General features: G+C 41.3%; 1 protein-coding gene across 1 annotated transcript; it reads right to left on the bottom strand.

Annotated features, from left to right (window-relative positions):
• Positions 1-49,076: 49,076 nt before the first annotated feature.
• Positions 49,077-128,290, bottom strand: LOC117521513 (ephrin type-A receptor 4-like). Its single transcript, XM_034182828.1, has 19 exons — positions 127,979-128,290; positions 127,429-127,496; positions 114,867-115,064; positions 111,454-111,564; positions 109,198-109,552; positions 87,702-87,857; positions 78,569-79,090; positions 66,111-66,235; positions 65,831-65,990; positions 65,605-65,716; positions 62,093-62,151; positions 61,792-61,905; positions 61,513-61,698; positions 61,372-61,433; positions 60,148-60,357; positions 59,673-59,849; positions 57,526-57,713; positions 57,255-57,440; positions 49,077-50,026 (listed from the first exon to the last, which is right to left on the bottom strand). The coding sequence occupies exons 1-19, from the start codon at positions 128,133-128,135 to the stop codon at positions 49,909-49,911; spliced, it is 3,264 nt and encodes a 1,087-aa protein (XP_034038719.1). The 5' UTR covers positions 128,136-128,290; the 3' UTR covers positions 49,077-49,908.
• Between the last annotated feature and the right edge of the window lie 3,941 nt (positions 128,291-132,231).

Raw genomic sequence — 132,231 nt, 5'->3', positions numbered from 1 at the left:
CACCAGAACATTGAACAATTTTTATCTCCGCCAACGAAGCCGGAGGAGGTTATATTTTTGCCCCTGTTCGTCTTTGTGGCCTGGAGACCGCAATTTGTCATATATCGTTATGAATATATATATATATATATATATATATATTTATTTTTGTTTTTACTGAAGATTCATATCTTGGTAGGCAAAAAATAATTAAAATTTCAAGGTCATAGGTCAGACCTTAACATGGTCTGTACCTATAAAACCCCAAGTGGAAAAAAAACCTTTCATAACAATATATGACAAATTGTAGCCTGAAGACCACAATTTGTTATATATCGTTATGAAAGTTTTTTTTTTTAACTGAAGATTAGGCAAGAACTAATTAAAATTTCAAGGTCATAGGTCAAAGTCAGGAAACTCCCTATCTCTAACATTGAACGAAATTTCAAAAATTCACGCCTCTGTCAAAAAAGATCAAATTTATTTGGGATTTGAGACCGTTATGTAGGATGGTATCCTTTATCAACTGACAAAGTTTGATCCTGATCTGATCTAGATTACAGATTGTACTAGTCTACAGCCAAAATACTTCTGAAATAAAGATAGTTAAACTTGACTAATTTTGGGCCACGGAGAATGAAAATGTTTGAAATTGTTGATTGGCTTTAAAAATACTACTACTGTGCGACTAAGGATTAATATATAACCCTTATGTTGATTTTTAAAGTGTTACAAAAAGAGAACAGGTGAAATATTATACAAACAGAGAAACATAAAAAACCTATGTTTATGATTTTTCATGAAAACTCTACTGTTAATATAATTATGTAGACACAAACTGTAAAACCTTGTATATCTTGGAAACAGTAGCCAATTAGCCATTGTTATTGTCATATTTGAATTCAAAATGCCAAAATCCATAATAAATAGCACATTTTATTTCTGAAGCAGACAACTTTAAATATTTGTATACCAGTGTTATTGTGGCCATTTAAATTTAACATTGAAAACCCAATTTAATGTATATTTTTACATTATATCTTAAGCAAACATGCCCCAATCACTCTCATATTTGAAAGTGAGGTGCAGACTGGCACTCACTATCACCTGACAAAGTTTGATCCGGATCTGATCCGGATTGTAGATTTTGTGGACATTTGAATTTAATATTGAAAAGCCCATTTGGTGTACATTTTGCATTATATCTCAACTTGGTGAATAGACTAACTTTGATCTGCTTTTGATTTGTATTGCAGATTTAGTGGGTATTTGATTTTAACATTGAAAAGCCCTTTTGATATATATTTACCTCCACCAAGGAGGTTATGTTTTCAGTCGCGTTTGTTTGTCAGCAGGATAACTCAAAACGTTTTGAACGGATTTTGATGAAATTTTGTGGAGTGGTTGGAAATGACAAGAGGAACAAGTGATTAAATTTTAGTGGTGATCCGGATCACGATGCTAATGCGTTAGCATGTCTATGGCGTTTTCAATGTTAAAAGTTAGCATTAAGCAGTTGCAGCTTTCATCACGTTCGGGTGCATTTGTTTTCAAATTGTAATATTTCTTAAATTTATTTTTGTTTATATATGAATAATCTAATGATTATTATATACAATTTTAGAGAAAGAGACAAAAAGAAATAGATAACTGTGCCAAGGAGGGAATCTCTTTAGGGTCAGTGACCCTATGGCCTTGTTTAGAGAAGTGTTTCATGAATGTTAAAAAATTCATATATTTGCAGTTTAGTTGAATAATAAATTGAATTTTGTCTCTTATTTGTTTTTGTCTATAAGCACATGTAATATCAATATCAGTGCTCAGATGACAGTAGCTTCTGGGAAAGGTGCAAGTTGCAATAAACTGTGATGCCAAGCGCTAAGGATACATGCTATCCAGTCACAGCAGATGAAACGTTTTTTACTACTGAGCAAACACCATTGTTAGACTTTTTTAGGTTCAATGATTCTAGTTTGTATTATATTTTAGCTTTAGCTGTTTCAGAAACAACTAAATGAATCAAAACTGAAATGTTTGCATATATTCTTCTTCTTTCAGCTGCTCCAGTTAGGGGTTGCAATAGCAGACCAATCATTTCCATCTCACCCTGTCCTGACTCGCCTGACGTTGTCTCCAAACTGTCCCACCTGAGCTGGTCCTCTGATATGTTCATTCCTAATCCTGTCCATTCCCGTCACTCCCAGAGAGAATCTCAACATCTTCAGCTCTGCCACCTCCAGCTCTACCTCCCGTCTTTTTGTTAGTGCCACCGTCTCTCAGCCCTACAACATAGCTGGTCTCACTCCTGTCTTGTAAAATTTCCCCTTCACTTAACCAGATATTCTTCAGTCACATATCACCTCCTGTCACCTTTCTCCACCCTGCCTGCACTTGCTTGTTGACCTCTCTATCACACTCTGCATTATTTTGGACAGTTGACCCAAAGCATTTAAACTCATCTACTTTCACCACTTCTACTCCTTGTAATCACACTATTACACCGGGCTCCTTTTCATTCACACACATACTCAGTCTTACTCCTACTGACTTTCATTCCCCTTCTCTCCAGAGCATATCTTCATTTCTCAAGGCTAGACTCAACCTGCTCTCTACTCTCACTACAGAGTGCAATGTCATCTGCAAACATCATAGTCCATGGAGACTCCTGTCTGATCTCATCTGTCAACTGTCCATCACCATTGCAAACAAGAAAGGACTCAGAGCTGATCCTTGGTGTAAAACCACCTCCACCTTGAATGAGTCTGTCATTCCTACTGTGCATCTCACTGCTGTCACACTATCCTTGTACATGTCCTGCACTACCCTAACATACTTCTCTGGCACTTCAGACTTCCTCATACAATACCACAGCTCTTCTCTTGGCACCCTGTCATACGCGTTCTCTAAATTCACAAGCACACAATGTAACTCTTTCTGGCCTTCTCTCTCTCTCTCTCTCTCTCGCTCTCTCTCCGTCTGTCTCTCTCTCTCTCTCTCTCTCTCTATATATATATATACACGAGGTCTGTTAGAAAAGTAACAGACCTTTTTATTTTTTTTTCAAAAACTATATGGATTTGATTCATATGTTTTTACGTCAGCCAAGCTTGAACCTTCGTGCGCATGTGTGAGTTTTTCCACGCCTGTCGGTTGCGTCATTCGCCTGTGGGCAGGCTTTGAGTGAGCACTGGTCCACCCCTCTCGTCGTTGTTTCATTGCGAGGAAATGGCAGAATTATTTGGGCTTTTTTTTCCATCAGAATTTTTTCAGAAACTGGCAGCTGGAAACCATTTGAAAAATTTGTCTGGCTTTTGGTGAACACCTCCGTTTCGGAGTGCCAGAGGACAAGTTGGAACGTGCCTATCTCGGCTTTCAGTGCTTACCAGTCGAGTGAGTATAAGAGAAATTGTGGAGAGCTGGGCACGTTCCAACTTGTCCTCTGGCACTCTGAAACGAAGGTGTTCCTTTGTCTCGCTTCATCAGCGAATTGGTCGTGACGCGCGAAGCCTCCTTGCGGCTTTCCATGACAAAATCTCTTGTTAAAAGTGAAATCTGCCGGAAAATCGCTGATGTCCAGCTCTTGTGATAACGAGAGAAATTGCACACGACGGTCCCGGCTCCACACAGCCATCCGTTTAGAAATGATGTGGTGGTTTCTGCCTCTCGATGGTGGCTCGGAGCGCGGCTTGCCGTGCGCCATTGTGGGCCGTCCTTAAAGCTGTAGTAACACTCCTTATTCTCTGTGAAGCCCGTAAAATTTTCACCGAAAGCCAGATAAATTTTTCGAATGGTTTCCAGCTGCCTGTCTCTATCAGTTTCTGAAAAAAGTCTGATGGAAAAAAAGCCCAAATCATTCCACCATTTCCTCGCAATGAAACAACGACGAGAGGGGTGGACCAGTGCTCACTCAAAGCCTGCCCAGAGGCGAATGATGCAACCGACAGGTGTGGAAAAACTCATGCATGCGCACGAAGGTTCAAGCTTGGCTGACATATATATATATATATATATATATATATATATATATATATATATATATATATATATATATATATATATATATATATATATATATATATATATATATATATATATATATATATATATAATATCTGTTGCCCATGACCAATGTCCTGCACTGATTCACTTTATCACCACCACACCACTTGCACAGTGTCTTAACAAAAATCTGCTGCTGCTACAAATACTGAATGGTTTGCACTACTGCACTTTCCACTTTTACTATTACCACAGACACTACACTGTAAATACTTGAGCACTTTTCTGTCCGTATTGTTGAAATGTCTTGTCCTGTCATCACTGAGGGAAGGTGAGAAACGAAATTTTGATTCCTTGTATGTCTAGTACAGTAGTGTTCAGAATAATAGTAGTGGTATGTAACCAAAAAGATTAATCCAGGTTTTGAGTATATACGAGGGCTGTCAATAAAGTAACGGTCCTTTTTATTTTTTTCAAAAACTATATGGATTTCATTCATATGTTTTTACGTCAGACATGCTTGAACCCTCGTGCGCATGCGTGAGTTTTTCCACGCCTGTCGGTGACGTCATTCGCCTGTGAGCACTCCTTGTGGGAGGAGTCATCCAGCCCCTCGTCGGAATTCCTTTGTCTGAGAAGTTGCTGAGAGACTGGCGCGTTGTTTGATCAAAATTTTTTCTAAACCTGTGAGACACATCAAAGTGGACACGGTTCGAAAAATTAAGCTGGTTTTCAGTTTTCAGAAATTTTAACGGCTGATGAGAGATTTTGAGGTGATTCTGTCGCTTTAAGGACTTTTCACGGTGCGAGATGTCACGCAGCGCTCTCAGGCGCCGTCGTCAGCCTGTTCAAGCTGAAAACCTCCACATTTCAGGCTCTATTGATCCAGGACGTCGTGAGAGAACAGAGAAGTTTCAGAAGAAGTCGGTTTCAGCATTTTATCCGGATATTCCACTGTTAAAGGAGATTTTTTTAATGAAAGACGTGCGGACGGGTCCGCGCGTCGGGACGCAGCCGCCGCGACGCTCCGCCACAGGAAAAACACCTCTGTTGAAAGCCTTAAGGACAAGTTGGAACATGTCCTGCCTGTTAAACAATTTCTCATATACTCACTCCACTGAAAGCCATCAAAAGCCGCCTGGATTTTACAAATGGTTATCAACACGGAGGTGTTTTTCCTGTGCCGCCGCACCACGTCGGCTGCGTCCCGACGCACGGACCCGTCCGCACGTCTTTCATTAAAAAAAATCTCCTTTAACAGTGGAATATCCGGATAAAATGCTGAAATCAATCAATCAATCAATTTTTTTATATAGCGCCAAATCACAACAAACAGTTGCCCCAAGGCGCTTTATAATGTAAGGCAAGGCCATACAATAATTATGTAAAACCCCAACGGTCAGGTGGCACTGACTGGAAGAACCGACTTCTTCTGAAACTTCTCTGTTCTCTCACGACGTCCTGGATCAATAGAGCCTGAAATGTGGAGGTTTTCAGCTTGAACAGGCTGATGACGGCGCCTGAGAGCGCTGCGCGACGTCTCGCACCGTGAAAAGTCCTTAAAGCGACAGAATCACCTCAAAATCTCTCATCAGCCGTTAAAATTTTCACTGAAAACCAGCTTAATTTTTCGAACCGTGTCCACTTCGATGTGTCTCACAGGTTTAGAAAAAATTTTGATCAAACAACGCGCCAGTCTCTCAGCAACTTCTCAGACAAAGGAATTCCGACGAGGGGCTGGATGACTCCTCCCACAAGGAGTGCTCACAGGCGAATGACGTCACCGACAGGCGTGGAAAAACTCACGCATGCGCACGAGGGTTCAAGCATGTCTGACGTAAAAACATATGAATGAAATCCATATAGTTTTTGAAAAAAATAAAAAGGACCGTTACTTTATTGACAGCCCTCGTAAACTGTTTGCAGACCTTGAACCCAAAAAGAACAATTTTACTCTCATCAGTCCACAAAATATTCCTCCATTTCTCTTTAGGCCAGTTGATGTGTTCTTTGGCAAATTGTAACCTCTTCTGCACATGTCTTTTATTTAACAGAGGGACTTTGCAGGGGATTCTTACAAATAAATTAGCTTCACACAGGCGTCTTCTAACTGTCACAGCACTTACAGGTAACTCCAGACTGTCTTTGATCATCCTGTAGCTGATCAATGGGTGAGGCTTTGCCATTCTGGTTATTCTTCTGTCCATTTTGATGGTTGTTTTCCGTTTCCTTCCACGCGTCTCTGTTTTTTTTTTTTTTTGTCCATTTTAAAGCATTGGAGATCATTGTAGATGAACAGCCTATAATTTTTTGCACTTGTGTATAAGTTTTCCCCTCTCCAATCAACATTTTAATCAAACTATGCTGTTCTTCTGAACAATGTCTTGAACGTCCCATTTTCCTCAGGCTTTCAAAGAGAAAAGCATGTTCAACAGGTGCTGGCTTCATCCTTACATAGGGGACACCTGATTCACACCTGTTTGTTCCACAAAATTGACGAACTCACTGACTGAATGCCACACTACTATTATTGTGAACACCCCCTTTTCTACTTTTTTTTACTAATAGCCCAATTTCATAGCCTTAAGAGTGTGCATATCATGAATGCTTGGTCTTGTTGGATTTGTGAGAATCTACTGAATCTACTGGTACCTTGTTTCCCATGTAACAATAAGAAATATACTGAAAACCTGGATTAATCTTTTTAGTCACATAGCACTACTATTATTCTGAACACTAATGTACATGTAAAGAATTGACAATAAAGCCGACTTTGACTGACTTCTCCATCAGTATTCTCAGGGCAAACATTGCATCTGGCTTGAAACCATGCTGCTGCTCACAGATCGTCACCTGTTTTCTAATCCTACCTTTTACTACTCTTTCCCATAACTTCATGCTGTGGCTGATTGACGTTATGTCTCTGTAGGGTTAAAAATAGGAACCAGCACACTTCATCTCTACTCCTCAGGCATCCTTCCACTTTCCAAGATATTAAACATTCTGGTTGGAAACTCCACTGCCATTTCTCCTAGACATTTCCATGCCTCCACTGGAATGTCATCTGGGCCAACTGCCTTTCCACTCTTCATCCTCTTCATAGCTGCCCTCACTTCATCCTTACTAATCTCTTGTACTTCCTGATTTACTCTCCACATCATTCAACCATTTCTCTCTCTCATTTTATTAATTCATCAGCTCCTACTTCCCTTCAACTTGGTCTCTTGCACACACAATACTGTATGACTACTTTTCTCCTCTCCATCAGCCAGCTCTCTCCTTTTACCAGTCATACTGCCAACATTCAAAGTCTCAACTCTCACACAATAAAATCACCAGTGTAAATCTAACACTGGCAGTGCTAATTTAACACTGCCAGTGTACATATGGGACGAGACCATATGTACACTGGCAGTGCGAATTTCACACACATTAGTATCTAACTTCCCCTAACCTTAACCATAACCCCAAGACCTCCCTGTGACACATTTCCTGCCCCCGTCACAAAATGAAATTGTCCCCCCATCAAAAAAATTGGCCGATTTTCGTGCCCCATCACAAACCCATGGATTAACTTTCGTAATGCCACCACAAACTGCTGTGAGACTGGGTTGCCGAATCACAGAAAAGAGACCAAACATATTATTAGCACCGAAAGTAATTTTAAAATTTGAATAAATGTTACAAGATATCTGTTACCAGACTGGCAGATGTTGATATTCACAGTTCAGTCACAGTCACAAGACATTTACAATGAACTGGAACTAGATGTCCACAAGCCCAAAGGAAAATCTTTGTGTTGCATTATTATCTGGTGGTTACTGGTTGGTTTACTACACGAGACAATGAGAAAGTGGCAAGTTTGCCACTGACTGTCAAATTAGCCATTTTGGTTATTATCTGTCCAGAATAACTAATCTGCACAATACAATGTTACAAATTGCATACTTAGCTATGTGTTAATTACTAACTGGGTCCTGAAGCCACTCCTTTGATATCTTGGCTGAGTGCTTTGGGTCACTGTCCTGCTAAAAGATGAACCATCCTCCCAGTCTGAGAGTGCTCTGGAGCAGGTTTTCATCCAGGATGTCTCTGTACATTGCTGCATTCATGTTTCCCTCAATCCTGACTTGTCTCCCAGTTCCTGCAACTGAAAAACATCCCCACTGCATGATGCTGCCACCACCATGCTTCACTGTAGGGATGGTGCCTGGTTTCCTCCTAACATGACACCTGGCATTCACACCAAAGAGTTAAATTTTTGTCTCATCAGACCAGAGAATTTTGTTTCTCATGGTCTGAGAGTCCTTCAGGTGCCTTTGGGCAAACTCCAGGCGGGCTGCCATGTGCCTTTTACTAAGGAGTGGCTTCCATCTAGCCACTCTACCATACAGGCCTGATTGGTGGATTGCTGTAGAGACTGTTGTCCTTCTGGAAGATTCTCCTCTCTTCACAGAGGAATGCTGGAGATCTGACAGAGTAACCATCAGGTTCTTGGTCACCTCCTTGACTTAGGCCCCTGTCCATCACTGCTCAGTTTAGACGGGCGGCCAGCTCTAGGAAGAGTCCTGGTGGATCTGAACAGCTTCTATTTACCAATGATGGAGGCCACTGTGCTCACTGGGACCTTTAAAGCATCATAAATGTTTCTGTATCCTTCCCTTGATTTGTGCCTTGAGACAATTTTGTCTCGGAGATCTACAGACAATTCCTTTGACTTCATGTTTGGTTTGTGCTCTGACATGCACTGTCAACTGTAGGATCTTATATGTAGACAGGTGTGTGTCTTTCCAAATCATGTCCAGTCAACTGAATTTACCCCTAGTGGACTCCTATTAAGTGGTAGCATCAGTGACAGTGATCTACAATTGGACATTTCTTGAATGTACTTTTTTGTACTTTTTTGATCCTGTTATTGTTAAAAATGGTCACCCCTCTGAATTTGGTCTGCTTGAGGTTTCTTCATCAAAAAAATTCCAGAGTGAGGTTTTCTTTACCATTATTGCCTATGTGCTTGCTCAGGGAGGTTAGTAAGGTTAGATCTTACTCAGGTGAAGCACCTTGGGCTAATGTATAGTGATTTGGCATTACATAAATAAATTCAATTGAAATGGAACTGAATTGACTAAAAGTAGTAGGTAAGGTGCATAAAAAAGGATCTGGATATTGTAATGGCTGTTTTGGGGCTTAGCAGTGTGGAGTGCCACGATAACTCTGGGCTATAAGCTGTTTTTCAGTCTGTTTGTGCATGATTTGAGGGCCCTGTAATGCATCCCGGAGGGCAGCAGTTCAACCAAGAAATGTCTGGGGTGAAGTGGGTCTGCCAGAATGCTGCAGGATCTCCTGAGGCAGTGAGAGCTGTATATTTCCTCTAGGGACAGCAGAAGGCAGCTGATATTTTTGTGTGCAGTGGAGATGACCCTCTGAAGCACTTTCCTTTCTGAGGAGATGTTGCTGGGGAACCATGTGGAAATGCAGTAGTAACATGCTCAGTGAAGCAGTGGTAGAAGGACAGCAGCAGTTTCTCAGCCAGCTGGCTCTTCCTGTGTAAACCACATTGGCAATTTTTGGACCTCATCCCTATAAACTGTCACATCTCTTCCAGAGATGAGCCCCACCAGAGATGTATCATCTGCAAATTTAGGCCCCATATCGATATAGCATTTTTTTTTTCCTGGTGGAAAAGCGCTGAGAGTGCCCACAAATGCTTCATCGAATTGGTTTTAGCTTTTTCAGTGGGAAAAAAGCCAATGTGTGGGATCTGTTTCTACAACAACAATAAACAGCTAATGACTAGCTTATAATGTTTGGCAGTTAAAAAGTGCTCACCCTCAGCAAGAACCAAGTGTCTGTCCATTGTGTTGTCACAAATGTGTTTTGTTTTGTCTCCATTATGCTACATTTTGAGAGACAGGTCAACACAATGTACCTGTCCTGGCTGCCTGAAAATTCTCAGCAGTGATGCCACAGTGTCTTTTTGAAAAGTTCAGGGATTTTTAATTGAAAAGCGCTCAGAGTCGGCACACAAAAACAAGGTCCACTCTGAAAAATACACTGGGTGCAATTTCTTCATTTATTTTCTACACCTGCTTAATCCAATTAAGGGTCATGGTGAGTATGGAGCCTATCACAGTGTCATTGTGCAAGAGGTGGGGTACACTCTGGATAGCCCACCAGTCTGTCACAGGGGTGTGCACCAATATTGAGAATGACAGTTGATAATACAACCCCTGGCAAAAATTCTGGAATCACCGGCCTCGGAGGATGTTCATTCAGTTGTTTAATTTCGTAGAAAAAAAGCAGATCACAGACATGACACAAAACTAAAGTCATTTCAAATGGCAACTTTCTGGCTTTAAGAAACACTATAAGAAATCAGGAAAAAGAAATAGTGGCAGTCAAGTAACGGTTACTTTTTTAGACCAGCAGAGGGAAAAAAATATGGACTCACTCAATTCTGAGGAAAAAATTATGGAATCACCCTGTAAATTTTCATCCCCAAAACTAACACCTGCATCAAATCACATCTGCTCAGTCTGCATCTAAAAAGGAGTGATCACACTTTGGAGAACTGTCGCACCAAGTGGACTGACATGAATCATGGCTCCAACACGAGCGATGTCAATTGAAACAAAGGAGAGGATTATCAAACTCTTAAAAGAGGGTAAATCATCACGCAATGTTCACAGTCAGCTGTGTCTAAACTCTGGACCAAATACAAACAACATGGAAGGTTGTTTAAAGGCAAACATACTGGTAGAAGCCAAGGAAGACATCAAAGCGCCAAGACAGAAAACTTAAGCAATATGTCTCAAAAAATCAAAAATGCACAACAAAACAATGAGGAACAACTGGGAGGAAACTGGAGGTCAACGTCTGTGACCGAACTGTAAGAAACCGCCTAAAGGAAATGGGATTTACATACAGAAAAGCTAAACGAAAGCCATCATTAACACCTAAACAGAAAAAAACAGGTTACATGGGCTAAGGAAAAGCAGTCATGGACTGTGGATGACTGGATAAAAGTCATATTCAGTGATGAATTTCAAATCTGCATTGGGCAAGGTGATGATGCTGGAACTTTTGTTTGGTGCCGTTCCAATGAGATTTATAAAGATGACTGCCTGAAGAGAACATGTAAATTTCCACAGTCATTGATGATATGGGGCTGCATGTCAGGTAAAGGCACTGGGGAGATGGCTGTCATTACATCATCAATAAATGCACAAGTTTACGTTGATATTTTGGACACTTTTCTTATCCCATCAATTGAAAAGATGTTTGGGGATGATGAAATCATTTTTCAAGATGATAATGCATCTTGCCATAGAGTGAAAACTGTGAAAACATTCCTTGCAAAAAGACACATAGGGTCAATGTCATGGCCTGCAAATAGTCCTGATCTTAATCCAATTGAACATCTTTGGTGGAAGTTGAAGAAAATGGTCCATGACAAGGCTCCAACCTGCAAAGCTGATCTGGCAACAGCAATCAGAGAAAGTTGGAGCCAGATTGAGGAAGAGTACTGTTTGTCACTCATTAAGTCCATGCCTCAGAGACTGCAAGCTGTTATAAAAGCCAGAGGTGGTGCAACAAAATACTAGTGATGTGTTGGAGCGTTCTTTTGTTTTTCATGATTCCATAATTTTTTCCTCAGAATTGAGTGATTCCATATTTTTTTCCCTCTGCTTGGTCTAAAAAAGTAACTGTTACTGACTGCCACAATTTTTTTTCTTCTGATTTCTTATAGTGTTTCTTAAAGCCAGAAAGTTGCCATTTGAAATGACTAGTTTTGTGTCATGTCTGTGATCTGCTTTTTTCTACAAAATTAAACAACTGAATGAACATCCTCCAAGGCCGGTGATTCCAGAATTTTTGCCAGGGGTTGTAGTTCGGTACCAGTTCTCACTCTCTGAGAGCAATCAGTCCCTGATCTAGTGACAGATAGTTGTGAGAATGCTGTGTCCAGTAAATGACTGACCAGTCTGCTTGGTATTGCTGAGTTTAATATGGAGCTAAAATCCACAAAGGGCAGCCTCTCAGAATTACCCTGTTGTCCAAGAGGGGGTCAGTGTGGTATGAAGTCCTGTGACTATAGTGTCCTCTGTAGATTCGCCCAGAAGGAGAACTGGTGTGTGATGGTTGTGACAGAATAGTAGTTTGTAATGTGCCACCAAAACCATTTTCAAAACACTTCATGAACTGATGCCAGCTCCATTGGCATGTAGTCAACTGCTGATGGAAGACTTTTTTTTTTTTTGCCTGTGGGATGATAGTACATGATTTCAAGGCAGGGTGAGACTGTAGATTGTGATAGAGACAGGCTGAAGAGCTTTGTGAAGCTGGCATCATCCATGTGGCATCTAGCAAACTGTCGCTGAAATTTTGCATTAAGGGCCCCTTCACACATAATACAGTTGAAGCGACTAGCACACGAAGCAGGAATTGCATGTCAGGTTGTGAAAAATCAGTGCTGCCCTCCAACGCCTCAGTGCACCTGTCGGTACAACTATTCGTGCACACCAGCTGCTGAAAGACAGAGTGTGCCCTGTGATAGCCCATTCGATTCCTCTCACTGCAGGTGTCGGCCAAATTCCAGGTGTCACACACGAACATCCAAAACCGCTCGCTGGCCACTTAGGAAATGTGGTGCTGTTCACGGTGTCAACATGAAAATAGTGAGCAGATGATCACTTTTGAGCTGGCAGTGAAATTTGTCTGAGTGCCCCCACAAGTGTGGACTTGAAAAACCAACACAAATGTGGCGTGCAACTGTGTCACCCCCCCCCCCACACACACACACAGACACATACATGTAGTGTGCGGGGAGAGAGCACACTTGCATGACATGCTGATATATATTTACAGACATGGTCATATGGAGGCCGGACAGCCAGTTCTGAGCGTAAAGCCAGGCTGCAGCGGCCGCACACAGCGCATGTTGGCAGGCTGCTCCATGTGAAATGGACCATCAGATCAAACAGCAGGCGATCTGAATGTCACGAGTGTCTGGCAGAACACACACGTGGTAGAACTATGACAATATGACAAGCCAACAGTGCCACAAATACGCCACTTTCAGTCATGTATCACCAAAAATAAGCCGTAACAAATGCCATTTTGTCAGTTATTACAGCACTTTTTTCTCTTTTTAAAAAACAAAACAAAAACAAAAGTGTCTCTCCTTGTTGATTTTAGCCATTTTACACTCCTGTTATAACATGGTGATTGTAGCGCAGTGGTAAAGTTTCCGTCTGTTAATCAGAGTTTTTCTAAATTGCAGGTTCGAATCCTGTGAGTGGCATTTATTTTTTTTTTATTTAACAGCGGGAGAAGAAGAAAACTAGAAGGGTGGAAATGAGAGTGGGGACTTTGAATGTTGGTAGTATGACTGGTAAAGAGAGAGAGCTGGCTGATATGATGGAGAGGAGAAAGGTAGACATATTGTGTGTGCAAGAGACCAAGTGGAAGGGAAGTAAGAGCAGGAGCATCGGCGGTGGGTACAAGTTGTTGTACCATGGTGAGATCGGAAGAGAAATGGTGTTGGGGTCATTTTAAAGGAAGAGTATGTTAAAAGTGTGTTGGAGGTTAAGCGAGTGTCTGACAGGGTGATGAGTGTGAAGTATGGGAAATTGAAGGTGATGATGAATATCATCAGTGCATATGCCCCACAGGTAGGTTGTGAGATGAAGGACAAAGAAGATTTCTGGAGTGTGTTAGATGAGGTGGTGGAAAGTGTGTCCAAGCATGAAAGAGTGGTGATAGGAGCGGACTTCAATGGGCATGTTGGTGAAGGGAACAGAGGTGATGAGGAAGTAATGGGTAGATATGGTATCAAGGATAGGAATGGGGAAGGACAGATGGTAGTTGATTTTGCAAAAAGGATGGAAATGGCTGTGGTGAATACCTACTTTAAGAAAAGGGAGGAGCACAGGGTAACATATAAGAGTGGAGGAAGGTGCACACAGGTGGACTACATTCTTTATAGGAGATGCAAGCTAAAAGAAATCACAGACTGTAAGGTGGTAGCAGGAGAGAGTGTCACTAGACAGCATAGGATGGTTGTTTGTAGGATGACTTTAGAGGTAAAGAAGAAGAAGAGAGTGAGAGCTCAACAAAGGAACAGATGGTGGAAGCTGAAGGAGGAAGACTTGTGTGAAATTTAGCGAGCAGGTGAGAGAAGCACTGGTTGGAGGGGAAGCAATTTTGGACAACTGGAAAAGTACTGCAGATGTGGTGAGGGCGACAGCTAGGGCAGTACTGGGTATGACATCTGGACAGTGGAAGGAAGACAAGGAAACTTGGTGGTGGAATGAAGAGGTCCAGGAAAGCATAAGGAGAAAGAGGTTGGCGAAAATGTTTTGGGATAGTCGGAGAGATGAAGAAAGTAGACAGGAGTACAAGGAGATGCGGCGTAAGGTGAAAAGAGAAGTGGCAAAAGCAAAGGAAAAGGCATATTGCGAACTGTACAAAAAGTTGAATAGTAAGGAAGGAGAAAAGGACTTGTACCGATTGGCCAGACAAAGGGACAGAGCTGGAAAGGATGTGCAGCAGGTTAGGGTGGTAAAAGATGCACATGGTAATGTGCTGACAAGTGAGGAGTGTGTGCTGAGAAGGTGGAGGGAATATTTTGAAGAGCTGATGAATAAAGAAAATGAGCAAGAGAAAAGGCTGGATGATGTGGTGAGAGTAAATCAGGAAGTACAAGAGATTAGCAAGGAAGAAGTGAGGGTTGCTATGAAGAGGATGAAGAGTGGAAAGGCAGTTGGTCCAGATTACATTCCATTCATACATGGAGGCATGGAAATGTTTAGGAGAGATGGCAGTAGAGTTTCTAACCAGATTGTTTAATAAAATCTTGCAAAGTGAGAGGATGCCTGAGGAGTGGAGACGAAGTGTGCTGGTTCCTATTTTCAAGAACAAGGGTGATGTGCAGAGCTGCAGTAACTACAGAGGCATAAAGCTGATCAGCCACAGCATGAAGTTATGGGAAAGAGTAGTAGAAGCTAGGCTTAGAAAACAGGTGAAGATCTGTGAGTAGCAATATGGTTTCATGCCGAGAAAGAGCACTACAGATGCAATGTTTGCTCTGAGAATACTGTTGGAGAAGTACAGAGAAGGACAGAAGGAGTTACAATGTGTGTTTGTGGACTTAGAAAAAGCTTATGATAGGGTGCCAAGAGAAGAGTTGTGGTATTGTATGAGGAAGTCTGGAGTGGCAGAGAAGTACACTCAACAAAAATATAAACGCAACACTTTTGGTTTTGCTCCCATTTTGTAAGAGATGAACTCAAAGATCTAAAACTTTTTCCACATACACAATATCACCATTTCCCTCAAATATTGTTCACAAACCAGTCTAAATCTGTGATAGTGAGCACTTCTCCTTTGCTGAGATAATCCATCCCACCTCACAGGTGTGCCATATCAAGATGCTGATTAGACACCATGATTAGTGCACAGGTGTGCCTTAGACTGCCCACAATAAAAGGCCACTCTGAAAGGTGCAGTTTTATCACACAGCACAATGCCACAGATGTCGCAAGATTTGAGGGAGCGTGCAATTGGCATGCTGACAGCAGGAATGTCAACCAGAGCTGTTGCTCGTGTATTGACTGTTCATTTCTCTACCATAAGCCGTCTCCAAAGGCGTTTCAGAGAATTTGGCAGTACATCCAACCAGCCTCACAACCGCAGACCACGTGTAACCACACCAGCCCAGGACCTCCACATCCAGCATGTTCACCTCCAAGATCGTCTGAGACCAGCCACTCGGACAGCTGCTGAAACAATCGGTTTGCATAACCAAAGAATTTCTGCACAAACTGTCAGAAACCATCTCAGGGAAGCTCATCTGCATGCTCGTCGTCCTCATCGGGGTCTCGACCTGACTCCAGTTTGTCGTCGTAACCGACTAGAGTGGGCAAATGCTCACATTCGCTGGCGTTTGGCACATTGGAGAGGTGTTCTCTTCACGGATGAATCCTGGTTCACACTGTTCAGGGCAGATGGCAGACAGCGTGTGTGGCATCGTGTGGGTGAGCGGTTTTCTGATATCAGTGTTGTGGAACGAGTGGCCCATGGTGGCGGTGGGGTTATGGTATGGGCAGGCATCTGTTATGGACGAAGAACACAGGTGCATTTTATTGATGGCATTTTGAATGCACAGAGATACCGTGACGAGATCCTGAGGCCCATTGTTGTGCCAATCCAAGACCATCACCTCATGTTGCAGCAGGATAATGCATGGCCCCATGTTGCAAGGATCTGTACACAATTCTTGGAAGCTGAAAATGTCCCAGTTCTTGCATGGCCGGCATACTCACCGGACATGTCACCCATTGAGCATGTTTGGGATGCTCTGGACCGGCGTATACGACAGCGTGTACCAGTTCCTGCCAATATCCAGCAACTTCGCACAGCCATTGAAGAGGAGTGGACCAACATTCCACAGGCCACAATTGACAACCTGATCAACTCTATGCGAAGGAGATGTGTTGCACTACATGAGGCAAATGGTGGTCACACCAGATACTGACTGGTATCCCCCCCAATAAAACAAAACTGCACCTTTCAGAGTGGCCTTTTATTGTGGGCAGTCTAAGGCACACCTGTGCACTAATCATGGTGTCTAATCAGCATCTTGATATGGCACACCTGTGAGGTGGGATGGATTATCTCAGCAAAGGAGAAGTGCTCACTGTCACAGATTTAGACTGGTTTGTGAACAATATTTGAGGGAAATGGTGATATTGTGTATGTGGAAAAAGTTTTAGCGTTTATATTTTTAGCGTTTATATTTTTGTTGAGTGTATGTTAGGGTAGTGCAGGACATGTACAAGAATAGTGTGACAGTGGTGAGATGCGCAGTCGGAATGACAGACTCATTCAAGGTGGAGGTGGGATTACACCAAGGATCAGCTCTGAGTCCTTTCTTGTTTGCAGTGGTGATGGACAGGTTGACGGATGAGATCAGACAGGAGTCCCCATGGACTATGATGTTTGCAGATGACATTGTGATCTGTAGTGAGAGTAGAGAGCAAGTTGAGTCTAGTCTGGAGAAGTGGAGATATGCTTTGGAGAGAAGGGGAATGAAAGTCAGTAGAAACAAGACTGAGTACATGTGTGTGAATGAGAGGGAGCCCAGTGGAATAGTGCAGTTACAAGGAGTAGAAGTGGTGAAAGTAGATGAGTTTAAATATTTGGGGTCAACTGTTCAAAGTAATGGAGAGTGTGGTAGAGAGGTGAAGAAGAGATTGCAGGCAGGGTGGAGTGGGTGGAGAAAGGTGGCAGGAGTGATTTGTGATCGAAGAATATCAGCAAGAGTGAAGGGGAAAGTTTACAAAACAGTAGTGAGACCAGCTATGTTGTATGGTTTAGAGACGGTGGCACTAACAAAAAGACAGGAGGCAGAGCTGGAGGTGGCAGAGCTGAAGATGTTGAGATTCTCTTTGGGAGTGACAAGAATGGACAAGATTAGGAATGAACATATCAGAGGGACAGCTCAGGTGGGACGGTTTGGAGACAAAGTCAGAGAGGCGAGATTGAGATGGTTTGAACATGTGCAGAGGAGGGACCCAGGGTATATAGGGAGAAGGATGCTGAGGATGGATCCACCAGGCAAGAGGAAAAGAGGGAGACCAAAGAGGAGGTTCATGGATGTGCTGAGAGAGGACATGCAGGTGGTTGGTGTGACAGGAAGATACAGAGGACAGGGTGAGATGAAAACGATTGATCTGCTGTGGCGACCCCTAACGGGAACAACTGAAAGACAAAGAAGAAGATTTAATCAGGGTTATTCAACCGCAGGGTTCTGTATTGCATCCCCTTTTATTTATTATTTATATCAACCCAGTGATCTTCACTAATTATACAACTGTTTTTTATTTTATTTTTCTCCACATCAGCAGCGCGATGTGGTGCAACACGTTCCAGCTGCTCGCACTGTGTTCGTGCATGCGAACGATGGTTCATGGTTCCCCATTTCACTTTTGGTTTGCGGAGTTTCTTCCGGTTTCTGTGTCTTTTGTGTTATGTGTGAAGGGGCCCTTAAGAAAGTTCTCTGTGCCACTTCACCATGAAGCTATATAACTGGTGACATAACAAACAAACATTTCATTATGCACAGTTTCTCCAGTCACATCCACTGAGGCCTATTACTTGTTCATTGTGCTTGTGAGTTTCTTGGTTGCACGGTCACTTGTTTTTTGGGAACTGCCTACTCTAGACAGTTACTCTTTAATGATTGATATAAAATTAGTGAGAGACATTGATAGTGACTTGGAAATGTTCATGTATCCACCCCTTGACTAGTCTGAAGAAACTACCTTTTAAAGTGATGATTTGAATTAACATTAATTCTTATATTTAATTTGTCTGATTACTTATGGCCTTGGACTGGGATTGGGTGTACAAATGGTTACAATTTCTAAATGGTTAATATGATATTTTATGTAAAATCCCTTGAAGTAAAGTTGAAAGTTTGGAGGGCAAGCAGATCCTGATTGTTTCATTTCAGCTCCATTGTGGTGATGTACAGAGGCAAAATGACAAAAACTTGGTCACGTCCAGATATTCATGGACCTAACTGTAAAATAAATGTGAAGTCCTTTCCCCCCACCCAAGACTTTAAGCGTGTGAGCTTAAAGAAACAGCAAAGGTGCGCTGGCATCTGCACCTGAGGTAAAGGGGTCCGTCACAAAGCTAAGCTTTCATCTGCAAGAACCACAAACAAACTGCTTTGTTCTTTCAAAGCACAAAGTGGAGAACGCCACAACAAACGGAGCGTGTGCTGCCTGTGCACACGGATAAAGGAAGGAGAGCGAGATGGAGAGCAGAGCAGAGATCAAAGCACGAGGTATGTTTTTAAATCCATGAGTGGGAGGTGAAACCTCACCTACCCAGAATGCCTTGCATCCCTCCTTACAGCCCACTCAGGTTTTTAGGAGCAGCACTTGTCTTTGCATATGATGATGCTCCTTCTTCATCAGTCATCTCTTGTTATTCTCAGAACATCTTGATGTGTTGACTTGGTGAAACAAGCAATCTCTGATTGTGATATATGAGGTGTGTCTCCCACACAGGTCAAAACACGCATTTCAACCTTCCAGGCTTAGCTGCTGCTTATAAATATAAACCTTATAAATATTCATGAATAAATAAAACATGTGATGAATTTAAACTTTGATGACAATCAATATGACAATTGGGTTCAATTTACATGTGATTTTTCAGTATATAAGTTGTACCAGAGTGTAAGTTGCTGAACTATTTTAAGGATAACGTGACATAAAGTATACGTAATTGTGGTTTACAATCATTTTAATGTTGCATGATCATTTGCAGCTTGTGTGGTATTCTACTGGCCAGTATAATTCAATTTCAATTCAATTTATTTTCATTTATATAGCACCAAATCACAACAGAGTTGCCTCAAAGCGCTTCACACAGGTAAGGTCTAATGTTACCAACCCCCAGAGCAACAGTGGTAAGGAAAAACTCCCTCTGAGGAAGAAACCTCAAGCAGACCAGACTCAAAGGGGTGACCCTCTGCTTGGGCCATGCTACAAACATAAATTACAGAACAATTCACAGAACAATTCACGGACGAATATACAAGAAATGCTATTGGCGCACAGGACAGGAGGATCGCCAACACGAATACAACTCCCATCTCTGGATGGAGCTGCACCTTAAACAGAGAGAAAAAACAGAATCAGGCATCAGAAAGACAAAAAAATACTGTATAATTTGCCAACATTAAACAACAAGAAAAACAGAGAAATACTAAGGTGATCCCCGGCCACTAGCCCTAAACTTCATTAAAAGACCCAGAATTTAGGTAAAGTTGAGGCCGCAGCCCGCTCCAATTACTAATAAATGAATTAAAAGAGTAAAAAGCGTAAAACAAAACTGTACCAGTATGCTAGGAAAGGGAAAATAAGTGCGTCTTAAGTCTGGACTTGAAAATCTCCACAGAATCTGACTATTTTATTGACGCAGGGAGATCATTCCACAGAATAGGGGCATGATAAGAGAAAGCTCTGTGACCCGCAGACTTCTTAGGGACACAATGTAGTCCTGCACCCTGAGAACGTAAAGCCCGGGCTGGTACATAAGGTTTAATTAGGTCAGCTAGGTAGGGAGGTGCCAGTCCATGAATAATTTTATAGGTTAGTAGCAGAACCTTAAAATCTGATCTCACTGGGACAGGAAGCCAGTGAAGAGACGCCAAAATGGGTGTAATGTGGTTGTACTTTCTGCTTCGTGTCAAATGTCTGGCTGCAGCATTTTGAACCAATTGGAGACCTATAATTCTAGACTGCGGTAAACCAGAAAATAAAACATTGCAGTAGTCCAATCTAGAAGAAATAAATGCATGGATCAGGGTCTCAGCATCAGCCATAGACGGGATGGGACAAATCTTCGCTATATTTCGCAGGTGGAAGAAAGCAGTCCTAGTACTATTTCTAATGTGGAGGCCAAAGGACAACGAAGGATCAAAAATTACCCCAAGGTTCCTCACTTTGTCAGTGTGATGTATGACACACGAGCATTAACTGGTCAAATTGATGCCGATGTCTTATCAGTGTTTAAAAGTAGGAAGTTTCCAGACATCCAACTTCTGACTGCTGCAAGGCAATCTTTTAAGGATTTTATGTGAATGAGATTACCAGCAGTTATCAGCATGTATAACTGAGTATCATCTGCATAGCAGTGAAAGGTAATCCCAAAATGCCGCAATATGTGCCCAAGGGGTGCTATATAAAGGGAGAAAAGCAGGGGGCCTAAGACAGACCCCTGTGGAACCCCAAATTTCATGTTACTAAGGTTAGAGGTAGTGTTACTGTACAAAACACAGTGAGAACGACTGGTCAAGTATGACGTCAGCCATGCAAGGGCACTCCCAGTAATCCCAAAATGATTTTCCAGCCTATCAAGTTGAATATGATGATCCATGGTATCAAATGCAGCACTGATATCTAATAGCAACAGAACTGTCGTGGTCTCCGAATCCATTGTAAGCAGAAGATCATTCACCACTTTAGTGAGAGCCGTCTCTGTGGAATGATATTTTCTAAAAGCAGACTGCAGTGGCTCAAAGAGATTATTCTCAGTAAGATAGTCTACGAGCTGCTGTGACACCACTTTTTCCAGAATTTTAGAGAAAAATTATAGATTTGATATCGGCTGATTGTTTTTCAATACACTAGGGTCAAGACTAGGTTTCTTAAGTAATGTTTTAATCACTGCAGATTTGAAACATTTAGGAACAGATCCAGAAGTTAAAGAAAGGTTAATCATTTCCAGCACAGTCGGCCCAAGAGTGGGCCACAGGTCCTTAAACAGTTTTGTTGGTTTAGGATCAAATAAACAGGTTGTGCTTTTTGTTGACATACGAGTTTTGTCAGCATGCCTAGTGAGATACTATCAAATTCTTTAAATATAGGTAATACCTCAGTAGTGGAGCCCACCTCAATAGCAGGGTGTAGTGGCTTGTTTAAGGCATGCCGGGATATGTTTAACCTGATGTCTTCTATTTTCTTTCCAAAGTAATCCAGGAAATCTTGTGCTGTAAATGGAGAGTGAACTACAGGTGGTGGTCCATGCATAAGTGTTGCCACCGTGTCGAACAAGAACTTTGAGTTATGCTTGTTTTTGTTGATCAAATCAGAGTAGAAGTCCACTTTGTAGCCAATAATGCATGCTTATAGTCTAAGATAACATCACGCCACGCAAGGTGAAATACTTCTAATTTTGAACGACGCCATTTCCATTCTAGACCTCTTGCTTTATGCTTGAGGTCACGCAGATAATCATTGAACCAAGGTGACTGTGATTTGGGGGAGCGCAGTTTTAACACAGGTGGCGCAATCATGTTGAGTGTAGTTTTGAGCACTGAGTTTAAACTATGCACAAGTCTATCTACTGACTGGGTATTTGTCCAATGTGAAACTAAGAAATCACGCAGTCTAGCTTCGAGTTCACTCTTAGTTGAGGAGTTGATGCATCGCCGTAATGCTATATAAGGTTGTTGTTCCACTAAACATGGCAGCGAAACTGTAAACTTAATAAGTGAGTGATCAGACACCACTGATGGAAGAGGCATGATGTCAATATTCATGACAGCAATACCACATGTGAGAACCAGATCCAGGGTATTTCCACTAATGTGCATCAAATCCCGAATGCATTGCCGAAATCCCAATGCATCCACAATTTCCATAAATGATTTGCAGAGGGGATCAGAAAGCTTATTTATATGAATGTTAAAGTCACCAATGATCAGAATGTTATCTACACTAGTTGACAAGTTAGAGATGAATGCACCAAATTCATCTAAGAATTCAGAATATGGGCCAGGAGGCCTATATACAGTGACAAAGTAATATGACTGATTTTTATTCTTCTGACCTTGGCAATGTGTAATATCCTGAGCAAAGCGGAGAATCAGATGCTCAAACGAGTTATATTTGTGACCCCCAACAGCTAATAAGCTAAACCTATATTTATAAATAAGAACAACACCCCTGCCTTGCTTCGCATCATGAGGGATGTGACTAAATGTATATGCTGGTGGGCAGGCCACATTTAAGGGGAGGACAGCTGTAGGTTTAAGCCAGGTTTCACATAGCCCAATCATATCTAAGTGATGATCAATCATTAGATCATTGATCAACAATGATTTTGAGGACAGTGATCTTATGTTAATGAGACCCAGTCTTGACAGTTGAACTGTTTGGGTTTAGATTCCAGAGTGGTTCCAGAGTAGCATATATAAGATGCCTAGAAGTAGGTTTAGGTTTAGGTTTGAGACATTCCACGTGCGTTGTAGGTAGCAGACACGAAATCTTTGCTATTGCTGGAACAACCACTGGGCCATCCTCAATTTCAACATCATCCAATATAGTAATGGGTATTAAGTTTGGAAAGCATATCCCTCTATGATTTTTATGGACACGACTATGGAAGCAGGCCACAGTCTCAACTTGTTGAAATTCTCTCCCTGGCAAATAAGCTGCACTATCACCATTGTGGATTTTCTGCACTAAATTCCCTGCTAAGCTAATGGATTCCACACCCACATTTGTCATAAGCCTTGCAGGGTCTCTAATCACCTGCTCCGTGGCCTGCTGTAGATTTCTAATGTTACCCTCCCTGTAGAGCTCTATCTATGTTCGCAGACAAGATGGCGGCGCCTTCCCCAGTAGGGTGGAGGTTGTACGGCATCAGCAAGCCACAGCGGCCCCAGAACAAAGGCCAGTTATCAATAAAGCTAAAGTCTTGCTGTCTACAATACTGCGCCGGCCACCTATTTAACGATGTCAGCCTGCTAAATGCCTCATCAGTCCCCCGGGAGGGGAGGGGATCAGAGATTATTAATTGATGCCGACACATCTTTCTGGCAAGGTCACAAAGTCCTCTCTATGTCCATGTTTTGTGACCTCTGAGTGCTTCATCCTGATATCATTGGTGCCAGCGTGAATAACTATGTGACTATATCTCATGTCATGTTCCTTCATCTGTCTTCCCTTCTGCAGCATCAGCACCCTAAGATGAGAAGCAATGTCTGGAGCTCTGGCCCCAGGAATACATTTAACATCAGCCGGCATCTGTAACCTGACTTTGCGGGTGATAGAATCCCCTATCACTAAAGTCCTGTGTTTCAGCCTGGAGACAGGAGTGGAAGTCACTTGTGGGCTCAGAGAATTCACATCAGGCAAATCCAAGGGGGAGAACCGATTCACAGTTCGCACTGGCAAGTGTGATCGGGGTGCCACAACTGGGCACCAAGCCCTACAGGGCTTCCTCCGCCTAGCCACAGTCCGAAAGCTGTCCTCCACAGCTGGCATTTCTAAGCTGATGCTAATGGGCTCGCTAGCCGGCCCAACACTAACCTCATCTGGAGTGCCCGTAACATCTAACTCCACTGAGCTAAGAAGCTGCTCTAACTTACGGACACGGCTCTCTAAGAGACCCACCCTATCTTCCAACATCATTCAGGATTTATGGAGGGTGTAAAGTAGGATTTGTAGTGTACTTTGTGCACTAAGAAATTCAAGAATGCAGCCAAACAAACATGAGCTAACCAATAATGGATAAGCTAACCACTCCTAAGGCTCACACAGACGCAAATAAATGAATTAAAATTCACAGCAGTTACACTGAAAAACTAACAGAAGTATTAAACAGGTAAAAAAGCAGCAGCTATAAAATACACTAAACAGTTAATTAACTAACAGAAGTATAAAAAAAAATGAAATGAAAAAATGACAGGGGTCCGAAATAGCTAAAGCAAGCTAACTACTAGCGGAAATGCTAGCTGCTCCTAAGATACAGGAGTAAAATAATTACTTAAAATTCACAGCAGTTCGACTGAAAAACGAACAGTAGTATTAAATGGGTAAAAACGAAAAGGCTATAAAAAATAATGACCGGGGAGGGGAGGAGTCAACCTAGCTAGTGAAAGCTAACCGCTAGCAAATGCTAACCACTAGCAAATGCTAACTGCTAGCGATTCACAACAGGACTGTTGTTAAAATAACGTTCAGAGTCGATACAATTAATAACCAGAAGTGTGCTAAACAGAAATAAAAGAAGCATATACAACCGTGTGAACTTAAGAGTAGCGTCACAGCAACAAACAATCCGTCAGAAGCAAGCATAATTACAATTAAATTATTATTGTTATTATTATTATTATTATTATTCCAGAATATAAATATAACACATATTCACTTTTTTGGAACTGATTTTGTGTTAACATGCCAATAAAAAAAGAGAGTGGAGGTATTAAACACACATAACCACTCCAGAGGGTGGTTATGTGTGTACCTGAAGCTCAGGTCCTGTACCAGAGGCCTGGGAGTTTGAGCTTTCGGCGCAGTATCTTAGCTGTTCCTAGGACTGCACTGTTCTGTACAGAGACATCTGATGTTGTGTCTTTGGTACTTCTCCAATTTCTTGTGCTTCTTCTTTCTGATTTTGCTGTCAGCTGCCGCATTGATGTAACTGCTGTTTTCTTTGTCTTGTCAACCACCACTATGTCTGGTTGGTTGGCCAGCAGCTGGTTGTCTGTCTGGAATTTGAAGTCCCCAGGACTTTAGCCCTGTCACTCTCAACCACCTTTGGTGGCATCTCCCATCGGGACGTGGGGGACTTCTAATCCGTATGCGGTACAGAGGTTCCTGTAAACGATTCCTGACACTTGTTTGTGCCTCTCAGTGTACGCTGTTGCAAATTGCATCTTGCAACCTGATAGTATGTGCTGAACTGTCTCTGGGGCACATTTGCACAGCCTGCAACTTGGGTCCTGTCGGCTGTGGTAGACTGCTGCCTCTATGCATCTGGTGCTTAGGGCTTATTCTTGTGCTACCATGATCAGAGTCTCTGTGTTGTCCTTTAGGTGTGCCTTTTCTAGCCACTGGTAGGTCTTCTTGATTTCAGCCACTTTCTCTAGCTGTCGATGGTACATACCATGGAGGGTCTTGGTCTTCCATGATACATTGGGGCAAAAAAGTATTTAGTCAGTCCCTGATTGTGCAAGTTCTGAGAGATGTGAGAGAGGTCTGATGAGATGAGAGAGGTCTGTAATTTTCATCATAGGTAGACTAGACATCAACTATGAGAGACAAAATGAGAAAAAAAAATCAGGAAATTACATTGTAGGATTTTTAAATAATGTTTTTGCAAATTATGGTGGAAAATAAGTATTTGGTCAATAACAAAAGTTCAACTCAATACTTTGTAACATAATCTTTGTTGGCAATGACAGAGGTCAAATGTTTCCTGTAAGTCTTCGCCAGGTTTGCTCACACTGTAACTGCTATTTTGGCCCATTCCTCCATGCAGATCTCCTCTAGTGCAGTGATGTTTTGGGTCTGTTGCTGGACAACATGGACTTTCAACTCCCTCAACAAATTTTCTATGGGGTTGAGGTCTGGAGACTGGCTTGGCCACTCCAGGACCTTGAAATGCTTTTTATGGAGCCACTCCTTTGTTGCCTGAGTGGTGTGTTTGGAATCATTGTCATGCTGGAAGACTCAGCCACATTGCATCTTCAAAGCTCTCACTGATGAAAGGAGGTTTTAGCTTAAAATCTCACGATACATGGCCACGTTCATTCTTCCCTTAACACGGATCAGGTGTCCTGTCCCCTTTGCAGAAAAACAGCCCCAAAGCATGATGTTTCTACCCCCATGCTTCACAGTAGGTATGGTGTTCTTGGGATGCAACTCAGCATTCTTCTTCCTTCAAACACGAGGAGTTGAGTTTTTACCAAAATGTACTATTTTGGTTTCATCTGACCACAGGATATTCTCCCAATCCTCTTTTGGATCATCCATATGCTCTCTGGCAAACTTCAGATGGGCCTGGACATGTACTGGCTTAAACAGGGGGACACGCCTGGCACTGCAGGATTTGAGTCCCTCTCTGTGTAGTGCATAGCCTTTGACTTTGGTCCCAGCTCTCTGCAGGTCATTCATCAGGTCCCTCCGTGTAGTTCTGAGATTTTTGTTCACCGTTCTCATGATTATTTCAACCCTACGGGATGAGATCTTGCGTGGAGCCCCAGATCGAGGGAGATTATCAATGGTCTTGTATGTCTTCGATTTTCTTACAATTGCTCCCACAGTTGATTTATTCACACCAACCTGCTTGACTATTGTAGATTCACTCTTGCCACCCTGATGCAGGTTTACAATTTTGTTCCTGATGTCCCTAGACAGCTCTTTGGTCTTGGCCATGGTTGAGTTTGGAGACTTTTATACAGATAACGAGTTCCAACAGATGCCATTTATGCAGGTAACAAGTGGCAGACAGAAGAGCTTCTCAAAGAAGAAGTTACAGGTCTGTGAGAGCCAGAAATTTTGCTTGTTTGTGGGTGACCAAATACTTATTTTCCACCATAGTTTACAAATAAATTCTTTAAAAATCCTACAATGTGATTTTCTGGATTTTTTTTAGTCATTTTTCTCTCATAATTGAAGTGTACCTATGTTGAAAATTACAGACTTCTCTCATCTTTGTAACAGGAGAACTTGCACAATCAGGGGCTGACTAAATACTTTTTACCCCATTGTATCTCTTCCTCCTGTTCCTTATCACCATCTGTTATCAGCTGGCTGAAGCATTCTCTTAGCAGCTGATCTCGGGGTGGGGGGGTAGGGGGCACACAAAAAGAAGGTCATGGGATCCCTTCCCACCTGGTCGTTTCTGTGTGGAGTTTACATGATCTCCCTGCAGTTGCATGGGTTCACGCTGGCTTCCTCTCACTTCCAGAGATATGTGGGTTAGGTGAAGTAGAAACTTCAAATTGATTAGGTGTGATTGAGGGTGTGAATGTGTTGATCTGGTCCAGGGTATACCCGGCCTCTCGCCCACTGACTGCTGACATAGGCTCCAGCTCTCCCTTGAGCTTTTAATTGGAGTAGTTGGATATGGAAAATGAATGAAAAATGTCCAACAGTAAAATGTATCCCGAAATGCTGAGTAAAGCATATATGTTGTTTTTGGAGAGTGATTCCGCCATTAGTAATGGCAAATACTGTTTACTACTTCACTGAAGTGGCTCTTTATGGACGCTTTTCATTTGGGACCTTGTTTGTTCACCTTCTGAGGTTCTACCATTTGGTTAGCAAGTTATCTGTCCCATTTCACCAGTGCTTCATTGATGGAACAACATGTAGTTAATTTGATCTGGCTCATTTTTGGATCAATTAATTTTACAATATAGTGTCAGATCAGTCAAACATCAGTCATTTCAAAGTCCTATAGTAATGTATAGATTTTTTTGACAGTTTATTTATTAATTTTTGTTTTGTTATTTTACATGTTGAAAACTCATGCAGACGAGACTCCATGGAGCTGCTGATGGAGTTGCTGTTAGATTTGAGATTAGATTAGATTATTTATTGATCCCTTGGGAAGACTCCGCCTTTTTGCTTCTTGATGACAGCAGTGAGTGTTTCCCAAAATTGGGAGCCAAAAGATCAAACCATTGAGACAGACGTCTTGGGTGTTTCATTCAGTCTTTGTCCCTCAGTATAACTTTAAACTTATTGAAGCGTTTCATTTTGTGCTAAGAAAGCACGCTTCTAGTAGATTTTATGTGTGCACAAGTCACTAGTTTATTTATGCCTGAGCAACGACTTTGGGTATTTTTATACCTGAGTGTCCGGGACAAGATCTGTACCAAGGTTCTCATAGCTTTTCAAATGGTCCCATTCGTTTAGTTTCATGTTTCAATTTTGCTTTCACTCTAAAGAACTTTTCATGATGTATTTATATCTTGTCATCATCATCTATGCAGGTTGCACCTCTCTAAACGTGATTGGACACTGACAGGTTTGAAGACGTGCTTGTGTATGACAGTGGCTTGTTTTCAATTTGGTGAGTAGTTCTGTTTCAATAGAGAAAATGTTTTGGGTTTGTTCAAGTTGATTTTTACTTCTTCTGTTGAACATTATCCAAAACGTCAGTCAGAAGCCGACTGATTCTGCTTTGCTCTGTCCGAGGTGACCTCTTATATATAATGGATGCCTGCATGGACTTCTCATCAAATTCACCTTGTGTTGTTTATGTTCTGTTTTTGTAAAACTTTGCAAAATCTGGTAACTATTAGAATGGCCTAAGCAGTGGGTCACCCCTCTTAGTCTGGTCTGCTTGAAGTTTCTTCCTCAATGTCATCAGAGGGAGTTTTTCCTTACTACTGTGGCCTGTGTGCTTCCTCTAGGGGTTGGTAAGGTTAGACCTTACTTGTGTGAAGCACCTTGAGGCAGTTTTTTTTGTGATTTGGCCTATATAAACTAAATAAATTGGAAAGTGGAAGTGTTTTCACACTGAAAACAAACTGGACCATGGTTTAGTTTAATCCAGACCAAGACCACCTCTCTTAGTCAGACCAAATTTTGGTCTTTTTGTCTGGACTGTGGTTTAAGGCAGCTTTCACACCTGCTATTTTGATTCACACCAAACTGAAAAGTCTGATGGTCCAAACCAAACAAGGTAGGTGTGAAAGTACCCATCTAAAGATCGCATCAGAACTTGGACATGTTCCATAGTATCAACAGCAGCAGAAGACTGTTCAGTCGGGTTTTCCCACTCTAGCCAAGGGATCAAACTGTCTCTTTTCGGTAAGCTGTGAACAGATGTCTGGCCATCCACACGCAGATGATGCCATGCGGCCTGAAACCTCACACACACACACACACATGGATGAAAAGCAGTGAAAAACTCCATGTTGTGTTGTCTTGAGGCCATGTTTATCTTTGGCAGCCTGAAGAATACAAAGCCACCGATTTCTAATCCTAATCCCCCTCTACTGGCTGTCTGCTATTGATCATCTATCCATCCTTAATGAGATAGAGGAATGGAGGGATGGAGGGCTGATCAAGGACAAAACTTTCCCTCTGCCCATCAGTTTTTACGCTCTCTCTTGCTTGTGGGTTTTTCATTAACCTGGTGAGTTCTCTAAAGAGAATGATGAAGAGGTTTAACAAACGTGAGCGAGTGTGTGCACAGCTGCCAAGGTTCTTCAACACTGCAGATCCAGGGAACACACGTGAGCACATTCATGCATATTCACTACAAGAGAGGGTTGAGTTTCAATCCAAACAGTAGGAATGACATTTCTTTTTTCTCATCCACTGATTATGAACCATTTCCCCATTTCAGTCTGTGTTTGCAGAATCTGAGCATTGCTCCCTCATCCACAATCACACATCATCCACAGTGCACACAGCGCTTGGACCTATGGATTAATCTTAGAACTCAACCTGAGCTCTTTTCATGTGTGACTGCCTCAAAAGTCCTGACAGGTTCCAGGTTTTCACAGCTTAAATGCATCACAATTAATTTATGGCTCGATCAATTCAAATTTTTTTTTAATATATATAAAATTATGTTAAGTTGCAGTCTTGTAATGGTTCATTTCTGCTGCAGAAAAATGGATGGACGTACAGTAGGTTGAAAACCAGAGACCCCCTAGTTACATGGGGCCCATATATTTCTCCATAAAAATATTATTGTAGATTTACAAGATGAAGACATGCTTTTTGGATGACACCAAGCTTCTGATTAACAAGAGCATCTTATATTTTACAAAGCACAATAAGTTACCCCCCCCAACAAAAAAAACAAAAAACAAAAAACAAAAACAAAAACAAAAAAAACACACACACGCACATGCACACTCAGGGTTGCAACCCCTATTGTACTGTGGGTGGGTAATGAAAAGTCGTCAAAAATAAATTTTACAAAGCTGTTTGATCTTCAATTTTGCAGTAAAGTTGAAAATGACCTAAAGCCATCAACAGCCTGTTAACCAGCTGATGACAGGTTGACCTTGCTGTTGTTCAATGAAAGTATAAGCTCGATGCAGACAAATTACTGAACAGGTGATTTTAACAGGGCAGTAATAACCTTAAGTGCCTTCTCCTTGCTGTTACTCCATGCACAGCTTTGCCTGCTGTATACAGTGTGTTAACATTGTGTGGTTGTTGGTGCATGCACTAATGCAGAACAGCAGACAACATGGATAGCAGCATTTGTCATTCAAGGTCAACGTAGAGAAGCTTGAATCTTCGACTGGACTGGGTTCAAGCTTCTTTATGATGGAAACCACCTGGACAACTGAGAGCCTACACAGAAACATTCAAGGTCAAATTACAACAATGAATCAACACCTACAGGGTAAAAGTGTGGTTTTGAACACGGATTTATTGAGGACTACGCCCTGTGCATTACGAAAGACTGATGGATAAATTGGAAATGGTTGCTATTCCAACCTATAAACTTCATAAAATGGGTATGGACATTTCATGTTTCCTTACCAAAACAAACAAAACAAAACAAACAAACAAAATATTTCAGTTTCACACACGTGACAGTCTGGTTTGCATGACGTAAATGCTCTCTTATCTTAACATTACCATCTCTTTTTATTCTTTCACAATTAAATTACATTTAATTTCTAATATACTAGTGTGCAGTAATTTTTTTATGGAACCAGATTGTAAAGCATTACCTTCTCCCATGTTTTTCTTTGTAAATTAATTATTCACAACATCATCAGGGTTTAGTTCATCTCCACTCCACTTTCATGATGTAAATGACAAATTGAATAATGTGTAATCTTGCAACCCGTAATGCAAAGGTGCTGCTGAAATGCATTGATCAATCCAAAAAAACAAAAAAAAAAACAGGTTCCCAAACTGGCATCACTCAGACAAACAGCCTGGAAGTGTCATCATCTGCATTGTTTTTTCTGTCTTTGAGCTGTCACAGTTGTTCAGTCACATCACTGAGTAAATCTCATACATCACACAGTAAATCCAAATTATCATATACCTATAAATGATACGCCAATATGACTGGATGAAACACTAAAGAATAAATAGCAATACCCTTTTCGTGACGGGTAATATTTTTCATACCACCCGAGTAATCAGCCAATCCGGACAGCGGAGTGGTGCCACGACGAAGAGGCGTGGTCAGAGAAACTGTGAAATACTGGTGAGTCACTATTAATAATTTCTTACGTGTCCAACCTCGTAGGTTGATCGTTAAAATTAAATTTGTTTGTCCTAAAAGCCATCATAATTATTTATAGGAAAACGTTCCATTTTTTTCTACTAAGGTTTGAACTTTGAGTGTTTACACAGGAGAGAAAAGTGAGAAAATGTTAATGCCTGTTTGAGAAAAGTGTATAAAGTGTGTAGTTATGGGTTTTACAGCCTTAAAATATCTATAATAATTGTAAAAAATAACGCTGACTACTTCGCGAATTTCACCTATCGTGGGTTATTTTTAGAATGTAATTCCCGCAATAAACAGGGACCACTGTATATGATAAAATCGCTATCAAGTTGTTCACCAATGAATATGGCTTTTTACACCCTTCAGAAAACCATACAGCATTTATCATTTATAGGTATAATGATAAAATCGTTATCAAATTATTCACCAATGAATATGGCTTTTTACACCCTTCAGAAAACCATACAACATTTATCATTTCTAGGTATATGATAAAATCGTGATCAAGTTGTTCACCAATCAGTATGGCTTTTTACACCCTTCAGAAAACCATACAACATTTATCATTTAAAGGTATGATAAAATCGTTATCAAGTTGTTTTACCAATGAATATGGCTTTTTACACCCTTCAGAAAACCATACATTTATCATTTATAGGTATATGATAAAATCGTTATCAAGTTATTCACCAATGAATATGGCTTTTTACACCCTTCAGAAAACCATACAACATTTATCATTTAAAGGTATATGATAAAATCGTTATCAAGTTGTTTTTACCAATGAATATGGCTTTTTACACCCTTCAGAAAACCATACATTTATCATTTATAGGTATATGATAAAATCGTTATCAAGTTGTTCACCAATGAATATGGCTTTTTACACCCTTCAGAAAACCATACAACATTTATCATTTATAGGTATATGATAAAATCGTTATCAAGTTGTTCACCAATGAACTGCATCAGGGTGTATAAAGCCATATTCATTGGTGAACAACTTGATAACTGATAATATTACATTGATGATGATGACAATTTCCCACTGGGAATTCCGTACGTGTTTCTGGCCACATTCATTCTCTGTTATTCCTTGTCTTTGGAAAAAGCCTTAGACAGATCAGTTAACTTCATACTTTGTTAACAGAACAACTCAAAAACTATAAATGCTGTCAACATAAAACTAAATTAAAAGGACACATAATGAGGATAGAGTGATTTGCTGTTACTGAATATGCATGCACCAGAACAATCGAAAAATCAACTTTTGTTTTTCTTATGTAATACTCTATACTGATAACTGTCTGCCAACTGCTGAATGCTGCCAACTGCTGGATATGAATAGGCTTGTTGCAGTAAATAATCTGATCACATGCATGATGGAAATGAGGAGCAGATGTGGCAGAAGTTATGATTCCCCGAAATGAGCTCATTTGTCGGTATCTTTCATGTGCAAGGCCACCATGACTTGTTCTTTCCCGAGCCCATCAAATATGGCCATCAAGTTTCACTAAGACTTTGCCTCTGTCCGTCCATCCGTCTGTCTGTCTGTGCTCAGCATAAGTTCAGTCCTATTACTGCCACAGTCTTCAAATTCACAAGGAAAATTTTTGGGACACAGACTTTGGACAAGTTCAGAGATGGCTAACCACTTGACCTATTTTAAGAGGTATTTTAAGAGGTTAAAAAAAAATCACATGCTGTTTCATTCTGTTCTCTTTTATTTTTTGAGGGACGGGGTGACAGCCAATGAGAGTAGAGCGTCACTGTGATGTCAGTGGCTGGTCTAGCTAGCTGCAAACTGCGTTTCGTTTGTGAGTAAGTATAACCTCTGTGTCATATATTATGTAAAGGCTAGTGAGAAATAAACACTTCTAAAACTGAAAACACTGTTTTTCTAATACGATAACACCTCTGGAGTGATTTACCAGACACTTCACGGATGTGAGCGTGCACGCTAATGTCCGCCAACTCAAAGCTAATATCCGTTCTTCTCAAAAGCTCACATATGTGCACATGCATGCCCTCCTTCAGACACCATTAAAATTTGACTGATAAAGGCCCTTTTTTGAACATGTATAAATTGTATGTAAGTCAATAACATAGATAGATAGATAGATAGATAGATAGATAGATAGATAGATAGATAGATAGATAGATAGATAGATAGATAGATAGATAGATAGATAGATAGATAGATAGATAGATAGATAGATAGATAGATAGATAGATTAAATCCAATTAAACAACTGCAAATTATAAAGAAGACAATGCTTATATGGCCTACGGTATTTTAGAATTGCATTATTTTTATGTTTATTAAAGCAAAAATTAAAAGTCATACTTCAAAAAATGCTTCACTGAATTTTCACATGCTGATTTAAAACAAGAGGTAAAATGGTAGGAAGTACAGTTTATGATATTTTATTCTTGTGCTATTCTGATACATATGGTGATTTTAATGGGATTTTCTGGCTACTTTAATCTGCACTTGTTTGAAGCCACACCAGCTTTGATATGTTTCCTTTCCTTAAACCTGAGGATGGGTTTCTGTTTCAGAAAAAAAATTCTTTATTTTCCTTCACGTAGACCAGATTCACAATAAAAATTAATTAATGGAAATCAGCTGTCTGACTCATTAGGGTGAAGTTTGTGGTCTTATGTACTTTTTAGTAATGACTTTGTGATTCTTTTTAATTCTGCAGTCACAGAGTGATGTGAAATATGTAATGATTGTTTTATTAATGAGAAGAATGTCAAATAACAATGACCCTGTAATTAATGTTAAAGTGTAGGCCTGCAGAAGCACTGGGCTATACTGTGAATCATGGGGGCCCATGTAACTGAAGGTGGACATCCTGAGATAGTTTTGTTTTTGACTGGGTTGACTCATAGGATTAATTTTAATCACTGTGGTATTCTTCTGAGGATTATGGGTAAACATGGAACCTAATGTGGGAGGTCTACTGGCTACACTCACATTCCTTAGGGTACTATCTCACTGGGCTGTGACTTTTGTGGAGACACAAATTGGCAAAAAAATATGCAAATTTGCAACACTTTTTCAGTTGGAATCTGACTCAAGTCCTCAGGATGGCTGTGGGCTGCTATGATGCTGTTATTATATGAAAAGAGGCTGTGGAAATGCTCCAGACTGTACACATGGAAGGCAGAGCACTGTAAATAATAATAATAAAATAATAACACATAAATAATGTTTCAAAAAAGCATAGCGTGGCTCCACAGAGGAGAAGAACAAAAAAGGAAGAATCGTGTAGATGGTGTGTGTGGTGGCAATCGTAGAAACATCATCCAGCATCCAGAAGCGCTCATCAACGTGCACGGGCTCTGGGATCCGGCAGCCAGCTGCACCTGCATGTACGGCTGGTCCGGCAGCATAGCCGGGGCTGCTGGATCCGCTCGGCCACTTCCAGAAGTGCTGTCCCTCTCTAATCATCTCCACAATATTGTCTCCGAGGGTCAGTCATGTGTGTCTCCCATGAGGAATGTCAAATCTTCATTTTTGTCTCCCATCACTCACAACGTAGTTTCATCCATTCTCAACCCCTCACATAGTAGTCTCACATTTCTCACATGTTCTTGTGCAAAAAGTAGGTTCACATGGCTTTGTGATGCCTGCATGACTATTTGGCATGAAACTTTGTTGTGCAAATTCTTTGAACATTTCAAAAATCAAGTGACACGAGAGTGAAGCCCTGCGACTCACACGAGGGGATGTGAATCCTCAAAACATTTAGTAAAATTTTGCAAAGTGCCTCGCAAATGCCATTCGCAACTTGTCACAGCCCAGTAAGATACTACCCTTAACAGTCAACTGTGAGAGCAGCACATGGATTCCTGCACGTTAGTCGAGGTAGTATTACATTGAAATGATAATGAAAAAATAAAATAAAACTTGACGTCAGTCTCCTTTCCAATACACTAACTTTACTATAATTACCTCTGCTAAGGAGGTTATGTTTTCGGTTGCATCCATTGGTTGGTTGGTTTGATTATTAGCAGGATTACTCAAAAAATCCTCAACGGATTTCAATGAAATTTTTACCAGGGGTGTATCTTGGCCTAACTTAGAAATCATTAAATTTTGGTAATGATCCGGAACACGATCTGGATCCAGTAATTTTTTTAAGGATTCTTTATCATTGCAGGATAGGGCCAATTTCAACATTTTTGCATGTAACTTCATGAAGACGGGTCACAAAGGCTGAACAAAAATTAAGTTACGACACAACAATAATTTAGCATTTGTTTCTCCTCACTGAATAAACTTGTTATTAGAAAATAAAAAAAACCCTTGTGTAGTTCATGCAGTTTCTCTTTATAAATACATTTGTTGAAGATCTAAGGGTTTAACCCTCTGGGGCTGACGCCGTCGTATATGATGGCTGAGACCAAGCTTTACTAAATTATAAATAACTTTTTAATGATATGAGATAGAAGCATACTTTTTTTTTGCTGAAAAATTAACTCCACAGACTTTTGAGCCACCATCCACCATCTTTGTTCTCCTCATAGAAGCTGTGTGATGACATGAACAATGTGAGTGTCCAATCGGAATTGGTTCACTGTCACATGGTTTTCCAAAATCCAATCGTAGGGCAGATTCACCTCACGTGACACACCAAAGATTGTTTTTAGGAGTGATGTGTTTTAGGACTGATGTGTTACTCCAATGCACCCTGCACCATTACGCACAGTGAAAGTGAAAGTGAGCAGATGGAGAGCCTCTCATACAATCTCACGTGCTCAAACAGTGTGTGAGTATCAAGATTGCTCGACTAGTTTTCCTGTGAATGTTACTGGATAAGCCTGTGGCAAGCTCTCTCGCACCGGTGTAAAGCACTGTTTACCATATCAATGGAGTGAGGTGGGAGGGGCCGCTCCTCAAACTGAATGAGCCTCGAAGTGTGAATGTTGCTTTCAGAGCAGGAGAGAACAAACACACAGTCAACTTCATAGTAGAAGTTTGTGATGTGACCTTTGTGTAATAGCAGAGAAAAATTGCTTTGAGATGAAGACAAACAAAACGCATAGACATTTTGTATATATTGTTCAAAATGTGCATTTGTGTTTATTGTTTGAACCTTTTTGTTGTACAGTTTTTCACACACAAGCCCAAATTACCTTTATAAAGTGTCAAAACAGTTATTTATTATAGTTTGCTGTGTGTTTTGAATAAATGTGTGTGGAAAATTATTTCTGCTTTACTTTTTCCTTTCTTATTTCTGATTGTAAACTTTTATTACACTTATAAAACACAACTAGCATATATATTTTGAAAGTACAGGTTGTCCTGAAAAAAAGAGACATAAAAGTTGATTGTGGGATGCAGGGAGAGCTGTTAACTGCAATAATAAAACATTTATGCCAGGCGAGTGGACTGTCCAAAAAATGCCGTCGGACCCCAGAGGGTTAACCACTGAATCTGAAACATGACGGTAGATGCGTCAAACGACGTGGAATAAGTCTCTTTGCCAAAGGATATTCCATGTGACGTCAGTGACCCTATGGTCTTGGTGGAGGTTTGCGCTCTCCGAGTGCTTCTAGTTATCAACTGGCTTTACAATGTGTACAGACATACAACCCCTGGCAAAAATTATGGAATCACCGGCCTCGGAGGATGTTCATTCAGTTGTTTAATTTTGTAGAAAAAAAGCAGATCACGGACATGACACAAAACTAAAGTCATTTCAAATGGCAACTTTCTGGCTTTAAGAAACACTATAAGAAATCAAGAAAAAAAGATTGTGGCAGTCAGTAACGGTTACTTTTTTAGACCAAGCAGAGGAAAAAAATATGGAATCACTCAATTCTGAGGAAAAAATTATGGAATCACCCTGTAAATTTTCATCCCCAAAACTAACACCTGCATCATGATAATATGCTAACAATGGGGTATTTTTTTTTTTTTGGTATGTACAAACAAGATGGCTTGTTGTAATTTTATGTTTGCTCTGTTAATGTTAGCTTAGCATTAATATCATCAAAATGAGTTTCCTCTAAATGGGATTATCTGATCCATACAGGCCAGTTGTCCTGTGTGGGATTCTCTACGATGGCGAGCTACAAATCAGGCCCGAAGCCTTAGGAAAATAACATACCAGTCCACTTCCTCCAGCCCGGTTTGGTAGGAGGTTTTGCAGCCTGCCCTTCTCTCGATCCATTAAGTTCTCCCACCAACTCCAACTGAGCATCATCTCTGTCAATTCCAGACATTGTGCTGTTGGCCATCTCAGGATTTCTCCATAACTCTCACTGGACACAAAACACTCTTCTATTGGTGGTTGCCCACAAACTGCAGGGTTTAAACAACTGGACTCTCGGGGTTGCTTATTTCTTGTCTTTGGTTTTGGACTGGTTTGACTAAATGTTTTCAATTTCATTTGTGCATATTGTTAGTTTAGCTGCAGTTTTGGTATATATTTTGTTTTCACTTGATTTGTAATATATTCACTCAAACATAAATTTGTTTTATCATTTTTATTTACTGTCACTGCCCTCCAGCAGCCAAACCCAGTCTTGTGTGTGTGTTTTTCTCTCTCTCTCTCTCTCCACTGGCCATTATACAACCCCTGGCAAAAATTATGGAATCACCGGCCTCGGAGGATGTTCATTCAGTTGTTTAATTTTGTAGAAAAAAAGCAGATCACAGACACGACACAAAACTAAAGTCATTTCAAATGGCAACTTTCTGGCTTTAAGAAACACTATAAGAAATCAAGAAAAAAAGATTGTGGCAGTCAGTAACGGTTACTTTTTTAGACCAAGCAGAGGAAAAAAATATGGAATCACTCAATTCTGAGGAAAAAATTATGGAATCACCCTGTAAATTTTCATCCCCAAAACTAACACCTGCATCATATCAGATCTGCTTGTTAGTCTGCATCTAAAATGGAGTGAACACACCTTGGAGAGCTGTTGCACCAAGTGGACTGACATGAATCATGGCTCCAACACGAGAGATGTCAATTGAAACAAAGGAGAGGATTATCAAACTCTTAAAAGAGAATCATCACGCAATGTTGCAAAAGATGTTGGTTGTTCACAGTCAGCTGTGTCTAAACTCTGGACCAAATACAAACAACATGGGAAGGTTGTTAAAGGCAAACATACTGGTAGACCAAGGAAGACATCAAAGCGTCAAGACAGAAAACTTAAAGCAATATGTCTCAAAAATTGAAAAATGTACAACAAAACAAATGAGGAACGAATGGGAGGAAACTGGAGTCAACGTCTGTGACCAAACTGTAAGAAACCGCCTAAAGGAAATGGGATTTACATACAGAAAAGCTAAACGAAAGGCATCATTAACACCTAAACAGAAAAAAACAAGGTTACAATGGGCTGAGGAAAAGCAATTGTGGACTGTGGATGACTGGATGAAAGTCATATTCAGTGATGAATCTCGAATCTGCATTGGGCAAGGTGATGATGCTGGAACTTTTGTTTGGTGCCTTTCCAATGAGATTTATAAAGATGACTGCCTGAAGAGAACATTTCCACAGTCATTGATGATATGGGGCTGCATGTCAGGTAAAGGCACTGGGGAGATGGCTGTCATTACATCATCAATAAATGCACAAGTTTATGTTGATATTTTGGACAATTGAAAGGATGTTTGGGGATGATGAAATCATTTTTCAAGATGATAATGCATCTTGCCATAGAGCAAAAACTGCAAAAACATTCCTTGCAAAAAGACACATAGGGTCAATGTCATGGCATAGGGTCAATGTCAATGAGCAGATCTGATTTGATGCAGGTGTTAATTTGGGGGATGAAAATTTACAGGGTGATTCCATATTTTTTTCCTCTGCTTGGTCTAAAAAAGTAACCGTTACTGACTGCCACAATCTTTTTTTTCTTGATTTCTTATAGTGTTTCTTAAAGCCAGAAAGTTGCCATTTGAAATGACTTTAGTTTTGTGTCATGACTGTGATCTGCTTTTTTTCTACAAAATTAAACAACTGAATGAACATCCTCCGAGGCCGGTGATTCCATAATTTTTGCCAGGGGTTGTATTAGACCTTTGGCATACAGAGGTGCCTGAATTTTCCTTGCATATAACTTCATTTTTAATATCATTCAGCTGAATTTACTCTATTTCCTGAGGGTTCTCAGGAATATTTACTTTTCACAGAGACTGCTGGTGGCCTTCTTTCACTGCCCCATAGAGAGAATTTTGACTGTGTGTGTGTGTGTATGTGTATGGTTTTCCAGCTGCACGGCTGTAGCCAGGAAAGCTCTCCAGAGGATTGTTACCATAGCCCAAAAAGTTATTGGGTGTCCTCTGTCTTCATTAGAGGAACTGTATACCTGTTGCTGCCTCAGGAAGGCAAAAATATAGTCAGAAACCTCTTTCACCCCAGCCATCATCCATTTGAACTGCTGCCACCAGGCAGGACATTGAAAGCAAGAACAAACCGATTGAAAAATTGTTTTTATGCAAGAGCCATTTGTGCACTTAATGCTAACATGAAATTATTCCTTTTATGCAACTTCTGTTGGGTGTGATTGGCTTAAAACTTTTAATCATTTAGTATTATTTAGTATTGTATTGTATTTATTTATTTATTATGTGTATAAGCACTTGGAGCTGATTGTTCTTTTTATTTCATTGTGCAGTGCAGTGACAATAAAGATTAAAAGATTGAAAGATTGAAATTAATCAAGAAAGTAAAAATCACCAATCCTGTTTGTTATATTCAAGGACAGGATCTTGAGGTGTAGTCGGGGGGAGGAGTGTCGTCAGTTTGGTTGGCTCAGGGTCTCATCACTGCTTTTTGCAGATGATGTGATCGTGTTGGCTTCATTGGCCTGTGACCTCCAACACTCACTGGATCGGTTCACAGCCAAGTGTGGAGTGGCTGGGATGAAGATCAGCACCTCTAAATCTGAGGCCATGGTTCTTATCAGGAAACCAATGGACTGCCTACTCCGGGTAAGGAATGAGGTAGGGATGGAGTTCAAGTACCTCAGGGTTTTGTTCATGAGTGAGGGGACAATAGAGTGTGAGATTGGCTGGAGAATCAGCGCAGTAGAGGTAGTATTGCATTCGCTTTTTTGTACTGTTGTGATGAAAAGGGAGTTGAGCCAAAAGGTGGAGCTCTTGATCTTCCGGCCAGTCTTTGTTCCTACTCTCACCTGTGGTCACAAGGGTTGGGTCATGACCGAAAGAACTAGATCGCAGGTACAAGTGGCCAAAATGGGTTTCCTCAGGAAGGTAGCTGGTGTCTGCCTTAGAGATAGGGTGAGAAGCTCAGAGTAGAGCCGCTGCTCTACTCTGCTGCTCCTTCGCAGTGAGAGGAGCCAGCTGAGGTGGTTCGGGCATCTGGTAAGGATGCCTCCTGGGTGCTTCCATTGGGAGGACTTCCAGGCACGTCCAACTGGGAGGAGACCCTGGGCAGACCCAGGACTAGGTAGAGAGATTATATCTCAACAGTAGCGTGGGAATGCCTTGGGATCCCCCAGGTAGATTTGGTAAATGTGGCCTGAGAAAGGGGAGTTTGGGGTCCCCTACTGGAACTGTTGCGCCAGCGACCCAATCCCCGATAAGCAGTTGGAGACGAGTGAGTGAGTGAATAAAAATGTAACTCCAAGCTAACCCATCAGTGGATAAAGTGGTGGAGCATGGACAACACTGGTGAGACTTTTGTAGGACGAATGAAGCCACAACACACAACCAAGCAGGCAAACTGTTGTTTGGGTGTTTGATTAATACATATTTTTGCAAACTGGGTGGTGGTTTCATAATGGGTGTCTGAAGTGCTGATATTAAAAACTGTAGTAACCATGACACCATCAGTGGAGCCAACGTAATCAAGCTATCGCTACTCATTAATTAGTGCCAATGGTGCTACCATAATTTAAAATTCAAAAATTTTGCTCAATGGAAATACTGCAGTACAGACGTCTTAGATGTACCATTATTACAATTAACCACACAGCAAACCATATTATCACAGATATTTGTAACAAAATGCTCAGAACAAACAAACACAGTAGAGTGTACAGCAGCTAGCAGCCACCCACTAGCATAGCAGAGGCTGATGTTAGCGGCAGCCATCTGTACCAGACACACATACCTGAGGATGCAGCTTGGATTGATCACACATAGCATAAGGAGAGCATCACTGCAAAACAATGCGGATTGTTTTATCTTGCTTCCATTATTTTCCTTGGAAGCCAAAATCGTAACTGCAATCAGAATTAGATTAATCGCCCAATCCATGTACACAGCGTGAAAACTAACATCCGAGAAGTTTCAGGACATTTGATGGTTTCACGAATATTGTGCTGCTGCAAACACGGTGCCCTGAGGTGTTTCTTCCTAAATGTGTGATAATGGCTGCAGCACAATCCGTGAAAAAACATCTAATGTGTGTCAGATGCTACCTGTCCAGCAGCAGGAGACAGGCAGGACATGAGTGAGTGGCCAGCATAATGAGACGGATGGGTCCTGCCAATTTATGCAGCTGCTTCTCGAGTGGGCCCAAGTGGTGTTTGTGTGTGCATGTTTGTGTCTTCTGATTTTTTTTTTTCCCCAGTTATTTCTGTTTCTCTGAGTTACTCTGAGACCTCATCATAGTTGCCGTGGGAATGCCTGCGGCACTATGTCAGTCACTGAGGTTATGTTTTTAATCTTGAAACAAATCTGGACCCTGGGTTGTGTGTGTGTCTGGCTGTTGTGTGAGTGAGCGTGAACGTGAGCGTGCTCGTGCGAAAAGCTCAATCTCACACCCATTAGATTACGGCTGGCCGCACAATAAAGACACCCCACTGCCACTCCCACATGGAAAAACTGGCAGGATTAACTCTCTCTATACCCACCCTAATCTGGTGACAAAAACCCACAATCACCTCCCACTGAGACATGGAGACAGAGAGATTCAATTTGATCTGCCCTCCCTGATAAAACAAGATTGTCTTTTAGGGTTAAAATTACTACTGCTCAGTCAAGCATCAGCTGGTGTGGATTTAGCCCTTAAACTGTGTCTTTTTCATCCCGTGATCCCTGTGATTGATCTCTTTCATCAGAATCTGGAAAACCTACAGACTGTGGTGATGTAGCGATGCTTGCAGCTGCTTGATAGAAATCCCCCAAAATAAGACGGAGGAGCACTTTGTCATTATATAATGAAATACTGCTTTAAAACTGTTATGAAATTGAGGGCCCTATCTTTATGACCTATAGTGCATGGTCAACAGAGCAGAGCGCAAGTACTTTTGGGGTGTGTCCAATATTTTGCTATTTCCAGGGTGCATAATTTGAGTGCAAAGTAAGGCACAGGACACAAAGGAGTTGTATTATGCATGGTTTACACATAGACGGTTTTGTCGGCGGGTAGTACGTAGACCGAAGTTCGCGGTAGTTCTGGCTGTTTTTGTGGTGGAAAGGGGCGGAGCATTTCGCCAGCGTTTTGACCACCGTACTAGCCGTAAATACGCAAATAAAATGCTGCTAAATCCACAGAATAAAGCGGCGTTTTGACGCCGTAGCATCCAGCACACATCAGGCAACAGGGGTTAATACCCAGTTCTATCCTTTACAATCGCAGGTTAAGACGCACGTGAGAACGGCGGTGTTCTGCTGCCACCGATAATGCCCTGTGTACCGCTGGATTTATCCAGGCAAATCCTGGGTTACTCCAGGAACTTTTGCATATAGGCACCGCCCCCAGAGTATAATAGGCTGAAGCAGCAGGAATACATGCCTCTGTCACTGCAGAGGGAGGGAGCTCATCCTCAGCCTTTTCTTCTCTTTCCTTTTCCCCTCCTCAACGTGTTGCTCCGTCTCCACCACAGGGCTACCCTCTGCTTCTGAACCAGACCTCTTGGTAAGTCCTTGCCGCTGCCAATTTTCTTTTAGGAGGCATACTGGAGCTTCTCTGCAAAAATATCTGGAGCTGGCTGCGAATGAGAGGCCTGCATGCAGCGCGCTAACGTTTTTATATTGACCGCCACCTATCGACCGTTTGGAACGCCGTTAACCGGGAGGTGGTGTTTAGAACGGTGTACTGTCCGCTCGCGCCGCCGTTTTGTCTGCCTCTGTCGCCGGTTAAAACGCCCTTGAGGACGCCGATGTGGGCCTCAACTTGTGGTTTTGCACTGGGTTTTGTAGCTGAACTCTTCGTATGTTTTTTTTCCTCTTCATGGCACATTTTTTGGACAGCTGCGACTATTACTCCAGTGCAACATGATATACTGGATAAAATACAGTAATGGCTTGGAAATCTGCCGTCCACTACTGGGCAGATAGATGTCTGCACTCATAACAGCATGTGCAGTGTTTCATAATGAAACACGTAGCTGAAAGTCTCCCGCATTAACTTATTTTCGACAAGAACAGATGTCACCGTGACAGGCCTCAAGCGGTGTTCTGTGTGATTCATCAGCACAAAATCCTACCTGCTAATGTGATGTCAGTGAGTCCGCCTCTAAACAGTCTCATTATTTGACAGAAGCTGTCTGTTTCTTTGCATCGAGCCAAACTCGCTCGCTCTCTGTGCCGCTCTTCTGCCTGCTTTTAACTCAGCGGCATCTGCCTCATTAATCACCATCAGCATTTTGTTTGCTCTGTGATTTGGATGTTTTGGGACAGAGACAGGGGCTGGAATTTGTGTGTGCGTGTGTGCGTTTGCACTTGTTGTATATGTCTATGTGGTTGTAATTAGGCTGGAAAAATATCGACTTTTTTTTTTTTTTTGCCAGAATCCAGATCACATTTTTTGTTTTCCTTTATCAAAGACTTCCTCCAAGCAGCTCCCTGTTGTGTGAGTGTGTGTTATGTGTGCACGTGTGTAGACGTATACAGTAAACGTGTTTGTGGTAGTGTGCTGGGAGACAGATGTTTGCTGATTAGACAAGTTTGTGCTGCAAACTCAGCCTAATTTATCAAATTAAAAAAAAAGGTGCCACATAGATGCTCCTGGTGACAGCACCCCCTTCCACTCCTCATTTTCTCCTATTTCAGGTTCTTCTCTGTCTCTGTCCATGCTCTCTTCCACACACTGTGTGTCCCACGCTGTGTGATCACGCCAGCAGCATTCAGCTGCAATTTTTGACACAAGCACTTCTGAGCGGGTCGACAGTTTCACAGAAGGTCCACTCCTCTCCAAAACTCTCAAATGTTGAACATGAAACAGTTTGGGCTTTGCTTATGCTTTTTCATAAAATCATTTGAATTCAACACATTACAATGCAAAGGTTTCTGTAAAGCAGGACTGAGGTGTTACAGATTACACTAACCAGCTAGGATACTAAATTAAGGGAACTAATCTGGTATAGTTGCAAAGTCATGGCATCTGGTTACGTATATAGAAGTACAGGGTGACCACCCTAAAAACAGAACATATAAAAATTGTTGTCTTCCCCAAGACATGTTGGGGAAGACTACTGCTCCAATCGTCTTCCTCACCATGTCTTGGTCAACTATGGATAAGACATTCTGCCTGGAAGCCTTTTTCACCAACGTTTCATACCACTGCGAGCATACATTTGAAAGAATATTATTTTTATGCAAAGCGACCAAGATAAATTAAACTTTGGGGAATGATTGTACACAGACTGAAGTTTAAGTTCAGCAAATTTCAAGAAATTTACTGGACCTTTGTAGGATTTATTACAATTTTTATGGGTTGTGTTTTTTTTTTTTTGGGGGGGGGGGGGTCACTCTGTAAATCCTACACTGTACAAGCTCTGACGCCTGTTGGTACTTATCCTTTGGTTCTGTAGTGTGAAGCAAATAAGAGTCCACAACTCCCCCTGGAAAGGACACTGAAGTTACTTCCCTAGCAGAAGATGGCACCAATTTACAGCTGGGTGGACCAGCACAATGTAGATGAAATGTTTTGTCTAAGAACAGAAACAGGCACCATGACCGGGAATCAAACCCAGGTTTTCTATCCCAGTGCTGCCTTACCCCTACTCTGATATCATATTGTAATGTGAGAAACATTTGTGTTTGCTCCAATACTCCTCCGAGGTGCTTGGGCCAATAGCCACCAAACTTGCTGTCTGCAAGTTCAGTGCAAATTGGACTTGGAAAAAAAAACAAACTTAAATTTGGATCTTGACCCCAGTGATTGGTCTTTGGTAAATTTCTATTACCACAGTGTTGGCTTCTCTTCACTGGCTGTGTGTTTGGGCGAGAACAGACTGAAGGTCCTGTTATTGCCAGTTTACATGGCTGAGCTGACTGAATCATCTTCAACATGATATAATTACTGACTTTCATTACTGCTAGATCTGATGGTGTTGTTTGCACCCAGCTCATGTGTTGGGTGTTTTTTTTTTCTATTTTTGTTTTTTTTTCTTGTCTCTGTTATTTGATAGAAAGGTCTAGGCAGTGGGTCACCCATCTTACTCTGGTCTGCTTGAGGTTTCTTCCTAAAAAATTACGACAGGGAGTTACTCCCTTACCACTCTCGCATATGTGCTTGCTTAGAGGGGTGGGTAAGATTACACCATACCCATGTGAAGCACCTTGAGGCAGCTTTGTGGTGATTTGGCTTTATGTAAACAAAACTGAATTGAATCATACATACCAACTCGAGCATTGCAGTCACAGGAGGCTGGTCTGCATTTGTAAATGGATTCTGTAATTTCCCAGATAGGATCAAATTGATTAAAGGTCAATCACTGTGGTCAAGGTTATTGAAGTCAAAGGTCAAAACTGAGGTTTTTCACTCCAGTTTGCAATGGACGTGGCACACATACATTAATTTATTTAGTTTAATTTATATAGCTTATAATGTGCCAAATCACAGCAAAAGCCATCTCAAGGCGCCTTACATGAAACAATTCAACATAAAATTTAAATAATTAAAAATTAATAAAAAAAAATTGAAATACATAATTAAAAACAGAAGTAAAATAATAAAACAGATAAAAAAAATAAAAACTATTCATAAGAAAGAGAATAAAAATAAGTTTTCAGTCTTGGCTTAAAAATGTCCATGGACTCCAACTGCCTCACGGTCGCAGGAAGACTGTTCCACAGGGTGGGTGCACGATATGAAAAGGCTCTTTGACCCACTGACTTCTTCTTCACCCTGAGAACACAGAGAAGTCCCACATCCTGTGACCGCAAAGCCCGGGCCGGCACGTAAAGTTCCACCAGATCAGCCAGATAAGATGGCGCCAGTCCATGAACAACCTTATAAGTCAATAACAAAACCTTAAAATCTGCTCTCACAGAGACAGGGAGCCAGTGCAAAGATGCCAAAATGGGTGTGATATGTTCAGACCTTCTGCTATGTGTCAGAAGTCTGGCGGCAGCATTCTGAACCAGCTGAAGAACCCTAATGCTGGACTGCAGTAAATCGGAAAATAGAACATTATAATAATCTAGTCTAGAAGAAACAAAAGCATGAATCAGGGTCTCAGCATCAGCCATAGACAGGATGGGGCGGATCCTGGCTATATTTCGCAGATGGAAAAAGCAGTCCTAGTAACATTCCTGATGTGGAGGTCAAAAGACAATGTGGGATCAAAAATTCCCCCAAGGTTCCTCATTTTGTCCGTATGATGTATGACACATGAACCCAGGCTAAACGCCAGCTGGTCAAACTGATGCTGATGTCTCGCTGGACCAAGAATCATCATTTCAGTCTTATCAAAGTTTAAAAGTAGGAAGTTACTAGACATCCAACTTCTCACTGAGATTTCCGGCAATTATCGGCATGTACAACTGAGTATCATCAGCGTAACAATGAAAGGCAATCCCAAAACTCTGCAGTATACGCCCAAGGGGTGCCACATACAGGGAGAAAAGCAAGGGGCCTAAAATAGATCCCTCTGGAACCCCAAATCTCATGTCACCAAGGTCAGAGGTGATGCCATTATACAAGACACATTGAGAATGACTGGACAGATATGACGTCAACCAGGCAAGGGCACTTCCAGTAATCCCCCCCAAAAAACTTGAGGTGGGTTCTGGAATTGCCCAGAGGAGGGCAAAGTTGCTGAAGGTCACTGTGTAGCATCAAAGTCATTGGGTCAAAATACAAAATTTAGGTTTCATTTTTCACTCTGAATTTGCACCTATGTTGGCACACATATGTACTGTAGATGGTCAAGGACATGTTTGTTGGCCTATTCCTCTTAGGTCCTTTTGCTGATTTCTACCTAATTTGGTATGTCAATGAAGGTTGGTCCTGAAATTACCATCCATTTTGGGCAACGGTCAAGGACTTTCATTTTCAAACTGATTTGAGACAAATTTAGCACATACTTTTCTTGGCAAGGCTGTCCAAATGTCATAGCAGTTAATGTCTTCTGATTTAGTTTTTAGAGTGGTGAGCTCAAGGCCAAGGGAATTCTTGGTTTGATTCCCCATCACTGTGACAGGCCTAGAAATCTGACAGTGAATGAAACGTGCAGACAGCCTTGCCCATGGCTACTGTTATCCAGTAATGAATAAATTAATTTATTTAATTCATGTAATTCATGTCCTTCCTCATGCAATTCAACATGTACATGTTCATTAATTTAATGTTGGCTGATTCAGAGTTATTACAACACTGTTATGCAGTTATTTAAAGGACACACGTTTGTTTTATTTAATGCTGTGGGCTGTCCAGTGTAGCTTGTTTGCTTGTCCTCTCTTCTTGTGGGTGTCCATCAATGTCTATGTCTCTCTCAAAAGCTAAGTTGAAGGGAGATGTCTGTGGTGTCTCCTTTGATGGCTTCGGAGCCCAAAGTTGCAAACAGAGCATTTCCCACAGGTGGGGCACAGAATACCCACCCCAGGAGGGAGAGACCAGCAGTCCAAATAGTCATGACGGTGACGGCATTGTTCTTCTTGGTGTTGAGTGTGGTTGACCTCAAAGGGCCGCACAGCCCTGTAGCATAGCGAGCGCCATTCAGCCCGGCTAATGGTGAGTTGTTGCAGGTTGGAGGGAGGGATGCTGCAGTGATACTGCAGTTCTTTAAGGTAGCCTTGAGGTCATCTTTGAAGCTCTTCTTCTGACCTCCAACACTGCGGTGACCGATGGCGAGTTCGCCAAAGAGCAGTTTTCGGGGCAGGCAATCCTCAGGCATTGGAGAGACGTCACCCACACAGCACAGCTGTTGTTGGATGATGTGGGCCTCTGTGCTCAAACAACCTGCAGACTGGAAGATGGTCACATGGTCGATTGCCTTTAATGTTAATTTTAATAATAAATTGATAATGTATTTTGACTGGCCAAGGAGGTACAGTAAAATGACGTTGGGCTTTTTTTTCCCCTCCCTATGTGCTTTCAGTTACAGTTTTGGAAGAAAAACTGTCATTTGGTACACGTGCTACTTTTATTTATCTACATAATGCAAGTTTTCTGTAATTGTTCTCTTATGTAACACATTTAAGTGAAAGTGATCTTTCTGATAGATTGGGTTTAAAGTAATCAGGTTAAATTAATATTATAATTCTTAAATTAGATGACTACAGTTTTAACAACTAATTGTACTTGTGCTGGAATACATTTTTAAAATAAAAAAAATCTCAGCACTGCTTTCAAACAATATGAAAATCCATGTGCATGGATGGTTTTTGGCATTTATTGCAATGCAACATGGTAGTCATTACAATTCTTCCTTGCTGTCTCTATTTTACAAATTTAAAAGTGGATTTAAAGAAAGACCATAAATAAATGAAATACTTCATGTCGCTAATTCTTTACGTCAAACAACAGACATATGCAAATGGCATGGACAACATTCTAGTCTAATTATCTAAGTCCATAGAAACAAGAACAATTATTCACACAACAAAAAAAACCCAATTAAAACATAGAGAATCATACAGTTTGTTAGTATGATGTTTTAAAATGAAACCATGAAACCTTGGAATGATACATTCAGTCTGGCTCCTCCCATTCACTCTCATCGCTTTGCATATTGGAAATATTCAAAGACAACTGATATCTGCCTTGCACTCACACAATGCAACCACACATAGGGGAAATGCCCCCCACCCGGGACCCCCACACCCACACATTTGAACAGCGACGCAAACACATTTTCTTCAAGTCAAGGCCAAAGCAGCGAAATAAAAATTAAAATAAAAATACAAAAAACGTTGGAAGCCATTCTGCTTATGCACAGCTTTACAAGTCAGCTTTCACAAAACAGTAAATAAAGTAATGTTAAACACAAGTGGACGAGAGGCAAAGCATTCAGTAGCCTGTAGGTGGCTACTTTGAGATCAGGGGACTGCAAAAATCCACAACAGCAGTCTGCCAAAGTGCTGCTTTTCTCTCTCTTCTTTCCTCTTCTCATTGTTTCCTTTAAAGTTCTTGTACTTACACTGGTGAAACGTTCCTCTAAAGTGCACAGGTGAGGTAAATGAATCTTCTCCAAACAGCTTTGTGTCTGGTCCCGCCCTCAGACTGGAACCATTGTGTGCTGCATTTGTTGCATTTGGGTCAACATTTCTTGCTGCACACGAGCGATAATTATGTCCTGGTGTGATGCTGTCATGATTCCAAGTCTGTCCATCTCCCTGTGTGACACACACACACACACACACACACACACACACACACACACACACACACACACACACACACACACACACACACACACCAGTATTTATGCAGAGACAGTACAAGTATTTAAAGCTACAGTGTGTAGATTTTAGTGTCATCTAGTGGTGAGGTTGCAGATTGCCTTATGTGTTGTCAGGCATGCTTCTTTTTCTCTTCACGCTTGTGATAGGCAGTATGGATGATCCTCCATTTGACAAAAATGAGGATTCTCAAAATTGTTAGCTTGCGTTAGCAACCAGTTGACAGTGTACAGGAGTGCACCCACTGTTTAGAATACCGCATTCATAATCATCTGTTCATTCATGTATATTAGAGTCTGACTGATACGGATTATGTTGGGGCTCATAACAACATTAAAACGTAATAAATTTACAACACTGATATATCTGCTGATATATAAAAGTGTTTATTTCTTGCTAACTTTTACAAAATCAATAGGGAAAATGCCAGCTATATCAGATTTGTACAGAAATACTGCCGTCTCAGAGTTTATTGTGCTATTGTGGATTATTTTGTTCGAGCAGAATACAATAGAATAGAATAGAAATACTTTATTCATCCCAAGCTGGGAAATTTCTTTGCAGTAGCAGCATTTACACTTTGACAGTGCACCCTTGTTCCCACTATTAATAATAGAATAAAAGGAATAAAATAAAAATAAAATATCAATCAATCAATTTTTTTTATATAGCGCCAAATCACAACAAACAGTTGCCCCAAGGCGCTTTATATTGTAAGGCAAGGCCATACAATAATTATGTAAAACCCCAACGGTCAAAACGACCCCCTGTGAGCAAGCACTTGGCTACAGTGGGAAGGAAAAACTCCCTTTTAACAGGAAGAAACCTCCAGCAGAACCAGGCTCAGGGAGGGGCAGTCTTCTGCTGGGACTGGTTGGGGCTGAGGGAGAGAACCGGGAAAAAGACATGCTGTGGAGGGGAGCAGAGATCAATCACTAATGATTAAATGCAGAGTGGTGCATACAGAGCAAAAAGAGAAAGAAACAGTGCATCATGGGAACCCCCCAGCAGTCTACGTCTATAGCAGCATAACTAAGGGATGGTTCAGGGTCACCTGATCCAGCCCTAACTATAAGCTTTAGCAAAAAGGAAAGTTTTAAGCCTAATCTTAAAAGTAGAGAGGGTGTCTGTCTCCCTGATCTGAATTGGGAGCTGGTTCCACAGGAGAGGAGCCTGAAAGCTGAAGGCTCTGCCTCCCATTCTACTCTTACAAACCCTAGGAACTACAAGTAAGCCTGCAGTCTGAGAGCGAAGCGCTCTATTGGGGTGATATGGTACTATGAGGTCCCTAAGATAAGATGGGACCTGATTATTCAAAACCTTATAAGTAAGAAGAAGAATTTTAAATTCTATTCTAGAATTAACAGGAAGCCAATGAAGAGAGGCCAATATGGGTGAGATATGCTCTCTCCTTCTAGTCCCCGTCAGTACTCTAGCTGCAGCATGTTGAATTAACTGAAGGCTTTTTAGGGAACTTTTAGGACAACCTGATAATAATGAATTACAATAGTCCAGCCTAGAGGAAATAAATGCATGAATTAGTTTTTCAGCATCATTCTGAGACAAGACCTTTCTGATTTTAGAGATATTGCGTAAATGCAAAAAAGCAGTCCTACATATTTGTTTAATATGCGCTTTGAATGACATATCCTGATCAAAAATGACTCCAAGATTTCTCACAGTATTACTAGAGTATTACTATTACTATATAAAATTAAAATTCGAAATAAAGAAAAAATATAATATGTACAGCAAGTATGCAATAATAATGTACAGTGTGCAATGTACAATAACAGCATATTAGAGCCAATATATGGATTAGCAGTATACACCAGATTTCATGAGGTGTCTCAATATACTGATAAAGGCTGGATCAGCTTTTATTATACAATGTGATAGCATGTGGCAGGAAAGATTTCCTGTATCTATCCCTCTGACAGCGGAGCTGAAGCAGCCTATGTGAGAAGCTGCTCCGCTGTCTGACCACTGTATGCTGGAGAGGCTGTTCATTATCCATGATGGACAACAACTTCCTCAGTGTCCTCCTCTCCACCACCATCTCCAGCGACTCCAGCCCTTGACCAAGTGCAGAGCCAGCTCTCTTAATGATCTTGTTCAATCTATCTGAATCCCTGGCTCTGATGCTGCTGCCCCAACACACAGCAGCAAAGAAAATGGCACCGGCAACAACACTATTGTAGAACATCTCCAACATCTCGCTGCACACATTGAAGGATCTCAGCTTCCTCAGGAAATACAGTCTACTCAACCCCTTCTTGTAACCAACCAACCAACGTCTGTTTGCCTTCACTCAGCAGTCGTCGTGTCACATCACTCAGCATTTACATGAAATAGACTTCTCATCTATTCTAGCCCTGCCTCACTGGCAGCTTAGTGACCACATGCCTCTTATCACTGTAAAACACCCACTCTGATTGAAAATTAATGGCAGCTGGCTACTTTGCTTCTGTCTCTTGTAGTTAATATGACCAAGGGGTGATGGGGGGGGGCCCAGCCATGCTTGACATCATTGTAAACAATGTTGTTAGAGTGTCTTCTGATGGACAAACTATGCAGTGACACATTTACATCAGCATTTTTCTGTATTGTTTAATTGGTACAAGTTTTTAACATGGCCAAAAATAACACCAATATGGATATGTTTGTGAAAGGCCTATATCGGCTGATATTTTCAGGTTAGCGATATAGTGGAGGGGATAGGTGAAAAAGTTATGCAATTTTGGAATCAAGCGTGAAACTTTGTGTACTGGGGTTTTTTGGTATGCTGATTGCAAAAAAAAAAAAGAAAAAAAAAAGATGGAGACAAGTGATCTGACCAATAATTCTATGTCTAATTTACAAAAATCCAATATGGCAGATTTCAGCCATTTTCAAAATTATTCAAGTCATAGCCTGGGAACTGTTGGTCATATTAACTATTTTAATACCAGTAAAAGTCAAAACCATTATAGGATATGCCAATCTCGTGATACAACCTTTCCTCATGAGACAGCTGGGGTTGGCCCAGAGGGTCGACACTGTGTGGGATACCTACATATATGGCAGTCTCGAAACAGCACAGTGAAGGTGAAGGAACACCAATGCATGTCCTCTCAAACACTACTTTTCAATCAAACTGGAGCTCATTCTTGAGGGTTGATGCAAATAAAACAGCATTGTTCATGTATCTGTCTGAAGTGAGAGAGGGCATGAATATTCCAGAAGGAAAGCTTCTGGAATATGGCTGTGGACCTTGAAATGCTTCTTACAGAGCCCCTCGTTAGTTGCCCTGGCTGTGTGTTTGGGGTCATTGTCATGCTGGAAGACCCAGCCATGACCCATGTTCAATGCTCTTACTGAGGGAAGGAGGTTGTTTGCCAAAATCTCGCGATACATGACCCCATCCATCCTCCCTTCAATACGGTGCAGTCGTCCTGTCCCCTTTGCAGAAGAGCACCCCCAGAGTATGATGTTTCCACCCCCCATGCTTCACGGTTGGGATGGTTTTCTTGGGGTTGTTCTCATCCTCTAAACATGGTAAGTGGAGTTGATTCTAAAAAGCTCTATTTTGGTCTCATCTGATCACATGACCTTCTCCCATGCCTCCTCTGGATCATCCAGATGGTCACTGGTGAACTTCAAACGGGCCTGGACATGTGCTGGCTTGAGCAGGGGGACCTTGCTGCCCTACAGGATTTTAAATCATGACAGCATCATGTGTTACTAATGTAATCTTTGTGACTGTGGTCCCAGCTCTCTTCAGGTCATTGACCAGGACCTCCTGTGTAGTTCTGAGCTTTCTCAGAATCATCCTTACCCCACAAAGTGAGATCTTGCATGGAATCCCAGACCGAGGGAGATTCACAGTCATCTTGTGTTTCTTCCACTTTCTTATAAATAATCATAACAGTTGTTGTCTTCTACAAAGCCGCTTGCCTGTTGTCCTGTAGTCCATCCCAGCCATGTGCAGGTCTACAGTTTTGTCCCTGGTGTCCTTAGACAGCTCTTTGGTCTTGGCTATGGTGGACAGGTTGGAGTGTGATTGATGGAGTGTGTGAACAGGTGTCTTTTATACAGGTAACAAGTTCAAACAGGTGCAATTAATACAGGTAAAGAGTGCAGAATAAGAGGGCTTCTTAAAGAAAAATTAACAGGTCTGTGTGAGCCAGAATTCTTGCTGGTTGGTAGGGGTTCAAATACTTATTTGCAGCAGTAACATACAAATAAATTCTTAAAAAAGTCATACATTGTGATTTCTGGATTTTTTTTTATTTTTTTTTTAGATTATGTCTCTCACAGTGGACATGCACCTAAGTTGAAAATTTCAGACCCCTCCATGATTTCTAAGTGGGAGAACTTGCAAAATTGCAGGGTGTTCAAATACTTATTTTCCTCACTGTAGCTGCCCATGATATTGCAGTCAAGCTTGGGCCAGCTGCAGATGGTCTACCATACTTGCATGCAATTAGTGGCTGTGATACAGTATCTGCCATGTGTGGTGCAGGCAAAAAGACTGCCTGGGACATCTGGCATTCAGTACCTCAAATGGCTGAGGTGTTCAGCAAACTATCCAAGCCAGTATCTGAGATCAGCTCCACTGACATCACCCAACTTGAACGCTTTACTGTACGCTTATACAGTCGAACATCAACATCCACAACAGTAAATGAAGCTAGGAAGCATTTATTTGCTTATGGAAATCGTAGTCCGGAGCACATCCCAGTTAGTGCTGCAGCCTTGCACCAGCATCTCAAGTGGGTGGTATATCAGGCTGCATGTGTGGGGACAGGCTATGGTCCCATGTCCTATACTCCCATCCCCTGATGACTGGGGATGGTGCAAGGATAAGGCAGGAAACTGGAGTCCCTTGTGGACCACATTGCCTGAAGCTGGCCTTGCTTGTAGAAAGATGTTCAAGTGCAACTGCAAGAAGGGTTGTACAGGAAGATGCAGCTGGAATGAGGCCACACTCCAGTGCACTGAGCTCTGTGGATGCACTGGACAGTACAATAAGTGAGAATGGAATCAGAGATTCAGAGATGTATATTTATCATTGTCTTCTGATGAATTTGTATTTTTTGTTTGGGGAAAGAAATGGTACTGATCATCCAAATTCGATCCAAACACTATTTGCGTACACCCTTAACCCAGATTTGATTTGCACATGGTTTGCATAAAAAGTCATAGGCCTATCTCCTTTAAAAATTAAGATAGGGAAGAAATTTAAAAAAAACTGAAAGATTTGGAGAAGATCTGTATGGAGGAGTGGACCAAAATCCCTGTTGCAGTGTGTGAAAACTTGGTCAAGAACTACAGGAAATGTCTGACCTCTGTAATGGCAGACAAATGTTTCTGTACCAATTGTTAAGCTCTGTTTTTCTAGGGGATCAAATACTTATTTCATGTAATAAAATGCAAATTAATTATTTAAAAATCATACAATGTGATTTTCTGGATTTTTTTTTTAGATTCTGTCTCTCGAAGCTGAAGTGTACCTACGATAAAAATTACAGACCTCTACATTCTTTGTAGGTGGGAAAACCTGCAAAACTGACAGGGGGTCAAATACTTATTTTCCCCACTGTACATTTGATCATGACAACAGAAGGCAAGAGAACATGAATCCCTGTCACCAAACAAGCAAAAAGGTGACAGGAAACAAAATCATAATGCAATCTGCAACCTCATCACTAGATGTCATTAAATCATACACACTGTAGATTTAGCCAATAACCCTTCTTTGTCAAATTCAACATAAACATATGGTGGCCAAGTCAAGGAGAACAACAAATTACTACATATTGTAAATACAGTTTAAAGTACAGAAAAGTTTCATATTTCAAATTTGGTTGCAGTATTCTTAAATTTGGGAATGGCTGTACTCATGGAATTTACTTTCATAAAATCTGGTGACACATTAAAGTCTATCATATTTTCCCAAGCATCAGTGGCAGTTGTTTTACTAGTTTGGGAGGTCCTCTGAGTATAGGTTTGGGAGCTAAAAAGCGATGGGTTTTCAGATGTTATACTCAATAATGATCCTCTGTTCAGTGGCCAGAAGATACAGATTACTTGTGTTTTGTGCTTCATACAACATTAATGAGCTTGTTAGCTTCTGCTGGCAAAAGCAGCGTTTTCTTGATAAATAAAGACATAATGTGCCAAATTTTCAAACTACTAGCTCAGTAGCTTCTGCTGGCTGTGTTTGCATTATGGAGAAATAAATAATGTGTTGTGTTTTCAAACGTTTAATTACATTGCATGTTTACCTCATGTATGATCATCTGTTCAGTGGCCAAATGAAGCAATTTACTTTCATTTTGTGTCTGGTACAGAAACATTACTTAGCTCATTAACCTCTGATTGCTAACACGATGTTTACATTATGAGTAAATAATGTGCCAATTAAATAAATTTGCTTCTTGTTGCATGAAGTAATTGCACCACATTTTAACATTAAATGTGCCTCATACGTGTTTTTTTAGTCATGATTCATTTTTGACAGATGCGATTTATACCCCTTGATGACTTACAGTCCAGAAAATACAAAAGGAAAAGACATCATATTTCAAGATAGAGCTGCAAAACAAGTAAAATCAAGGAATGTTTTCCTAGAATTTTTGAAAAGTCCTGGGACTTTTCAAAACATTGCACTACAGGGCATTTTGGTTCCTGGTGGCAGCACTGTATGCACAATAATGGGTGCTGTTGTTGTTAGTTTTCTATTTCCCTTAGATCCATCAAAAATTTCACTTTTGGCAATTTGATATATGGAGGTCTTTTCCCCATAATCCAGAAGTTATGGCCATAATCATGCAGATATTCTCATATTCAGCATCTTTTACCCTTTTACTTCCATATAATGATATAATGCTGCAAAATAAAAGCAGTGATGATATTCCTCTGAGAATAAAATAGATTCGGTGGTTACACTGTGATGATTTAAACCTTCCTGACAAACTTTAATGACCTTATATAAAGATGCCTTTCATTGTGACTGTAACTCGCTGCTGTGTCGTTGCCAGGTTTGACTTAAAATTATAGATACATCCAGTAAAACCAGAAATGTGATTCTGCTTGTGCTGCCCGTGTTCTTGCATTAAAAGACTCTGATGTTAAAGTGATCTTGATTGTGATGCGTTTCCTATAACAATGCACTTACTGGTGTGTGAGAGACAGCAAACTGTCCAGGCTGGTGTATCCTGCTGCCGCCAGTGTGTCTCTGTAGCGCTCCAGCCCGATAGACTGCAGCCACTCACACACCGACCACTCTGGCACACAAAGCTCAGGTACCACTGACACACACACCTCTGAACCAACTCCTGACTCCAGAACAGTGGCTGTGGTCCTGTGAACACAGTGAGAGACATGTTTAGAGGTGGCACTGCTGCAAAATAAGAGAGTAAACTGGTTTCCATATGTGCTGTACATACCGGTCCCCTCCTGTCCGACGCAGACTCCCTGGATTCCGTATGAGTTTGTCAAGCATGTTGAGTATCTGGCTGAAGGTTGGTCTCTCTGCTCTCTCCCTCTCCCAGCAGTCCAACATGAGTTGGTGCAGCACCACAGGACAGTCCATGGGAGCGGGCAGACGGTAACCCTCTTCCACTGCTTTAATCACCTGTGGAACAGAGGAATGGAGTTTATAGTTTCTTTTAGTTGTTTCGAAATGACATATGCATGGTTCCCGTGAAATAAAAGTCACTGCTGTAGTTAATTGCCTGGGTGATGTGAGAGGTACAGCATATAATAATAAGAAAAAAAAATGCTTGAATGTTACTAAAACTGGTGCAATACAGAAACATACCTCAGTATGTACTAAGATTCACACACACACACACACACACACACACACACACACACACACACACACACACACACACACACACACACACACACACACACACACACACACACACACACACACACACAGAGAGAACAGCATATCATGAAGTACAACAGAGCTGCAGATGAAAAGAACTTTCCATATATCACAACAGACCTTTTCACCTCTTTATTGTCTCACATTTCGGAACGTTCACGTTTTGTGAGACCTGCATTCACGTTTCGGGAGATATTTTTTTCAGTATTCACCAGTGGTGGGCACAGCTGTCCAAAAAGTTAGCTTCAATAACCGCTAATCCGCTAACTGAAAAGTTAACTTTTATAATGCTAAACTGATAAACCACTAAAAAATTTAGCGTAAGTTACAGCTAACCGCTAACTTTTAGTATTGACTAAGTACACTGTCGGCTACTGATAAGCCAGTTTCGAGTTTAAGCACCACAGGGACTTTTGAGTAAAATCAAAGGCAATCACAAACCTAAAATGAACAACAAGCCTGAGCTTTTGTCTTTATGCCCACTGCTGTAAAGAAGTTTCATTTACTTTTCACACACAACACCACAGACATGTGGCTGGAGACATCAAAAGCAAGGCACCTTTCACTTATGGTTTCATTTATAAACTAAACTAATTCCGGACGGCAACTCTATCATAACTTTTGCCGCGTGTGCCCATTAACACTCAAACCTTCAGAATTAGTGGATTACTTTAAAAGATATGTGCGATATTTTCATGTGGTAAACATGACAGAGTTGCCGTTAATGTTGATAAACTGTCCGGAATTAGTTTTGTTTATAAATGAAACCATGAGTGAAAAGTGTCTTGCTTTTGATGTCTCCTGCCACTGTCTGTGCTGTTGTATGTGGAAAAGAAATTACACTTTTTTTTTTTTTTTTTTTTGCAGCAGGAGGGCTTCCCCTTCTGCTGTGGTAGGGGTAAGCTCCTCACTGTGGTCTGACTGTTGCAAAACACGCAACGGGATTCAAGATCATCTCTGCTCATCCCACAGCCATGATGGTGACTGAGGCCAAACTAAATTTACAGCTTTGTATTCAATTCTGTAATTAGTTATCTTCTTTAACCTGTTGAGTCTTCTGCTAGAAATCTTACATCGGCAAAATGTTGTAGCTGACACAGCATCATAATGGAAGTGATACTGGTCATATTAGTTTCTCTAAGTGACTATTTGTTTGACACAAAATCTTTCCAGGGGTATTCGAGAATCCTCCAGAGAGACTTCATACTGAAATCATGCAGCCATTGCCTGAGGTCACTGGTAAACATCCTAGTCTCACACCCATACAGTAAGACAGGCAGCATAAAGACATGGACATTAATTCTTCTGCAAAGGTATTGGCATCACCAAACCACCCTGTCCAGTAACCTCATTAATCCATAAGCTTTTCCCAGGCATCTTTCAGTCTCAAAGATTGAGGACCCGGAGACATGAATGCCAGTACCAAGGTAAGTGAATATCTCTAGAAGTTTAAGATACAATTCTGATAACTGAGTCCAGGAAGTCACTGAAAGCCTGGATCCTTAGTCTTGATCCAGAGCAACCACAAACTCATACACTCACACTCCTCACTCAGCTTCTCAAGTGCTGCAATTAGAGCATTCATACAACTGGTCTGAATTTGAAATTTGCTGGCATTAATATCTAACAGAACACACAAAACAAATAGTTTGCTCATCTGTGAGGAAAGGGATAGGGGAGGAGAGAGAAATTACTCACATCCTGGTTATTCATGTCCCAATAGGGTCTCTCTCCATATGAAATCACTTCCCACATGACAATCCCATAGCTCCATACATCACTGGCTGAGGTGAACTTTCTGAAGGTTATAGCTTCTGGAGCAGTCCACCTGATGGGGATCTTCCCTCCAGGTGAAAGGTATGTCCCAGTGACTTCCTAGTTTACCAGAGAAAATCATATTTGTTCAGTGAATAATGGAATATGGAATATAGTGGAATAACCTTTGGTTTAGTGTGCACTGTTGGACACTGTTTCATTGGATTTGTCCAGTCTGCACTGGCTTTGTATCACAAACTGACCCATCACAATGTGGAGTGACACAACCAACAACATAAGGTAGCATGCAGCATCACAAAAAAGTAACACAGTTAGTGCTGGGGAGGTGATGGCCTTGAAGTGTTCAAGGTTTCTCCCAGTGTGCATTTGATGCAGCCAGTTTGAATGTATGTCTTACCCTTGTAGTGTACGCAGCCTCTGGGTCACCCTCTAGAACTCGACTCAGACCAAAGTCAGACACTTTGCACACTAGGTTATTGTTGACCAGGATGTTTCGAGCTGCCAGGTCTCGGTGAACATAGCTCATATCTGACAAGTACTTCATACCTGAGGCAATGCCACGGAGCATACCGACCAGTTGGATCACTGTGAACTGGCCGTCATGTTTCTGAAATATTGAAATGATATGCACAGCAAAAAGCCGGCGGTTATTTGGAGTACATGTAAACTGTAAATAAGTGCAAGTTATTTGCTACTGATAACTGTCTACATTGCAATGAAGTCACAACAGGTGAACAGTTCTCAGCAACTTTTGAAATGTTCCAGAAATACAGATAAGCCACAAACTAATTGTACATTGAAAGGTGTCAAAGGTGTCACCAGCTGCCACACAGTGTTGGTCCCTTTTGGTAGCAAAGGCAGATAAAAAACAAAAACAAGAACTGCACGCAAACAGTTCAGTATCCACATATTAATTTTTTGAGTCATGCATATTCATTTTTTGTCACTCGGTGTTACCAAAACATACAGGTCTGTGTACACTTGAGAGTTGATTGATTAACAACAGCATAAGTACTGGGTCCAAATGTTAAGCTTGACCTATGACCTACTAGTTTTTTTTTTCTTCTCAAAATTAAATTACTTTGTCCTAGAGCAATCCTTAATCATTTCTCAAATGAACAAACACACTGGTTATAAAACACCACCACCACATGAAAATAAGTCAAAGTCAAAAGCACAATCTGTCCAAGCTTTTTTGAAACGTGTTGCAGGCATCCATTTCAAAATGAGCAAATATTTGCACAAAAACAATAAAGTTTATCAGTTTGAACATTAAATATCTTGTCTTTGTGGTGTATTCAATTGAATATAGGTTGAAGAGGATTTGCAAATCGTATTCTGTTTTTATTTACATTTTACACAACGTCCCAACTTCATTGGAATTGGGGTTGTAATAGTAATGTTACTTTTGTAATCATAAATGTTCACAGATTGCAGCCGTGTTTGGAATTAGTAAATGCAAGATTTACTAATGCAAGATTATTGTAATAATGCTGTGTTAGTGATAAAGAAATATCACCATTTTTGTTGCCTATACAGAAAAAACATTCAAGGTTTTACCAGTTCCTTGCATCTTAAAGAAGACATGATTTATAAGTACATTTGGAAAAAGTGCATATACCCTAAGAAATGCATCCAGGGATCCATTTTCCATGTATTCTGTGATGATCATCAGTGGCTTACCTATGCACGGGGAAAAAAAGAACAGTATTACCCGGGATGGACAGCGAACACATTACAATTATACCACAGTCCTACCCACATTTAGTGACAACACCCTCCAGCCTGATGATGTTTGGGTGGTCAAACTGTCCCATGATGGAGGCCTCAGACAGGAAGTCCCTCCGCTGTTTGTCAGAGTATCCCGCCTTCAGGCTCTTGATGGCCACGTAGATCTCACGCTTTCCTTGGACACGTAACCGTCCACTGCACACCTCCCCAAACTCTCCTACACACACAAATGTCACGCAGCAAAGTCAGAGCCAAGCTAGCCTCTGTGTGTGTGTGTGTGTGCGTGCGTGCACTCGGCAGCCAGGCCTACCCATGCCAATAACCCTCTCGATGTGAATACTGGTGACTTCGATCTCTTTGGCAAACTCATGGATGGCCTGATCTGGATCTTCATAAGTCCACGGATCCACGTAGATTTTCACTCCTGGGGTCATAAAGGAGAGGAGGCAGAGGAGATCAAAGAAGCAAGGAGAAGGAGGGAGGCAGAGGAGGGAGAGAAGAAGGATGGTGAGAAATGTGAGTTGCGTAACAGCTACGTATGTTATGTAAATGTCTGAATTAGATCAGAAGGCGTGTGCAGGTGGACAGAAGACAGGAATGTGTTTCTGAACCTGGATTAAGATGTTTCTCCTCCTCAGGTTCGTGCTTTGTTTTGCTGTACTTACTCCTCCTTAGGAGAAATGAAAGATGATGGACAGAAAGAGAAAAGGCACAAAGTCTGTCAGTACATTCCAGTAATATTTTCTTCATCCCGTCTTTTGTTGTGAGTGTTTTTACACTTAAGTAAATTGATAAAAGCTCATGTCACAGTGACTTTTTTTTTTTTTGCAGTTGCACTGTTTATTCATTAGGATTTTTAAAATGTGCCGCAACAGAAAGAGACGACAATGGGAACATAAAGGAAAAAGGGTGTCCGAACAGATGAAAGCATCAGGGTTGGGGTGGGGGGTGTGCCTCAGGTAGCAGCAGATAAAAGCTGTTTTCCCTTAAACAAATAAACTGTCAAAGACACCTTTGTGAGCGAGCAGGCATGTGCATTTGTAGGCGTGTGCACACGGCTGTGTACATGTGAGGAATCTGACAGACAAACTGCTGCAGAAGAGACAGTAACGATCAGTGAGAAACAAAGGGATTATTGTCGTCACCGCTGTAATCCCCTTCAAACGCACCAGGTAAAATGCACACATTGTTAAAACACACAACAGCATGAGGACGCGTGTGCATTCATCAAAGTGCACGGGAGGCTGCAGGGCCCACAGACGACGTATTCAAGGAAATTGTTCTCAGTGAATATCGCCTTGGCTGCTCGCACATTATAAGCACCAATCAATCACTGATATGGTAATCTGTACGTAGTGGCTCCAGAGTGTTTGCATTAAACAGTGATAACCTTGAGTTTGTCTTTTCAAGGTCACACAAGGACAAACACATGTGATCAATATGATTTAATATGTGTTTAAGAGTAACCATATAAATTATACAAAGATACTACATAGATCTTTAACCATGACCCCAAAGTTACCATTGTGAACTCAATTCACCTTTCAATGCAACACAAATACTAAGGTCATGTGACCAGAAATGTGATAAATGGGTTTAAGATGGTGTTTAAAAGTAAACCTAGGTGTATTGAACCACTTCTGTGAAGCAACTATTCAAAATATATACGGTGCAGAAAGCATTCGCAGCACTTCACTTTTTCCACATTTTATGTTGCAGCCTTACACCAAAATGGATTAAATTCTTTTTCCTCAAAATTCTACACACAGTACCCTGTAATGACAATGTGAAAAAAAGCTTTTTGAGATTTTTGAAAATTCATTAAAAATAAGAAAATTAAGAAATCACATGCACATAAGTATTCACAGCCTTTGCTATGAAGCTCAAAATTGAACTCAGGTGCATCCTATTTCCAGTGATTATCCTTGAGATGTTTCTACAGCTTAATGGGGGTCCACCTGGGACAAATTCAGTTTATTGATTGGACATGATTTGGAAAGGCACACACCTGCTTATATATAAGGTCCCACAGTTGACAGTGCAGGTCAGAGCACAAACCAAGCATGAAGTCAAAGAAATTTTCTATAGACCTTTAAGACAGAATTGTCTAGAGGCACAAATTTTTGGAAGGGTACAGAAACATTTCTGCTGCTTAGAAGGTCCCAATGAGAACCGTGGCCTCCATCACCCATAAATGGAACAAGTTCAGATCCACCAGGACTCTTCCTAGAGCTGGCCGCCCGTCTGAGCAATCGGGGGAGAAGGACCCTAGCCAGGGAGGTTACCAAGAACTCGATGGTCACTCTGTCAGAGCTTCAGCATTCCTCTGTGGAGAAAGGACAACCTTCCAGAAGGACAACCATCTCTGCAGTAATGCACCAATCAGGTCTGTATGGCAGAGTGTCCAGACGGAAGCCACATCTTAGTAAAAGGCACATGACAGCCCACCTGGAGTTTACCACAAGGCACCTGAAGGACTCTCAGACCATGAGAAATTAATTAATTAAATAATTAATTAAATTAATTAATTACTCAACAAAAACATAAACGCAACACTTTTGGTTTTGCTTCCATTTTGTATGAGATGAACTCAAAGATCTAAAACTTTTTCCACATACACAATATCACCATTTCCCTCTAATATTGTTCACGAACCAGTCTAAATCTGTGATAGTGAGCACTTCTCCTTTGCTGAGATAATCCATCCCACCTCACAGGTGTGCCATATCAAGATGCTGATTAGACACCATGATTAGTGCACAGGTGTGCCTTAGACTGCCCACAATAAAAGGCCACTCTGAAAGGTGCAGTTTTGTTTTATTGGGGGGGATACCAGTCAGTATCTGGTGTGCCCACCATTTGCCTCATGCAGTGCAACACATCTCCTTCGCATAAAGTTGAAGAGAACACCTCTCCAACGTGCCAAACGCCAGCGAATGTGAGCATTTGCCCACTCAAGTCGGTTACGACGACGAACTGGAGTCAGGTCGAGACCCCGATGAGGACGACGAGCATGCAGATGAGCTTCCCTGAGATGGTTTCTGACAGTTTGTGCAGAAATTCTTTGGTTATGCAAACCGATTGTTTCAGCAGCTGTCCGAGTGGCTGGTCTCAGACGATCTTGGAGGTGAACATGCTGGATGTGGAGGTCCTGGACTGGTGTGGTTACACGTGGTCTGTGGTTATGAGGCTGGTTGGATGTACTGCCAAATTCTCTGAAACGCCTTTGGAGACAGCTTATGGTAGAGACATGAACATTCAATACACGAGCAACAGCTCTGGTTGACATTCCTGCTGTCAGCATGCCCAATTGCACGCTCCCTCCAATCTTGCGACATCTGTGGCATTGTGCTGTGTGATAAAACTGCACCTTTCAGAGTGGCCTTTTATTGTGGGCAGCCTAAGGCACACCTGTGCACTAATCATGGTGTCTAATCAGCATCTTGATATGGCACACCTGTGAGGTGGGATGGATTATCTCAGCAAAGGAGAAGTGCTCACTATCACAGATTTAGACTGGTTTGTGAACAATATTTGAGGGAAATGGTGATATTGTGTATGTGGAAAAAGTTTTAGATCTTTGAGTTCATCTCATACAAAATGGGAGCAAAACCAAAAGTGTTGCGTTTATATTTTTGTTGAGTATAATTAATTCTCTGGTCTGATGAGACAACAATTGAATTCTTTGTCATGAATGTCCAGAGTCATATTTGGAGGAAACCAGGCACCATCCCTACAGTGAAGCATGGTGGTGGCAGCATCATGCTGTGTGGATGTTTTGCAGTGGCAGGAACTGGGAGACTAGTCAGGATTGAGGGAAAGATGAATGCAGCAATGTACAGAGACATCCTGGATGAAAACCTGCTCCAGAGCACTCTTGATTTCAGACTGGGGCAAAGGCTCATTTTTCAACAGGACAATGACCCAAAGCACACAGCCAAGATATCAAAGGCGTGACCTTTGACCTCAATAACCTTCACTGAAGAAGACCAGTACTTGGATCTATCATATGAGTGCAGAGAGACACTGTAGTCAGCTACCAGCTACCCTGTGGAAACTGAAGAAGTCTTAAGCTATACACACTTTGTGTAGATGTTTGAGTATGTGCATATTGTATGTGTACCTGCGACTAATGATGAAGACAGCTGCGGAGATCAGCAGTAAAATTCCAACCCCGCTGACAGACAGCAGCAGGAAGGCAGAGTTAACTCCTTCTCCAATCAGCGGAAAAGGATCTAACAGTGGAGGACACCAAGGAAAAAGTGATAACGTCTTTACATTCAACTTTTTAATGTGTGCCCCGAAAGTGCAGAACAGACAAATTTTGACTGTGTTGTTTTTTAAAATACCTGAATTAGTGGAGAATTCAAAGGGAGTGCTGAAGTCTCCATAGCCAGCAGCTGTGCGGGCGCGCACATGAAACACGTACACAGTCAGGGGGTTGAGACCCGTGACATCAACGCTCTGAGAGAAGGTCCTCATTATGCGGTACGACCTCTCTTTCTGATCCTGTTTAGAGCAAATAAAAGGGGGGCTCTCTTTTTAAACCCATCTGCACCATCAGCAACACACAAACAGCGTGTTGATATACTGACATTACACAGCCACATTAACCTGTAGGTGCTTCACCTTTTCATAGAACTTGACCTCATATTCCAGGATAACGCCGTTGGATCGATCAGGCTGTTGCCAGGACAGCGACAAACTGTGCCTTGTGACATCAGTGGCTTGGATGGAGGAGACTGGAGAAGGAGCTGAAAAGGAGACAGAGAACTGAAATACCGTAATCACACCAGCAGAAATTTGAACAATTAGGTAACAGTAACCATGGGAATGAAGATAGTAATAGTTGCTGTAATCTGACATTTGACCTCAATTACCTTGACTTTCAAAAGATTGATCTCTGGCTGACTTTGTCAAAGCAATTCTGGAACCCACCACAGTGTGAGCTGCATTTGGTCCAAATCGGGTGGAATATCAAATTCATGACTTTTGCCAAAATCTTTTTTTATGGCAATTTTGGGGCCAACTTCTATAGACTTAGTACATTTGATAGAAATCAGTAGAAGAATCTTCGGCCAACAAACATGACATTAACCTCTGAGGAATTTGACCTTGCTGACTTTGGTGACTGGTGGCACCAAGGGGGAGGTCACTGGCACCCTTAGGTTGAAAGAGTACGTACGCAAATACAAACACACAGACGCACATTCAGCCTTATATATTAGATCACAACCCGCTCACTGGAGCCCTTATTTTTGCAGTTCATGTGATGCTCAGGTCAGGTAGCAAGCATCATACTTAACGGATAGGGTGCATTTCAATTACACACTATATGCCAGTTAAAGCCCTCATTTTTTCAATTAAAATGTACCTGCTGTGTACAGCATTGCAGTGATATGACATGCTATCACCTTTCATCATCATTCACTTGAGTCTCATGAATGTCATAAATTGCTCTATGAAAATGAATGATGACAACATACACAAAATGTAATGCAACTTACTACACGTTAACTAAAGTGACATGAAATATGCAATGACATGACTAAAATGCATCTCTATTACCCGTATGTAGAACAGGCAACTCAGCAAGTGTGTATATATATATATACGAGGTCTATTAGAAAAGTATCCGACCTTATTATTTTTTTCAAAAACCATATGGATTTGAATCACGTGTGATTACATCAGACATGCTTGAACCCTCGTGGGCATGCGAGAGTTTTTTCACGCCTGTCGGTTACGTCATTCGCCTGTGGGCAGTCTTTGAGTGAGGAGTCGTCCACCCGCTCGTCGATTTTTTTCATTGTTTAGGAATGGCTCAGAGACTGTTGCTTTGATAAAAATTTTTTCAAAACTGTAAGGCACAACTGAGTGGACACCATTCAATAAATTCAGCTGGTTTTCGGTAAAAATTTTAACGGCTGATGAGAGATTTTGGTCTGGTAGTGTCGCTTTAAGGACGGTCCACGGCGCCTGACGGCGATCTGCGCTTCGAGGCGGCAGCGTCTCGCCGTTTCAAGTTGAAAACTTCCACATTTCAGGCTCTGTTGACGCAGTAAGTCGTCAGAGAACAGAGAACTTTCAGAAGAAGTCGGCATGAGGAGTTTATTCGGACATTCCATTGTTAACGGTCATTTTGTAATGAAAGAACGTGCGGGCAGAGTCGCATGTCGGGCTGGACCCGACCGCGGGGGGTCGCGGCAGGAAAAACACCTCCGTTGGAAATCTTAACGGGCAAGTTGGAACATGCCCAAGCTGTTAAACAATTTCTCAGTTACTCACTTGTTGAAAGCCATTAAAAGCCGCCTGAATTCTACAAATGGTTTTCAACACAGAGGTGTTTTTCCTGTCGCGGCGCACACAGATTTGCCGAGTCGTCACGGAAACGACTTGGCGAATTTGCGCGTACGTCTTTCATTAAAAAAATGTCCTTAAACAGTGGAATGTCCGCATAAATTCCTCATGCCGGCCTCTTCTGAATCTTCTCTGTTCTCTCACGATGTCCTGGGTGAATTAAGCCTTAAATTAGGATGTTTTCAGCTCGAAACAGGCCGACGACAGCGCCTGGAAGCGCTGCAGGACGTCCCGCTTCGTGGGAAGTCCTTACACCGACAGAAACACCCCATAATCTCTCATCAGCCGTTAAACTTTTCACAGAAAACCAGCTTAATTTCTCGAATAGTGTCCACTCGGATATTCCTCACAGGTCCAGAAAAAATTTTGATAAAGCAACGCGCGCCGTCTCGAGCAGCGTGTGAAACAAAGGAATTCAGCCGAGAGGGCGGGACCACATCTCACTCAAGGCCTGCCCACCGGGAAATGACGTCACCGACACGCGTGAAAAAACTCACGCATGCGCACGAGGGTTCAAGCATGATTGGTGTAATCGCATGTCATTCAAATCCATATAGTTAAAAAAAAAATAAAAGGGTCGGTTTATTATCTAAGAGACCTCGTATATACATATATACAGTTGTATGCAAAAGTTTGTGCACCCCTGATGAGTTCCATGATTTTCCTTTATAAACTATTGGTTGTTTGGATCAGAAATTTCAGACAAACACAGTGATATTTAAGAAGTAAAATGAAGTTTCTAGGATTTACAGAAAGTGTGCAATAATAATTTAAACAAAATTGGGCAGGTGCATAAATTTGGGCACCCTTGTCATTTTATTGATTTGAATACATTTAGCACTAATTACTGGAAGACAAAATTGGTTTGGTAAGCTCATTGACCCTTGACCTCCTTACACAGGTGAATCCAATCATGAGAAAGGTTATTTAAGGTGGCCATTTGCAAATGTTTCCCCTCTTTGCATCTCTTCTAATGAGTGGCAACATGGGAGCCTCTAAACAACTCTCAAATGACCTGAAAACAAAGATTATTCAACATCATGGTTTAGGGGAAGGATACAAAAAGCTATCTCAGAGATTTCAGCTGTCGGTTTCCACTGTGAGTAACATAGTGAGGAAATGGAAGACCACAGGCGCAGTGCTAGTTAAGGCCCAAAGTGGCAGGCCAACAAAAATCTCAGATAAGCTGAAGCGAAGGATGGTGAGAACAGTCATAGTCAACCCACATACCTGTTCCAAAGACCTACAACATGATCTTGCTGCAGATAATGTCTCTGTGCATCGTTCATCTATAAAGCGCACTTTGCACAAGGAGATGCTGTAATGCAGAGGAAGCCTTTTCTGCATACACACCACAAACAGAGTTGCTTGAAGTATGCTAAAGCACATTTGGACAAGCTAGTTTTATTTTGGAATAAAGTGCTGTGGACTGATGAAACTAAAATTCAATTATTTGGACATAACAAGGGGTGGTATGCATGGCAGAAAAAGAACACAGCATTCCAAGAAAAACACTTGCTACCTACAGTAAAATTTGGAGGTGGTTCCATCATGCTGTGGGGCTGTGTGGCCAGTGCAGGTACTGGGAATCTTGTTAAAGTTGAGGCTCACATGGATTCCAATCAGTATCAGCAGATTCTTGAGAACAATGTTGATGAATCAGTGACAAAGGTGAAGTTACACTGGGGCTGGATCTTTTAACAAGACCACGACCCTAAACACTGCTAAAAATCTACTAAGGCATTCATGCAGAGGAACAACTACAATGTTCTGGAATGGCCATCTCAGTCCCCAGACCTGAATATTATTGAAAATCTGTGGTTTGATTTTCAGCAGGCTGTCCATGCTTGGAAACCAACAAACCTGAGATGTTTTGTAAAGAAGAATGGCCCAAAATACCTTCAAACAGAATCCAGACTCTCGTTGGAAGCTATAGGAAGCATTTAGAGGCTGTTATTTCTGCAAAAGGAGGATCTAGAACTATTGCACACTTTCTGTAAATCCTAGAAACTTCATTTCACTTCTCAAAAATCACTGTGTTTGTCTGCTATATCATATATTTAACTGAAATTGCTGATCCAAAGGAAAATCATGGAAATCATCAGGGGTGTCCAAACTTTTGCATATAACTGTGTGTGTGTGTGTGTATATATATATATATATATATATATATATATACACACACACACACAAGGTCTGTTAGAAAAGTATCCGACCTTTTTATTTTTTTCAAAAACCTGATGGATTTTAATCACGTGTGCTTGCATGAGCCAACCTTGAACCTTCGTGCACATGCGTGAATTTTTTCATGCCTGTCGATTGCGTAATTTCCTGGTAAGCAGCCTTTGTGTGAGGTGTGTGTCACGCGCTCGGTGTTTTTTCATTCCAAGGAAAAAGACGGAACGACTGGACCAGCGCGACTGCATAAAATTTTGCCACAAACTGGGCGACAGCCAGGTGGAAACCATTCGGATTATTCAGACGGCTTTCGGTGATGATGCTATGGGCATCACACAGATTAAGGAGAGGTACAACCGGTTTAAAGACGGATGCCCAACGGTGGAGACAAGCCACGCGCCGATCGGCCATCAACATGCTGAAATGACCAGGTCATTTCCAAAGTGAACGCTGTGGTGATGTGGGACCATCATGTGACTATCCGAGAAATTGTGGAAGAGGTGGACATCAGCACTTTTTCGGCACATTCCACTGTGACAGAAGATTTGGCCATGAAAAGAGTTGCAGCGAAATTCATGCTGATGGCTTCGACACAAAGCTGACGGAGCAAAAGCGCCACTGTGTCGAAGTCTCACGGGACATGTTGTGACATGCCCACCTCTTCCACAATTTCTCGGATGGTCACACGACTGAAAAGCCACTGAAAGCTGTCTGAATATTCCGAATGGTGGAAGAGCTGGGCATCATTTTTCAGAGTCCAGCATGTCCTGTGAGACTTCAACACGGAGGTGCTTTTGCAGCGCGCTCTCCACCGTTGTGCGGCCATCTTTAAACCGGTTGTACCGCTCCTTAATCTGTGTGATTCCCATAGCAACGTCACCGAAAGCCGTCTGAATAATCAGAATGGTTTCCACCTGGCTGTCGCCCAGTTTCTGGCAAAATTTGATGCAGTCGCGCTGCTCCAGTTGTTCCGCCATTTTCCTTGCAAAGAAAATCCGACGAGAGACTACACCCATCTTCACACAAAGGCTGACGCAATCGACAGGCGTGAAAAAAATTCACGCATGCGCACGAAGGTTCAAGGTTGGGTCATGCAAGCACACGTGATTCAAATCCATCAGGTTTTTGAAAAAAATAAAAAGGTCGGATACTTTTCTAACAGACCTCGTGTATATATATATATATATATATATATCTCAGAATTTTGACCCTTGATCTCAGTGACCTTGGCCTTTTGGCAAAACAAGTGCTTTAAGGGCAAGTCTGGGGTTGACTGTCATCCATTGACCTTTGACTCTAATGATCTTGATCTTTGCCAGTGTGCACACATTAAGGGCAATTCTCAGGTCAACCAACATGCACACAGAGGCCCAACCGCCTCAGAGGAATTGTGAAAGAAACAAACAAGCAAACACACACACACACACACACACACACACACACACACACACACACACACACACACACACACACACACACACACACACACACACACACACACACACACACACACACACTTGTAAAAACCAGTGACCTGGCTCACCTGGGAACTGACCTACATCTAATTTCTTCCTTTTCCACAGGGACCAGCTGCATTCACTTCCCTTATTCTCCACTTACAACCCTCCAGTTCCTTGGCTTTTATCACCATTTGGCCTCTTTTGTGGATTTTTATGCGATATCAGGCCATATGTTGTGCAGGTTGGGCCTGACACATCCCAGACGCGCTCTCATGCTGTGCAGGCATAGCTGACTTATTTCCCCTCGGCACCTGGAATTAAGCAGGTATGCCTGTTCTGAAAATGCCACCATGAAACCCCAAAAGCGGCGGCACTTGTGCAGCATGCAAAGCTGCACACAGTGAAACTAATGGAGAGCATGTGTAAGGAGCACCACTCACCAGCTGACACCTTCAGAAGTAAAATGAAACACGCCATAAAGTCTGAACACTTTTTCAAACACTTAAAGTGAGCTCACACAAGGAGTACGCAACATAACACTTGGGCTGTTTTGTCCACAATACGAAGCTGAGTGGATTTCAAATATTCTGTTTTCCCATTTTCCGTAAACATCTTTTGCATTTCGTTCAGTACTTTACGCTTGCCAGAGTGCATTCTGACATGTTCTTGAGAACATCCCTGTAATTAATTCTGCTATTGTGAAGTGTGAGAGGACGGTGTAATAACTAGGCAACTAGGATAGAGACATTAAGAACAGGAGTTGCATGGTGAGAAAACCTAATATTTTTTTGCCTTTCATCAACGTGCAGTACGACTGTCATCAGTGGAGCCACTGGTATATGAGGTTTACTGTCCCCCACTGGCCAATAGGCTCTGGATGGAGGATATACACACACATGCTCCAACCATAGACTTGTTTCACCGAGTTTCATGTTTGGCCTTCCAGTGCTGTCAAGCAATCAATATGGAAAATTTAGAGGTGTGTGTGTTAAAACATGCAACTTGATGCCCAATTTTCAAAAATCAGGTACACCCTTTAACCCTATTCAGGAAGGATTAGTTTGACGGGGGGGGGGGGGGGGGGGGGAGGTAATGTAATTATTACCAGAGCTTCTCAGTGATTTTAGTTCCAGCCGAATGTGCCATTTCATTTCTACAGACTGTGTGCTCCAGTGTCAGTAAAGATTCCAGTAAGCTTCTATACAATATTCAGTGGAAATTCTATCAGGTTATACTAATCGCGTGTGAATACACACAACATTTATATCACGTGAAAAAGTTCTTTCTGAGGGTTTATGCCAAGTATGAAGGCAAGTGAAGAGGCAACTGGAAGGCAATCAGTCAAAATTTGACATTCACATTTGGGTGTTATTTATGCAGTATTTCTGTATAATCAGCTCACACATATTACATCTACAATCTGAAATCCTGTGATCATGTTAATTTCAACTTTGTATATTCCCTCATTGTGCATCATCTCTATACAGATTAAAAAAATAAAGTGACACATTTAAAAAAAAAAAGTTGAACTAGAGACATTCATCACGAAATGCCCCGCGCGCAGTATTATTTTCCATGCAAAGTGCAGTAATATGTACTTGTATGGGGTTGTTATTTGGTTGAAGCCGTATGTGTTTGATGTAAACTGGGATATGCAATGAAAAAATTGGAGATTGGCATAATATTTATTTAGAGGATGTGACAAACAGTGACCATAAAAAGTTGGTCACTGTTGCCAGCCTTCAAAACAAATGCAACCACTGGTGACCTTGAAACGGAGGTCAAGGTCACTGGCCTTCGAACTCATGTGAAGTACTCCTCCAGGGCATGTACCCACTAAGTATGAAGTTTCTACAAGCAAAAGGTGCCGGGCTACTTTGCAGCAAAGGATTTGACAGCTGTGACCATTGGTGACTTTGAAACGTAGGTCAAGGTCACCAGCCTTCGAACCCATGCAAAGAACTCCTCCAAGGCATGTACCCACCAAATATGAAGTTACTGCAAGCAATAGGTGTAGGATTTGACAAGTTGTGACCACTGGTGACCTTGAAAAGCAAGTCAAGGTCACCAGCCTTCGAATCTATGTGAAGAACTCCTCCAAGGCATGTACCCACCAAATATTAAGTTTCTGTGAGCAATAGGTGCGAAGCTATGTTGTGGCGAAGGATTTGACAGTTGTGACGACTGGTGACCTTGAAAAGTAGGTCAAGGTCACCAGCCTTCGAACCCATGCGAAGTACTCCTCCAAGGCATGTACCCACCAAATATTAAGTTTTTGTGAGCAATAGGTGCCGAGCTACGTTGCAGCAAATGAATTGCAGCCGGACAGACAGACAGACGGACAGATTAACTGACGGAAGGACAGACGGATGGACAACCCGGATGCTATATGCCCTGCCTATATGTTTTGTGCTCTGCACACCACCTGCTCTGCTTTGGCACACACATGGAGCACCAACCCCGAAAAAACCAAAACCAAACAAAACAAGAATAAAAACAAAACCACACAAACAACCAATACAAAACTCAACATGTGAAGCAGACAGACAAGATGATAGAGACAAACACAAAAATGAAACAAGAGTCATCAGGAGATGACAATCCCCCCAGTGTTGTGTCACAGATGTTGTTCAGTATACAGCCAAGGACGTTTTGCATTGGAACACAGCAAACTTTATTACAGGTGTTCACACAGCCAACAGGTCTTCTCTCATTGCCACCACCCTGCTTCTGCATCTGGCTGTGCTGCAGTCACAGCCTTTTACACTAACGCTTCGCACCCCTGCAGATATATCCCTGGTCACTGCATCTTCAGAATGCTCCAGAACACCACACTCAGTCCCCACAAATCAGCAATATAAAGTGTCAGGGGATCACCCAAGTACACACTTATGCTAAATATGAATGAAATTGTTCAACTGGTTCTTCAAATATCACACCAACAAGGGTGGCAATGATAATAACTTGAATATGTTGCTGTGACCTTGAAATTGACCCCAAGTTCACCATAATAGACTGGTGTCAGGGGATCACCCAAGTACACACTTATGCTAAATATGAATGAAATTGGTCAGCTGGTTCTTGAGATATCGCGCGAACAAACTGAAACAGATGGACAGAGACAGTCCTTTCTTTCTTTCTTTCTTTCTTTCTTTCTTTCTTTCTTTCTTTCTTTCTTTCTTATGGGTAATGGTGGTGTGATAGGCCTGTGTATTGTGTAGCCACTCCCATCTCTGTTATTTATCCTGTGATTTCTTATCCTGTGTGAATCAGCCATAAATATTATAGAAGTCCTGTGGTAAAATTGCAATACCCATATAAAAACAACCCCACCCAAATAGGGTTTTGCCATCAATTTATGAAATACCAGATTTTTTGGCAACTTTTCTTCAAAACTCTCAGAGCCCACAAATTTTTCCAGCATTCATGAAAATTGGGACAGATAATCTTAAGATCAAGCCACAAAATATTATTTATATGGTGCTATGATTGTTCAAAGCATTAATCCATCGCAGCCAGTTGAATTTGCAACACTGATACACTCACTCACTCACTCACTCAACCGCTTACCCCAATTAAGGGTCACAGGGAGCTGGAGCGAATCCCAGCAGTCAAAGAGCATGAGGTGGGGTACACCTTGGACAGGACGCCAGTCTGTCGCAGAGCCACATATAGACAAACAAACACAGTCACACCCGCACGCACACCTACAGACAATTTAAAGTTTCCAATCCACCTAACCTGCATGTCTTTGGATGTGGGAGAAAACCGAAGCACCCAGAGAGAACCCACACAAACATGGGGAGAACATGCAAACTCCACACAGAAAGGCCACAGGTGGGAATTGAACCCATGACCTTCTTGCTGTGAGGCAACAGTGCTAACCACTAAGCCATCGTGCTGCCCAATTTCATACAAAAAAATCAAAATTGGCACATGGCCTCAGGACACCATTGTGAGGAATCACACATATATTTGGTGTCTTTTAACCTCTAGGGGGCGCTGCCTCTAACAGGGAGATGCTCAGCCCCACTTCGCCTTGTTTAATGATGGAGACCCACCCTTTATGACTGTTGAACGTCTGGAATAACAGTGGTTTTAGGTGTTTGTTGGGTTGTTGACGGTATTACTCACAAGCTAACAAACCAGTTTTCATACTGAGATGACAGAATTTAAACTTGAATAAAAGCCATGCATTTTTTAAACAGTACTAAAGCTACAGGACTGTTACATAATATTGCTTGCTTTATTTAGCACTGAAAATTCATGCATTATGTGTGGTGGCCAAGTGGTTAATGCGCTTGGTTTCAGTTCAGAAGGCTCCGGGTTCAAATCCCACCCCTGCCACATTTCTCCATGTAATGTGGAGTTGCGTCAGGAAGGACATCCGGCGTAAAATCTGTGCCAGTTCAACATGCAGATCCACCTTGGATTTGCTGTGGCGACCCCGAGTGTAAACAAGGGAGCAGCCGAAGGGACTTACTTACTATAACACTTTTCCCTCTGTAGCAAAAGCTCAAAGCACTTTACAATGATGCCGTACATTCACCCTTGCACACACACTGACACACCAATGTCAGAATGTTGCCATGCAAAACAGTCAACTGCACACCAGGAGCCCTGAGCGAATTTCCGGTCTAATGGGGATCTGTTTAATCATTTTCCACTAATGCATATAAATAGCAACCCATTTTGGCCATATTTTGACAGAGAAGCAGTTCTCGAAATTATTGCTGACAATAACATTGCGAAATCAAACACAAGCACCCAAATATCACCAGGTTAGGTGAAATTTCAATATACCTCTAATTTATCAGTACTGCAAATTTTCAAGATTTGAGCTTAATGTATACCTAGCTGTTTGGATAACTGATGCCATTTTGGAGTTTTTTTTTTTTTTTTTTACTTCTGCCTTGCTAATGTCTTTTCCTTTCTTGTCAATCAACCTGCATCACCTGTCCAAAAGAAATGTCACAATGAAGACTGTTGTTCCATGAAAAAAGGATAACCCAACCACAGAGCAAATAATGCGCCAATAGAAACAACTGTCAGAGCAGATAAAAACAATCAGATAACTTCTGGTAATCTCATACACATAGAGACAGACTTTAGAGGATAGCCATGCTTCTGTGAATGGTTGGATGTCCAGAAATTTCTTGCTGTTAAATTTGGATAATTTGACTCTAATGAGCTCAACAGGGAGACATCAACATCAGTTTTAGATATCCAGGCTCAACTTGACTCTAGACTTGTGCGTCATACATCAGTCTGATGAAGTGAGGAACCTTGGGGTGATTTTTTGATCCCATGTTGTCCTTTGACCTACACATCAGAGAAATCCCAAGGATTGCTTTCTTCCACCTTTGTAACATAGCACAGATTTGTCCCATCCTGTCTTTGCCTTATGCAGAGACTCTGATCCATGCATTTGCCTCTTCTCGACTGGATTATTTCAATATCCTATTCTCTCTCTTACCACAGTCCAGCATTAAGGGTCTCCAACTGGTTTAAAATGCTCCTGGAAGAATTTTGACAAGAAGCAGAAAGTTTGACCACATTACACTGATTTTGGCCTCCCTTCATTGACTTCTTGTCTCTGTGAAGTCTGATTTTAAGGTTCTGTTACTAACTTCTGTTACTATAAAAATATTCATGACCTAATGCCTCCCTACCTAGCTGACCAAATTACACCCTACATGCCGGCCTGTGCTCTGCATTCTCAGGGTGCAGGACTACTTAGTGTCCCTCAGGTTAAAGTTTGGCCGGCCACAGGGCCTTCTCTCATTGTATGCCTGTCTTTTGGAATGATCTCCCTGCAGAGATACAATAGTCAGATTCCACAGAGACATTCAAGTCCAGACTCAAGACACATCTCCCTCTCGTATGGCTAGCATACTGGCATAGTATAGAATTATGCTTCCTCTCTTTTTGATTCATACTATTAGCAGCGGAACAGGTCTCTGCCTCACTACATCTAAATTCTGTGTCTGTTAGTGAAGCTCAGGACTAGCTGCCGGTGACCACTTTAGTAATGTCATCACTTCCCTGTTGATTCACTGTTAGTGAACAAATGCTTTAGGTGCAGTTATTTCAGGTGGACTGATTCTGCTCTTATTCTCTCTGTCCGAGGCACTGACAAGACCTTCAGTGGATGCTGGACCTGCACCCCAGGGTACTGGACTGACCTCAGGACGCCGTATCTATTCAAGACCTCGAGGCAGCAACTAAGCACAAAGACGGATTGATTTTATTCAATAACAGACACTGTTTTTGTTGCTCTTCTGTTTCCTGTTTCTTCTGTTTGTAAGAAAATTGGTTAAATTTTGTAAAAACCTTGTAACTGTTAGAATGGCCTAAGCAGTGGGTCACCCCTCTGGGTATGGTCTGCTTGAGGTTTCTTCCTCATTATCACCAGAGGGAGTTTTTCCTTACCACTGTTGCCTGTGTGCTTGCTCAGGGCAGTTGGTACGGTTAGGCCTTAGTCATGTGAAGCTCCTTGAGGCAGTATTGTTTTGGTTTGGCACTATATAAATAAAATAAATTGAATTGAAATGGAAGTTTGTGTGTTCTCTTCGTGTTTGTGTGGGTTCTCTCCGGGTGCTCCGGCTTCCTCCCACATCCAACAACACGCATGTTAGGTGGACTGGACACTTGTCTGTAGGTGTGCTTGCGGGTGTGAATGTGTTTGTTTGTCTATATGTGGCCCTGCAACAGACTGGCGTCCTGTCCAGGGTGTACCCTGCTTCACGCTCTATGACTGTTGGGATAGGCTCCAGCCCCTTTTAACCCTTAACTGGACTAAGAGGTTGAAGATGAGTGAGAGTGAGTGAATTGAACTGAAACATTGGCAGGAACACTTGCAGGGTGGGGCAGTCATCAGCGTTTTTGCTTATGCAGGCATGTATGGGCAGATCAGTGGACCTCTGTGGTTGGCTTCACTTCCATTCAGGGAATTATATAAGCACAATATGTAAAGTACCAACATACATAACTGCCAACATGCAGTTTGTGTAGTGCTGCCCACATAGACAGCAGTAATAACAGTCAACAATCTGACAAATACATTAATCACACACAGATACTGCTCACCAGCCTGGTTGGTAGTCACAGTGACAGATACACTCTGGGCTGCTCCTGCTCTGCTGACATGTGAAACCCCATTGAGTGCGTGGATGATGAAGGTGTAGTGCGTGTGGGCCCTGAGCTCGCTCACTATCACCCTTGTGGTCCGCAGGCCACTTTGGCTCGGCGTGAAGAGCACGTCTGACCCACATGGCAAACAGAGCTGAGATCCAGCGACTGAGCCAGAGCCAAGTCTGGGGTGCTCTCCGGGCCTGCTGTGGAAGACCCCTCTTTCTGACTGGATGTCAGATCCCACGATCCCCTGATCCGACTGCATTCCAAAACCGCTGTGCCGTGCCTCAAGTTGCGAGATGCTCTGATTCTTGGGGAGCACGCGACTTCCTGTTTGACTGCCAGGTTGACACATGAGACAGTCCAGGTTATAGCTAATATCGGCGCGTCCTCCCAGACGGCGGGGGGGACTCCAGTCCAGGACCACTGATGTCTCGTTCACCACAGAGATCAACTGCTGTGGCGCCGATGGTGGTTCTGAGAAGCAAACAGAAAGTGAAGTATGCTTTATGTACTGCACATTAAGTACGTAGGATGGAAATAATAGAGTTTGTAATAGAGTCTGGCATCAGACTGAAAACCATACCATAGATGTTTTTGATGGACTGTAAGTTTTCTTCTGTGGTATTTGTTCTTCTGTGTATGTGTCTGACAGGCATTTAAAAAAAATGTATTTAGTTTTTTCCCAGGCCAGGAAAACCATGTGCTGCACATGTGCTACAGGCATAATTAAGTTTATAACACACAGAGTGAGATTCCAAGCCTGTCACACAGGACCTGCTCACATACTCAGAAAGGCAGAAGGAGGGTACGAGCCAGACACACAGGACACTTATTCACTTTTCAATGTCTTCCAGACACGATGGTGGCTTAGTCATAAATATTTGCACTCTGTGACAGAAAGATCATTCAGGCACAATTTTGGGATTGTTCTGTTTTAGAGAATGAGAGAAAATACAATAAAAATCAGTGCCGTATTTTTGCTTTGATTTTATTTCACTCAGACGAAGCACATGAAACGTTTCATTATTTTTGCACATGTAACAGATAATGTTTAGCCTTTCTGTGCTGTTGTACATTAGTGCTGTTTTGACTGATGTGTGCATATGACTATTTGCAGGTTCTATGGGTGAATGTGTGTGTGTGAGGGAGGGAGGGGGAGCAGTCTGTGCATGAAGGGGTATAGAGGACAAAGGGTGGATGGAGATGGAGAAGATGTTTCAGGAGCAAGGCACTGAACTGCTTCACCTAAGGGAGCTATGGTGGATACTGCTTCCGCAAAAAAAAAAAACTGCTGCATGTTTTGCCATCTTTTGTCACTTTGTGTGCAGATCCATTCCCTCTCCAGAAAACCTCTCACTTTTGTCACTCACTGAATCCACCACTTACACTCAACAAAAATATAAACGCAACACTTTTGGTTTTGCTCCCATTTTGTATGAGATGAACTCAAAGATCTAAAACTTTTTCCACATACACAATATCACCATTTCCCTCAAATATTGTTCACAAACTGCACAGGTGCACAGGTGTGCCTTAGACTACCCACAATAAAAGGCCACTCTGAAAGGTGCAGTTTTATCACACAGCACAATGCCACAGATGTCTCAAGATTTGAGGGAGCGTGCAATCGGCATGCTGACAGCAGGAATGTCAACCAGAGCTGTTGCTCGTGCATTGAATGTTCATTTCTCTACCATAAGATGTCTCCAAAGGCGTTTCAGAGAATTTGGCAGCACATCCAACCAGCCTCACATCCGCAGACCACGTGTAACCACACCAGCCCAGGACCTCCACATCCAGCATGTTCACCTCCAAGATCGTCTGAGACCAGCCACTCGGACAGCTGCTGAAACAATCGGTTTGCATAACCAAAGAATTTCTGCACAAACTGTCAGAAACCGTCTCAGGGAAGCTTTCTTTCTTTCTATTATTTTAAAACATGTTTAAATCAGCATTTTCTTTTCCCCAAAAGTACATTTATGAATCATGCATGTTTCAAAAAGGAGTAGGATGAAGCTTAAGCTTATCAAGCCCTACCCCTAATTTACATGTAGTCATATGGTATGTGCAAGGACATTTAAATATAATAAAAAAACAGCATTAGTTTGATTACATTGTACATGTAATAATTAAATTACATTACTCATTTTTATATGCATCAAAAATTAATTTTTTATATTCTTTTTTGAATTGCTGGATGTTTTTACTTTGCTTAATGTTTTCAGGCAAGCTATTCCAGAGCTTCACTCCACTGACTGTTACACTAAAACTCCGACGTGTTGTTCTTACACACTTTGTTTTCAAGTTCAATTTTCCTCTTAGATTATATTTCCCATCTCTATCAGAAAACGTTTTTTGTATGTGCGCTGGAAGTAACTTATTCCTTGCTCTAAAAAGTATTTGAGCAGTTCTAAAATTGATCAAATCAGCAAATTTTAGAACTTTTGACTCCAAGAATAAGATGTGAGTGTGATCTCTGTAACGTTTGTTATTTACAACTTGTATCACTTTTTTTTTGCAGAATAGTTAATGGTTGAATGTTTATTTTGTATGTGTGACCCCACACTTCAACACAATAGGTAAGATAGGGCAGAAACAATGAACAGTATAGTATTTGTAAGGCCTGTTTAATTAATAGGTGCCGAGTTTTTCTCATGACTGCAAGACATTTAGCCAGCTTTGACCCGACGTGTTGTATATGTCCCTTCCAACTAATTTTATTATCCAGAATTACACCTAGAAATTTTATTTCATCAACTAATTCTAATTCTACATCATCAATACTCAACTTTACTTCATTATTATTTTTTTTTAATGTTTCCAAATATCATGAACTTAGTTTTCTTCAAATTTACAGCTAATTTATTTATATCACACCATCTCTTTATTTTAATCAACTCTTGTGTGGCTAGCTCAAGTGTCTGTTCTAGATTCTCACCAGATGCAAATACGTTTGTATCATCTGCAAATTATACAATTTTCATATTTCTTAAGATATTGTTTAAATCATTTGCATACATTAAGAACAAAATCGGTCCCAACACCGAGCCTTGTGGTACGCCACACTTAATTTCTTGCAAATCTGATTTAATTTCATTTAGTTGAACAAATTGCTTTCTATGACTTATATAGTTTCTAATCCATGATGACACTATGCCTCTAACTCCATATCGTTCCATTTTTTTTTTTATAAGTAAATTATGTTTGATGGTGTCAAAAGCTTTACTAAAATCCAAGAATACACCTATTGCACATTTGTTTTTATCTAAACCTTCTGTAATTTCCTCTACCAGGTCGAAGAGAGCCAATGATGTGGATCTACCTACCCTAAACCCATACTGACTTTCAGCTAATAAATTATGTTTGTCCATAAAACTATTTAGTCTTTTAACAAATAGTTTTTCCAAGATTTTTGCAAATTGTGAGAGGATGGATACTGGGCGATAATTTGTGAAACAATGTTTATCACCAGCTTTATATAATGGAACCACTTTTGCAATTTTCATTTCCTGTGGGAATATTCCTGTTTGGAAGGATAAATTAAATATATACACCAGTGGGTTAACTATCACTCGAATCACTTTTTTAATAATTTCCATGTCAATATTATTAAAATCTGCAGAGGTTTTTGGTTTGAGCTCATGAACAATTTTCAATATCTCATCCTCTTCTATTGCATTTAGAAACATTGAGCTCTTATTTATTTCTACATTTTTATAAGCTTTTACTTCTGCCTCATCATCATCTTTAATTTCATTGGCTAAATTGGAGCCCACATTCACAAAAAAACTTGTTAAATTCATTAGCAATACGTTTGGTATCTGTTATCATTCTGTCCTCATGAATAAAATATTGTGGGTAAGCAAGTGCTTCCCTCCCTTTTCTAATGATTGTGTTCAATACTGCCCATAATCCTTTTGAAGAAGCTCATCTGCATGCTCGTCGTCCTCATCGGGGTCTCGACCTGACTCCAGTTCATCGTCGTAACCGACTTGAGTGGGCAAATGCTCACATTCGCTGGCGTTTGGCACGTTGGAGAGGTGTTCTCTTCACGGTTGAATCCCGGTTCACACTGTCCAGGGCAGATGGCAGACAGCGTGTGTGGCGTCGTGTGGGTGAGCGGTTTTCTGATGTCAATGTTGTGGATCGAGTGGCCCATGGTGGCGGTGGGGTTATGGTATGGGCAGGCGTCTGTTATGGACGAAGAACACAGGTGCATTTTATTGATGGCATTTTGAATGCACAGAGATACCGTGATGAGATCCTGAGGCCCATTGTTGTGCCATACATCCAAGAACATCACCTCATGTTGCAGCAGGATAATGCACGGCCCCATGTTGCTAGGATCTGTACACAATTCTTGGAAGCTGAAAATGTCCCAGTTCTTGCATGGCTGGCATACTCCCCCCGGACATGTCACCCATTGAGCATGTTTGGGATGCTCTGGACCGGCGTATACGACAGCGTGTACCAGTTCCTGCCAAATATCCAGCAACTTCGCACAGCCATTGAAGAGGAGTGGACCAACATTCCACAGGCCACAATTGACAACCTGATCAACTCTATGCGAAGGAGATGTGTTGCACTCCATGAGGCAAATGGTGGTCACACCAGATACTGACTGGTATCCCCCCCCCAATAAAACAAAACTGCACCTTTCAGAGTGGCCTTTTATTGTGGGCAGTCTAAGGCACACCTGTGCACTAATCATGGTGTCTAATCAGCATCTTGGTATGGCACACCTGTGAGGTGGGATGGATTATCTCAACAAAGGAGAAGTGCTCACTATCACAGATTTAGACTGGTTTGTGAACAGTATTTGAGGGAAATGGTGATATTGTGTATGTGGAAAAAGTTTTAGATCTTTGAGTTCATCTCATACAAAATGGGAGCAAAACCAAAAGTGTTGCATTTATATTTTTGTTGAGTGTATATATCATTTCTCCATGTTCATGCACACACCGCTTTGAAGGGCAATTACAGATGATAATCTGTAATCCACCCCCCCATGATAAATTAAGTAACTAAATACGTCTTTGTACCTTAAAATGTACTTTTTGTGAATATTATATGCTGTGTCAATAGCAAAGTGGAGATGAACACTCTCCAAATGCACTTATGCCACATGATTTAGGCAACCCAATCTCACACCATGTTGTGATGCCATCATGAAATATAAATTAACCTATGGTTCATGATAGTGTCACCAAAATACGATGCTTTTCGTGACGGTATCACAAATTCATTTTGTGACAGGAGCACGAAATGCAGGGAGATACGGAGTTGGGGGGTGATGGTTAGGGATGGGGAAGGGAGAGGGTTAGGTTATGGTTAGGGTTAGGAGAAGAGGTAGGGTGAGAAATAGTAAAATAAAATAAAAATCATGTCACGAAATTGTGAGTTATTTTGTGACCGGAGCATGACAAAAAGGGTGAGGCTGAGCTGGATTTAGGCTGTCTACTAGTAGATCATCAAAATGGGCCCCATTATATGTTGAAAGAAAGCTTTAAACTGTGTTTTCTACTTGCTGGAATTCAGCTCCACTTCTTGATGTTTCAAGTAAAAATTTAACTCCTCAATTTTATTTTGTCATGCTTGAAACCCATCTTGTAGCAGAGAATACGTATGTTCTTCTACAGCTTGGCAGTGGTGCACATCAAACAGCCTCTGTGTCTTTTGATGGACACATAATTCTCCTCTTTGTGTCGACCAGAAGCGGCACAGATGTGCAACAGCTCAGAAGTAAAAAACATCCTTACAGGGAGGGCTGGGGAGTGACAATATCATTGTTCCTCCTGAAGAATATGCCCAGAATACTACAGGTGCATGCTTGGGTGAAGCTACCAATCCAAACCAACAGTTTGTGAATGCAGCGACAGGCGTTTTAGGCTGATGTGTTGCACAATAGCAGCACATGAACAAGGTGGTAGAATAAGGTGTATTTAACAGTCTATGGATATCATGATAAAATTGCCTAAATTCACACATGCTGTAGATCAGGTATGTTTAAGTGCTATTTAGTCCATGAGCCAGTCATCAATTTTGACCTAATCGGTACCACTTAAGGGGACCAAACGACATTTACAATCCAGCCTCAGTGTATCATGGCCTACCCAAAAATGTATGATAACCATCCCAGAATGGTAGCTATAGCCAGGTAGGGATCAATGAAGGGTTACACAGAGGTCAAAATTAAAAAATTCTCCAATCATGTTGAAAAGTATACCACATTATTTGTCTGATCATAACGATTCCAAAAAGGTATAGTTTGGACTATCTATGATTGAATGTTATGGAGTTATGGGGTGAAACAGCAAGAATGGTGAATGGTGACAAAGGTCAATTTCAGTTACACAGGTAAAAAGATAAAGTTGCTTCAATTCTGGTAAAAAAAAAAAAAAAAGTGGTGAAAATTACTGGTTGAACTAATAGGATTAATAAATTGAATAGTTTTGACTGTGTTGAATGAATGTTTGGTCTCCAAAGTAAATGTCAGACATTATCGACGTCCAATGGATTCTAAGACATGTGACATATGTTACACCGTAACGTGATAACTAAGCATGACACATGGTGCAAACTATTCCTTATTCAAACCCTATATTAACTTTGCATCACTCTTTACCAAAATTGAAACAACTTTAACTTTTGACCCCTGTACAAACTAAAATTGACCTTTGTCACCATTCTTGCTGTTTTTACCCCATATCTCCACAGCATTCAGTCATAAATAGTCCAAACTATACCTTTTTTGAATCTTTATGTTCAAACAAATAATGTAGTGTAGTTTTCAATATGATTGGAGCATTTTAAATTTTGACCCCTGTGTATCCCTTCATTGTTTCCTATTTGGCTATAGCTACCACCCTGGGATGGCTACCATCAGTGGTGGGCACAGATAACCAAAAAATTAACTTCGATAACAGATAATCAGATAAGTAAAAAGTTATCTTTGATAAAGATAAACCGATAAACCACCCAAAAATGTATCGGAAGTTACAGATAACCGATAAATTCCAGTTTTGTCTTTGGTAAATTTGCAACTACTAACAAGCTGAATTTGAGTTTTAACACCACGATCACTTTTGGAAGAGATAAGACTCAAACAATGAGTCAGCATTTCTATGTTTGAACATGCTGCCCCCTGCTGGAAGCTACACAACTACAGCACTGAAGCAGCCTGAGAGTGGTCACAAAGCCAGCTCTCTACTAATCACAATGCTGCGGTCAGGCGGAGGGCTTGAAAAATAAAGGCATCCTGACTTATGGTTTTGTGTGAATACTGATAGAATAACTCCATTAATGTCAATTCTGTCATTTGTACAAAGTTAAAATATAACATATCTTTTAATGTTGAATAATGCATTAATTCTGAGGTTTTGTAACACACACAGACAGATCGCAAAGGATTCTGGGTAAAATGTGCCTCTGCTAAACACTGAATGGTTCAATCATACATTATGTAAACCAACACGTTAATGTGATGTGTGTCGTGTGGCAAAATGTTTTACATGTGGAGAGAATGTGCGCACGTTTTATGATGTTGTAAAACGTGCAGTCAATATTGTTGACACATAAATGTTGGCTTTACACTGTGCGAGAGAATTTTTTGGACCGAGTTTCAGGTTAATTGCGCGTCCTGCATCGTGTAGTGTACATGGAGTAACAAGCTGCGTTTAACATCTGACGACCACCTGCTGATCGCCGATCAAATGGTCGAATGAAAATCAAACCTGTTTGATATTATTCTGGTCGGCTGTTGTGAGGGTATCCTGCTGCTACAGAGCTACAAGTGTCCAACCACTTGCACTGTGCCTGTGTAAACACCGCAGAGCTGTCTTGTAATGTTTTTTTTTTGTTTTGTTTTTAAACTTAATTTGTAAAAAAAAAATAAAAAATACTGCCATGAACACCACTGGCCAGTAGATGGGAGTAGAGGCCTTGAAATCTTTCCAAAACAAAATCCCAGATAATCCGTCTGCTACATTTAAGATGCGTGGAATTTAACAAACGCAAATACAATAACATCTATAAACCCAGAGAATATATTCACGAGAATTTTAGGCACTAGAGTTTAATGCTGCTGTCCGTGGAGCCTGAACAGAGTGTCTGAAATGCATTTGTCCTGTGAACACCCTGTCCTACCCATAATGCACTGCTGGGCTCAGCATGTGCTCACAAAACCTTAAAAATTAGCACATTATTTTAAAACTAAAACATATATCTGATATTTTCACTTTATAAAACTTCAGACATGACAGTAATTTTAAATAACTTGTCCAAAATTAGTTTTGTTAAAATTTGAACCATAAGTTAAAAATGTATGCCTCTGGATGACTTGGGTGATATTGCCACCATATCAGTATGGTGTTAAAGGAAATGTTCTCCTTTGCCTGCAGAGGTAGAGTGGTTTTTCCTGGAAGTATCTTTCTACTGTTTGTAGAGGGTAGAAATATATACATCTGTTAAGAAACTTTTAACAGGTAGGTCTCAACTGATTTTAAATTTTAAAAATGTTTGCTGTTGTTCAGCTGGGTTTACTGCATTATCGGTCTAAAAGTTATCAGAGGACAATTCATCGGAAGATAATTAGTCCGATAATGGTTTTAAAAGTTATCTAAAAAGATAAACCAATAACGAAAACATTATCTTTAATAATTATCTGTTATTGGATTATCGGAAGTGTGCCCACCACTGGCTACCATACATTTTAGGGTAGGCCATCATACACTGAGGCTGGATTAGTGCTGTTTAATCCCCTTAAGTGGTACCGAAAACCTACCTTTGTTAATTTGATAGGTATATGTGTGTGTGTGGGCTGGTGACAACCTCATGTGTCCATGGGAATGATTCAATTAACCATATTCTATTTAAACTCATAGTAACATAGGGTAGGAGGGCCCACCTCCTGGATGCCAACTGATCAAAAAACATCAGAGATCAAAGACCAGGCAAAGACAGCAGGGGTATTTTGGTTGAGTTACTAAACTGGCAAAATCCATCTTTGCAAAGAGTAATCCATGTTAAAGACATATTGTGCCATCTTCCTTTGTATGTTTGCATGTGTGTATGTGTGCTTTCTTACGAGTGCAGGCCATAGAGGGAGGGTCAGCACTGGCGCGGAAGTATCCAGAGTGGCAGTCACAGATTGTCGCACCCTCTCTGAGTGAGTAGCTATGTGGAGGGCACTTAGAGCATCCTCCATCTGAAGACTGGGCCTTATAGAAACCTACAGTGCAAGCTAAGAAACACAAAAAGAGAGAACACTTTAAAACACACTCACCCATATCTTAAATGTCAACACAAAGAGGTCACTTTCTCTTATATTATTTCCATAAATGTGTTTTTTTAAATGGCAGAAAAACTCATATTCAAATTTATGTATCTTGGTCTTAACTTAATTAAATATGGTAAATGAAAATAAAGTTTGAAGGTCAAATCATTGCAGTTTCATCCTTATAGATGTAATTACATTCCAAGCTCAATCTGGACCTGGACATCTAAATGGTGGCAGTAATTTAGCAAAAGGATATAGGCAGCTTTTCGAAAATCTCAGAAAAAGAAGTAGATAACACTCTTCAGTGTACTCACATGAATTCAAAATGAATGCAACATTTGCAACCACAAATATGTAGTTGGCTTTAGGGATGCATGATATAGCTTTTACAATGTGCACAATAGCTACATTATGGAGCCACCTTGGTAGCCACTCAGGCAGACAGCCAGTCCATCGCTATAACTCTCAGTAGTAACCAACTATGTGTTGCCATTTGAAGCATAGGTGTCCCCTTGGCCTTCTGCAGCCACTGTGGTCCATAACACTCAGGCACCTCTGCCCTGGATAATTTTTAACCTTTATTTAACCAGGTGAGTCCCAATGAGATCGAGATCTCTTTTGCAAGGGAGACCTGGGCAATTATAAAGTTTCCAATTCACCTAACCTGTATGTCTTTAAATGTGGGAGGAAGCCAGAGCACCGGGAGGACACCCACGCAAACACGGGGAGAACATGCAAACTCCACACAGAAAGGCCACAGGTGGGAATTGATCCCATGACCTTCTTGCTGTGAGGCAACAGTGCTAACCACTAAGCCACCGTGCTGCCCATCATACATAGAGAAACATGCCACAATAACCAAACTAGCCCTCATTTTAGTCTCCCTCAGTAACCACTCGTTTGATACAAAGTCGTAACCAAGGATCTTCCAAAGAGATCGAGTACCAAAGACATCCAGTCATCTCTTTAGATCACTGATTAGCGTTTAAGTCTCACAACCATACAATAAGGCAGGAAACACAATGTCAGTGTTTTCTTTTTTCTAAAAATTTTGCAGCCACAGTTATATTGTGCATGATAGATATTCACTGTGATCACAGACTGAAAATAGCACTTGTGCAAAGTGCCAAAATGTATTAGCTAGTACGCCATTTGTTGCAAGCTCCCTCTTTCCCGAGGAAACACTGAAACGAGTGGCTTGTGACTGGAGGAGGAAAATTGGCTCTCTTCGTGTTACTGCATTACATCAAGTGGGAACTGAGTGGATGAATACAGCTGCTGGAGCCTGTAAGATTACAAAGACAGAAAATGAAGATGAAACCTTCTCTCTGTTTGCCTTCCTTTCTCATCACTTACTTACGTATTCATTACAGCCAATAGGATTTCTGTGTGTAGATGATACATATGACATATATAAAATTATTATTTGACAACAGATTTGTACAATAACACTTGCAGAAAATACTTAAGAGACCAGCTTCCAGTTAGAATTTAGAGTGGCAGTAAGTTTATATATATATATATATATATATATATATATATATATATATATATATATATATATATATATATATATACAGGCTCTGGGCTCCATGTGTATGGTGGGTATCCCCCAAAACCATGTTATGTCAGATTATAGTCCCCCTACTACAAATAATAACAATTTTCTTACTTCTAATTGTAACTCTATTGTTATTTTTGTTATGTGACTAAAATGACAAATTATTTTAATTGAAGAATTTTATTTTTCAGATGGTTTGGGGTCCCCTAGGAAGAGCTGGAGAACTTGACTCCTTAATCCGCTAGTTGCTCCCGGTGTGTAGTGGGCTCCCTGCATGGCAGCAGCCTCACATCGGGGTGAATGTGAGGCATTGATGTGTAAAGCGGTTTGAGCATCTGATGCAGATGGAAAGGTGCTACATAAATGCAGTCCATTTACCATTTGGCTGAGGACAGAGAAGTATTGGATGATCTGCTCGGACTACTGCCACAACAACCTGAACACGGATTAGCGGCACAACATGAATGAATATATTCATTTTAGGAGGTGGTTATATTGAACAGTAAGAGCTTGTTTTGGCTTTTTCACAAACATTGAGTTTTTTTTTCAATTTCAGGAAATCTGGCAACACCAGATTCTGAATTATTTGACTGTAGTGAATTATTTTTGTTTGACAGTGAGATTAATACAAGCACAGGTGTGCAAAAGACAAAATAAAATAAGATAAAATAAAATAATATGACCATTCTGGAACTTCCTCAAAATTCACAGTAGTCAGAGATTGACTACTGACCAGAGATTCATGTGTTCAGTTCAGCCCATCACAAAGGAAAATGTGTATTCACGTGCCAATAAACAAGATCCTTAATCCCCAGGCCTGCTCACTGTAAAGCATTCTGAGCATCAGTATACAAATGATGAATGTTTATGAGTGCAATGGTAAGAATATTTCATGAGGTGAAAGATGAAATGTTCCATTCAACGAGGCGCATTTGTGCTTTCCATTGCACAAATAATAATAAAAAAAATTCATTATTTGTTTTATATAACACTTAAAATAGATCCTTGTCATTTAATATTTTATTAATTTATAAACAGGAGAAAAGGGACTTTTGGTGTGTGTTACTGGTCCTTTGAGGTCAAGAGGTTCCAAACAGTGTAACACCAACTTTAAATAGCCATCCAATCCAAAATTGTTCTCAGTACTGGAAATATATCATAACATCCATCAAGAACTTGTTCTGCAAACCCAGTGGTGTTGTGATATCAAGCACATCAGAAGCAAAAATCTTGACCAAATCTTCAATACTGATTGGACTTCAATGCTTAACGTATCCCTTTCCTGCCTGCTTCAGTTTACATATCATTGCTTTGTATGCCTCGTGACTACGATGAAACTCATCAGCTTTGGTAATTTCAACATTTCTCACGGTCTTAAAATGGCGATGTAGTCCGTAGCTCATGCCGTACACTGACTTCTTTCCTCAGTCTAGCTAAAAATCGCAACAGAAATTAGTCGAGTTCTTAATCCGGCAGCACTTCTACTTCAGCTAGAGATGTCCCAGTGAAATACTGCAAATGCCTCCAGATGGTTTGCGTACTGGATTCATTTTGTGTGTGTGTGTGTGTGTGTGTGCTAGAAGAATGAGCACCATCAATAAGCTTGTTCAAACTGTCATATGTCACCAAAACAAACCCTGCCATGTTTGTTTTTAAACTACGTGAGAGTGCTACTGTGAGTGCGCGGTCCATCAATGATTGATTGCTGCATGCACACAAATGCAATACGTTGTGTTTTTACCTTAAGGTGATCACGGCGTGCAGTGATGCAAAACGTATGGAAAATAGAACGAAATTGCAAATGGGACAAATGATCAATATCACGTGACATACAAACCACCAATCAAATGACAAGGATCTATTTAGGTGTTATATAATAGCAGATGGATAAGCATGATGCATTCCATTCACCATTTGTCAGTGTATAGTTGTTAATAACAATCCTGACACACAGAGGTCAAAGTTTCAGTCTGACCTCTAACCCTTAATACAGCTCTTTATTGTCTTTCAAAGTGACAGTTTAGATGTTGCAGACAATCCACACACAGTGAAACCAGAGATAAATATCTAAAAGAACACACACTCATTATCAACTCAATAATCCACACAGCCTATATAAACACACAACTGACATGAAAAATATGAGAGCAGACGGAGACCTGAAGAGAGCGAGTGAGAAGAAGCAGAAGGAGAAAAACACATTGCTGGGGCAACAATACAATAAATGAGCGTGTATTTACACAGCTTGGGAAAATGGCAACACGAGGTTGGTGAGAGAAATTTTTCCTCTTTAATTTCAGAAGGAAAGCCTTCATTTGTTTCCACTGCAATGATGTTTTCAGCACCTTCTTTTTCATCATCACCCCTCATTCACTCTCCTTCCTCAATCCCACCATCTTTCCCGTTTCTCTTTCTTTCAACCTTTTCACATTTCCAAGGGAGATGAAGACCTCACAGTGGGAGTGGACTGGAATGTTGGAATGATGCGTTGCTGTGTGTATGAGAGAGGACGCTTTATGACATGCTCATCAGCAGATGAGAGGGTGGAAGTCTCTTCTGTAATCCACTCACACCGACCATCCTGCCCCATCTGCATGAGCCGGCACTGATTTGCTCTTTCACACACTCCTTTTCCCTCCAGGCCGCCCTTCTTTTTCACATCTTTCCCAAATGCTCTCATTCGCTCCCCGTGCATTTCCTCCTCGACCTCCACTTGTCTTCTTCTTTTCTTCTTCTTTTTTTTTTTTTTGCATCTTTGATAATTCCTTCTTCTAGATCCCTCGCCTATCTGAGTGCCAAACAGCGAGAAAGCTTTGAAGATGTTTAGCAGCATTCGCAGCTCAGGGCTGAGCACGACTGCACCCGTGCAGTCAAAACACGCAAATGAATCAATGCATTTACAAGCTGATAATATCGCTTTTCATCTGCTGAATGAGTCATCATCAACTGTCAGCTATTTCACCTGGCGCACAATAAAATACATGATTATCATTCCCCTGCTGGGCCACATGTTCTTTTGTTTCCGGTCTTGGGGATTAGGATCAGGAGGAAGAATGAAGCAGAAGAAACTCATGAACAGTATTTAAACTGCTAAGGACTCTAAAGAGCAAAGACTTGATTATAGGCCTAAACAAGCCTGCACTGGGGGGGTCATGCTTGCTGCCACAGACACAATATTCAGGACGGCTTTTGTCTCGCCCAGTTGTCTTTCCTCCGACACACAGCACAGAGAGGGGAGAGGGAAAGAAAGAAGGGGAGTGTTTGAAGCCATAAACTTCCTTCAGCGCCCTCTCATGTCTCTATTCTCTCTGTTGTCTGCAGCCTTTTGTGTCTTTAGCGCAAGTTTCAAAGTGGAGGGGTGGGGGGGGGAAGATGGTGGTGAGTGCTGACCTGGAATAGGAGCTCACGAGGGCGTCATTAACCTGGCTTTAACCCCACGTTGCTGAGGACTATGTACAGCCTGAGTTCAGTCAGCTTTCTGGTCATACACGCACACAAACTTTGCCCATGGACAAAAATCACACAAGGCTCAGCTGAAGAATCCTAGAGGTCGACCGTGACGGAGGAATGCCACTTCAAAGAACCTCATTTTTGCACTTTTGATTAGTATTTGTATTGTTTTGTTTGTATTTGTGTTTACCAGCAGAACCATATTTGGCATTTCATAGAAGACACTGAATGCTGGTGAAAGCAAACATTTGTCGAGATGGATAAAATGTGGGTTTGGGGTGTTTTCAAGGGTGTGTGAATTCAAACTAACAGGAACAAAGTAAATATTGGAAAATACCAAAGGAATAAATGAATGAATCCATAAGAATTTATGGCACTATCAGGATTATAGTTATGACTGGGTTCAGGTTACAGGTTAGTTAGGATTTAAATTTGGGGTTCCTGACAGGATTAGGGGCTAGTGGATTAGGTGGTTTAGGGATAGAGTTAGAATGAGTTGTGGGTTTAGGTTCCTTTATAGTATTGGCTTCACTTATTCTGTTACTTTTTGATGTTTTGTCACTTACTTTTTCCTGTTAGTTTTTTGTCTCTTACCACCTTTCTTATAATCATCTTGAAGTGCACAGAGGAGAAGTTTCGAGGTAATTCATGCTCAGGATGCGTCATTAAGAGTTGATGCTCCAACTTTATCAGTGGAAACTTGGGCAGCTGAATTCATGAAGGCGACAGAGAGGCGTAAAAATGATACAGCCTAGAATGCAACTGCCATCACAGAAGAAAACAAGATGATGGGCAGTAGGCAACTGTACATCAGCCAAACAGCTAATGCCTTTGGAACACCCCATCAGACAAGTGAGAACATTCTGTGTCCAGATTCTGGAATATCAAAAGTTTCTGCTCAGTGGATGCCATGACATTCTGACACCTGATGAGAACTGCAGCAAGCTCATTGTGTCAAGGGAGAAACTGAGTTGTTTCAGGCTGTGTTTCCTAACCCAGGTTGAGAAATTGGCACATGAATTTTAGAAAGACAAAACGTGGTGATCATTCAGTCAAAACACATGTTCTCACATCTACAAAGAAGGATAAGGTTGTTAAATCTGCAAAGAAGGTGATGATCTCAGTTGTCTGGTGCTATTTTTGGACTAACTTCCAAAAGAGACAAACCATAATGGCAGCTACACGAGGTGATCAAGACCAAATGGCCAGGAAACCTAACGAGTGGGATCTTTTTCATCAGCACAGTGCCTCAGATCACAAGGGGATTGCTGCTCTACGTGAGAGTGACCTCCAGCTCCTGAACTATGAATTGTACCTGACTGATTTGGCACATTCAGAGTTCAATCTATTACAAAACATCAACCAACACTGAATTGCGAAAAAGTATCAGAGTAATGATGCCAGCATGTCCATTATTGAGGACTTCTTTGACCAACAGGATGAAAGCTTCCACACCAAGGGGGACAAAGCACCAATGGGCAAAGTGTGTGGATCCCCAAATCTAACACGTAGGAAAAGAACCCTTAAATGGTCTCTTGTCATGACGTCATCATCATTAGTTTCTGAACTTTTAACTTTTCAGCCAATTGCCTTGTCTGTGTAGCACAAATGTGTTCACATCTGTGAGCATATTCACATTCTGTCTCTTAGAAGGACAATCCAGAGGACTGCATAATCAGCTCATGCTCAGCTGTTTGACACCAGAGACAAAGTGACAGAGAGAGCAAAGGATGGAGACGGGTGATGGGGAAAATGAGAAGGATACAGAGATAAAGCAGTGCAGAGAAAACGAGAGAAGCAGGAGGAGGAAAAGATGGGGGGAAGGTGCCCTTTGATTACTATCAGCAATCTACATTTGCATTTGCATGCTTTTGCTACCTAAAATGCAAATTGGGCTCATTGCAAATCCAACAGCCTTGTTGGCACACTGTACATGTGCACGTGTGAGTCTCCTTCACTTCCCCTCTTGTGTTATCTGTCATCATTCGTTGTTCTTCCCAGCAGAGGGGTGTGGACAGAGGAAGTACCCCTGACTGCTCCACCCTGACACCTGTCTGCTTGATTGATGGATGAATGGGGGGAGGGATGTACCAACTGATAGACTGTCGCTTGAGAGGGAGGGAGACTATTAATCACTGGGGTCATGCCCTCCTAATTGATACACCCTGAACTGCTGGAGGGATCATCTTCACTCAAGTGATTGTCTTTCAAAGGGCACTTCGCACAGCTCGGGAATAAGGATCAAATTCATCTCATGTTACCTTGTTAAAAATTCTGGTTGGGGTACATGTGGACCCCAACAAGGCAAGTCACAAGAAAGCCCCTTTATCTCTTATTATTCATAGCAACAATTCTGTGCCATCAGGGTTTGACTCAAAACCAAAACCAACCACTGTAAAATCTGTCTTGGCATCTTTATAAAATATGTAATACTATAAGAAAGATGTTTAAAAAACATTTCAATGTTATACTGAATCAAGTCCAGCAGCAGTGCAAATATAAATAAGTCATCTTGTACAAAATCTATATTGATCTGCCTTTTATGCCAAACTGCTCCAAACTCTCACATTTGTATGACTCTGCATGGAGATGTTCTCCTGCTGTAGGCAAAAATCAGTCAGAGAACACCTTGTGTTAGACTTCTGTGACATGTGTAACAGAATTGCTTTTCTGGGCTCATGTTCAATCTTTGAGACACGACCACTTTGTCTCTAGGAGAGAGAGAGAGAGAGACGTGGTTTGTGTGAAGGGAGAGACGGGATGTGGTGAGTGAGCAGCAGGTCCTTTCCATTTAAAGCAACAAACACATAAACAGGCTGTTTCCATGTTTATTCTGGAGGAATCCGTCTAAATATTTTTTGCAAAAAACTTCAATATCCCCCGAGACCCGGTCTCGGATAAGCGGTTGAAGATGAGATGAGATGAACTTCAATATCTTCAATATCATAACACACCTGTATCCTCTATGAGGCTGCCAAACAGGAACTGTCCCAGCTGGTGTATTGCACTCACTCAAGTGTTTTGGGGACCCAAGAATTTTGATAACATTGCTGCACTTGATGTGTTTGTGCTCATCAGTGGTTCAACAGAAAAGCTGCGTGCTTCAACAAAAATCAAATATCCATTCATTTTATATTCCTGGTTTTTCCCATTTAGGATTGGTTGTGGGGCTCTAGCTTACCTCAGCAGCACCTGAATGAAAGACAGGGTCTACCCTGGACAGGTAGCCAGTCTGACATCGGGTCATATAGACATATAGACAGACAAACACATTCACATTCACACCTGTGATCAGCTAAAAGCGTCACATTCACCCAACCTTGCATGTCTTTGGAAGTGAGAGGATGACGGAGCACCTAGAGGGAACCCAGGCAACTACACGGAGAACATGAAAACTCCACACAGAAAGGACCAGGGGCCTATACAAAGGATGGGTACACACAAAAATGTGGCGTACGTCCTTCTCCACGCCAACGTTCCAATGTATCAAAAGCGAAATGACTGTGGAAATGTGCGGTACATCATGCAAAACTCCTGGCATATGCCCATTTCTACAGCTATTGTTCCACTGTGGACATATAGAGGTGAAGTTGGAAACCATTAATAGTGTAAAAACAAGAAGTCATCAGAGTGATGTGCACATCAGAGACACACTTTGGAACACTTAATACACCCATGCATTTGCAATTATATTGGTTGACATAAAAGCACAAGCAAAGTGATGTGTAAAATGGCACTAACAGTGGCTGTGTTAGCATTGTTAGAGGACCTCGCAAATGGTGCACTCCGATGTGAGCTAGTATTCAGGGAATGCAAGGATTTTCTTGCAAATGATGATAATTGGTCCATAAGCCGATTTCGATTATAAGGCCACTGCTACTGGAGTTGCGCGCAGAACTACAGCCGGCCCAGAGCATAATATGATGAGGAGCCAGGGGTTGTCTGTGCTCACACAGGTGTAGACCAAACTGCACTTCCTGGCAAGGGGGCATTCCAGCTGGAGCTGGCTGATCAATCAGGAGTGTGCCTGTCAACCTTGGGCCAAAGCATGTGTGGAACACAATCATCCAAATGTCATCCAGGTACATCACATTCCAACATTAAAGCGCAATTTGCTGCGAGAGCTGGTTTCCCTAATGTAATCGGAGCTATTGCCTGCACACATCAAATGTGATATGCAAATGCACATCAGGCTGGAGGCTGGCACATTGCGCATTGGTTGGCTGCTTGCTGTGTAAAAAATACATTGTGTAATTGTTCAGAAGGAAAACCAACACACATTTGCCACATTTGGGCATGTGTGCATTCAAATATGTTCTCTGTTGTTATTATTAATGTCTTCTTATAATTTTGCTTGATGGTGAGAGCTCCAGGCCCCTGATTGGCTTCCTGTGTTCAGTATTTGTCAATAAACACATGCATAAAGTTGTGAACTGTCAGCGGTGGCGCGCCTCACCTTTTTAACTTCACTGTGTGTGCACTGTTCTGAGCCGACATCATTTACGGCCAAACACACATGCTCTGTCGCTCTCACAAACATTTTTTTTTTCAGTTTGACAATTAATCCATTTAACAGGGTACCAAATAAGCTATCCCAGTGTGTCTCCACATAGTTCCAGTCATCTATAGAATAATTTCTTTTCTGTGCTCATGTTGTCCGATGCATATTTAAATAGGGAGGAGTTTGGTGTGTGTGCACGTGCGCTCAATTCCATGTTCAGTGGGATGTACAACAAGAACGTGTGTGGATCCACGCCGATGCACACTTTGATACATCTGAATATTTTTGTGTTTATAACCAGTTTATGGGTTATAAACAGAAGGCCCCAGGTTTGCGTCTGACCTGGGGCCTTCTCACTGATGATGTGACAGTACTAGCCACTACTCCACCATGTTACCCCTGATATTTTCATATGCAAATGATCAAGTCTCAAATCTGATTTTCAAATTAAAAAAAAAAATAATCCAAGGAGAACAAGAGGAACTTGTATTCTGTGTTGTGTCCTGCCTAAGACATAGCAACATAAAAACTATTGCTGATAGTCACAGAATAATAAAATGATTACAAAAATGTAATTTAAAGTTAATCAATTTTCTTAGAAATTGCAGGACACAATATTGAAGAAATGGTGCCATTTGTCACTTTAAAGACAAGTTTTTTTAAGGTGAAGAGTGACCATATATTTAACACAATACATTTAACAAATCATATTTACTTACAAGTGTTAGACACATTAATAATTAATAATTATTAATAAAAATGTACAAGAAATATTCTAAATGGATCATTTATGATTACATTCCAAACGTATTAAGCAGAAGGATTCTGTTAAAAACTTTAGCACAATGCACAACATATCATACGAAAAGTATAGCGTGATATTTTGTGCACATTCCTGTGAATTTCCCTATGAATGCCCAATGCACATGTAGCTTCTAACATTCAGACATGCGAGTTAGGTCTACAGTCACAATGACAACAGTAATAACATGAACTTATTTTTTTGGTAGGAAAATCTGCCATGTTGTTTTCGGTGCCATCATCACAGCCTCCTGAATGATGAATGCATGGGATATATGTACACATTTTTGTGCATTACTTTTCGTATGCTTCATTATGAATTTTTCATGATGGTATCCTGCAGCGTTCTGAAATGAATTTGGAACAGTCACGGTCCAGGTGCACCCTACTTACCCACTGGTAAGTTTTGGCACGTGTACTTACAATAGTACAATAGTAATTTTGGACTCTTCTTTTGCAAAATTAAGAGGTTTTGTCAAAATTTAAATAAAATTAAATAAAAAACCCCAAAACAAAACACAAAATCATGCAAACTTGGTGGATGGTGCAGTTGTACATGCACACCCACCCAATAACAATGCCAACATCAGCATGTGAAAGGCGCTCTGCAACAATAGCCCCCCCCAACACCCACTCGGCAAGCCACATACAGATGGCCCCGCCCTCCTGTGACCGTGGATCAGGGAGAAGAGAAAGGCAGGATAATGAGAGTGAGCGAAGCTTGTTTCTATGCCAGACTGCTGCAGACAGCCTGGCAAAAACCTCCCCTATGTGAAGAACAACCTGAGAAACACAGACAAAAAGTGCACGCACAGACAGACACACACTCACACACACATGGAAGAAGTGGTGGAATGCATGGCCCCCCGCCCTGCCAAGTCCCCACCACCTGGGTTTGACAATCTCTTGTCATTCCAAAATCTTCTATTCGTTTGCCTCATCACACTCTTTTTTTTTTTTTTTTTTTTTAGGGGCATTCCTGGGCTTCCCTCCAAACTGAGGAGACGTGGGGCTTTGTTAACACATTCTCAAGCGAACATGTACTCACACAGACACACACACACACAAAAAAAATCCAGAAATGCAATAATTAGAGGGAGTGAAAAGAGAATTATGCACTCTTTCTGTCACCCGTTTGCTCTTTTCGTTTTCCCGCACGCCCGTCTTTGTCCCTGCTGTTTTATAAACCTCTCTGCTGCTGACGAGACACTGCAGGTGCGCTGGAAAGAAGAACAAGCGTGAAATCTCAGCAGACATGAGGAACACAAAACCATGCCGGTCGTACATATAATAGGCACCGTTTTCACCGTGCACGCGGGTCTGTACTACCCAGTGCACATGCCTACACAAGCCCAGAGAGGATCCCTCCCTGAGAGGAGCTGAACACAGTCCAACACAAACTCCACCGATCCAGCTGCTCGCATTTCAAATTCTCTCTGTTGTTACTCTTCCCTCACTTCCGATCTGCCCAGACAGATCGCAGCTGTCAAACTTTTGACGTCTTCATCTACCTGGGTCATGACCCCGCACTCCGTAGCTAAACTTGCTCTGTGTGCGTAGCTGTCAGTCAGGGGTTTTTTGACGTCTTCATCAGGCTCAGTCGTGACCTCGAGGGGGAGTTCTTTCTCTCTTGTATTTCTCAGATCGTCCCCTTTGCACCCGATGACAAACGCCCCCCTGGCGGGGGTGGGGCAGCTCCACCATTGATGCCTTCTGCTGTCAGTGGCCTTCTTTCAAAAGCTCTTCTTAGCCATTCAACATCTAATACCCCTCTTCCTCTCCGGGGTTTCTCCTCTCATCCTCTCCATCCCCGTCGCAGTGTGTCAACACTGAAGTCCAACTTCTCAAACGCGTCCACTCTTGACAAGCCTCAGTTTCATGCAGTTGTGTTCAACAATGCGATGACCTGCAGACTGCAGTTGCGCAGTTTTATGCAGATTGTTATTGGAGTTTATTTTTTAAGTTTATTTATTTTTACCATCCTCAGTTTTGCCGTCACTTTCTGGCTATTTGTCAGACAAGCAAATCAGTGTAAAATTTTCAAGATATGTTTGGGCAAGTTAGAATCAAAGCTTACTGAGATTGGAGTCAAAATGTCAATGGCCAAGGTTGCTTTCATCAAAAAAAAAGAAAAGAAAAAAAAAAAGAATACTTCAGCATATGCTTAATTATTAGGCAGCTTCTTTACCTCAGACAAAATGGGCCAACAAAGAGATTTAACGGACACTGAAATATCAAAAACTGTAAAATGCTTTTCAGAGGGATGTACCAGTAGAGAAATAGAATATATTAGATTAGATAGAACTTTATTAATCCCTTGGGAATACTCCCTCAGGGAAATTGAGGTTCCAGCAACAGGGATTCAAAGTACTGGTTTTGGCAACGGCCTGAGCTCACGCATCTCCTTTACACTGGACATTTTTATACCATGTCATGCTCTGTCCAAAGTGAATACATTTGGTAAAAGGGACATAAAAGGGACTTGTGTATTTATATTTGCAAACTGTTTTTTTTTTATTTTTTTTTACTTTCACTTTTGATACTCTGGGTGCTTCTTACCCTGTGTGCGGCTATACAATGCTGAAGGAGTCTTCCCAAGGGATCAATAAAGTTATATCTAATCTAATCTAAATTAATCTAATGTAATCTAAGGGCCCCTTCACACATAACACGACTGAAGCCTACTGGCGCACGAAGGAGGAATTGCATGCCACTCGTAAAAATTTGAGCCGCCTCAAACACCTCATACAGCTGTTGCCACAACCATTTGCTTGCACCAGCGGCCGAAAGACAGCGAGTGCCTTGCAAGTGCCCATTTGACCCCTCTCTCGGCAGGTGTTGGCAAAATTCCAGGTGCCACACATGAACATCCAATACCGCTCGCTGGGCACTTAGAAAAGTAGAGGCTATTCATGCTTCTGGCACAAGAGTAAAGTGCAGATGACCACATTTGAGCTGTTTGTGAAAGCTGTCTAAGTGCAATGTGAGTGTGGCACTACTAAGCAACACACATGGGTGTGACTGTGCCGCCCCCCCCCCCCCCAACACACACATAAATGGCTTGTGGAGTGCTTCGACCACCCCAACACAAATGGCTTGTGGAGTGTGTCATCCCCCCCCAACACACACACACCATGAATCCAACATTGTCAGCTGTGGCTGAGGGTCCCGGAGTCTGGTCGCTGTCCAGCACAGTGCGCTGCTGGAACAGCTGATCGCTGTATACTGCAACTCAGCTGTTGAACATGCAATGCACGTGTGTGGACGGGGTCTCATGCCCTCATGACATGTGGATAATTACATACAGTCACAATCACATGAGGACCGGCCAGCGTCTGAGCATGCAGCCCAGTGTTAATGAGCAGGCTGAGCAGGCTGATGCCACTTCCACCATGTAAATTGTAGTTTACATGAGAGACAGAAAGAGTGGAAATTAAATAAAACAAATAAGGGTAAAGGTGTGAACTCATTCATGTGTGATCGCTTTGCTCATACGCTTTGCTGTGGATGGAATCATGCATGCCTGTCCAACCGTGTGTCCTTACCGACAGCAGATGGAATGTTTTGCGGTTCCCCATTTCGTTTTTTGTTCTCAGATTTTTGGCCGGTTTCTGCTTCTTTCGCCAAATTTCATTTTATGTGTGAAGGGGCCCTAAAAGTAGCTGTCAGTGGCCTGAATTACCTTATACAACTCTTGACATAAAATTAAAGAGCCACCACACATAATATTCACCTCGCTTTGTTGTTGTTTTATAGCAAATAAATCACAAATATAACACAACACAATTTTTGTTCAGTAGGTGAACATTCTGGATCTATGAAATATGCCTCAATAGTATATATATTTTTTCTCATATCAAGTGGAGAAAATGAATATGGAATAACTGAATGTTGAGGAAACAGCTACAGAATCAGAAGTACCCACGTAAGTCTAAAATCAGTCTGCAGTTGAAAGAGAACATTTCCTCAACAAGCTGTTGTACTTGTCAAAAGTGAAAGCAAATATCACCCCAACAAGACAGTTTTCATTTCAAACAATGGAAAGGATCATATATTATTGAGCACAACAACACAAATGACAAACAAATGGGTAGCTGAATGAATTGGAATTTACACATAGTGAATCTAAAAGAAAACCAGCACAAACAGCTAAAGAAAGGGAGGTAACTGTGGACTAAAGAGAAACCATCATAGAATATGGATGGTTGGATGAAAGTGATAGTGCTTTGTCCAGGAAGATGATGCTAGAACATTTGTTTGGTGATGATCTAATGAACCATATAAACATAACTGCCTGAAGATAAACAAATGATATGATGTTGCATGGTAAAGGTACAGAGGAAATGAAAATTATTCTTTCAACAGTCCATGCTCAGCTGAACAATGACTTTTTGGAAATTGGAAACTTTTTTCATTCCATTGATATCAAATTGGTTCGGTGATGATGAAGTCAAGTCAGAATGTTATTTCATCTTGCCACAAAGCAAATAATGTTAAAACTTTTCTTCAGGAACAACGTCAACTCAATAACATGTCCAACAAATAGTTTCAATCTGATTAAAAATATGTGGTGTAAATTCAAAAAAATAAATTATTTACAAGGTTCCATCCTTGCAAAGCTGATCTGTCAACCACTATCTGAGGAGAACATTGTTTTATATGAGTGACGTGCCATCATGAAAGCCAGAAGAGAAGTAACAATGTATTGATTGCTTTGTTTGTTGTTATTGTTGTTGGTGTTGATGATGGTGATGATTACAGAATTTTTTTTCTTCAATTTGCCCTGGAAATAAATATGCATATTATTACAGTAAGCAAATATCATTTGTTTGAGGTATGTTTTTCAAAGTCAGAATGTTCATCTGTTGATCAAATGTCATTTTAGGTCAGATCTGTGATTTGTTTACTTGGCATCAATGAATAAATTTAGGTGAACATCATCTATGTATGGAGATTCCATCATTTTTATCAAGCAGTTGCTATATACTGTATTTAGATCCACCACCACAGAATTTTCATGTTTTGAGGACTTAATGTCTCAGCAAAATGTAATTGTGAAAGTCACATCAAAACTTATTTTGGGCAATATGATTGCTTGAAGCAGACAGAGGTCTACATGGGCTGTGATGTTTGCAGATGACATTGTGATCTGTAGTGAGAGTAGAAAGCAGGTTGAGATTATTCTGGTGAGGTAGAGATATACTCTGGAAAGAAGGGGAATGAAAGTCAGTAGGACCATAACAGAGTATACTGAAGAGAGGTCATGATTGTTGATATATTTGGGGTTAACTATCCAACATACTGGAGAGTGTGGTAGAGATGTGAAGAAGAGAGTGCAGGGTGGTGAAAGCTGGCAGGAGTAATTTCTGGCAGAGGACCAAGTGCAAGAGCAAATGAGAAAGGTCACAAGATGGTAGTGTTACCAGCTATGTTGTAGGGCTTACAGACTGGCTCTAGCAAAAACCAGGAGGCAGAGTTGGAGGTAGTAGAATTGAAGATGCTATAATTTTCTTTGGGAGTAAATAAGATGGACAGGATTAGCAATGAACATATCAGAAGGACAGCACAGGTAGGACGGTTTTGAGACAAAGTCAGAGAAGTGGGACTGAGATAGTTTGGACATGTACAGAGGTGGGACTCTGGGTATATAGAGAGAAGGATGCTAAGGATGGAGCCACCAGGCAGGAGGAGAGGAGGTGGATGTGGTGAGGGAGGACATGTAGGTGGTTGGTGTGATAGAGAAGGAGGCAGAGGACAGGTTAAGATGGAGACAGATGATCTGCTATGGTAATGCTTAACAGGAGCAGCTGAAAGAAGAAGAAGGACACTGCTTGAAGCAATTTGGTCTCTATATGTGCTTTTGTCTAAGTGAGAGTCAAGGCACACGTCTGGAAGTTTCAGAAACCTTTTGACCTTTGTGGTGGGGGACAGATCATCTGAATCTCCTCTCAAATCTATCCATCTTTCCCCTTCATCCCTCTCTCTTTCCACCACAGTCCTCCCACCCCCTCTCAAAGAATTTCTCTGAAAATGGGAAAAGGATCAAGGCGTCTGTCCAATACTGCAGGGTCAGAGTTTTCTCTGAGTAGCATTCAGTATTCATCCCGTTGCTGATGGATTTCCACTGAGGCAGCTGAGCCCAGCCAACAGACTGACAGGTAGTGAGAGGACAGAAAGGAGTGAGGGACAGACAGACAGACAGACAGACAGAGAGAGAGAGAGAGAGAGAGATAGATAGATAGATAGATAGATAGATAGATAGATAGATAGATAGATAGATAGATCATTTCAATCAGTTTATTTATACAGCACCAAATCACAGCATACGTTGCCCAAGATACTTTACAAAACCTAACCTTACTAATCCCCTGAGCAAGCACACTGGCAGCAGTAACATGAACAATTCAAACATTTACAGGAAAAGTCCTAAAGTAGACCAAATTCAACAGTGTGACCACTGGTTTTGGCCATTCTACCAATATCAATACACCAAATAAAACAAAGCAAAACGAACTGTCAAACATGCAAAGACAGAAATGTTGCAGTTAAGCAAAAATGTACATACAGGGCCTGATTTACTAAGCTCCCAGAAAGCATTGCATGGGTAATATAAACCTTTGTGTGTTGAGGTGGAGACACTTTTGCGGGTGATTTACGAAATGTAAATATGCAATTGACATTGGGTAATGTGACGTCGACAGCTGTATGTACCGTGCATCCAGAAAGTATTCACAGCGCTTCACTTTTTCCACATTTTGTTATTTTACAGTCTTATTCCAAAATGGATGAAATTCCTTTATTCTGCACACTTCTACTCACAATACCCCATAATGACCATTAAGAGATTTTTGCAAATTTATCAAAAATAAAAAACATCAGAAACCACACGTACATAAGTATTCACAGCCTTTGTCATGAAGCTCAAAATTGAGCTCAGGTCCATCCTGTTTCCACTGATCACCCTTGAGATGTTTCTACAGCTTAACTGGAGTCCACCTGGAGTAAATTCAGTTGACTGGACATGATTTGGAAAGACACACACCTGTCTACATATAAGGTCCTGCAGTTGACAGTGTAGGTCAGAGCACAAACCAAGCATGAAGTCAAAGGAATTGTCTGTAGACTTCCGAGACAGGATTGTCTCGAGGCATAAACCCTGGGAAGGGTACAGAAACATTTCTGCTGCTTTGAAGGTCCCAATGAGCACAGTGGCCTCCATCATCCTTAAATGGTTTGGATCCACAGGACTCACAGGACTCCTAGAGCTGGCCACCTGTCTAAACCAAGCGATCCAGGGAGAAGGGCCTTAGTCAGGGAGGTGACCAAGAACCCGATGGTCACTCTGTCAGAGCTCCAGCATGGTCAGGATTGAGACAAAGATGAATGTAGCAATGTACAGAGACATCTTGGATGAAAACCTGCTCCATTGCGCTCTTGACCTCAGACTGGGCTGATGGTTCATCTTTCAGCAGGACAATGACCCTAAGCACACATCCAAGATATCAAAGGAGTGGCCCAGTGGCTCTGTGAATGTGCTTGAGTGGCCCAGCCAGAGCGCAGACCTAAATCTGTGTAAGAATAAAGTCTTGAGGCTGTAATTGCTGCCAAAGGTGCATCAAAAAAGTATTGAGCAAAGGGTGTGAATACGTAAGTTCATATGATTTCGTATTTTGTTTTATTTTTAATATATTTTCAAAAAAAAAACTTTTTTCATGTTGTCATTATGGGGTGTTGTGAGTAGAATTTTGAGGGAAAAATGAATTTACTCTATTTTGGAATAAGGCTGTAACATAACAAAATGTGGAACAAATGAAGCACTGTAAATACTTTCTGGATGTATGGTAAATGCAGATTTTGCACATGGGAAAGACAGTAAGTGCAAAATGAAAATAAATCAGCCAATTGCAGCTACGTGTCTTCATTATGCATGAAATTTGCCACAAGTATGTTCCATTAAAAAACAACAATGAAAATGAAAATCAATCTCTTCCTTCAGATCTTTAATTATTGTTTCACCTTTTGTATTTTTGCAAACTCGTGAATAATTATTCTGCAGGTGGAACACACACACACAGGTCTCTGTGCTTTTGGGCACCTGTTATGTATGATGGAACAATTATTCTTAAAGAAACAAGCATGAAATAAAGCAAAATATGTTTACAATGAAATATTTCAATTTTTTTGGTTTATTTGTTTATTTTTGCAGCCTATGTGCTGGAACAGCACTTTGGAACAGTCCTCTGCCGACTGCAATGGGTTAACGCCAACGTTTCAAACTTGCAAAATGCAGATTGTCTATTCCGTTTGACCTTAATCAATCGTGCTGCCTATTTAAACCTCCCCAATTTGCATGTTCCCTCCCACAATTTTGTGCAATTGCATGGACAAACCCCAAATTGCATATTCATGAAGGCAAATAGACAATACGTGCTATTTTGCACATTTGAAAGAGACAGGCCTCAGTGCCTACAGCATGGACATTTTTTTGCAGGTTCTACAGTGTTTGTGCAACTTTTAGCAGACAGAAGCCTTTAGTGAATTAGGCCCAGAGACTCTCACAAGAACTGCTGGCTCAAAAAAACAACCAAATGGTGACGAGCAGAGTCTCAGTAAATGTAATATGATAGCACAGGGAGAGTTGAGGTTTTTTTTTTCTAAATCTGGCTGAACCAGAACACATTTCAAAACGCCGAGCTGCACCGTTTCTTGGTATTTCTCTTTCTGTGTTCTTTTATAGTTTGAATTATTGTCCTGTCCATTATACAATTAGCCTTCTGGGACGCGTCATAAATAAAACCGGGGGATCAGATCACGGAGACGCTCCCCGGCGGGTCGTGTCCATCTGTGTGTGTGTGTGTGTGTGAACGAACACGCTGTGAGTCTGTTAGGTATTCGCCTGAATAGTGGGAGTGACGCCATGTCGTAAAACTGTCTCCGCCAAATCTGTCGTCCCTCAGTCACCCCACTTTCTCTTTGTCAGACAAACATGCACATTTGTAGTCGGTGCAATCACAACAGTTGGGTCCAAACATTACACGTCATGCGCACCACATGTATGCTAATGAGAGCTGTGAACAGCTTGCACATTTGTTATCAAAAACTTCAGACCAGATTTGAAAGTGATAGAAGGATTTTTTTTGTTGTCTTGTCCAGATGGCTGTTGTTATGCCAACACACCTCGCACTGAGACCTGGGAGCTTCTACTGTACTCTCAGTGCTGGACTCACCGTCGTTCACAGCTCAGATTTCAGAAAAGATAAACTGATCCAGGCACATTTTTTCCCGACAGCTCCTGCTACATGGCAAGTGAATGATTTGGACAAGATGTACTGTCTTGATTTGGTGTGAAATTATTGCCAAAATACAAAACTACATTTGCCTTTTTTAATTATGTCACCACAGGCGGAAAGCATTGTCGCTATTTAACTGTGATTCTTTACATTCTGTTATTTATCTGTTGCACATGTGAAAGTAAAAATGCTGCATGGTGACCTGTTGCTTATATTTGTGGTCAGAGGTTTACATCCACTCATCGTAAAATGTCATGGCAATACTGGACTTTGAATCATTTCTTAAAACTGTTTCTTTTTTGTGATGAATGACTGCACAACGGGGAGGATCCTCTAGTCCGAGGGTCCACTGGTCCTAAACTCTTAATTTTATTTGATGATGTATATTACAACTCCAAACTGATTTTAAAGTTCAAAATGAATGTAATACTTTCAAATAGCTAACAAACCTGATCCAGTTTTGTTCCATTTACAAAAATGAAACATGATTCTGTTGACATACACCATTAATCACCTTTAATTGTACTGTTGTCTGTAAATGTGTTAAATTGAAAATCAACACATAATGGTAATTCCCCATAATTAAATGGGTTGTTTTTATTTGTAACACTTTCCTCTCACATTTTCAAGAGAAATTTCATTAAACTTGATACAAGTCCTTTTTATAGGTTGGTAGTATGCCTAATATCATATCGTTTGAGTTGAGCTCCTTTTACCAGAGTTATGGACCTTAATTAACAAAGCTAAACTCCGTCAGTTTCATGAGTAGGTGCCTGCATTCTGAAATCAACTCCTCTCACACTTTAACATGGAATTTCATGTAACTTGGTACAAGTCCTTGCTATAGGTTGATAACATGCATATTGTAATATTGTACAAGACTGACACATTTTGGCAGAGGTGGAAAACTCTGGCTTCAGAAAGTAAAGTACATTCTGAAATCAACTCCTCTCACATTTTTAGGAGTAATTTCGTGAAACTTGGTACACATCCTTGTTATAAGTTGGTAATACACATATCATAATATCATTTGAGTTGGGCTCACTTTTCCAGAGTTATGGCTCTTGATTAACAAACCTAGACTCTGTTAGTTTCATGAGTGGGTGCCTGCATTCTGAAATCAAATTTAGGCTGAAAATTTAGGATGAAAAAAGTCCTTGAAATGTTATCAGAATGTAACAAGCACTTGTACCGAAGCAGCATTTACCAGCGGGGGTTATTGTGCTCTCAGGGCACACTTGTTTGAGTGTTTTGTCCTGATTTAAGAAAATGGTCAAAACTGACCCACAAATACAATATGCTCCTTTGTAACACAAGATGAGGGTGAAGTTAACTTTAAAAAAGACTGTTGTCAGGGACAATGGCAAACACATACAACCCACTACTAACAAAAACAAAATAGGCGAACATATTTTAACACTGCAGGGAAGGCAATTTTAAAAATAACTACTTTTTAGGACATCACCATAGCCAGACAGCCAACGGTTTGTCAGTTAAGTTCATCATGCCAATGTCTGTTTGTGGTCCAATCCTCATTATCTGTGACTATATTAGCTTGCTGAACAGTTTCTATATATTTTTGTCCTGCAGCACAAACCAGACCTTTGTAGGTGTTTGTCATCATAAACAAATTACACCTTGAGCCCCAACAGCTGTTGGTCATTCCAACATGTCAACAAGACGACTTTTCTGATCTCTTACCTTTACAGGCTCCGCCTTTGTCTTCATATCCTGGATTACACTGACATCCACCAATAGGAACCAACCACTCTCCATCAGCTCCACAATACATTTTAGGCTCTTCTCTCTCTTCTGATTGGTTGACACAGGACCCTCTGACTTCCACCAAGGATGAGGTGTCAGCCCCAGTAACGGTGTCGGGAAATGATGCCAAGTTACGGATGGTGAGGGGGCACGTCTTGTAGAAAACTCTGACGGAAACCAAAGCGATACAGGCGCCGACATCCTGGAAGGCCAAATAAAAACCTTTCCGGGTAGTCAACTTAACATCGCGCACCTCAGTGTTGAGTTTCATAATGCGGTCACCAACATCCACCTGGATGGAAAGATGGTAAATACACTCAACTCAACAAAAATATAAATGCAACACTTTTGGTTTTGCTCCCATTTTGTATGAGATGAACTCAAAGATCTAAAACTTTTTCCACATACACAATATCACCATTTCCCTCAAATATTGTTCACAAACCAGTCTAAATCTGTGATAGTGAGCACTTCTCCTTTGCTGAGATAATCCATCCCACCTCACAGGTGTGCCATATCAAGATGCTGATTAGACACCATGATTAGTGCACAGGTGTGCCTTAGACTGTCCACAATAAAAGGCCACTCTGAAAGGTACAGTTTTGTTTTATTGGGGGGGATACCAGTCAGTATCTGGTGTGACCACCATTTGCCTCATGCAGTGCAACACATCTCCTTCGCATAGAGTTCATCAGGTTGTCAATTGTGGCCTGTGGAATGTTGGTCCACTCCTCTTCAATGGCTGTGCGAAGTTGCTGGATATTGGCAGGAACTGGTACACGCTGTCGTATACGCCGGTCCAGAGCATCCCAAACATGCTCAATGGGTGACATGTCTGGTGAGTATGTCGGCCATGCAAGAACTGGGACATTTTCAGCTTCCAAGAATTGTGTACAGATCCTTGAAACATGGGGCCGTGCATTATCCTGCTGCAACATGAGGTGATGTTCTTGGATGTTGGCACAACAATGGGCCTCAGGATCTCGTCACGGTATCTCTGTGCATTCAAAATGCCATCAATCAAATGCACCTGTGTTCTTCGTCCATAACAGATGCCTGCCCATACCATAACCCCACCGGCACCATGGGCCACTTGATCCACAACATTGACATCAGAAAACCACTCACCCACATGACGCCACACACGCTGTCTGCCATCTGCCCTGAACAGTGTGAACCGGGATTCATCTGTGAAGAAAACACCTCTCCAACGTGTGAAACGCCAGCGAATGTGAGCATTTGCCCACTCAAGTCGGTTACGACGACGAACTGGAGTCAGGTCGAGACCCCGATGAGGACAACGAGCATGCAGATGAGCTTCCCTGAGACGGTTTCTGACAGTTTGTGTAGAAATTCTTAGGATTTGCAAACCGATTGTTTCAGCAGCTGTCTGAGTGGCTGGTCTCAGACGATCTTGGAGGTAAACATGCTGGATGTGGAGGTCCTGGGCTGGTGTGGTTACACGTGGTCTGCGGTTGTGAGGCTGGTTGGATGTACTGCCAAATTCTCTGAAACGCCTTTGGAGACGGCTTATGGTAGAGAAATGAACATTCAATACACGAGCAACAGCTCTGGTTGACATTCCTGCTGTCAGCATGCCAATTGCACGCTCCCTCAAATCTTGCGACATCTGTGGCATTGTGCTGTGTGATAAAACTGCACCTTTCAGAGTGGCCTTTTATTGTGGACAGTCTAAGGCACACCTGTGCACTAATCATGGTGTCTAATCAGCATCTTGATATGGCACACCTGTGAGGTGGGATGGATTATCTCAGCAAAGGAGAAGTGCTCACTATCACAGATTTAGACTGGTTTGTGAACAATATTTGAGGGAAATGGTGATATTGTGTATGTGGAAAAAGTTTTAGATCTTTGAATTCATCTCATACAAAATGGGAGCAAAACCAAAAGTGTTGCATTTATATTTTTGTTGAGAAATGCACAGTAACTGTCAAATCCTGTATAAATTTCACTTGCTGCTCAGTGCAGAGAGAGTTGTGATTGAATTCACATTTTTAACATTAGCTTTTATCCAGATTGGCTTTGATTTATTGTGTAGGCAAAATGATTGTCAAACAAATAAAAGTAGAAACATTAAGTGCCACAGACACTTTTATTGTCCCAGTGAGATCAAATTAAAGTGGTTGAAGTGGGAAGGATGTGGATCAGGTCTGACTCAGTTATTTTTGCTACCTGGGTGAAACTCTCGTCTGCAGCCACGGTGTCCACTTTGATGAAGCTGTTCTCTTTCATGTAGTTCTCTCTGTCTTCATTGGACTCATGGTAATACAGATTGAATGTCTCCTACAAGAAACGACAGTTTGTGTTGTCACATAGTCAGTCAGTATGAATTCATGTTCTTCACAGAATGAATAACAGGTAGTTTGTCCCTTAAGACAAAGATCAATCAATCAATCAATCAATTTTTTTTATATAGCGCCAAATCACAACAAACAGTTGCCCCAAGGCGCTTTATATTGTAAGGCAAGGCCATACAATAATTATGTAAAACCCCAACGGTCAAAACGACCCCCTGTGAGCAAGCACTTGGCTACAGTGGGAAGGAAAGATGGCAGAGACTACATAAAGTAAATCTACACAGTAAATTTTGCTGAGTAAAATTTACTCTGCTGGGATAACATTTGATTCCAGTCTAAAGAGAGTAAAAAAAACACTATTGTAGAGTGAAATCAGCTCTACCAGTGTCGCCGACAGGACGGCCCCCACCACACCCTGCCTCCACTGTGCATGCGCTATTTCGGAGCACAGCCGCTCTGGGGGTGGACTGTCTTCACCCAAAGCGATCAAATGGATTAATGGGATAATTAACCATCAGATGACAAGATAAAACCTCTTAAATCATTCTAAAATCAGTTTTAAGCAGAAACTATGCCATTTCAAGGAGGAACACAACAGCTAGCAGCCGTGTAGCTTCGACGCTGTGATCACTTTCTCCGCTTCTTCTGATGAAATAATGCTGAATTTATGTGGAAATGTTTGTTGTACAAAAGCTCCATCTGTTGCTGAGATAGATGATGACTGGAATGCAATTTTAAGCAGAAACAAGGTGCTAATCCGTGAACTTCGGCTAATGATGCATGCGCAGTGAAGGCAGGGGGGACCATTCGGTCTGCAACACATCTAGTCAATGCAAGTGGTTTTACTCCAATAAGAGTTGATTTTACACTATGTTGAGTTGATTTAGCTTTGTGGTAGAGTATATTTACCTCTGTTTGGACTGGGATCAAATGTTATCCCAGCACAGTAAATTTTACTCAGCAAAACTTCCTGTGTACTAAAGCAGCATTAAAAATGTCATTAACAAGAAAGATATTGAAGTGAAACAGGTACAAGGGTAATCCTTGACTTATTGACTTTTTCTGCACCAAATGGTTTTAGCTGTTACTGAATTCCTCACAGTCGAGAGTTGTGCACCCACAGAGACATTCACTGACGAATGAGTGTTGTCTATGGCAACACCTGTGTGGATGGATGTCAGTACAGTCAGGACTTTGAATGGCAAAAATCCAGCCATGATGAGTCTGCATGACCAGGCACCCCATGACAGCCACACATCCACAGCATGAAGTGCATTTGTGATGTCCTCACAGAATTTTTGGAACACGGCAACACTGTCAACTGTAACTGAAATGTAGACACTTTGTAAAAGCTGTGTGCAAACATGAAGCAGGTTTGTCCAGCAAAAGATGCAATTCTTCAACATCACAGTGCTTGTCCACACACGAGTCGACAAACACAGGATGCACTGTAAAGGCTCAGATTTTACGAGCTCTTGCCACACTCACCCTACAGTCCGGTGTTGCGGACCATATGGTCCCCTCTAAAAATCGGTCCGCCCTCCCTTCACTGTGTGTGCATCATTTCAGAGTGTCAGCAGCAATTCGCAATTATCTGCTTCAAACTGTACTCCAGTCATCATCTATCTCAGTGACAGATACCTGAAGCTTTTGTACAACAATTATTTCCACCTGAATTCAGCATTATTTCAGAATAAAAGACGGGGAAGTGTTCAGAGCACCACAGCAGCATATCTGAGACTGACATGCTGCTGCTGCACCTACGTCATTTCAGAACATCACCGTTTTTCGCCTTGTTTTTGCTTAAAACGGCCTTGTTTCTGCTTAACCCTCTGGGGTCCGAGGGTATATTTTGGACAGTTCACTCACCTGGCATAAATGTTTTATTATTGCTGTTAATAGCTTTCCCTGCATCCCACAATCAAGTTTTATGTCTCTTTTTTTTCAGGACAACCTGTACTTTGAGAATATATATGTTTTTGTTGTGTTTTATAACTTAATAAAGGTTTACAATCAGAAATAGGCAAGGAAAAAATAAAGCGAAAAATAATTTTCCACACACATTTATTCAAAACACAGAGCATACTATAATAAACAACTGTTTTGACACTTTATAAAGGTAATTTGAGGTCTTATGTGAAAGACTGTACAACAAAAATGTTCAAACAAACACAAATACACATTTTGAAGAATATATATAAAATGGTCTATGCGTTTTGTTATTTTGATATGGTAAACAGTGCTTTATGCTGAGAAAGCAACAGAGTTATCCAGTAACATTCACATGCAAACAAGTGGAGCAATCCTGATAGTTACACACTCTTTGTTTGAGCACGTGACATTGTCATCAGAGGCACTCCGTCTGCTCTGTCTGCTTTCACTTCCGCTGTGTGTAATGGCGCAGGGCACATTGGAATAGTATGTACTCACTGGAGCACCCAGGGAGCTATTCAAATGGGCCAACTAGTAACATGTCACCCCTGAAAATGATCTTTGGCTTTTCACGTGAGGTAAATCTGCCCTGCGATTGGATTTTGGAAAACCATGTGACGGTGAACCAATTCCGATTGGATACTCACATTGCGCACGTCATCACACAGCTTTTATGAGGAGTACAAAGATTGCTGATGGCTGGCTCGAAAGTCTGCAGAGTTAACTTTTCAGCAAATAAAAAAGTAAGTTTCTATCTCATATCATTAAAAAGTTTTTCATAATTTAGTAAAGCTTGGTCTTAGCCGTCGTATATGACGGCGTCGACCCCAGAGAGTTAAAATTGACTTTAGAATAATTTAAGAGGTTTTACTTTGTCATCTGATGGTTAATAATTACATTATTCTCTTTGATCGCTTTGGGTGTGGGGAGTCAGACTCAGTCAGTCTCAGACGCATGCGTAGTGAAGGCACAGTGAAGGCAGGGTGGACCAATTTTGAGAGGGGGCCGTTCGGTCGGTGACACTGGATGGCGCGCCCTCTGATTTTTTCCTTTTTTCCAAGCTGAAAGCACCTGAATTGACATAGTTACACTAATGGTGCAAAGGTGCAAGAAGCTGTGCGTCCCTGGTGTTGAGAGAAGACATCTGATTTTTTCACAGACAGGATGCAAAAACTTAGAAAAGAAAGGTGTCGACATGGAAAGGTAGTGACACCCGCCTGATAGACAACATTTCAGTCTTCAAGCAGATATGTGTTTCATGTGAGTATCTTGCTTGTTATTTTATATATATGTTCTAAAAACTCATTGAGGAACAATGGGCATAGAATAATTTACATATGTAAGAGTTGCCAGTACCTTGCAGGTGCCGGTGACCCCTGGTAGGCTGTTACAGTCTCTCAGGGTGAACTTGACTTCCACGTACACCCTCTGAGCGCCGGAGCGAGGGATCCAGTCTGTCCTCAGCCAGTTGTTTTGACTGGGTTCCAGGACGTTGCACACCTGGTATGTTCTGATGGGGATGTTCTTTTCATCCATGATACTGACCTCTTCCCACTACAAATGTACACACACCCATGTTACTTCACATGTGAGGGCCTCCACTGGCTCCAGTTACTTTAAACTTCCTTGTTACTGTATGAATGCACATTATTATGACAGACAACCTTTTGACACTGTGTGCAGCTGCTTTTAGGACTGAATTTAAACATACTTTCAGGTCATGAAAACACATTTTTACTTGTTTGTGGCCACATTTACAATAGTCTCAACCATGAACGTGCTCTGTTGCAACATTTATTGAAGGGACAATAACCTTCTCTGTGTGAACGTTATGACTCAATTTCAAAGTAGCAAAGTGAAACTTGTAAACTGGGGATATAAAAACTATTCTAAAAATATTTTTTGCTGATTCTGTAGGCTTCTTGTATGACAAGTTGCTGTTTGTCTTAAGTCCTTGACACATTTTCCTATAAACACCTGAACACACCAGCACTGTAAAGGTTTTCAGATCAGCTGAAGCCAGCAACCTAACATATGCCAGCGAGGAAAATGAAAACACACTCCAAACAAGAAGAGAGTGCAACACCCAGGCCTCACATTTTTTTTACACCAAGTAATACAAATGAATTCTTTGTGTTTCAGTGACACAATAATATATAGTTCTTTGCGGCCTTGATATTTGATCAGTTCTCTACAAAAATGAACCACAGTATCTTTGATGAACACACAACCATTCCACCATGTTTAATCCACATTGGCTCCAAACCATTTTGGGTTAGATACCCAACAAACATTTCTATGTTGGTATGACATTTAGAAAACATCACATTTTGGTTACCATTATGGTACATAGTGGACTTGTCATGATGTAATTGTGTAGACTCTCACTTACGTTGCAGCTCAACAAAAATATAAATGCAACACTTTTGGTTTTGCTCCCATTTTGTATGAGATGAACTCAAAGATCTAAAACTTTTTCCACATACACAATATCACCATTTCCCTCAAATATTGTTCACAAACCAGTCTAAATCTGTGATAGTGAGCACTTCTCCTTTGCTGAGATAATCCATCCCACCTCACAGGTGTGCCATATCAAGATGCTGATTAGACACCATGATTAGTGCACAGGTGTGCCTTAGACTGTCCACAATAAAAGGCCACTCTGAAAGGTGCAGTTTTATCACACAGCACAATGCCACAGGTGTCGCAAGATTTGAGGGAGCGTGCAATTGGCATGCTGACAGCAGGAATGTCAACCAGAGCTGTTGCTCGTGTATTGAATGTTCATTTCTCTACCATAAGCCGTCTCCAAAGGCATTTCAGAGAATTTGGCAGTACATCCAACCAGCCTCACAACCGCAGACCACGTGTAACCACACCAGCCCAGGACCTCCACATCCAGCATGTTCACCTCCAAGATCGTCTGAGACCAGCCACTCGGACAGCTGCTGAAACAATCGGTTTGCATAACCAAAGAATTTCTGCACAAACTGTCAGAAACCATCTCAGGGAAGCTCATCTGCATGCTCGTCGTCCTCATCGGGGTCTTGACCTGACTCCAGTTCGTTGTCGTAACCGACTTGAGTGGGCAAATGCTCACATTCACTGGCGTTCTGCACATTGGAGAGGTGTTCTCTTCACGGATGAATCCCGGTTCACACTGTCCAGGGCAGATGGCAGACAGCGTGTGTGGCGTCGTGTGGGTGAGCGGTTTTCTGATGTCAATGTTGTGGATCGAGTGGCCCATGGTGGCGGTGGGGTTATGGTATGGGCAGGTGTCTGTTATGGACGAAGAACACAGGTGCATTTTATTGATGGCATTTGAATGCACAGAGATACCGTGATGAGATCCTGAGGCCCACTGTTGTGCCATACATCCAAGAACATCACCTCATGTTGCAGCAGGATAATGCACGGCCCCATGTTGCAAGGATCTGTACACAATTCTTGGAAGCTGAAAATGTCCCAGTTCTTGCATGGCTGGCATACTCACCGGACATGTCACCCATTGAGCATGTTTGGGATGTTCTGGACCGGCGTATACGACAGCGTGTACCAGTTCCTGCCAATATCCAGCAACTTCGCACAGCCATTGAAGAGGAGTGGACCAACATTCCACAGGCCACAATTGACAACCTGATCAACTCTATGCGAAGGAGATGTGCTGCATGAGGCAAATGGTGGTCACACCAGATACTGACTGGTATCCCCCCCCCCCCCAATAAAACAAAACTGCACCTTTCAGAGTGGCCTTTTATTGTGGACAGTCTAATGCACACCTGTGCACTAATCATGGTGTCTAATCAGCATCTTGATATGGCACACCTGTAAGGTGGGATGGATTATCTCAGCAAAGGAGAAGTGCTCACTATCACAGATTTAGACTGGTTTGTGAACAATATTTGAGGGAAATGGTGATATTGTGTATGTGGAAAAAGTTTTAGATCTTTGAGTTCATCTCAAACAAAATAGGAGCAAAACCAAAAGTGTTGCGTTTATATTTTTGTTGAGTATATATATATATATATATATATATATATATATATATATATATATATATATATATATATATATATATTCATATATACAGTGGTGTTCAGAATAATAGTAGTGCTTGAAAAAAAAAAATATGTATATATATACGAGGTCTATTAGAAAAGTATCCGACCTTTTATTTTTTTCAAAAACCATATGGATTTGAATCACGTATGATTGCATCAGCCAAGTTTGAACCTGCTGCATGGCGCAAAGCAATGCCGTGATGAAGCCTCACCGGACATGTTCTGGCATGTCCAGGCTCATCCACAATTTCTCGGTTAGTCACATGACTGAAAACCCACCGACAGCCATCTGAAAGCCATCTCAAAGCCGTGCTGTGAGACCAACACGGAGGTGCTTTTGTCCCGCGCCATGAGTGGCACGGTGGCGCATCCGTCCTCTTTTCTTTCCATGAAAAAAAACTCCTGTAACAGTGGAATGTGCCGAAAAAGTACTGATGTCCACGTCTCCTGCCATTTTTGTGTAAGTCAGACGACGTCCCGGATCAACAAAGCCTTCACGTTGGAAATGATCTGGTTGTTTCAGCGGGGTTTCAGCCTGTCGATCTGCGTTCTCAGCAGCTGTGGGCGGTCTTTAAACCGGCTGGAGCACTCCTTAATCTGTGTAATCCCCATAAAATCGTCCCTGAAAGCCATTTGAATTTTCCGAATGGTTACCACCTGGAGGTCTCTCACAGTTTCTGGAAAAAATTGATGCAGCATAGCTCCAAATCGTCCAGACATTTATTCGCAATAAAAATCCGATGAGAGGGGTGGACCACTGCTCACAGGCGAATGACGCAACCGACAGGTGTGAAAAAACTCACGCATGCGCACGAAGGTTCAAGCTTGGCTGATGCAATCACACGTGATTCAAATCCATATGGTTTTTGAAAAAAATAAAAACGTCAGATTTTCTAACAGACCTCGTATATATATATATTGGATTTTTGCAAATTTATTAAAAATAAGTAAGTATAATGGAAGATGTTCAGATCCACCAGGACTTTTCCTAGAGCTGGCTGCCCATCTAAACTGAGGGACTGGGGGAGAAGGGCCTCAGTCAGGGAGGTGACCAAGAACCCAATGGTCACCCTGTCAGTGTTCCAGTATTCCTCTGTGGAGAGAGGAGAACCTTCCAGAAGGACACCCATCTCTGCAGCAATCCATCAATCAAGCCTGTATGGTAGTTTGGCCAGACAGATTTTGCCAAAAGGCACCTGAAGGACTTTCAGAAACAAAATTCTCTTGTGTGATGAGACAGAGATTTAGCCCTTTGGCATGAATGCCAGGCATCATATTTGGAGGAAACCACGCACCATCCCTACAGTGCAGCATGGTGGTGGCACCATCATACTGTGGGGATGTTATTCCAGGAGCAGGAACTGGGAGACTAGTCAGGATTGAGGAAAAGATAAATGCAGCAATGTACAGAGACATCCTGGATGCTCCAGAGCGCTCTTGACCTCAGACTGGGACGACAGTTCATCTTTCAGCAGGACAATGACCCTAAGCACACAGCCAAGATATCAAAGGAGTGGCTTCAGAACAACTCTGTGAATGTCCTTGAGTGGGCCAACCAGAGGACAGACATCAATCTGATTGAACATCTCTGGAGAGATCTGAAAATGGCTGTGCACCAGAGGTGGGAGTAAGTCACCATCAAGTCACTCTCAAGTCATGAATCAGCAAGTCCCAAGTCAAGTCTCAAGTCAGCTGTCAAACACTTGGTGGTCATGATTATTTGAGACTTGACTTGGGACTTGCTGATTCATGACTTGAGAGTGACTTGATGGTGACTTACTCCCACCTCTGCTGTGCACCAACGCTCCCCATCCAACCTAATGGAGCTTGAGAGGTGCTGCAAAGAGGAATGGGCAAAACTGCCCAAAGATAGGTGCGAAATGCTTGTGGCATCATATTCAAGAAGACTTGAGGCTGTAATTGCTACCAAAGATGCAACAACAAAGTATTGAGCAAAGGGTGTGAATTCTTATGTAAATGTGATTTCTTTTTTTTAATTATTTTTAATAAATTTGCAAAAATTTCCCCCCAACATTTTTCATGTTGTCGTTATGGAGTGTTGTGAGTAGAATTTTGAGGTGAAAAATGAATTTCCTCCATTTTGGAATAAGGCTGTAAGATAACAAAATGTGAAAAAAGTGAAGTGCTGTGAATACTTTCCGGGTGCACTGTAGATTTCACAGCACAGTCTACAATATTACACCCAAATGGCACCATATCATAATGTCACTCGGATGTCATTATTTGACATCAATTTGTGATGTTTAGATGATACCAACACGACTAAATCCTGACATCATTTGTCTATCATGTGTTTGTTCGGCAATTATGACCTTGAGTTTTCCTTACGAAGTTATTTGACACCAAAAGTCATGTGACTAAAAGAAAAGTGATATATGAATTCATATTAGTGCTTAATAATTACCACCAGCGTGTAGTATCTCTAACCAATTCCTTGGATTATCCATTCTAAATATTTCTTATAAACATTGGACCCAAATTTTTACCTTGGCCTGTGACTTCAACTTTTTACAGTTTTTGCTAAAAATCAAATCCCTTGGTCCTTTGGCCTAACCCTCAATCATTCCACCAAATTTGGTCCAAGTCAGAACAACAAGTTCTTTGGTTCACACATGGAATGAAGGACAGAAATCAATATCTTTGCATGTGCTGTGCTGTGTGTGTGTGTGTGTGTGTGCGTATATAAAGAAGCCTCAATGTTTTCACAGAGGAGGTTTTATCACACATTTCTCTCTACTTTTCCTCATGAATATATTTAAAGAAGAAATCTCTCATGTTCAGATGCTGCAGCACATGTTCTTGACACCCCATGCTCAAACACTTGTTCCTGCATCCATGTTCGTCACTAGACAGTAGTGCAGATTTGTAGCTACTTCAAGGTTTTACAGATGCATTTCCATACAAGTCAAGCAGACTCAGCCTTCACCGCGTCATCTGTCTCCAGCCAGCTGACTGTTTGCCTTGCACGCTGACCCGTCAAATGACCACAAAGCCTCCCAAGTCCAAATAGACTTTTTATTGCCATTGAATAATAATCTGCTCTCTGCCTACTGCTGAGAGCTGGATGCATGCTAAATGTGACGTGTTGAATGAAAGAACAAAAGCACAGAGAGCGAGCCAGAGAATGTGTGTATGTGTGTGCGCATGCAAATACACACACACTCATGTAAATGAGCCTGATGATATATCAGTATGGCAGATACCACTGGCCGATCAATCTGGTGATAGATGTCCATTTTTTGGACTCCATGACAGCAGGTCTGTTAGAGTCTGTATCATCAGCGTGTCCTCAGTGCCATCCTTATATGATGGTTGCAAGTTTCATTATCATTTTGTTTCTTATTTACTTATGGACATTTTCCCTGTTCATTTAATTAGTTTCATGCAATAATCCTGTTTTCTGTTTCACTAAACATATTGGCACATTTTCTATTTCAATATATTGTGCCGAGATTTATTGATACAAGTAGATATGAGAAAAAAAAATACAAAACAAAACTGGATTGAAGTAAACTGCAGTAATAAATGATAAACAGGCAGCACTTTATATTTAACCGTAAAGAAACACTCCTTAATTTCTTGAGTCACAACACTTTGACCTAAATATCATGTCAGTATTTCACAAATTTCTCTTAAAAGCAACTGAGACATTTTGACAACTGACACATTTTACAGCTTTGTACAAACATTACTGATGTAAACAAGCATTATGTAGCTTCACAAAATATGAATAGTTTGAATGACAGAGGGGGTAACTATTGTGCTTTATTATATGGCTGTGACACTACGCACACTCTGATTGGCTGATTACCGGTCTGATATTTTCCCATATCGGAGACCGGTTACCATGACAATCAGTCCGCAATGCATATTTTTTTTACTAACCAGGAAGCAAAAAAGATGATTAAAAAATCCGACATAAACATACTTCATAAATACCTAAACAGCATTTGAAAAGCACAGAGACTGAAAGCCTCGGTGAACCCGATCCTGACCAGGTCCACCAAGGCCTCTGTGATCCCCATCCTGACCAGGTGCGCCAAGGCCTCTGTGATCCCCATCCTGACCAGGTCCGCATAATCACAGGTACACCTCATCAAAAGTCTATAATTGTATAGTGTTAGTCTACACAGCTAACCAGAGAAGCTATGTTCTTTCACCTGCACAACCACCTTGACACATTTGAGCTCCGGGTCATAAACAAACCGCAACACATGTCCACTTCCCACCACATCGCAACTTTTTCTTGCATTTTCACTTTGTTTGTGTGTAATTTGTTGGGAAAGTGTAGTGACACGGACCCACAACAGGGGGCGCAAATGAACGGTCAATAGATGAGCCAAAATATAACAATTTAATGTTGTGAATGTGCACAACGAACATACAGACAATCACAGAATATCATAACAGTCAATACACAGAGGTGACGTGTGGGCAGGCTCGAGGATAGAAGACGTCTGTCCTGAGAAGAGCCGGAACCACACGATTTCCGCCGCCCCAGAACCTGGTGAATACTGGAGCCGCCAAGTCCCGAATTCCCAGGTGATCACCGTCCCCGACTGTCGGATCTGGTACTGCTGGCGAAGAACAAAGACAGTCAAGTGTGGGTGTGTGTACACCCAGTAACAATAACGGTGGGAATGCCACCTCCACCTCTCACTCAACACGTTGCAGTGGTCTCAGAGGAAAAGGTGCGCCGTCATGCACAGCCTCCACCAAAAACGACCGGTTCTCCTGCAAACACTCACAATCACAGATTTATAAATCTCAAAAAAAGGCTGAGAGTAGTACCTCCTATGAAGTATGATATCTCGGCAACGAGGTGGAGATGACGTCTGGTCTTTATGGAGTGAGATGATGTTGAGTAGATGGGTGACAGCTGTCAAGAGGTAATGAGCGACAGCTGTCACCCCCGGCTGTGTCCATGGCGGCAGCGCCCTCTCGTGCCTGAAGCCCGCACTTCAGGCAGGGCGCCCTCTGGTGGTGGGCCAGCAGTACCTCCTCTTCTGGCGGCCCACACAACATAATTTCCCCCAAAATTAGAGAAAGTGCTGTGTTTCTGTCCCCAGAAGTAGAAAAATTACATCATATGTCTCATATTTTACCCCTTTAGCACCCGACCTCAAACGAGACTGCGCTGCCCAATTGCCCAAACGGGCTGGGGACACAGCTGTAAGTTGATTGTTGGCTTGCACGCTGACCCGTCAAATGACCACAAAGCCTCCCAAGTCCAAATAGGCTTTTTATTGCCATTGAATAATAATCTGTTCTCTGCCTACTGCTGAGAGCTGGATGCATGCTAAATGTGACATGTTGAATGAAAGTACAAAAGGACAGACAGCGAGCCAGAGAATGTGTGTATGTGTGTGCGCATGCACATACACGCACACTCATGTAAATGAGCCTGATGATATATCAGTATGGCAGATACCATTGGCCCATCAATCTGGTGACAGATGTTGTTGGCTGTCAGTCCATCTTATTTTCGCCAAAAGTGAACGTCTCAGAAGAATAAACAGTTGAGACCTTGTCGCACACTTGAGCAGCTTTTGTCACCATATAGTGGGCAGTGTGAGCATTTCATGGCTGCTGTTACATTTCGTACTTGAAATCCAAAATTCAGTAAAGACGGTGTTTATAAATGTCAGAAATACATGAGTTTTTTGGCAGGCAGAGCTTTGACTTCTTTGTATTAAGATATAAAAATTTTGATTTTGAGAGTTTTACGGTTCTTGACTTTTAGGACCCAGAAGATTTTGCCATACGGACAGAAGGACAGTAACTTCTCTTGACAAGCACAACTTACAGTTGTGATTAAATGTTGCTCTTACACATCAACGTCATGAATGTTTGACGGACAGGCTAACATGCAAAGGGAAACTGTTGTAAAAAGTTAGTTCGCTATAGTTAAGCTAACGTGCCCAGCGAAGCCTATCTCATTAACTGCGGGATTACTGATCAACTATATGTAGTCTATATCAGCAGAGATTTTTAGAACATACAAAACATATATATATTGTTGTGTCACACTCATTCATTCATTTGGATGAAACTGGTTTAGGAATTTTAAAGTGGAAGCCAAAACCAGAAATGTGTAATTGTAAAATAAATAAATAAATAATCTGTCTCGAAGCTTTGGTTTTAATTGTTGTTTTCTTCTTAGCCCATTTATCAGCAATTAATTCATCTTCTATCCCCGCTTATTCAAGTTAAGGGTCATGGGGAGGTTCCCAGCAGTCACTGAGTAACAGGACAGGGCACGAGTCTATCACAGGGCCACATACAGACAAATGCATTCAAGGTCAATTTAAAATTTCCATTTTACCTCAGCTGTATATCTTTAGAAGCTGGGATGAAGCTGGAAAGAACCTACGCAGACACGAGGAGAACATCCAAACTCCACACAGAAAGGACCAGGTGAACCTGGGGCCTTCTTAATATGACTCAACAGTGCTAACCACTAATCCACTGTGGCCACCCTTATGAAAAACTCCTTTAAACAATTCAGTGTTTTAAAATGTTTAATTTCTTTCTTTTTTTTTTTTAATTGGTGACAGTTTTTCTACCTCCACCTAAATGTTTTTGGCTTCAGTAGTTACTTTGTTTGTTTGTTTGCCAGCAGGCTATCTTCCAAAGCTGAACATTTTGGCTTTGTGAAACATGCCTCAAACAAACTACAAGTGGATTCCATTTTTTTTTTCTTCTTTTTTTTTGTCTCAGCATTCAGTGATGCCATCATTTTTTGCTTTACTAGATCTGGACAACAATGCTCCATTAATTTAAACATTGCTGTTGGTCTTTGAGCTGCCCCGTTTTGTTCAGGGTCACCACAGCAGATCGTGTACAGATTCACATTGGGATTTGACACAAGTTTTACACAGGATGCCCTTCCTGATGTAACTTGTTCTATATGGAGAAAAACACAGCCCATGGTCTTCCTAAATGATCTCCCAGCCAAGAACTAATCACAGCCTACCCTGTTAAATTCTGAGAGCTGCCAGGATCAAGTGTCGACAGAGCAGACTGGCTCACTCACTCACTCACTCATCTGCAACCGCCTCATGCATTATATCAGCAGATAGAGGGCATGGGGCGGAGTACATCGCAGGGCCACTCGTACAGACAAACAAACACCAGCACACCTGCAGACAATTTAAAGTTTCCAAGCAACCTAACCTGCATGTCTTTGGATGTCGGAGATATTGAATTTGAATTTGAACCAACTATTTTCTTGCAGGAGCATCACGTGACGTCACCATGGTACAGTGTTCACTGAATTAGAATGTTAGAATGTAAGTGCAAAGCTGATCGCGAAAACCAAAAATCTGCTCAGTGAGAAAGAAGCAAAGCAAACTAAAGAACTTATTATCAAAACCATGAAAGGCCAATCGTTTATTAGATAAACTATTTGCAAGGTATAAGTTTTACATTTGTAGACCTTTTTTTGTCTCTCTCAAATTCTGATTTTTTTTTTTTTATATTCAACTTATGTTTGATTATATTGACACAAATCATATTCAATAGCAGGGACTCTGTCTTTGAGTTCCCACGATGCACTGTGAAAACAGTTACAAAAACATGATATGTTTTAATTCCTTGCACCCACCAGATGGCCTCCAAAGTAGAGCTGACAACACAACTTTAGCCATCTTTCCTCATACTGAGAGAGAATAACATGCTAAAATAATAACCATGCAAGATCGCATTTTGAGTGAATGTACTTAACCCAAGGCCTCCATCACCAAATTTAACTGAAACCTTGTAGTGGGGCAGCATATGTATTATTTTTTTCATAAGAGTTGTGCATTTGAATTAGGCACAGATGTAGCCAAACATATTACAAAAAATGTGGATATTGAACCATTGTTTTTCATTTTGTTTTATTTCGTGCAGTGAAAATTGTAAACAAAGTCATTAAATCTGATATGCAAGCCGGACTGATTGTCATGGTAACGGTCTGATATTGGAAATATCAGACTAGGAATCAGCCAATCAGAGTGCGCGTAATGTCGTAGCTATATCGTAATGTAGTATATTTTTCAATATGATTGAAGTGTTTTTCAATTTTCATTTGGAAAATTGGCTTCCATGTGTGACATATTGAAAATTCAGGATGGCCCAATATCCATTTTTATTTGGAATACCATTGGCTGTGCATATACCAAATTTCATGTTTTTTTTTTTGTTTTTTTTTCTTCACAAAATGCACAATAATTTAGCCTATTTGCTGCACTATTGGAGATATCTTGCAAACAAGCAAATGAAATTGGTGAAATTATTAACTCTTAACTCAAAAGTATGACTTGCTACAGTGCACAATTTTATCATGATATTTATCATAATAAACTTATTTTTAGCTACTGGGCAGATGTGTAATTGTCTGTAGACCTTCAAGACAGGATTGTCTCGAGGCACAAATCTGGGGAAAGGTTACAGAAACATTTCTGCTGCTTTGAAGGTCTCATTGAGCACAGTGGCCTCCATCATCCGTAAATGGAAGATCTGCTCCACCAAGACTCTTCCTAGAGCTGGCTGCCCCTCTAAACTGATTGACCGCGCAAGAAGGACCTTAGTCAGTGAGGCGACCAAGAACCAGAGCGCTCTTGACCTCGGACTCGGGCGACAGTTCATCTTTCAGCAGGACAACGACCCTAAGCACACAGCCAAGATATCAAAGGAGTGGCTTCAGGGCAACTCCGTGAAATGTCCTTGAGGGGCCCAGCCAGAGCCCAGACCTGAATCTGATTGAACATCTCTGGAGAGATCTGAAAATGGCTATGCACCGAAGCTCCCCATCCAACCTGATGGAGCTTGTGAGGTGCTACAAAGAGGAATTGGCAAAACTGCCCAAAGATAGGTACACCAAGCTTGTGGCATCATATTCAAGAAGACTTGGGACTGTAATTGCTGCCAAAGGTGGATCAACAAAGTATTGAGCAAAGGCTGTGAATACATGTGATTTCTTAGTTTTTTTTTTATTATTATTATTTGTAAATTTGCAAAAAAAAAAAATCAAAAATGCTTTCTTCATATTGTCATTATGGGGTGTTAGTAGAATTTTGAGGGGAAAATGAATTTCATCCATTTTGGAAGAAGGCTGTAACATAACAAAATAGAAAAAGTGAAGGGCTGTGAATACTTTCTCGATGTACTGTACCTGCGTGTTTTTGTAATACGCACACTTTGCACAAGCATGTGTGTAAAAGAAGTGAGTTCGAGCAAAGCTGTTGTGGGATGTAATGCCTCCTCATCTCTTTGGAGTCTTTGTTAGGAGATACAACTCACAGCTGTCGGGACGGGAAAAAAAGTTTGCCCCAAACATTTAAAGATGGTGCAGCTTTAAGGGCTGCAGGATGGGAGGAGGGATGTCTGTAATCAAAAGCTCAGTGTGCAGATCAGGACCCTGTCAATCACACGGCATAGTGATGGAGAAATAAGAGTCAAGTTCAACAATAACCCCTCAAACCAGCCAATGAAAGAACACTGATCTCTAAGAGAAAGGGACAAAAAGCATGAGAGGACATCATAAATATACTTCCAAAATTCATCCTGGCAACTGAAATTCCAAAATAAATAAATAAATAAAAATCACACCCACCACCAAGCTGGTTTATGCGTTTTGTGTGCCAAATGTAATGCCAGCAATTTCATATTATCACTTAAGACTTAGTGAACAACAGCTCATTTCAAAATCTGTGGGACGATTATTTACAGCACAGCAAGTGTGTGTGTGTGTGTGTGTGTGTGCATGTGTGTTTTCCAAAGAGAGCAGGTTGTAAAGTGTGTGTGTCTCTGTTAAAATAAATAAATAAATAAATACAGCTCCCACTCACCCCTCCCTCTGAAGGACTGGCTGCCCATTTCAGCTCTCCTGGCACTGTCCTGGTATCCAGCAGGGTCACTAAAACAAATGACAAAATTCACTTTTATAACAGAACTAAGCTGAAAATATTATTATGATCATTATTATGATTATTCTGTTGTTTCATTATTATTTAAAACTATATGTCCATAAATAAATAAGGGGAAAAACTAAATAGTTGACATAATATGCTTGAGGGTTTCAGTGAGTCTTGCTCTATCAAAAAACAAAACAAAACACAAATTCCAGTATTTAGTGGATATTTAACCATCAAAACGGACGTTTCTAGTTTCTGCTCTTCAATGGAAACCTTTGGAATAGTTTTACGCATTACGCACCAGATCAATGTTTTCAGCGTTAAAATGACATTCAGAACACTTCAACGCAACAAATCCAAGTAGTTTCTTTCACAAATAGCGACAACTTTTTTTATATTTTCAGCCCCGCCATCCCGGGACGCGTTTACGCAGCGCGTTTACGCACGGTGCGGCACGGATAGCGCGCGCGCTCTGCCTTCTTACCTTCATTAGGTGGATAAATCCTCGTCCGCGAGCTAGAAACAAAAGTAACGATCCAGAGGAAAGTGGAAAAAGCTCTCCGTAAATGTGCAGCCATGTGTGCCGTGCGGTAACGCGCGTGTTCCGCGTTGGCTGTGCGCGCTTGCTGAAGCGGCTCCATCAACGGTGGGATAAAGCGCGCGTGAATAAAGTCAAGTGCGAACGCGAGTTGGACGCAGCGGATACTGGGCGGTCACTTCCGTTAATCATCGCCGGAGTGACTCGCTAATGACCGACGCAGCGCCGCGCTCCATCCATTGGCTCACAGCTCAGGAGTCCAAAATAAGAACCAAGTAACATCATGATAAACGTTCACACACAGGCTCCTCAAACCCAAGGTGACTCAAACCACAATCCACTGTTCCAAACACACCTTAACTAGTTACCATTGATCAGAAACAATCAGGCAATTTTAAAAGTCACAATGACTTATTGTTGTTACTTTCATTCATCAAAAACACCAATGAACCAAAAATGAGAGGGGAAAAAAGAAAGGTTCAAGCACAGGGTTTATGTTGTTTGTTGCCTGCTGAAGGCTTCACTGAAGCATGTGACTATAGCGCCACCTGTTGATATTTATTTCGTGACAGAAGAGTAAAACGCAAAATCTGTGTATTTTTAATTATTTATAAAGGGCAATTTCAGAATTCTTGAATCCTCTTTTTTACTACTGTGTTTTATATATATATATATATATAAATGGCAGCAACTCAGAGCATTTAGGCATCTAGACGTGGTGAAGACGACTTGCTGAAATTCAAATCGAGCATCAGAATGGGGAAGAAAGGTGATTAAAGTGACTTTGTATGTTGCATGGTTGGTGGTGCCAGATAGGCTGGTCTGAGTATTTCAGAAGCTGCTGATCCACTGGGACTTTCATGCACAACCATCTCTAGGGTTTACAGAGAATGGTACAAACAAGAGAAGATATCCGTTGTGCGGTAGTTGTGTGGACAAAATGGTTTGTTGATGTCAGAGGTCAGAGGAGAATGATGAGACTGGTTGAATGGGTGACTGCATGATGCTGTTTTGTCAATGTGGACCAACATCTATGAGGAATGTTTCAATAACTTGTTGAATCTATGCCACAAAAAATTAAGGCATTTCTGAAGACAAAAGGGGGTCCCACCCTGTACAAGTATGGTGTGTCTAATAAAGTGGCCAGTGAAGATGTGTGTGTTTATAGATAGATAGATAGATAGATAGATAGATAGATAGATAGATAGATAGATAGATAGATAGATAGATAGATAGATAGATAGATAGATAGATAGATAGATAGATAGATAGATAGATAGATAGATAGATAGATAGATAGATAGATAGATAGATAGATAGATAGATAGATAGATAGATAGATAGATAGATAGATAGATAGATAGATAGATAGATGTACAAGGAGTTCGGGGCCTAGGTGGCCTTTGAACTCTGGACCTTCTTGCTTCATTGTGCCACCAAAAACCCATTAGTTATATTTGGCAAATGCCCTATGTTCAGTTTAATTTATGGACCTTCAAAGAAAAGCATTTGTTGAGGCACTATTATCATTTGGATTTGTCAAGATCAGTTTAAATTATTTGTAAGCTGTACACACAACTTGACAACTGGCTTTAATTACAGTCATATCACATAATAAGAAATGTTCAGTCTGCCTATGAAGAAAATTTAATTTAGTAGGGTCTACACCAAATCAGAATTCTAACAATGCCTACAAAATGTACAAGTAATTCTAATATAGGCCCTGAAGCCCACTGATGCCAGTGCTGGTCTCCAGACCCCAATAATGGATTGCAAATTTAAAATAATCCTAGAGTTTAAATTGGACTGTCACATTTAGTTTGAGTACCTCTTGTTGTTCTCAAACAGGCCATTCTGCAGAGTAAATACTAGCACTTTTCATGCTTTAACTATATTTTATGCTAATATTTTTGTACTTTTATTGAAATAACATTTTTGATGCAGGTCTTTTACTTGGTTATTTGTGTTTACGGTTTTCTGTGTAGATAAACTGTTTGAGTACTTTTTCCATGGCTGCTTTAGAGGTATTTATAGTTTTGGTAAGAGAAAAATCATGGTGCTCTTTAGTCAAAAATGCTGAAGGTCAGAAGGAGAAATTGGGAACAATGGGACCAGGGGTAGAGCCCATCATGCAGAAGTGTGGTGGAGCAAACAAAGATGTGGATCATGACCTGTCATCCTACACTTTCCAACTCTCAGACACCGATGAACAATTATTGTTCAATCAAAAATGTACTTCTATAAACATAATCCACTGTTTGTTAAGGGTTTATTGAAACTTTAAATCTACAGTACCCTACTCTATCTGTCTATCTATCTTTCTATGCAGAGTAAATTTGAGCAAACTTTGTTGATGTGTTTTGGGGTAAAAGCTGGTTCGAAGAAAGTGTTGTGTATGTGTTTCCATCTCGCTTTGTATTTCCACGGTTGCTACGCTGAAACCATCTCGATCCCCTGTAAGGCATTATAATAGACCCAGGAAGAGCATCTGGCACTTTGAGACGCCAAAACGATCCCTCTGCTTCGAGCTGCCACTCTTCCCCTATCGACCATAATACCGTTTTCACGTTTCATTCTCTCGACAGACTGCGCAATCACAAAGACTCAATTAGCCAAGACGGGATCACGATTTCACTTGGGAAGTGATGCACCAATCGTATCGAAAAACGGAGGGCGAGGGCCTATGGGGCAGCAGAGCAGGTGGGTGGGACTTTGACGTGGGGCGGCGTGACACAGTGATACGGATGGAGAACACCCCGTTGTTTCTGGTCATTTGTGTCACTGGAATTTTGATTGATGACCATCGGGATGTTTTTCCCACTCTCCCTTGAGATTCCAATCTCTCTGGAAGAGGTTCTCCACGATGGGGTTTCAAAACCCACTTTAAATTTGGCCATTAGCCCAACGCCATGCAACTGCATGTTCACATTGACTTTTTGTTCTCTGTGGGGCCCCACATGGCTGCTGCCCACACATCTGTATTGTAAAGTTCCATCCCTGTGCTTCGTTGTGTGTTTTTGTGCACATGTGAACTTGCATTGATACACTAAGTGTGGAAGAGCAGAGGAGACAGCAGAGTGAGCGGACAGGAAGAAATAAGGCTATACGTCCATATGAAGTAGTAGCCAAATGTAAATGCAAATGCATCTACACACAATTGAGTGCGTAAGGAGAAAAGCTCAAGGGACGGTAGGTGTGTGGGCGATTGTGAGAAAGGAACAAAAGCGGCAGAGAGGCGAGATGAGGAGCCGCGCATTGCCAGTGAGGATGTGATTAGTGGGTGGGTGGCTGGTGGGGTGTTGGGTGTTGGAAAAGGATCTTCCCTCAAAGCCTCACTAAGATATTCCTGGAGCAAGTCAGAATTTCATTTGGCTCGTGGTCCTATCCACAGTGCTTTCATCGCACTGAGAACGGAAGCCATTTTCATATTCATACAACGCTTGTGATGTTCTCAGGGTTATATGACAGATAACTGTCACATTTCCGAAATCTGTACAGTGTGACTGTGTTTGGGCAAACTGCTCAAGCCGACACAGCATCATTAGCATGTCAGAGGCGTTGCGGTTGTCTCGGTAACAGATGCTAGTCTGGTAAATTACTTGAGCGCACATGTGTGTACTGTATGGATCGTTCGGGTATGCTGATGCACTTCTCTGTTTATGAAAGATTAGAACAGACGGTTTCATCAAAACCTCCAAAAACACCTAACGTCTGTGTGCGTGCGCGTATGCTGTGCATCATGTGCTTTCTTTCAGAGCCATAGCTCAGTTTCTCTGTTGGTGGGTGCTACTTCAGCTCAGGATGAATTATTTTAAGTGTTATTATCTACTCGACTATAATGCTCAGTGTTAATTATGACTATTCAAGTAGTGTCCCTTGCATTTTCTTTCAGTTGATTTGTTCCAAGCAGATTTCCAGTTTTGAATTTTATCTTAAAAATATTGTTCCTCCACCAGTTACAACCAAATGAAGTTCTAGTTAATAATGCTTTATGTAAAGCTGTGGGACGTAGTCAATGCTGGGCACAGTTCCACGAATCCACTAAGCGCTAATTAGCAAAGTTAACCTTTTTGTTACTGGATTAGCTTTTCAGCTAACTTTGAAAACCATCAGCGAACCATTTAGCTTCTGCAAAATTTAGTTCCTCTAACTTTCAGTCCACTAACATTTTTTTTTTCCTGATGAAGTGAATAAATTTA

Source organism: Thalassophryne amazonica, chromosome 12, assembly GCF_902500255.1.
Source record: "Thalassophryne amazonica chromosome 12, fThaAma1.1, whole genome shotgun sequence".
In the NCBI taxonomy this organism is placed as follows: Eukaryota; Metazoa; Chordata; class Actinopteri; order Batrachoidiformes; family Batrachoididae; genus Thalassophryne; species Thalassophryne amazonica.
This window is presented reverse-complemented; position numbering and strand designations above follow the sequence as displayed.

Excerpts from the sequence above, each read along its gene's own strand:
- LOC117521513 (XM_034182828.1), bottom strand. The coding sequence starts at position 128,135 with ATGGAGCCGCTTCAGCAAGCGCGCACAGCCAACGCGGAACACGCGCGT. Across the intron at positions 111,565-114,866 it reads GGGTCACCGGCACCTGCAAG|GAGACATTCAATCTGTATTA; the intron begins GTACTGGCAACT and ends CGTTTCTTGTAG. Across the intron at positions 57,714-59,672 it reads GGGACATGAATAACCAGGAT|GTGATTAAAGCAGTGGAAGA; the intron begins GTGAGTAATTTC and ends TCTGTTCCACAG.